General features: G+C 49.1%; 3 protein-coding genes across 6 annotated transcripts; 1 reads left to right on the forward strand and 2 right to left on the reverse strand.

Moving 5' to 3' along the window:
* Positions 1-795: 795 nt before the first annotated feature.
* Positions 796-16,401, reverse strand: METTL6 (methyltransferase 6, tRNA N3-cytidine). 3 transcript variants are annotated; one of them, XM_056129858.1, is made up of 6 exons: positions 16,312-16,401; positions 12,905-13,261; positions 11,840-11,974; positions 6,923-7,093; positions 1,907-2,048; positions 796-1,108 (listed from the first exon to the last, which is right to left on the reverse strand). In XM_056129858.1, the coding sequence occupies exons 2-6, from the start codon at positions 13,127-13,129 to the stop codon at positions 942-944; spliced, it is 840 nt and encodes a 279-aa protein (XP_055985833.1). In that variant the 5' UTR covers positions 13,130-13,261; positions 16,312-16,401; the 3' UTR covers positions 796-941. The 3 variants fall into 3 exon arrangements, with proteins under 3 accessions (XP_055985833.1, XP_055985832.1, XP_055985831.1); XM_056129857.1 differs by having other exon boundaries at positions 6,923-7,090; positions 16,250-16,342; XM_056129856.1 differs by having other exon boundaries at positions 16,250-16,342.
* Positions 16,402-16,623: 222 nt separating this feature from the next.
* EAF1 (ELL associated factor 1) lies at positions 16,624-30,889 on the forward strand. Its single transcript, XM_056129859.1, has 6 exons — positions 16,624-16,808; positions 19,363-19,457; positions 21,537-21,673; positions 23,781-23,998; positions 25,568-25,813; positions 27,739-30,889. The coding sequence occupies exons 1-6, from the start codon at positions 16,706-16,708 to the stop codon at positions 27,783-27,785; spliced, it is 846 nt and encodes a 281-aa protein (XP_055985834.1). The 5' UTR covers positions 16,624-16,705; the 3' UTR covers positions 27,786-30,889.
* A 6,653-nt stretch (positions 30,890-37,542) lies between these two features.
* On the reverse strand, positions 37,543-97,217 carry COLQ (collagen like tail subunit of asymmetric acetylcholinesterase). Of its 2 annotated transcripts, XM_056129853.1 has the most exons (18): positions 97,112-97,217; positions 67,039-67,154; positions 66,248-66,349; positions 63,179-63,223; positions 62,861-62,887; positions 61,212-61,283; positions 58,513-58,575; positions 57,897-57,923; positions 57,315-57,359; positions 56,516-56,551; positions 52,707-52,787; positions 47,702-47,783; positions 46,963-46,977; positions 42,413-42,552; positions 40,166-40,285; positions 39,707-39,827; positions 38,804-38,906; positions 37,543-37,676 (listed from the first exon to the last, which is right to left on the reverse strand). In XM_056129853.1, the coding sequence occupies exons 1-18, from the start codon at positions 97,215-97,217 to the stop codon at positions 37,607-37,609; spliced, it is 1,371 nt and encodes a 456-aa protein (XP_055985828.1). In that variant the 3' UTR covers positions 37,543-37,606. The 2 variants fall into 2 exon arrangements, with proteins under 2 accessions (XP_055985828.1, XP_055985830.1); XM_056129855.1 differs by lacking the exon at positions 66,248-66,349.
* Positions 97,218-134,561: the final 37,344 nt, after the last annotated feature.

Raw genomic sequence — 134,561 nt, forward strand, 5'->3', positions numbered from 1 at the left:
GAAGAAGAATATCCATGGCCAGAGAAAACGGGGGTTAGGAGGTCTGGTCAATGGTTGGAACTAATCACAAGTGTGTGTGGGGCTGAGGGTAGGTAAGATAGAGAAGAGACCAGTATGGCAATAATAGCTGGGAATGATCACGCTGAACAAGATCTGAGAATTGAAAGTAGGTAAGAAATATTCTGGATAACCTTTCAGTATCAATATTGCAAACCACAATGCTCAAAGGGGGAAGAGGGGAGGAGAGGGAAGGAGAGAGGGAGGGGGAGGGGGGAGTCTGCCACAGAGGCAGTGGCAAGAGAGAAGCTGGGAACTTTGGTGGAGGGAAATGTGTACTGGTAGAAGAACATTACATGACTGAAACCCAATCATGAGCAACTTTGTAACACTGTATCTCACAGTGATACCACGAAAAAATGTTTTTTTTAAAATGAAAAACAAAACAAAACAAAAACAAAACAAAACAAAAAACACTGCCAAGCCAAGTCAAGGACTGCTCAGAACAGATTCTGCACAACCTCAGCAGTGGTGCCTCCCAACCTGCATTAGGGCAGAAAATATACAAAGCAACGGACCAAAAAGACGGCGCGGGGGAGGTGGGGGCATTCTCTTACCAACTCTGCCCTTTCAACTCCTCTGGAAACTGCAATGGCCCAGCTCAGGGGCCCCAGACATTCCTTCCCCAGGATGCAAGGTTGTGAAGCTCAATGCCCTCATGATGCATCCCTGAGCCCCACCACTCAACTTCTTTCTTTCTACGGCCGCAGAATTTTATTTGGCTTTCTGGGACAGATACATTTGCTTGATATTTAATAATACAAAAAAATCACATACATTCATTTCAAGAATTACAATATAAAAAAATATTCAACTCGAGAGTGACTTTCAACATCTCAAGGGAAGGCACCACCTCAGCCCTGCGAAAGGTTCAGACTTGGGATTCAGGGGTCTTGGGAGTGAGGGGGGTTCTTCAGCGTCTTCTGGAACTTGCTCTGTAGGAAAACTCTGGGGACACACAGGCCTTCCTTCTTATTCACGGTCTCCCGAAGCATGTACTCGTTCACCACTTCTTCATAACCTGCATCCCTGAAGAGTCGCGCCAGGAATTCTGTAAGACAGAAAGGGTCAACCATGGTCAGGACTTGTTTGTTCGGAGTCATACCTGGCGGTGCTCAGGAGGTACTCCCGGGTCCTGTGCTCGGGGGCTGTTCCTAGAAGTGCTTAGAGGGCCATGGGATGGGAACCCGGGGCTGATGCATGCAAAACACATGCTCCAGCCCACTGAGCTATCTCTCCACACCCCCCACGCCCTGCTGCTTCCACAGAAAGAGGTGTCTGGCCTTTTGGACCAGGAAAGACATCTCAGGGCATCACATGGATTTTACTTGCTTTACTTTGGGTTAGGGCTGTAGCAATAGCACAGCGGGTAGGGCATTTTTGCCTTGCACATGGCCAACCCGGGTTCGATTCCTCCGTCCCTTTCAGAGAGCCCAGCAAGCTACCCAAAGTATCCCACCCCACCCGCACGGCAGAGCCTGGCCAGCTCCCTGTGGCGTATTCAATATGCCAAACACAGTAACAACAAGTCTCACAATGGAGATGTTACTGGTGCCCACTCGAGCAAATTGATGAACAATGGGAGGACAGTGCTACAGTGCTACTTTTGTTTGAACCCAGAAGTTTCTAATTTGTTCCCTTGGCTCCTTGGAGCAAATGCAATCCCCGGGGGAGCTGATGTGCTCCTGGGCAAAGGCCATGCAGGTGGGCCTGGGGTCTGAGGTCCAGGGCCTGGGGTATGGGGCGGTGAGCAAAGGGCAGCAGGTCCCCCCACCACCCCCCAGCCCAGCAGCTCTCGATGCTACCGGGAGGAAGGAGGGGAAGGTGAGAGTGAAGGCTGTCCCTTTACCGGCGGTGAAAAAATATGATCTGGTTCCGTCCTGGCGCACGTAGAAATTCTCTCCAAGCTTGCTGCCGGCTTTAAACCTGAGCATGGCGTGGTCATTGAGCCCATAGTCGCGAAACAACACACTTTTACCTGGTTTCAGTACCTACGAGACAGAAGCAAGCAGATTGCCACGTAACCCTAGGAATCCAGAGAAAGGAGGCGTTGCATGAAGTACAATCTTTGATAAGAAGACAGGGATGTGTGAGCCAGAGAGGGGCACACGGGCAGCCCCCCACAAGGCGATTGGCCAGTTCCTGAAGCTTTCACGGAAGGTGGCAATCCCACATGGGCACAGACCTGGGACAGAGGAGAGGTGCCACCCAGCATGTGCAGGAAAGGTCAACACAGTGTCCACATGGCGTCAAGCTCCTTCTCCCAACACGGGCCCTCACGGGAGCGCAGGAGCCTGTGGTCCAACTGCCTCTGAGAAAATCCCGGCCTCGTGGCTGGGACACTGATTTTGACTGCACATCCTTCCCGTTCTCACTCTGCTGTAGCTGGCCAGAACACACACCGTAATCAGGCCTGGCCCTCTGCAGCCCACTCGACATTTGCCACAGGGCCTTGTTCAAACTAGGGGAGGAAGGTGTCTCTCTCTGCCCCCAGAGGGCTGGGGAGAAACGTGGCCAGGGACACATCCAGGACCCCACAACAGATAAGAAGAAGCCAAGACCCACCCAGGTCGAGGGCATCCATGCAGGGCAATCCGGGCCCTGTGAGAGGCAGGGGAGAGGAACCGTGGCGGAAAGGGGGCAGGGGGAGGCCCAGGGGAGCCCCACGTAGAAAGCCATTCAGAACTACCATTCACAGAGATGTCTCAAGACCAGCAGGATGGGGGCTAACCGACCCCGCTGTGCAAAGCAGAGTAGTTGTATGAGCAATTTTGCAGGACAAAACCAGTGAAAGAAATCTTCCTGCTTTTTGTGTGGAAATGCTTTCAACCCACCACTCTCCTGAGTTGGAGGGGACCCCGAAGGATGCACGCGTTCTATCAGTCTGGTCAATCTTATTCTGATCATCACGTCAGAAACACTTAAGACACATGCTAGATGTTGCATAGATTTTGGGTGTTAGGCTCCTCCTCATCCTGAGCAGACTCTGAAAGGTAATTCCCAATACTTCCCAGTTTGAGATGTGTTTCCCAATTGGCAAGCTTCAGGTACCTTGCAACTACTGTCAGCAGAGTCTGCTGGAGAAAGCATTCCGATCTTGAGCAGAAACACTTAGTTTTAAGAGGGAATAGTGGGGAATGGGGGACTCGAGACCCTGGGGGTGAAGCTTAGTTTTCACTGATGGCCAGCAGAGAGCCCGCGCAGACTCAATCCTGCTTCTTCCATTAACTAGTGGAGTAAATAAGTTCACCTTCCCATCTGTAAAGTAACCATTGCAACACCAGCATGCCTCCTGGGACTAGGGCATGATGCAGTTAGCAGACATTTCTCTGGGGCACGTTCCTCACTGGAGGGGTGGGGATTAGGTGTCTTACACTCACTTTACAGACAGTGGGCTCAGTTCTGGGGCCTGACGTCCAGAATTTCTGGGGATAAACTGGTTTCTCAACTCAGATCCTCCATCTTCCAGTAGGCAGGGGTCACCCCACCAACTGGCCCCCCGCACCCCCCGCTGTGTAATCCCATCAATGGCCAAGACCCACAGACTATAAAACCCAGCTCCCGGAAGTGCGTGGCCGCATTCGCGGCTGCGCAACATCTTATTATCTCATTCTTACTTTGGACAACCTGGCAGGCTACTGAATGTAACCTGCCCACACAGCAGAGTCTGGCAAACTCCCCGTGGTGTACCCAATATGCCAAATACCAGTAATAATGATGGGTCTCATTCTTCTAACCCTGAAAGAGCCTTGAATATGGAACTTTTAAAAATCTCAGGGCTAGGGCAAAGGAGACGTTACTGGTACCTGCTCGAGGCAATCAACGAACAACAGGATGATTGTGATCATGATTGTGAAACTGGTTTCTTCATTTTGCTGTTTTTTTCCAAAACTAGTGAGGGCATTCAACCTGAAGGCCGCCCTTTGGCCTAACATTCTGTGGCCTTTGAATCTCTGCACCATCCTGAAGTAACTACACCAACTGCAGCTAAGTGCCGTGATGGTTCGAGCAAGGCAGCCAGGGTTACCTGACGGTGTCTCACTGCTCTGGTCATGTCCTGACAAAGGATTCAAATGACCAAACCGGTCCCTCTGAGAAAAGGTAATCCTACTGCAGTGTTCAAAGAGGAAAGCTTGGGCATGGGGTGATGCTAGGGCTGGGCCAATTCCCGGCACTGCAGGTACCCCCAAATACCACCAGCTGCCACCCTGGTTGCAGGTCACCCAACCAAACTGGACGTCACTGGGAGTGGGACCCTCTCCCAGCACTTAGGAATGTAGCCCCTATATTTCTTTTCCAAAAGCATCACTGATAGGGAATGTGTTTCAAAAGGAAGGTCAGACGAAGCCCCGTATGGATGAGGACAGTGGACCAAGGTTTTCACTTCTTTAGTATAACATCCTATACCTAGGTATGCATTTATTTATATATGAGAACAACAGTAGACAATATATTCTAATTTCCATGTAGATGAAAAATAGGTATATCCTCATAAATACCTGGCTATGTCAGACTTAATTTTTCAGTCAAATGATATCTCATTATAGTTTTATTTTACATTTCTCAGATTAATGAGTTTTTTCTAATAACATCAATAGTCATGTGTTCATTTTATGTGTTCACTTCTATATTTTGACTATTTGTGTCTGTTTTTCATTCATTTCTCTTTCTTATTGACACAGAGGAATTCCTTATATATCTTGGGTATTGACATTTTGTCGGTTGTAAAGATTTTTTGGTTTGGGGTGCCATACCTGATGGTGCTCTGGGCTTACTCCTGGCAGCATGCAGGGGACCCTATGTGGTATCGGAGACAGAAATGGGGTCGGCCACATGCAAGGCAAGTACCTTAACCCCTGCACTATCTCTCCAGTCCCTGAGTTGTAAAGATTTTAAATTACTTTTGTTCAAATTCACCTTTAAACTTTTTAAAACTCCTGTAGTTAGATCACAGGTGAATAAACGTGTTGACACTATGGTTTTGACAGTTACCATATCACTGTGTTCCCATGCCTGAGACTCCCCATGTGTCCATGTCCTTCTAGGTGTCCACTAGGCTTCCTCTTCTTCTGCTCCCATTAAAAAAAATGTTCTATATCATCTTTTGAAGAAGAGAAACTCTTGGTCCATAAAGATTGACATCTTTATGCTTAGGACACTTTGAGGAAGTGTCGTCTTTGAGAAAATGTTCCCCACTCTCAAGTTATTGAGATTTTCTCCTGCAGATTCTACTTTTACCTTTCCAGAGAAGTCATTCACCAGAGAACAACTTCTGCACAGGATGTGAAGCATCGACACGATCTCTTCTTCTCCCACAGGGATTAGTGGTCCCCATCCCCTCCGAAAACTCTTCTCAGTGACCCGCAATGTCACCTGGGTCATAGAGCAAATGTCCATAGAGGTCGGGACCTGGCTTTTGGGTCACACCGGGCAGTGCTCAGGAGTCTCTGCAGTGCCAGGGTGCAAACTGGGGCTCTGTATAAAAATCTGAGCTCAGCCAACCCAGGGATCTTGCTCCTCAGCCTGCACACATATCCTTGAAATTTTCTAAGACATTCCACTGGTGCTGTTTAAAACATTTCCTTTTTAAAGTCCCATTGTATTACACTTTGATATCTCAGTTTTAAATCCGGCCACTTTTTCAAGCTTTTTTTTCCCCCTCACCTTTAAATCTTCTATTTCCAAAAGAAACAAAATCTTCTATTTCCTTTCTTGTCTTTCTGTGCTAACTCAGAGGACTGTGGCTAATGTGAAACTCAGGTATCGAGAGTGAGCAACCCGATCTCCAAAGTTCCCAAGAGTCCCGAAGGGCCAGAACACTCCATCAGTGACATGCTGGGTGTCCACAGCCTTTTCTGAATGTCCCTGTCACCCACCAGTGCTAACAGATACCAGACAGTCCCTGAGGACACTTTCCCTGGAACTTGAGATTTCAACTCTTTTCTCTAACTGCCCGGCATCACCACGCTTAGAGCTGAGCTCCTGGTTCCTCACTTCTCCTTTCCAGCATTCTCCTCGCTCCTCCCTTAATTCTCCGACTCTGAACCTCTGATCTACAGGTCACATCACCACTATCCCTTTCCTGCCATCCCCTCTTAGTTCCACGGTCATTTCCCGACATTTCAAAGTGAAGGACCTTTCGGTTTCCTCTTTTCCTCATTAAGCCATTCTCAATTTGGGGCAGGTCACTGGACACGGATTGCTTATCCTTCCAAATACACTGACTTCTTCAAGAGTTGAGTTTCTCTCTTCTGAAGATCTTTCCCTCCACCTAAATGACTCCCTCCTTGGGAACTTCTAACACCTCCTTAACACCTACTACAAGTCACTCATCACAAATCACTCTCTGCCATCCTATCTTTTCAACACCAATCCCCTTTGGAATAATCCTTCACCCTCATCTGGACTGTCAAATCAGAATCTTTACTCCTTTACCTCACACTTTCCTCTTTACCCAACTGGCAGTCCACAAAGTTCCTCGTCAGCCCTCATCCCTGGGGGAAGGGAAGAAATAAGCAGAAAACTGAAAGCAGTGTGGCAATACTTTGAGGACCAGCATCTCAGCACATTACAAGGAACAGAACAGGCTCAAGGGCCAGGCTCTGGGCCATGTGGGAAGGTGGCCTGGCCAGCAGACACTGTCCCTCCTGGCAGTGCTCCTGAGCCAGGAGTGTGCAGCAGCCCCAAAGACTCGGTGACAGTGGACACTCTGGTCACACTCTGAAGAGTGGTGGAGGCCACCACACACATCAGAACTGACATGGTTATTGGATGCCAGAGAACCGACACAGCCCAATGAGGTGGCTGGAGGGAAGAGAAGCAAAACTAGGAAGCTCAGCTTTCACGCACAGGCTCCATCACTGACCTTGTAAATGTTCTGTAAGACACGGGGCATCTTCTCTGGGTGCACAGCTGAGAGCACAAATATCAGCGTAACCACATCCACTGAATCCGGGGGGACGTGCTCCAGAAGGTCGTCTTTCGTCAGGTCACAGTGGAATGCCCTGCATCTTTCGGTGCTGTAGAGAGGATTCTGCTACAGAAGGGGAAACCACGAAAGAATCTGAACTCAGCTTCCATACTGACACAAAGAGTAAAACACGGCAGCACAGGGAGATGCGATTTCCACCTGCACTCTGCAGCAGAGAAGGGAACCAACACTTCATTCCTAGGGAAAGTGAGAAATGAACCGGTTGTTGAGGGAGGTAATGTCCAATATTGCCAGGAGGAGCAAGTCTATTTCATTTTAACCGGTGAGTGTGTGTGTGTGTGTGTGTGTGTGTGTGTGTGTGTGTGTGTATGTCTTGGGCCATGCTGGTGATATACAGAGGCTACTCCCAGCTCCATGCTCAGGGGTTGCCTCCTGGTGGTACTTGGGGGTTCCTGAGGTGCCAGGAGCTTAACAGGATTCAAATCACATGCTCTATCTCACTGAGCTATTGCTCTGGCCTTTAATAAATTATTCCAACTGATGAGAGAACAAGGTCATCACACATTCAAAACTAAACATGTGAGAGAAGCACTTGTTCCCAGAGTGATGATAACCCAGATCCAGCCTAGCTTACTCAATCCTCCTTTGACTCTCCCACTACCAACCTAAATCCCACGAGAAGATCTTTCAGCAGCCCTTATTAGGAGGGCCACAGAGTTCTGGAGTGTGTATCCCACACCAATACAGCAAGCTACATAAGACTAGGTATGTGGTCCATTCTGGTTGATGGGGCTGGACCAAGTATAAGAGTGTCATGGAAAAAAAGCACTGTAGCACTGTCCTCCCGTTGTTCATTGATTTGCTCGAGCGGGCCCAGTAACGTCTCTATTGTGAGACTTGTTACTGTGTTTGGCATATCGAATACGTCACAGGGAGCTTGCCAGGTTTTGCCGTGCGGGCGAGATACTCTCGGTAGCTTGCGGGGCTCTCCGAGAGGGGCGGAGGAATTGAACTATGGTCAGCCGGGTCAGCTGCATACAAGGAAAACACCCTACCGCTGTGCTACCATTCCAGCTCCATCGGAAAAAAAAAAAGTAAAATGCTCTTCCATGTAAATAGGAAGTTTAATGGATGGGAAGAGACAATATTAAAAAGATGTCAATTTTCCCAAGATTTCACTTGTAAATCCAGTGGAATCTCAACCAAATCACAACAGATTTCTCAAATTTGACACTGTCACTGTCCTCACGTTGTTCATCAATGTTCTAGAGCAGGACCAGTAACATTGTGAGACTTGTTACTGTGTTTGGCATATCGAATACATCATGGGTAGGTTGCCAGGCTTTGCCATGCGGGTGTGATACTCTCAATAGCTTTCTGGGCTCTCCGAGAGGGGCAGAGAAATTGAACTGGGGTTGGCCGTGTCGGCCACATGCAAAGCAAATGCCCTACCTGCTGTGCTATCGCTCTCGCCCAAAATTTGACAAGATGACTCTAATTCATTTCACAGTAGAAATATTTATAGATAATTAAAAACCAATGAAGGCGGTTTACTACTAGACATAAAAACAAATCACAGAATGAAGTATTAAAATAATGCGGCTTGAGAATATGAGAATAAGGACAAACAAATCACTGAGACTGAATAGAAGCCCAAATAGACCTGGGCATATAAAAGATCCCAGAATTATACAGGACAAGAGTGATACAGATGAAATAATAAAGGTAGATTAAAAAAAGTAAAAAATAAAGTTACAATTGTAGCACTGTGGCACTGTCCTCCCATTGTTCATTGATTTGTTCAAGCAGGCACCAGTAACGTCTCCATTGTGAGACTTGTTGTTACTGTCTTTGGCATATCAAATATGCCACGGGGAGCTTGGCAGGCTCTGCTGTGTGGGTGGAATACTCTCGGTAGCTAGCTGGGCTCTCCGAGAGGGACAGAGGAATCGAACCCAGGCTAGCCGCGTGCAAGGTAAACACCCTACCTGCTGTGCTATCACTCCAGCCTGGACTATTGTAATGGAAGAAAAATTAATTTCTCGATTTACTGTGTTGGAACACTCACTTCATTCATGGTAATGCAGGACAAGCGGCCAATGCATAATGAAAAGACGTCTGGGTTCAGCTCAGATGAAAAGACGGTATGGAAAGATGTTCCCATCCTTTCAACAAGGAAAAAAAAACTGGACAAACGGTACAGAAGAACTTCTTTTGTGAGCCCAACAGAAAACAGAAATCAAAGAAAAGTCATCTCAAATTCTGGGAGAAACAGTACAGAAGAACTTCTTTTGTGAGCCCAACAGAAAACAGAAATCAAAGAACAGTCATCTCAAATTCTGGGAGAAACGGGACCAAGACATCTGCTTTTCTGAGGCTGAGGGAAGAGAACAGAAAGCTGGCGGGCCCTCAGGGGCCATATGAGTGGGGCCGTGTGCAGGTGGCCCAGGGACCCAGATCTGAGGGTCCTCATCCTCTCACCGGTGTTCCTGGCAGAATCCCCGAGCTCTCAGGAAGGAGGTGCCCAGGCTGGAGCTGGCCACTCTCATCCCTGTAAGGAACCTAAGAACCTTTGGGAGAATGGCCACAGGGCTTAGGAGGAAGAGACCGGTTTCTTACTCCTTCTCTAGCTAGGGAAAGAATAGGAGAGGAACTGCCCTTCCTGGAGTGGCAAACAGACCAGTACAGACTTAATCCCTGAGACATAGGCCCAGCTATGCAGACCTAAAAAGCAACCTGAGCACTGAGAGGGAAGGCCCTGATGGTCCCGAGTACCAGACAGGCCCAAGTACCAGGGGGCCTGAACACTGCCTGGAATGATCCCTATTTAAAAACAAAACAAAACAAAAACAAACTGAGCCACAGTAATAGTACAGTGAGTCGGACACACTGGCAAAACAAAGTCCAAAACCCGCAGACCAAAAACTACTTAAAATTCATATTTTTATTTTATTATTTTTGTTTGGGGGCCATATCCGGTGGTGCATAGGACTTACTCGTGGCTCTGGGCTCAGGAATTACTCCTGGCAGTGCTTGGGAGTCTGTAAGAGATGCTGGGGATAGGACACAGGTCCATCGGGTGCAAGGCAAAGCTATTCTATGGCTCCACCCTCAAAATTCAGAATTTTAGAAAATAATCCCCTCCCATAAAAAATGAACTGCAACTGGGAGGGTGATACAAAAGCACAAAGGGAAGAGCCAAAGCCAAGTGGAGAGAGAAAAATAGTCACTGGAGGAGGAGTCCATGCCTCTGGCACACAGAGTGATGACCAAGCTCACAGGTAACCATGACAACCTCCCGGCCAGATTATTACACTCATTGCCTCAGTGATCTTCAACGTGTACTGACAGGCCCTATGTAACAGAGCCATGCTCAGAAACGCATAAGGCATACCCAAAGGCAAGAAAAAGCCAACTGTGAAGAGACAAAGCAATCATCGGGGCCAGATTCAGAGGTGATACCTGGGCTGGGACTAAAAGTCAGGACATTTGCAGGAACAATATGTAATCAGGGTAGATAAGTGAGGTCGGACAGGTAATGTCCAGACTCACCTGGAAATGCCAAAAAGAAGAAATTAATAACAAATGAAGAATGTAGGGCCGGAACGATAGTACAGCAGGCAGGGTGTTTGCCTTGCACGCAGCAGACCCAGCTCCAATTCCTGGCACCCCATAGGGTCCCTCAAGCCCTCCAGGAGTGATCCCTGAGCACAGAACCAGGAGTCAGCCCAGAGCGTAGCTGGGGGTGGCCCAAAAACCAAAAAATAAAATGAAGAATGCTTTTAAGAGGCTCATTGGGATAAATGTTTACTGACTAGGGAGAAGTTGGTAACCTACAACAAGAAGTACACAGACAGAAAAGGCAAAGAGAAAACAGTTATACAGGACAAAACCCACAATATGGCAAAAATCAATAAACTGGCCAAACTTAAACCCTGTCATAAAAGACCATAAAACAATGTTGAGTTAACTAGAAAAAATGTTTGAAACAAATAGAATGCCTAGACCATATCTTACTAAGGCAAGAGAAACGACAGGGAAAATGGGTTGAACAGATAATTCCTATGACAATAAAGTCTGCGTGCATGGAGACTTGTCTATTCTCTTCCCCCTTCCACCCTAGAGCTTGGAATGCCTGGCACACAGTAGGCTCTTTCTACAGACGTCTATGTGTGTGTATGCATATACACACGTACAGAATAAAGCAAGTCATAACTAGGAGAAAAACATGCTTATCTTCGTATTACAGTGACCTTAATCTTACTGGATAAAAGAAATAAGATAAACAAGACCTGGAAGGCTTTGTTTTTTCCTTTTCTTTTCTCCTTTTTTTGTTTTTTGTCCATAGGCTGGGGGAAAACTAAAATGCCCAATACCAAATGTGGAATGGCTTTTCTCTTAGAAGGAAATGGCATTAAGAAAATTTAACTATGCATGCTCTTTCACCAAGAAATTCTACTTCTTCCATTATTTATCATACAGAAAAGCATACACAAATTCTGGAGAGCACGTGTACAATGTTTATGACATTAACCCTATTTATTAGATCAAAATTTAGAAATGATTTCAAGAAATAACAAGACTTACTCCTGGTGGATGTTGGGGGACTACATATCTAAAAGGGGTTCCCAGGGTGCAAGGCGAGTGCCTTACCAACTGTACACACTATCACTCCAGGCCACCTGTTTCTAAATATCTTACGTACGTAACAAGAAAACTACTCTCCAAGTGACCATCATTACTTAAGTTCATGAAGAGGAAAAGGTCAGGTGGGTTTGGTGGTCAGATGAAACATGTCTAATAAATACAAAAACAACTGAAACAGAACAGAATACAGGGGTGGGCACCAACCTTGACATACTCTACTGCTCTTGGAGAAAAATCACAGGCATAGGCAAAGATATTGGGATCTTCTTCCAAAAGAGGGAATAAACAATTACCAACACCACAGCCAGCTTCAAGTATAATCAACTTTTGATCTGCAAACTGAACAAAGAGAATTCAAAGTATACACTTGTATGTGAAGAAACCAAACAAACAAAAAGGTCCAGAATATGAACGCTACAATATACAAGCTAATGTTGATAGCTCATGTATCAGTCACCAGCTGGAAAGCTGCATGTGGAGAAAACAGAAAAGAGAACTGTATCTGCAGCAAAACCCTTGCAGAACCCTCTCCTCGCCTGGTCCTGTCCTGGGGCAAACCACTTCAACAGCCTTGCATTTGTATCATCTGCAAGTGGGGCTCATACAAAGCCTGCTTCACAATATTATTGGTTTTTTTTTCCTTTTTGGGTCACACCCGGCGATTCACAGGGGTCACTCCTGCCTCTGCATCCAGGAATTACTCTTGGCGGTGCTCAGGGGACCATATGGGATGCTGGGAATCAAACGCGGGCCGGTCGCGTGCAAGGCAAACGCCCTACCCACTGTGCTATCTCTCCAGCCCTTTCACAATATTATTGGAAGGATTAAATTGTAGCATTAGTGTCAAATTCTAGAAAAGGGCCATGGGAAGGTGCTTATCACTGTTACTATAAATGAAACTAACAGATGACAGATGATTTACAGATGACCTTTAAAGAAAGAGTAAATGCCCACTAGACTGTGCAATCAAGGAACTGCTAAAAGTACTTGAAATCACTTTCTTTTTGTCCTTAATTTTGGGGCCACACTTGGTGGTGCTCAGATGTCACCTATGGTGGTGCCCCGGGGAGCAAACTGATTTGGGGATTGGCAGCATGCAAGGAAAGTGCCTTTATCTTTGTACTCTCTACCCTGAAACCAGTTTATTTCTAAGATACAATTTTATGGGTTTCCTAAACTCTCCACACTCTCCTTGGGAATTCATGAAAGCACCCCTCTTTTCACGGTTTAGAGGATGAAGCTCTTGATTGAGATGCATCATGAGCTTACCTCCCTACACGATCTTAGCTCCTCAAACTCTCTGGTGGTCCAGTGTCGATCTTTGAAAAAATTAGTACTATTTCTCTTGTAAAAAAGATCCCAATTCTTCTGCGCCTCTTTCTCCAACTTTTGCTGTTTAAAATCAGATATTACGATCTGGTCTCTTTTCAGTTTCTCCTCTTCTTCTGAGCTGAGAATCCGTGCCTGCAGCTCTTTCCTTTGCAGAGAAACCATCTTACAATGTGATGGTAAGTCATTCAACACCACTGAAGATGCATAACTAAGGAACCCAATCTGAGAGCGGACAGTGTGTTCTTGGAGGTAGTTCTTAGCTGGGTTGGTGTACAGCTGATGTGGCACCTGGTGCTTTGCAGGAAAGAGAGTGAGATTCCTGTTAGTGATTCTAGGACAGTTCTAGAATACCCTGGGTAGAAGAGTTCTTGTTCATCACTGGAGAGGCTTTGGCTTCACCCCGCCCACTAACAAAGAGGTCACAAAGCCCACCCAAAGGAGTCCCTCCCTTGGGTGGGTTTACAAAAGGGGACAGGGCTTTCAGGCCCCAAAGTCTGAGAGAACAGCACAGAGTCCCCTGCCCCCGCGCCTGGCTGTCCTCGCTCCTTGGAGGAGGGCGGGTTGAGTTTCCGTCCCCACCCCGAGCAGAGCTCCAGCAGCCAAAGACCTCCAGAACCAACCACAACCATGCTGAGACCACTCTCCACATGCATGCAGAGGAACAAAGGCATGCGGGTCCCGGGGCTGAGATCTCCAAGCCTGCTCGGATAGGGGCTGAGCATCCTCCACCCAGATCCTCCATCTTCCAGTAGGCAGGGGTCACATCCACCAACTGCCCCTGGCACAGTGTAATCCCATCAACGGCCAAGACCCAGAGACTATAAAATCCAGCTCCCGGACATCTTATTATCTCATTCTTATTTTGGACAACCTGGCAGGCTACCAAATGTAACCTGCCCACAGGCAGAGTCTGGCAAACTCCCCATGGCATACCCAATATGCCAAATACCAGTAACAATGATGGGTCTCATTCTCCTAACCCTGAAAGAGCCGTGAATATGGCATATCTCAGGGCTAGGACGAAGGAGACATTACTGGTGCCTGCTTGAGGCAATCAATGAACAATAGGATGATCATAATCGTGATCGCAATAAATCGGTTTATATGCTTAGAAAAAAGACACTCCCCAAAATGGCCAGGAGACCCTGTGCCATTTTACAAATATGTTAATTTTCGGTGCTGGGTAAAAGGGCGATTTGACTTAATTTTATTTCTTGTCGCAGTGTAGGTAACGTGGTTACAACAGTGTTAACATGTCTGGTTTTCATGTACAAAGTCACTGCACCTTCACCATCACCCAAATGCCCAAGACCCCTGTCTCTCTGTCCTTAGGTCACTTCCAGTCCCCCTCTTCAAATGGCCTGACTTAAAAATCACCACCATTAACCAGCCATGATCCAGAGACTCACATAAATCTCAGAACAGATCATCAAGCTGCAGAGATGCCACCAGACCCAGAGCCCAGCTGAGTCTCATCTGAGGCACCCTGGAGGGGGAGGAGGGGCAGGTGAGCCCACTACCCACCCAAACAGAACCCGAAAACCTCCAGAATCCAATCACCACCGTGCTCACTGCGGATCTCCACAGACTCTGGATGAGCCTCATCCATGAGAATGAATCTGTCGGAAAACTCAGGTATGCAGGTTTTGTGACCCAAATCTCCCAGGCTCTCATGGAGTTGAATGGGCAGTCCCCTCTTCCCCAACTCCCTGTTCTTCCGGGAGGCTGGCAGTCACACCCATAAACTGCCTGTGGCACCATATAAATTCATTAACCGGCCATGATCCAGAGATTCACGAATTTAATCTCAGAAGAGATCAACAAGCTGCAAAGATGCCTCCAGATTCCAAAGTCACCATCCAGTTAAAAATTTAACTCCACTGGAGTTCATGCCAACTTCAATCAGCTTAATCAGTGCCTGCATAAATAGCAGTACCCCTACACGAAAAAAAAAAATCACTGTATCACTGTCATCCGGTTGCTCATCAATTTCTTGGAGCAGGCACCAGTAACGGTTCCTTTATCCTAGCCCTGAGATTTTAGAAAGTGCCACATTCGAGGCTCTTTCAGGGTCAGGAGAATGAGTCCCATCATTGTTACTGGTTTTTGGCATATTGAATATGCCATGGGGAGTTTGCCAGACTCTGCTGTGCGGGCAGGATACTTTCGGTAACCTGCCAGGTTCTCCAGAGTAAGAACTAGATAATAAGACGTTGTGCGGCCACAAAAGCGGCCGCACTTCCAGGAGCTGGGTTTTATAGTCTCTGGGTCTTAGCCGTTGATGGGAATACACGGCACACGAGGCAGTTGGTGGGTGTAACACCTGAATGCTGGATTTTTTTTATTTATAAATAAATAAATTAATTAAAATAACTCCAGCTGTGACACCCCATTCAAAAGTTTAGAATTCCTGGAGCAAGACATCTCATACTCTACACCACTGCTGTACCAGGAGTAGCATACCACATTGAATGGGATGTAATGTAGAAGGCAACTAATCTTGATTAAAAAAAAATACCAGCACACAAGGTTCAACCTGCAACAACACATTAATAATCTCGTACACAAGGCCTAAATGGCTCCAGGATGAGATATAACAATAGTCACACACTTTCTTCTAAAGAAACCTCTTCTGATCATTTTTAGTGAATTATTCAAAATATGCCATACAAAATAAATTATTTAGGACTGGCCTGGGTGGTGGTTGGGAAAATTCAAAATAATGGTAGTGGGAAGGTGTAATGGTGGTGGGATTGGTTGCTGGAATATCAAATGTAATAAATTACTATGAACAACTTTATATATATGAACGATAGCATAGCAGTAGGGCGTTTGCCTTGCACGCAGCCAACATGGCCGACCAGAGTTCGATTCCTCCGCCCCTCTCGGAGAGCCCGGCAAGCCACCGAGAGTATCTCGCCCGCACCGCAGAGCCTGGCAAGCTACCCATGACGTATTCGACATGCCAAACACAGTAACAACAAGTCTAACGATGGAGACGTTACTGGGCCCGCTCGAGCAAAAAAAAATAGAACTTTAAATAAAAAAAAAAAACACCACCACCACAGGTGCCCCAACTGGGAAGTGGGAGATGTATGAACAGTGGGGTCACCGGTCCCCAAGGGTTGGAGACTCTTCCGGGGAGACGATGCCCGTCTCTGAGGGCACACATGAAGGGTGGTCGTGGTCACACGAACCAGAGGGGGCTTCGCTTTCCAAGGACCGAGCAAGAGACCCAGTAGAGACGCTCGGCGGAAGGACCCAGGGGACTCTATGACCTACATGCATTCAACGACCCGCCGCACTCCAGGCTCATCGTCGTGGGTTCCCCTTCCTGGTCTCACCTTGCGGGACAGAGCCCACCGCACTCATCCCTTAGCCGGGTTCATGCCGTGGCAACGGAACCGGGCCGCGTCCGCCGCTGCCGCCACCAGAACACCGGAGCACCCGGAAGCGAGGCTGGAGGGGGCGGAATGGTTTGGCTGCGACACCGCCCCCCACCACTTCCGCCACACTCCCAGAAGCCCCGCCCCCACGCCGGAAGTCGCGCGGCCGAGCTTCTTCTCCCCCCCCTTCCTTCCCCCCCGCGGTTCCCCGCACCCCGCGGCCGCGAGCACTGGCTTCCGGTCCCGGCTAGGGCGCCGGCTGGGCAGTCCTCCCCGCCCCCGTGTGCTCCGGAGCGGTGGTGGGCCTCCGGGAGCCTGGTGCTCCGGGACGCCGGCGCCGTCGCGCGGGGCCATGAACGGGACGGCCAACCCGCTGCTGGACCGCGAGGAGCACTGCCTGCGGCTCGGGGAGAGCTTCGAGAAGCGGCCGCGCACCTCCTTCCACACCATTCGCTGTGAGTGCGCGCTCCCGCCGCTGCCCCCCCACCCCCCACTTCCCCGCCCGGGACCCCCCGTTCCCCCCCACCCCCACCCCAGCTCCGCCGGGACTTCAGCTTTCTCCCCCGACTCCCCCACGCCGCGGTTTGCACCCCCCGCAGACCCTCGTCTCTGCCAACTCTGCCTCGTGGTCCCAGATGCTGCTTGGGAAACTCCGGAGCCCTCTTCTCTTCCTCCTCCCACCTGCACAGCCGCTGAGCCCTCCTACCCACCCATACCACTCCCCCCCCCCCCCCACTTTCTGCCCCGCTTCTGCCCTAAGGGGCTTCTCCTCCTCCGTGGAAGACGGTTCTGGTTTGCTCAGCGCCGCCGTCTCTGCTGGACCTCGCGCGAGCCCGGTCCTGTCTGAGCTCCGACCCGGGGGTCCCGGATCCTCCGCGTCCCCCCCCCCCCCCGTCACCTCCCCGGATCCCTTGAACCCGCCCCAACCCCCTCCACGCACACACCCCCCTCTCTGTCTTGTCCTGCTTGCTGCACCGCCTCCGAGGTGCCCTCCTGGCCGTCCCCGCCCCTGCCCGGCTGTCGCTGCTGGAATCGAGTTCAAGTGCAGTTGGGTAGGGGTATGGGGGGCTGGAAAAAAACGAGCTGGACCCTAGGATGAGCCACCCAGGGGCGCGGGCGGCCGGGATGCCGGTGGCGTGGGGGTGAGGGTGGCTCTCGTGGGACCGCCCTGGCCCGGTGGTTGATTATTCTAGACCCCCCCGGGGTGGGGGGGTGGTCCCAGGGGGGTTCGGCACGCGGGCTGGCCGCGCTGCCCCCTGATTCACCCGACCGTCGTCATTTCCCGGCTCGGGGCTCCCGGGGCCGGTGAAGACTTGTTTTCGCTGAGCCTCCGTGTGACTCAACGCCAGTGGCGGAGGGTGTGTTCCGTAATGAGGGGCCATCGCCGTGTGGTCACTCGCCCTGCCCGCGCCAGCGTGCCATTCCTCCGCCCTCCCCACCCGCTCTGCGGGAGAGGATGCTGGGAGTGTGGCCGAGCCCCTGGGGGGAGGGTGGGGGGGTGGGCCTTCCCCCCCCCCACCCCGACGTGCACGCTGGAAGGAGACCCTTTGCTCCGGCCCCCCACCCACCCATCCCCACCCCACGGAGCAGCAGGCGTGTGATAAAGTGGAGGGACGGGCCGCCCCGTGGGGAACCGGAGCAGGGCTGCGTTTGCAGAGATAACTCCTCCACCTTCCTGCTGCGAACGCCGGGTTCAGGGGGGACCTCTGCCATAAAGCGCTGGAATTGGAGCATAGCTGTGCCTCAAATTGCAGGTGGAGTCCCTGTGCAAAGGGAGAGCCACTCTGGTCTTTCTGGAGTTTTACAATCACAAGTCTTTTTTTTTTTTTTTTAATGGGCGCTGTTAACGTGCTTTAGATCCCCATAACTCTCTTATAAAACTGTTAGGCTCTTGGGGCTGGAGCGATTATAGCACAGTGGGCAGGGTGTTTGCCTTGCACCCGGCTGACCCGAGTTCGATTCCCAGCATCCCATATGGTCCCGTTCCCCCCCCCCCCTTCCCCCCCAGCACCAGCAGGAGTAATTCCTGAGCTCAGAGCCAGGAGGAACCCCTGAGCATCCCTGGGTGTGATCCAGAAAGCCCAAAAAAAAAATGTGTTAGGACCTCAAGGCATTGGTTTTCATTGGTCATTTGAGAAAGAAGATCTGGGCTCTAAAGGTGAGCCCCCATCCCTCTCCCACCCCTCCACCTCCCCCAACCATTGTCCCTTTAAAATAATCCAGCTGGGTGGGGCCAGAGGGATTGTACAACTGGTAGGGCACTTGGCCTTGCATATGGCAGATGTGGATTCTTTCCCTGGCACCACATATAGTTTCCTGAGTCCTCCAAGAGAGCCCAGAGTGCACAACCAGAAGTCAACCTGAGAATTGCCAATGTAGCACACCCCCTCAAAATATATATATATATATATATACACATATATGTATATATACACATATATGTATATATACACACACACACACAAAGTATCAGCTGGAGACTGAGGGAAAGTATGTGGAGGTAGATTTGAAACAAGATTGAACCTGGGTGAAGGCATTATTGAAGCTGGGTATTAGTACCAGGGGCTCATTATACTGTTCTAGGTGGGTTTTCTTTTTTTTTTTGCATGGTTTTCTGTGCTGAGGTTCAAATCCAAGACCTTATTGATGAAAAGTAAGCACTCTACCCACTGAACAATCCCCACAGCCCACAATGACATTGTTTAATTTTTTTTAATTAAAATTTTCCATGTATTGGCTATGCAATCTGTGTTTTTTTTTTGTTTGGGGGCCACATCCGGCAGTGTTCAGGGGTAGCTCCTGGCTGTATGCTCAGAAATCATTTCTAGCAGTGCTGGGGGACCGTATGGGATGCTGAGGATCGAACCCGGATCAGCCACGTGCAAGGCAAGTGCCCGGGCTGCTGTACTATGCTCCAGCCCGGAGACCTTTTTGTTTGGTTCTTAAGAGTGACAAAGTTCAGAAAACCTGTAGGGTAAAGTGCATAAATACTTTTTTCTCTTCCCTTAGATGACTTTAAGCCAGCATCTATTGACACTTCCTGTGAAGGAGAGCTTCAGGTTGGCAAAGGAGATGAAGTAACAATCACACTGCCACATATCCCTGTAAGTCTTCCTGTGTTGCCTGTTTAAAGTAGTAAAGTAGTGTCAAATTGCACGGAGCCATACAGTCTCTGTTGTTACCATTTGAATGTCTTTAAAATAGTTTCTGTATTCTGAAGGGCTGGCTTAAGATTCTGGGGTAGGATGGATTTCAGACTGGGGGGAGTCCTTGGGTGAAAATGCTGTGCCTTCTCTCCTCAACTCCTTGCTCCTGCGAAGTAAACAAGGTGCCACCTGAACTCCAGCGGGAAAGAGGTAGGAACTCTAAGGAGTTCCCACAGGCCCCTGACTGGGAAGAGAGGAGGCCTCCGACGCGCCTTGCTGCTGTTTCCGACTGCCTTCAGAGCCCCGGATGGGCAGGCTGGAGTTGTCGATGCTGCCTGGCAAGGAGTGCCTTAGAGTTGCACCTGGTAACTAGAGATACAGCGCTTTGGACTGGCTGAGGGCTGGGGTGGGCTGAGCCACCCCATGGAAAGCGGAGTTGCAAACCCTTGCAGAGACACTTGGTGACACTGTCCCCTTACCCGAGGTTGCACTCTGGCTACAAAACACAGAGGAGCAGGCTCTGTAATGACCTTTTTGTTGTCTGCCCTAGTCTATCCTGGTACATCCCGAGTTCTAGGGACCCGGTGATAGAACGGTCTGCTCAGCGCCGTGTCCCGGGCAAACCGCAGATCCACCCGCAGAAAAATTTACTTGTCTGGGTTGAAACTGCTATTTCTTTAATTGCCTTTGACAGCTTACATCATCTCCCTTTGGACCCTAGTTTCCCCAGTATAATAAAAAGGGGTTAGATAAATGGCCCCTAAGGCCCCTTTCAAGTCTTCAGATTTTGCTCTCTGAATGTGGAATCAAGGAAGAAGCAGTTTTGAATTCTGCGCAAACCGAGGATTTGGCGAACACAGTGTGCATGTTGTCAGGCAGAGGAGACAGCCGTGAACAAAATAGTTGCACTTCTTGCCATCATGGACCATAAATTTTAAAGGAACATAAGAAAACACAGCCCCTTGTTTTTAGAAAAATCAGGGAAGGCTCCCCTAAGGAAGTGACCTTTGAGCAGCAGATTTGAAGGTTGAGTAATTGGAAGAGAGGGAGGGGCCGCCTATTGGAGGCGAGGCTTGTAAACGCCTGTAAACTAGGCCAGTGGATGGGAAGGAGGGCCAGCTGCCTCCTGCCGCGGGCACTGAGCTCAGGGCTAGCAAGGCTGGCGGGCCAACTGTGTGGTTTCAAGATTTTATTCTTCCACCTCAAGCCAAGCAGGGGAGTGGCCTGGTGTGCTTATTCTGGGCTGCCCACTAATACCTGCCTTAGAGATGCTGTCAGTTACTGGGCCTGAGAGGGAAGCCCGAACTCTCCCATTACACCGAAAGATGGGCCTCACTCACCTGTGTGCCACTCCCAGGGAGAGCTGGGTGCGGAGGAACACAAGCCGGGTTAATTGATTTTTCTTCATTCACATTTCACGTTACCATTTTTTGGTTAAGGGCCACATTTGGCTCAGGGCTTAGCAGTTGCTCAAGTCAGTGCTTGAGGGACCACGTCATGTCAGGAATTGAACCTGGGACTCCTCCCTGCAAAACATGCACTCTTGCCCAGTGGGCTATCTCTGTGACCCACACTTCCCCATTACTTAAAATATTTGTTGTACTTCTAGAAAGATAAACAGTGATTTTTTTTTTAAAGAAAATTATGGGGTTGGAGCGAAAGTACAGTGGGTAGGGCGTTTGCCTTGCACACGCTGACCCGAGTTCGATCCCTGGCATCCTATATGGTCTCCCAAGCACTGCCAGGACTGAATGCAGCACCAGGAGTAACCCCTGAGCATCACCAGGTATGACCCAAAAAGCAAAAAAAAAAAAAGAAAGAAAAGAAAAAAATACTACCTTCTTGGATTACTTAGAAATAACTACAAGATCACGCATGTTTGCTATATTATTTCTACTTTATTTTAGCCCAAGAAACCAGAGGGTTAAGTAGCATTTAATTCATTTCGTTCTTAAGGTATCTGTAGAGTCAGTTTAGCTAGTCATTGCCAGTGTGTTTAACTTTAACATGATCATTTTGTGTATGTGACATGCGTAGGGGTCCACGCCACCAATGACCGTGTTCAAGGGGAACAAAAGGCCTTATCAGAAAGACTGTGTGCTTATCATCAATCATGACACCGGGGAGTACGTGCTGGAGAAACTCAGTAGCAGCATTCAGGTCAAGAAAACACGGTATGTGGGCCAGAGGGAAGTGTGTGTGTACCTGGGATCTGTCTTTTCAGTTCTGTGTTAGCCTGTGAGCATCTGAGGAGGCCGATGTCCACCCCCCGTCCTCACCAGCGTTCCGGACATGTCCCTGTGTTTCCCACAAGTATGAAAAGAAATCATGGTACGGAACAAGCTATTGGGGAAAAGATGTGTCTTATACATCAGTTTTGTTGATCTCAATATAGTTGTCATTGTAGTACTACCTAAAGGAAAAATAGTAGATGTTGTTAATGAAAGAATAATGGAAGTACTTTTTGCTAGAAATTACTTGGTGATTTTTTTCTTTTTTTACAGTATACATTTGACATCATTTAATACCGAATTGAAGCTTTGTCTGTTTTGGAAGTTCTCCTGAATTATTTTATTCATTAGGGCCTAATACACAGTCAGAGTTTATTTGGGAAGACAAAATTCATTCTACAGATAGAAATAACCAAGCATTTTGTTGTTGTTATATTGTGATAGAGCAGTGATTGAAATGTTGTAATTAAATTTTATAGAGTGTTAGAGGCTAGGGTTTATTTGCTTCTACTTCCTTTTCTTTACTCAGTCCAGGAGAAAAATAAAAATAAAAACCGCCCCCCTATATAGCAAGGTTCTCCTGTGCCAGGCTCTACTAATGTCCGTGTGCATTACCTGGTCTTTACAAATGACGTTTAGGAAGGTAGTTATTGTTGGGGGTTTAAAAGCCGAAGTATGGCTGGGAAAGATGGTGCAGGAGGGGAGGTGCTAACCCCCAGTGCCTCATGTCCCCTGAGCACTGTCACAGGCCTCTCCTGAGCACCGCCAGGTGTGCCCTGCCATTCCATATTACATTTTTGGCCTCAATTCATCCCCAGAGCAGGGTCGGCCCCTGCACAGCTGCTTCCCAGTGTTCGTTGCTGACTTGGTTCTTGCCAGCACTGTGGTGCTTCAGAATATCAGCCCAAGGCCTCACTGCTGCACCACCCCCACGGCCCTTGCCTCTCCTTCGTGCCAATAATTGTTGGGAAAATACAAATATTCTGTCTAGAGAAGGTGTACAAAGCACAGTGGCCAGGAAAAAAAAAAAGGCTGTTGTCAGCTCCTTGAGTTTTCAGAGTTTGACCCTTTTTTTTGTTCGCGTGACCCATTTTGCAGACATGAAAAATAGAGAAGAATGTAAGCGCAGTTCTGGGCTCAGTACACTTTTACAGATCTTGCTCTCTTTTCCTGCCCCTATGCTAAGGTGTTGTAGTGACTCCATCTGGACTCATACTTCCCACACCGGGCTCCCAGTTTTGTCTCATTGTTTTCCTCTTTACGAATGTAGACACCTCCTTGGCCAGTCCACTTGTTGATTCAGTTGACCTGTTTCTAGTCCCTGGGTCTCTCTTCCCTCTCCATGTGTTAAGATTAATTACCTCCTCCTCCTCCAGCAGCTAATGGGTGTGGGCTGTTGCGTTACTGCTCTCCTGGATACTAGCATTTGTTTCTCTCGGATGCTTATAAAAAGTGCAGCTTCCGGATCTAAGTCCGAACCCACAGTGTCCTGAAATGGCCAGTTTCAAATTCCAAAAGTGCCGGCCGGTCCCTTTTCAAAAGAAAGAAGTTGCTGGGTAGCAATTTCTGTTTAGGACAATGCCGTTTGCTTATCTAGCAGCATGAACTAACTGGCCCGTGACAAAAAATGAGAAGTGAACCAGTCACAGAAAACTCTGCAAACCGGCCAGTAGTTCAAGAGCGAGTTTCATGTCATAACTCAATACATTTGTGATTATAACTTTATATTGTATGCACATTGAGTGGTTGTGTCTTCTTACAGTCAGAAGATGCTCCTGTTTCTAATTGCTTTTCCCAGTCCGTGTATTATTGGCTCTGCTTCTTGCTGGGACACTCTGTGAGGGCAGCAGGTCCATTTTCCTCCTCTGCCTCTGGTGCATGGGTAGAACCAGAATGCAGTTAGTGCGTGCTGAATAAGTAGTGCATGTCATGAAATACAAGCTCAGTATTTTTGGAGTATGTGCAAGAGCCCGGGCTTCTGCTCAGTCGCCTGGACAAATCCATGAACCACTCTCTGCCCGCCAGCTTAATTGTCTGTATATTATTTCAGAGCGGAGGGTAGCAGTAAGATCCAAGCACGGATGGAACAGCAACCCACCCGTCCTCCACAGCCATCACAGCCACCACCACCGCCGCCTCCACCGCCGCCGCCGCCACCACCCCCACCTATGCCCTTCAGAGCCCCAACGAAGCCTCCAACTGGACCCAAAACTTCTCCACTGAAAGATAACCCCTCACCTGAACCTCAGCTGGATGACATCAAAAGAGGTAGAGAACATTTTGCAGGAGCCCTGCTAGCCTGGAATGAGGGGGAGAGTGGGAGTGGGGTGTGTGTATGTTTGTGTGTCTAGCCTGGAATGAGGATGTGTGTGTGTGTGTGTGTGTGCGCGCGCGCGCACGCGCACGCACGCACGTGTGCCTAGCATGGAATGGGTGGGTGGGTGGGGGTGCGTCATGCTAGCCTGGAATTGGGGGGGCAGGGTGTTGGGTAGGGGGGAGAAGGGTGGAGATCGCACGGTGCCATATTGCTCTATCAACAGCCTTCACCTCTCCAGATCAGGCAGGTGGCGGCTGCCGTTTATCTCAGTTGACAAGAAGAGAGCCAGAGTAGTGCCTTGGGTGGCCCCTGTCTTGGCAACTTTCTGCTCCAAGGCCTTCAGAGCACCGGGACTGCCACCTGAAAGTCCACCTAGCATGTTTGAGGCTCTGGGGGAAATTTTTCCCGTCTCTCCTTCTAAACCATACGTGCTGACACTATTGAGTCCGGGTATCAATTTAAATTCCGGGCGTGGGAGGTGAAAACCAGTTGTGCCAAGGCTGGTATGGTATCTAGGGTAGAAGGACCACTGGGACTCCCATGTGCTAACAGGAAATCTGTAAATACTGTCCTTTGGAAGTTCGTCGTCCCGTCGTCGTCGTCCCCCCCCCCCCCCCCCCCCCCCCCCCCCCCCGGTAGAGAAGTGCCTATAAAATTTCTCTGGACAGTATCTAGCTAAGTCTCTTATTTTTATTTTCCTTGCTTTTTCTGGACATTTTCCGTCTGGTTGAGGAGACTTGAGTAGTTCGCGGTTGTCAGAGATCCTTGAAGGACCATTTTGGGCTTCCACACCCACACGGAGCTGGAGCAGGAAAGGCAGCCGCTTGCTCCCAGGAGCCGCCCAGCTCTCATCAGTGTTTTCAGGGGCCCTGAAATGCTTGGGCTTCTCCTTCCCTGCTTCGCAGTCCCCAGTGAGTGTGCTGTCGGCTGTTGCACAAGAGGAGGAAGAATGTCACTCTCCCACTTTGCCCCCATTACTCTGGTTCCTCCTCCCAGTCTGCTACCATGACTTGCCTTCTGCAGCCGGCCACTCTGGCCTCTCTTATTCCAGAGCGTCAGAGAAAACTCACCGACTTCTCCCTAGGTCTCTCCCCTGGGTAGAAGAGGATCCAAAATAAGCACTCATCCTTCTAGTTCCTCCTCAGATGATTTTCAGCCCTATATCCTCTTACTTTTCTTTGCATTTAGAGTTAGATCAATTCACTTTTTTTTTTTTTAATTTAAAGCAAATACAGCCAAAATTGACAACTCCCTTCCAGCAGAGGGTCATGATCCCAACACCATCATCCATTAGCCAGAACCAGTTTGCTTTCTGGTTACGGTAGTTGAATTTAAGATTCCACTCTCTTTCTCTGGAGTTTGTCGGTCTGGGGCAGTTTTGCTTGGAAGCGTGCGGGGACTCGGAAGTAGGCGCTGGTCTGCAGGGGTGTTTCCCAGCCAGCACCCCGTGATGTGTGTCCTCCGGAGCGCTCTGTGCACTGCTGTGCTGAGCCTGCGTTGTCATTTGTTCCCCCCCCCAGAGCTGAGGGCCGAGGTCGACCTCATCGAGCAGATGAGCAGTAGCAGCGGCAGCAGCTCCTCAGACTCTGAGAGCTCCTCGGGCAGCGATGACGATGACAGCTCCAGCAGTGGCGGGGAGGAGCACGGACCCGCCTCCCCACCGCCCCCGCTGCCGCCCTCACACCAGCAGTCCTACGGCGGCCGGCCGGACGTGGCCAACGGGACCAGCCGGCCCCAGGGAAGCAGCCAGCTCATGAACACCCTCCGTGAGTGCCCTCTGAACCTGGCCACTCTGGCCTTTCTTATTCCGTAGCATCAGAGAAAACTGACGGGCAGGGATGGCACAGAGGGTAGCGCGTCAGCTGCAGCCGCGGGGCTGCGGGTGGAGCATGAGTTTGTTCCCTGCCACGGGCTCCCCCACTCCCTGGCAGGAGTAACCCAGGAGCCCTGCAGGCTGTGGCCCCTAAGACCCCCAACAACAGAGATAGGTCTGAGCACAAAGCAGGAAGTCCTCAGGTAGTGCAAAGAGAAAGGATAAAGCTCAAAGCCTCTTCTCCTTCCTATTCCTGTCATACCCAGCGCCACGTTGGCTTGAAGAACTTGGATACAGTGCTGAAGCGTCCACAGCAGAGCTTTCTGTGTTTGCTTCTGCCCGGCGCTAGGGGCCCTGCCTGGCACCATAGCGTCCCTTGCCTTCTGGGTTCTTCCTGGTCCCCGGCACCCAGAGTTCTCCAGGCGCTGTGCTGTGTCAGTGCCCATAGACCAGCGGCCCGTTCAAATACGTTTGGGGTTCAGCTCCGGTTTGGCAAAAGGGGAAGGAAGGGGCTGTTAGATTGCAGATTGTGTTCAGGGTGCTATCAACATGGGAGAGTAGAGGAAAAGAACAAAGGGAAATGTGTTTTGGAGACAGAGAGAGTGTCAGGAACCTGATGAATGTTCTCACCTGGTGCAGAGTCCTTCGAGGGGGTTGGGAAGCCTTCGAGGTCACGGGGAAGCCAACCTCGCTGATTTATCGGGTAGAGCATGGCACGGTGATAAAGCTCTGCTTTTATCCTTTCTGTCTGACTAAATGGAAAGTTAGTGTATTCTTGTTTGTTTGTTTGAAGTCACTGGATTCTCACATCCACTTCTGCCAAAAGTTGTTTAGGTTGGAACCTAGGAAGAAAATCTAGCACTGAACAGGTGTCGTTAGGAGGGGCCTTGGACTGGCCACTCCCAAAAGAATCTGAACCACCCCTGTACCCTTCGAGCAAACTTTGAAAAGACCTAGCATCCTAGAAGTCAGAAGGTTGCTTTTTTTTTTTTCTTTTTGGGTCACACCCAGTAATGCGCAGGGGTTACTCCTGGCTCTGCACTCAGGAATTCCTCCTGGTGGTGCTCAGGGGACCATACGGGATGCCTGGAATTGAACCTGGGTCAGCTGCATGCAAGGCAAATGCCCTACCCTCTTTGCGCTGTGCTCCAGCCTGTCAGAAGGTTGTATTTTGTAATCAAAGGGAAGGGATCTAGTCTTTGTTCTTAAAACACACACATTAAGCAAAAGTTGATGACTTGACAGAAAACTCATTGGTTGAGATTTGAGGCGTGAGGTGAATGTCTGAAGAGGGGTGGGAGGGGTAGGGTGAGACTAGCACACTGGCTGCCTTCCTGGCGGAAGCCCGCTTGCTGTTCTTTCAGTTTTCACAGAACAGCTTACTGCAAACTATTCCACTGGAAAGCGAGTCAGTGACTTGTCTTTCCTTAGCAACTGACCTGCAGTCTCATCTGCTTGCCCCTCAACCTGGCCCCATAAGAAGCTTGGGCTGTGTTCTTTCTGTGTGTATCAAAAGGAGCATTTTTGGGGCCGGAGAGATAGTACAGCAAATAGGGCATTTGCCTTGCACACGGCCGACCCGGGTTCAATCCCCGGCATCCCATATGGTTCCCTAAGCACTGCCAGGAGTAACCCCTGAGCATTGCTGGATGTGACCCAAAAAGCCGGGGTGGGTGGGGAAGGAGCATTTCTTTTGAAACGTCAACTGTTCCAGGTCTGTCAGGGACCCAAGTAGGTTTCCTAATGGAATTGGCCAGGTTTTGCTGTAGCGTGGTCACCACGCTTCTCAACCCAAGAACAAGGTTTTGCTGTCGGGAGGGGCGAGTGTCGTTTTTAAATTGTGTCGTTTTGATGTGGTTCTGTGTTTTCCTTCCATAGGGAATGACTTGCAGCTGAGTGAGTCTGGCAGTGACAGTGACGACTAGAGCTGGACCTTTGAAAGTCGGCCGGTTGGTTCACAGATGCGCCGCACGCCTGGGCGACTTGAGCACGGCGGCCACAGCCAAGAGGCCCAGGGCGCGGCGGGTCGGTGCCTCGGAGACACCCGCGTTTCCGGAGCTCTCGTACCCAAGTCTTTCAACTTAGTGGTGATGGGTGACTTTTCTCGTGTAATCTCATGTTCCCAAGTTTCAGTAGAGCTAGAGAAGACGTTACAGAATTGCGTTTCTACTGGGTTAACACTATTCCTGAAAACCAGCCAGAAGTGCCCTGCAGGGCTCCGGCCATGGCTTCCCCAGGCCAGCGACGAGGCAGTTTCCAACCTCAGCGACCACCCAGCCGGCAGACGGTCTGCAGCCGTGAGATGAGACACTGTCTTGGAGGACCCCAAGAGTGAGGGGTGGGGGGACCACACAGGGCCCTATCAAAAGTTTGTTCTCGAACCACTTTAAATCATCGACATGAAAGTGGGAAGGAAGCTTCGTGTACCCTGGTGTGTTGCACCTGTGTAGAAGGGGACCCCCAGGTGGGGAGCTGGTGGCCCCCTCCCCCCACCTCTGTTCGTTCCACCCCACCCCCAACCCCCACCCCTCGTTACAGCCGGGCGGCGCACCTCTGCTTTGTGGTGGCCTCCTGCTCCCAGTCAGGCTTTTCCCACTGTTCCCTTCCTGGAATCCCCCTTTATCGGAGCCAGACATTCTCCTTCACGGGACTGATGTGTCCCCTGGAACTTGACTTGGAGTCCGGCTCAGACTCGGTTCCCCACAGTCCCTGAGCTCACGGCGCAGGGTGAGCCGACAAACGCAGCAGCCAATTCTGTGACTCAGTTGAATTGGGCCTTTTAGTTCCGTGTCTTAGATCCCTCCCAAGTGTTCTTCGTGCAGCGCGCTCGGGGCCGGGGCCAGTGAGAGAGAGCTACGGTGAGGAAACCTGTGGGAATGGTGAAGCCACGGCCTGGTCGGGAGTTCCGCAATGCGACGTGAACCCATGCTTGGATGCGGTGTTTTGTGTTCACACTTTTGTGCCGTTGTTTGTGCCTGACTCCCAGACCGATGCGTGTTAATTTTATAGACAATGTGAGCTACATCACAAGGTTGCCTTCTGCAGTGTGCAGTTTCCGACTGAGTCTGTTGCTGCGAGAAACTGGTCGCAAGGAAATGTCCACAGCGAGCTAGTGTGCACTTGACCCCAGAGTTAATATGGAGTGACCCATTTCCACCATTGGAATGCATGTGTCCCGGGAAGTGTCCGTCTGCTCTGGCTCCACGGGTATCAGGAAGATGAAGCATAATTATTATGCCTTGGGTCTCTAGACTCCTCAGCTAGGGGAAGGATGCGCTCCGGATGTCAAAAGGAAGCAGGTGGTCAGTGGTGGAAGTTGGGTGTGGGGTGATGCTAAGGGTCTTCTGTTTCATCCACATGAGGATCCCACGTAGCTGGAGAGGTACAAGGTGTCTGGGGTGCACTTTTCCACTCCACCCGTTGTTGGTAATCGGGGCGCACCGCCCCTCACACTGGGTTTCTCAGCCCCTTGTAAGGGTCCTGTGGGTTTAATGTCAGGTAGGAATTTAGGATGAATTGCTAACTGCTTTGTAATTCCTTAGGAATGACAGCTCAGGGAAGGTGAGCCGGGAATGTCATGGTTAGGAGACTTGAATTGTTACTAGAGGTGGGAATTGTTTTCACTGCTTTGTACTTGTTCAAGCTGGGGCAAGTTCCAGGAACTTGAATGAAAATAGCTTTTAATCTCCACCCCACACACCCACACCCACCCTTTTCTCTCTCCTCTCTCTCTCTCTCTCCCTCTTCCCCCCACCCCTTCCAGAGTCAATTTATAGAGACAGAACTGTGGTTTGGGGCATGTCGGGTGGAGAAGTTTCTATAGGAAGTCCCTGTGCCTGGGCCTGGTGTGGTGAGTGACTGGTGTTCTCGGAGCTTCGGACCCTGTGCCCGACTCCGCACAATCCTCCTCTACCGCCAGACCGCACAGCCTTCCTGCCTATGTGCCTTCTCAGCTGCACCCGCCCCATTCCCCAGTCTGCCGTTATCATGGATCCTTCTTGGGATTTTTTCCCTCATCCCACCCACCCACCCACGCACCGTATCCCCCGGCGTTTCTGCGCATGCTCCCCTCCTCTCCGAGAGTTCTCTTGGGTGTGGACTCCTCCAGAGGAGTAGGGATTCTTGTTCTCTCTGCTCCCTGCAGTGTCCACGGGGAGATAGATTCCTCTGCCGACAGGCTGGAGGGGAGGAGGCGAAGACAACAGGGCAGATGGGGGAGACAGGAGAAGGGGTCTGGGGGGTTGGAATTGGGCAGGTTTTACAAGTTTGAGGTCTCAGATCCATGCTGATTTTCATGAGTTTCTGGTCTCGAAGCGAAATGTTAAAATTGCCTTTCACTGTGTATGTCTACCATCCTGTGGGTTAGGTGAGGGTTACAGACTGGGGTTCAAAACACCAGAGGAGTCTTGGGAGATCACAGTGAAGATGTGATTTAGGGAAACTTTGAACCAGAGATCTGTAGTGATGCCATTCATTTGCTGTTTTATTTTCATGGCAGAGGTTTTTTTTCTATGTGTGGTGTTAATACTACTTGCTTCAGTGGTGGGAAACTTGAAAATTCCAAAATCCTTGTGTCCCTGCTTGAGAGGCTGATTCAGTCGGGGCTCTCTGTGTGTGTGTGTGTGTGTGTGTGTGTGTGTATGTGTTATGTATTTATTACATTATCTTGAAAGAGTAATCGATGGGTGAATATTTGGTACAGCCAAATTGGATGTTTCCAGTTGGCAAGGAAGGTATGAATTTCAAAACTCAGGCCTTAACAGTTTCGATGACAAGACCAACTGAGGCGTTATAAAATGTTTTTTTTTTTGGTTCCTCCTATTACCTTTGTCTTGGGTTCATTGTCTCATTCTTTAATGATTTTTAAAACCTTGTGCCTAAAAGTTTATTTTGCTTAATTATGAAGTAGATCTGTGCATGTTTACATTTATGTATTTGCTCTGTAAAAGGTGTTTTGTGTTTTGTTTGTTTGGTTTATTCTCTTTAAAAAAAATCATTATATTTAAGTAAAAAATGAAGGTCAGCAATACTCCATGATTTGGTGTGTTTTAATTTTTTAGTAGTAATCGGTGGTCTCGAAGCCAATGTCCAGCAGTCTTTTCCGAATCCTTTGTGTTCAAGTCTCATTACATCTGTTGCTCTTGAGGTTTGAGGATGTACACAGCAGCTTTAAAAGATGCGTCGTTGAAGATGGAAGGGCGATTGGAGGAAGCAACGTGGCGTTGGGTCTGAAAAGGGGAGTGGAGAAGCCTTGGTTCTAGCACCCACGGCCTCAGCACGTCGTCTTAGCTCACCAGATCCCTTTCACCTGGAATGTTGTGTACACAGTTCTGTGGGGGCTGTGTCACCCCCTAAAGTGCACATGCTGGAAGTATCCTGCCACTTGCTTCCAGGTCCACCTTTCTGGGACTGCCACGTCCACATCTGTCTGTTGGACAAGCTATAAGCTCCGAAATTGCCATTGATCATTTTTTTCTTAATTTAATTTTTTTTTTGTTTTTTTTTGCTTTTTGGGTCACATCCGGCAATGCCCAGGGCTTACTCCTGGCTCTGCACTCAGGAATTACTCCTGGCAGTGCTCGGGGGACCATGTGGGATTCTGGGAATCGAACCCAGGTGGGCCACGTGCAAGCCAAACACTTGTGCTATCACTCCAACCCCTGACCATCTTTTTTATAGTGGTGCCTTTTTTTGGGGGGGAGGGGTTGCTTTGTTTAGGGACCACACTTGGTAGTCCTCAGGGTTTACACCTGACTCAGCACTCAAGGATCACTCCTGGTGGTGCTCAGGCAGCCTATGGGATCGAATCCAGGTTGGCTGCATGCAAGGCCCTACCCATTGTACGATCACTGCAGCCTCAATTGTTGTGTCTTTCACCTAAAGGGTGCTTAAAATTTGAATCAGATACTTTCCATGTAGTACCACTTGTATGTAAATTTCATGACTTCATCTTTTCTGACCGCTACATAGAAAGTATCATGTTAAGCGAAATGAGTCAGAAACAGAGGGATAGACATAGAAAGATTGCATTCATCTGGGAAACATAAAGTAACAAAATAGGAGACTAACACCCAAGAGTGGCCGAGATTAGTACCAGGAATTTTGCTCCATGGCTTGGAGGCTAGTCACACTCGCTAGCCAGCTCAAATAGAGAAGGGAGCGCCAAATAAAGGGTGTTGGGAGGATCCTCCCAGGATGGAAGAAACATGCAGAAAGTAGACTATAGACCAAACATGATTGCCACTCAATGCCTCTTTTGCAAACCACAACACCCAAAAGGAGAGAGAGAACAGAGGGGAATGCCCTGCCACAGAGGCAGGGGGGATGGGGGGATGGGGGGGTGGGAGGGATACTGGGATTAGTGGTGGTGGAGAATGGGCACTGGTGGAGGGATGGGTATTTGATCATTGTATAATTGAAACCCAAGCACAAAATTTGTAAGTCTACAACTGTACCTCATGGTGTCTCACTAATAAATTTTTTTTAATTTAAAAATAAAATTATTTAAAAAAATTTGATCAAATATAAGCACTTGTTAAGAGAAAGTGAAGTGAACCAGGATAGGCTGCATATTAAGCATAAGAGCCTTAACCCCTAGACTATCTCTCCAACCTCTCCAGATTGAATTAAATCTGTATATGTTATCAAATGACATAAAAACCAAGATCTGAAAAAGACAGGGTGGAGGAGGGAGAGAAATGGTACAGTGGGTAAGATGCTTGCCATGCATGTGGCCAACCCAGGTTCAATCCCCAGCACCTCCTCCTATGATGAGCCTCCTAGCCCCACCAGAAGTGATCTTTGAGCACTGAGAAAGTGTGAGCTCTGAGTACCACCAGGGCAGAGTGTGGCAAACTCCCCGTGGTGTACCAAATATGCCAAATACCAGTAACAATGATGGGTCTCATTCTCCTAAAGAGCCTTGAATATAATCTCAGGGCTAGGATGAAAGAGACGTTACTAGGGCCTGCTCGAGGCAATCGATGAATAACAGGATGATGAAATGAAAATGAAATGTTAAGAGAAATCAGGTAGGAATTCTTTGCTCCTTACTAACCATGCCTCGCCCCATTTCCTTAGGCAGGAGGAGGAGTTAGGCCCAGCCGAGATTCTTGGGGAGGAGTGCTACACATGGATCCCCTGAGTTTTAGCCTAGTTTTGTTGTTACCACTACAAGTGGCAGTTTTAACCAGCTACCACAAGACGCTGGCTTAAAAATCAACATTTCTTCTGTCAAGCCTGAATTGGTGCTTTAGACTTAAGAGTAGGGGCTCTTGACTGAACCTCTACACGTGTCTCAAAACTGCCAGCTACATTTAGAGGCCCAGTCAAGACCCTCCACTCTCAAGTCTAAAGCACCAAGTCAGGCTTGGCAGAAGAAATCTTGACTGGCACGAATAGGTTTGCTCCAGGGGCCTTAGGCCCAGGTAACCCAGCCTGGGTATATTGTAAGAAAAGGCAGAGAAGGGAATCAAATGAGAGAGCAAGAAGGCAGCTTCCTCACAATGTTGCTTCATTATCGGGCCAACAAGTCACAGGGCCGAGCTGAGAGTTGAAGAGTGTGGAAATAGACTTTTCCCAACTGGTAAGAGGAGTTGCAGTTGCCTTAGAAGAGGTGTGGATGGAGGGAGGAGAAGATTTAGGACAGTTTCTACAATGTACTCTCTGCCTTATCCATATTTCCACCATAATTGAGAACATACGGAAGACCTCCAGAACCAGCAACAACCATGCTGAGACCGCTCTCCACACGCATGAAGGTACCGGCAGAGGAACAAAGGCATGTGGGTCCTGGGGCTGAGATCTCCAAGCCTGCTCGATTGGGGCTGAGCATCCTCCACCCAGATCCTCCATCTTCCAGTAGGCAAGGGTCACGTCCACCAACTGCCCCCCTGGCGCCGTGTAATCCCTTCAACGGCCAAGACCCAGAGATTCTAAAACCCAGTTCCCAGAAGCACGCGGCCGCATTCGTGGCTGCGGGACTTATTATTATCTCATTCTTACTTTGGACAACCTGACAGGCTACTGAATGTAACCTGCTCACACAGCAGAGTCTGGCAAACTCCCTGTGGCGTACCCAATATGCCAGCACACCAGTAACAATGATGGGTCTCATTCTCCTAACCCTGAAAGAGCCTTGAATATGGCACTTTTTAAAAATCTCAGGGCTAGGACGAAGGAGACGTTACTGGGGCCTGCTCGAGGCAATCAACGAACAACAGGATGATCGTGATCGTGATTGAATTGAAAACATTGGGCCCTGTGACCCCTAAGTTCACTCCCAGATTTTCCTGGCCAAATAATACAAGTCCTCTGAGAATGAAGACAAGATTTTTTTTTTCACCTTCCCCCAAGAGAGATTTTTATTAATGGTTCCTGCAGAGGGCACCAAACCCAATCCAAACTCCTCCAGACCTGGCACTTGCCTTCTTGGTTCCTATATTCATTCACTTCCCTTTGCAACCTAAAACACCCTTCCGGTTACTTGTTGCTAAGTAACCAGCTACCTCCGCTGTTGACTCATCCACAGCCTCAGAGAGGGAAGGAAAAATACCTCCAATCCTAAAGAGGCGTGGTCTGACTCAGTGATCACCAGGATACATCAAATCCAATCGTCCCTTAGTGTCAGAAGCTTTAATTATCACTAACATTCACCCTGACCCACTTTTAAGAGGAGGAAGTAGGAAAGTACAGCAAATTTTGTAAGATGATTTCACAGCGGTCTAGGGATGGAGCCAGCCTCCAGACCCAGGAGTGGGAATCCAGAAACTACAAGTCTTCCACTCCCTGAGTTGCCCTATGGAAATGCTCATCTCCAAGCTGACTGACTGACCAAACACCTTCTGGGGTAGGCATCCTTCCCACACATCCCCCCAGAACTCAACCCCTCTTCCTGGAGAAGCAAAAGCAGAAAGAAACTGTGGTGATGGGGGCTGGAGCAATAGCACAGAGGGTAGGGCATTGGCCTTGCACGTGGCCGACCCAGGTTCAATTCCCAGCATCCCATATGGTCCCCTGAGCACTGCCAGGAGTCATTCCTGAGTGTATGAGCCAGGAGTCACCCTTGTGCATATCCGGGTGTGACCCAAAAAGCAAAAGAAGAAGAAGAAGCTATGGTGGATGTGTGTATTCCCAGCACCATTCCCCGTGACCCCTGTTCCTCCCCAGTACTCAGCCCAGCTGTCACCCTTGCCCCCTGCTGCCAAGGAGCTTCTGGAATATCCCTGGTCCAAGGGTGATCTTATAGCAGGCACCCAGTTCTGATCCAGTCCAAAGATGGCATACTCTTGGCAGTGGGAATTGTAACCCCAAACAGCCAGCGAGGTTCCAGGAAAAATTTCTGGGGCTTCAGGGCAAGTTACAAGCAACTGGGCCAGTTCTCACTCCCTTTGGACATTCATTCAACTCCAGGCTGCAGTTGCCAGCCTGGAGCTACAGCAGTGGAGGGGCAAGTTAATGGGAGAGATGTAGATGGCACAAAGGATATTCTTAAGCGGGGAAGCGGACTGGAGGCCACCTTTCCACGGGAAACTACGTTCCTCGAACCCATAGGCCTCACCCTATACTTCAGTCCTATTTGGGTTGAATTTTCTGCCTCCTGCCAACAAAAGCATCTGGACTGGCACGACCTCTTGTGACCAGCCACCTCTGGAGACCCTGGGAGTCTTTTTCCTAATACTGTGGGTCGAGGGACAGGCAGCGAGGGGGGCCCCTATGCAAATATTTGAAGACCTTAGAGTGAAACCGTGTCCTCTGCTCCCTGACACGCTTTTTTTTTTTCTTTTTGGGTCACACCCAGCGATGCACAGGGGTTACTCCTGGCTCTGCACTCAGGAATCACTCCTGGCGGTGCTCAGGGGACCATATGGGATGCTGGGAATCAAACCTGGGTCGACTGCGTGCAAGGCAAACGCCCTACCCTCTGTGCTATCTCTCCAGCCCCAACACGCTTTTTTTTTTTTTTTAAGACAGAGAGACTAGATTTGATGCGGCACAAGAAAATGAGGCCCCAGACTGGCCCGCTAGGAGACTTCAGACCCAGATCCCCTCTCGCTGAGAGCCCTTGTCCCCTTTCTGTTCACAGGTGTGGGTGTCACACTTAGGGGGAAGAAACAAGCTCAGGCCCACTGGGTTGAAGTGGGAACAGTCATTTCCTGTGTCTCTGGAGTAGGAGCGTAGAGGAGTGTCCCCTGACCCTCCCAGATCCCATGCCTCACGGGAGAATCACAGCCCGGAAAGGACTAGGTTGGTGTCCCCAGAACGAGGGATTCAAGGCAGGGTGCCCTCCTGGCTCAGTCCAAGACGGGTCCCCTACCTACCCCAACCAGTCCCTATGGACCAGGAGACCAGGTGGGGCTGAGTGAGTACGGTTTTCTTGACCTTGATTGAGCAAAGCCGCCTCCTTCCCACCCCTGGGCCTCAGTTCTTCTCCTCTCTGTCCCTGAGGGAGCCAGATTGTCTCCACATTCTAGAACCTCTGTGGGATCCAGGAAATGGCCTTGGCTGCAGATGCCTCATTCCACCCAGCCGTATCAGACACAGGGCCCCCGAACCACCAGGGACGAGAGAGGCGGTGAGTTGGGGAGAGGAAGGGCCTTTATTTCCAGATGTGCCATCTGCAGGTTCCGGGATGGATGTCGGGGGGGGGGGGCTTCTCAGGGGAGCCCCCTCACCCTGGGACACGCAATTGAGCCTAAGACCCCTGGGCCCACTGAACCCACTCCAGATCAGGGCCTGCCAGCTCAGAGGATACCCAGGACTGGGGCCCACTGAAGAGCTCTGCACAAAGGCCCCGAGATCTGGGGACAGATGATAGGCAAATCTCATTGACTGGGACGGGGATGGAATGGGGCCATGTCTCTGCAAACCAAAGCTCAGATACGCAGGACAAAGGGTCCTGGGGATGCGTGGAGTTCAGGTGCACAGATGTGAGGACCAGGCTCTGCGGTAGGGAGATGGCCATGACCGGAGGTGGCTGGCAGGACATTCCCCTCAGGGGCGTCGCCAGGAACCCCAGACGGGATTCTTCTCCACACACCAGCAGCACCGCCAGCAAAGCTCCAGAACTGGAACTGGACATGAGGCCCCAGAGCAGAGAGCTTCCTGGTAGGACCCTGCCAGAGGTGGTGTCAAGGCCACCCTTGTGGAGACAGTGGACGCAGGCAGGAGGCGGCAGCGGGCCTGCCGGGTCTCTTCCAGCCAGAGCAGGCCCGGGAGGTCGCCTTTTCAGTTCTTCTTCACAATTGTGTGTCTTCCTGCTGGAGCCGCTTTGGTGCACACTGACAGTTTGAGGGGCCCCTCCTTGGAGCTAGAGTGGGGAGTCCTCCCCACCCCACACCCCGAGGACAGCTTCCAGAGTTGACAGGCTAAGGCAGGGCAGGTGCCCACAGCTGGGAGGTGGGCACTGGAAGCCCGGCCACCCAGCCCTGCAAGTCTCTGTGTCTGACCCTGCAGCCAAGGGTGGTCCCCTCAGCAGGAAAAGAGTGCAGGGGACAGCCAGGGCCAGGACAGAGCAACGATGGATGGGTCCACTGTGGGAGGCTGTCCAACATCTGGAGGTGCGGCGGTTCCTACCCACGGCCTCCCATCGGGCTGAGCTGAAAGCGCATCTGAGCAGCAAAGCCTGTCCCTTTGTGTGTGTGGTCACGTAATGGTGCTACAGCCCGGGCGACCTGGGGCCAGCTGGACCAGACGGGGAAACTGCTGCCCATGCGGGGATGTGGCGCCCACCTGCGCCTCGTGGCCCTCACGTGAAATAGCGGCAGGGCGTGGAGTCGATGGCACAGTAAGGGGTGCACTGCAGGTCTCCGTAGGACCTGAGGAGAAGAAGTGGGTAAGTCTGAGGACCATCCCTGTGACCACCCTTCCACCCACTATGACCGCCAGTGACTCTGGGTTCAACACCCCCCAGGGCAGCCCCTGCAGCCACCTTGTTGGGGTTCAGGTCCAGTGAAAGCTGTTTTCTGGGGTGAGGTGCAAGTTGTGTCCAGTCTGGCCTGCCCTGCCCCGACACCCCCCCACACACCTGATCTGAGGTAGAAGGGGGATGGTGGTTCTTGCTCTTGCACCTACCAGAGATGCTTGCCCTGCTTTGTCCTGCAAGGCTTCCTGGCTATGCCAAAGCATCTAGTTCTCTGCAGTCCCATAAGCTGACCACTGCCCAGCAAGGGCTATTGCATAAGTGTGGCTAGCAGGACCAGATTTTTTTAAAAATCTAATTCCAATAAGTGTGAATCACCATATGTAGTTGGGGACTGCCCCAGGGATGGTGTCCACACCTCTGTGCTAATCGCGAGTGGGTGTTCTATTTGACACCCACATTCCCCAGCACCGGCAGAGGCCTCTGTGACTGGCTGGCACCACTGTGTGCGTGAGCCCTGGCTGCTACTCGGTCCTGCCCTCCACGGCTGATGGGTTCCACTCAGGTCTGTGGGCTCGCTCACTCTCCTTCCTCTTATAACTGAAGAGCCTCCTGTCTGCAGTTACCCCACCTGATCTGATCTGCATTTAGGGGAGGCAGCTTTGAGAAGACCCTCTCTCAGGAAGGAGAGCGGAAAGGGGGTGTAGGTCCTGTTCCAGAAGAAAGGGAACAAAGGAGCAAAGACTGGTGGTGGGACTCCCCTCCTCTGGGGGGCCAAGGGAGGAGCAGGGTGTAAATGGCAGGCTGAGAAACAGCGCCTTCATTTCCCTGAGAGTCAGATACAACTCTAGCTCTGAGGTTTTGGGGGAATGTGGCGCCATCTTAAACCCAGAAAAAAGGCCACGTTCTGGGCCTGGACCCCTCCTGGGACCCTCAGAGGGCTTGGGAGATGTCCTTGTGGAGGCCACGACTGCAATGTCTGTGTGTGGGGCACAGGGTCACGATTGAGTCTCCAGGGAAGCCAGAGGGTGCCCCTGAGGGGAGCCTCATTCCCAGGGCGTTAGCGCGTGAGGTGGCTCCTACCCGGGCAGGTACGTCTCACACGTCAGGTAGCCAAAGTCAGAGCCGTCACAGTCCTCCACACCCCTGTGCCGGTGACCGTCTCCACAGTAGGCCCGGTGACAGCCTGAGGGAACATGAGGAGAGTTAGGAATTGAGGGGGGTGGGAGGGGTTCATCTGGGCCTGTCTAGACCAGAGCTCCATGGAGTTTCAGGAGTGCCTCTGAGCCCCCCGGCCCCCCAAAGCCCTCCTTGAAAATGGTCCATTGTCCTCTGGGGTCTCATGTTCTCATCTCACACACTTGGGGGTCTGGGGGTGAGAGGGTCCCTGAGGAGGCGCATAGGCCATGGTGGCTTGTCTCTCCACAGGGGGGCTTCAGAAGATCTCTAGTAGGGAGGTGTCTCCTCTCTCACGGTACCTCCCAGCTCCCCACTGAAAAGCTACTTTTTGCCATGTGACCTGTGTGACAGTTTCACAGGGGCTCCAGACAAAGCCCCTTTGTCTGGAGGGGCCCAGTCCTATGGCGAGTAGCCCTCTGCTGTGGGGCCCCTCAGCCCCCGTCTCCCTCTCAGCCTCCTTTCCATGCCCCTACCTGAGGGCAGGGACCTGACTCTGTGCCATACCTCCCCAAGCTGCTCGGTCCTGTGTCCCCTTCCCCTTCTGAAAAGAATGTCAGGCATGTGGGGTTTACCCAGGATGAGGCAACCAACACCCAGCTGGAAGCTTCTCAGAGACAGCCTCTTCTCCAGACTCCCCCCGTGCCCCCCGCCGTGGACATGTGCCTTGGATGGACATGGTTGTTCCCTCCAGGAGCCAAGGAACCCCACTGCTGTCCCTTACACCGTCCCAAACACCAATGCTGGCATCTTGCCCTGTTCCGCCCTCCCCCCAACCCTGGGGTAGCCCCAGCCCCGGGCCCCACTCACTGATGCAGTCGTCCCCCGCGTCGTTGTTCCCGTCATCACATTCCTCCCCAGGCTGTAGGACTCCGTCCCCACAGGTGCTGTGGCGGGCAACACCGTAGTTCCCGGGGTAGAGCGGCGTCAGCTGGCCGCAGAGACACACAGCGGTTACCAGGGCTAGCATGGCAGGTTGCCACGGGGCAGAGAGGTCATTGATGTGTAGGGGGCAGGAGGTAACCTTGGGATGGCCCTGGGGTGGGACAGGTACCCATTCCTCTCCTGTCACCCGGAGCTCAAGCAGGAAGATTGTGGCCGCACGGTGGCTGCAGCTCCCCGGGATTCAGAGAGAAGCTTGTGTGTGTGAGAGGACCAGGGGACCAGGTTCAGCCCTTCCCTGGAGATGCTGCAGGCAGTGCGGTGCCCATCCACCCGGGAATGAGGCGCCCTGGGCCCTGGTGGGGTGGGCATGGGAAGGGGGGGTACCTGAATAGGGAACCAGCCAAGGCTGTCTTTGAAGTACAGAGATCTCTGGTCCCTGCGGAAGGCGATCGCATTCTGGGTGTTCAGCCGCTCCAGCTCCTCCTGGTTGTTCACCACGAAAATCTGCCGGGGAACATGGGGGTGAGGATTCTAGAAAGCACTTTTACGAGGAATGTTGGGGAGAAGCTGGGACCTCGGGCAGGTGCGCTGGGAACAAGGAAGCTGCTTTTGTTATACTCTAGTGTTCCTCCTAGGGGGGTGCAGGGGTGTCTTGACTCCCACATCTACTCAATACGAGTTTAAACTGAAAAAATATATTCATGGTTTGGATATTCTAATAGCCCAAAGACTTAAATGAAAAGATAGAGCCATTTACTCAAATCAATCAACATTTGGAGATGATTCTCATGTTTTTGATATATGTATCTGAGCTTTGGGGGGCCACACTCGGTAGTGTTTGGAAACTGCTTCCAGCTCTGTGCTGGGGGGTTGGGGACTGCTTCTGGTGATGCTCAGGGAACCATGTGGCCTGGAAATGATTTTCTCTCTCTCTCTCTCTCTCTCTCTCTCTCTCTCTCTCTCTCTCTCTCTCTCTCTCTCTCTCTCTCTCTCTCTTTGTGTGTGTGTGTGTGTGTGTGTGCATATGTGTGTGTCCCTCTCTGTGTTTCTGTCATCCCCATATTATCTTATTTCTCATTTTTGTGCCACACCTGGCTGTGTTCAGGGCTTATTTCTGGCTCTGTGCTCAAGAATCACTCCTGGAGGTATGCAGGGGACCATAGCAGTAATGGTAACAGAAATTAAATTGGGTAAGCTCTGCACAAGGCAAGCCCCTGAACCCCTGTATTTTTCTCCATCTTCTGGAAATAATTCTTAACAATTTAGTTGTTTGGGGGCCACATCAGCGGTGCTTAGGGGTTACTCCTGGTTCTCCACTCAGAAATCATGCCTGAGTGCAGAACCTGAATCAGGACTCAGGGGAACCATATGGGATTTTGGGGATGGAACCCAGGTTAGCCACATGGAAGGCAAGCTCCCTACCTGCTGTACTAACTCTCTGGTCCCTTAACAATGTTTTCTATCAGAAAATGTCCATTACAGTGCATTTACATTAATGAAAAGCATGGGGACACCTTATAAATATCCAACAATATGGCACTGTGATAAATAAAACACAACTCAGCCATATGATGGATAAATGGTTCTATGTCCACTCAAATGATGTTATCATTAATTAATTCAAAGCTGGGGTTCACTTCAAATAATCCATGGAGGGTGGGCAGCAGTGAATCAGGAGTAAGAGGAAATGAAAACATGAGTCAAAGTGACAATTATTGAATCAGGATGCAGTCACACACAGGTTTATTACATCGTTTTCCCTTTGTATACATTTATGTTCTTTATAATAAAAAAAGGTTAAGATTGACAGGGCCAGAAAGATAATACAGCTGGTAGGACACTTGCCTGTGACTGCCCCAGGTTGGATCCCTGGCATCGCATATGGTCCCCCCTAGCCCTAGGAGAGGTCCCTGAGCACAGAGCCAGGAGTAAGCCTTGAGCACCACTGGGTGTAGCCCCAAAACAGAGAGAGAGAGAGAGAGAGAGAGAGATTAACAAAGTAGTAACATGGTGGGTTCCAGCTGCAGAGTAGTGGCACAGCTCAGATATCTGGAATTCCCCCCATAAAAAAGTCATTCTTTTTTTTTTTAAAAAAAAAAAAGACCAAGTTGTGGCCAGAGCAATAGCACAGCGGATAGGGTGCTTGCCTTGCATGCAGCTGACCCAAGTTCAATCCCCAGCATCTCATATAGTTCCCCAAGTACCAGCAGGAGTATTTCCTGAGTGCAGAGCTGGGAGTAAACCCTGAATATTTGTGGGAATGACCCCCCAAAAAATTAAGACCAAGTGGGGCTGGAGAGCTGCTCTCAGGACTGCACTGGCCCAGGTTTGATCCCAGCACTGCATGCTCTCCTGAACTGTTTGAGAAGGACACTGAGCACAGTTTGGGGAATAGTCCCTGAGCTGCCACTCCTCCCCCCTCCACACACACACAAAAGGAATATTCCAAAATAAGCAATTGGCTTTTTATCCTTTCCCATTTTCCAATTTCCTGTTATGAAGTTGTCCCCAGTATCATGGGGGCGAGGGAACTCTACCAACTCTACCAACAGATTTTTACACAGCATGGAGGTTGTGTGGGACTTGGTCTTGTGGGACAGGCACCCCAGATTTTGCCCAGAAAAGTCTTACCACGGGGACTTGAGGGGAGCTGGGCCCAGACGCTGACTCCCCATGGGAGGGGTTGTTCACATTCCAGGGGTTCCCACACAGACATCTTCCTGGAGGCCCGGGAAGTCCTCTTTCCCCTTTGGGTCCCATTATAAGATGTCCTAGGAAGCAACAGACTGCTCTGTGAACAGAGCCAAGGAAGAGAACCCACCCGCTCACAGAGATGCCAGCCACTATCGACAGAAAGACAGCAGAAACCCACAGTATTCAGGGCGCAAATTGGGGGAGGGCTTCAGATAGCCGCTTCTGACCTGAAATGTGGAGGAGGCGATATTTTCTTGTGTTTTTTTTTTTTTGATGGGTGGTAGGGCTTGGCTTTTGGGCCACACCCAGAGGTGCTCAGGACTGCCCTCAGGGACCATTCCTGGTAGCGGTCAGGGAACCATATGGAATGCAAGGCATTGAACCCAGGTCACCACATGCAAGGCAGGTGCCCTCCCCCCTGTACTATCGCTCTAGTTCCCTCTCTGTGAGCTCTTGATCTCGCCTGGACGTAGCAGCATCTTTCCTAACCCTCCAACTCCCTCCCGCCTCTCTCTCCGCACTAGAGTCAGACTCTCTATTGCCCATGGGCTACTGTGTTGGCCAACCTGAGGTATGCCATGGCAGAAGGGTGGGAATCTGGGAAAAATCTTTCCTGATAAGGAAGAAACACAACTGATAAGAAATGCAGCAAGTTTCCTCCTTATTCCTGCCCAAAGACAGATGCAATGTCTGGTATTGCTGTTGCAATATTGCAGCCATGAGTCACAGGTCTGAGCAGAGAAATCAACAGAAGAGAAAGACCAAAGCAATTCGCTGCAGAGTCAGCTTCAAACTTAAGAAAAATCATTTTTCTCAGGGGGGTTCTTGCTGGTGAACACATGGCTTGCTGATAACTGTAAAAAAAAAAAACTGGGGCTGGAGTGATAGCACAGTGGGTAGGGTGTTTGCCTTGCATGCAGCTGACCTGGATTCTATTCCCAGCATCCTATATGGTCCCCTGAGCACTGCCAGTAGTAATTCCTGAGTGCAGAGCCAGGAGTAAGCCCTGGGCATCGCTGGGTGTGACCCAAAAAGCAAAATAAATAAATAAATAAAAATAATTTCCTTTGTTATTCTTAAATGAGTGTGGTTTTGATTTGTGGTGCTGAGTCTCGAACCCAGGACTTCACACATGTGCCTCACCACAGAGCCACTTCCGGGCCCTTATTTGTTCCTTTCCACACACCAGATGTGGGCCAAGGAATGTCTCTGGGTGAGTTTCTTTGGTTTCACTGAGGGAAAAAATAGAAACTTTAAGAAGTGCTCAGCCTACTGAAACCATGGAGAAACATGTCCTGACAAGATGCGATGGGGCAATCTGCTAGGTGGGCAGTGGTGATCTCCTGGACCCTGATAGGTCCTCAGGCCTGGTCATAGGCCCAAATGAGGCTGCTGAGGAGAGAACCCCGGTAGCAGCACTTTTCAAAGTTCTCAAGACCTGAGTCATTGGGGCTGGAGTGATAACACAGCGGGTAGAGCATTTGCCTTGCATGCAACCAACCCAGGTTCGATACCCAGCATCCCATATGGTCCCCTGAGCACCTCCAGGAGTTATTCCTGAGTGCAAAGCCAGGAGTAACCCCTGAGCATAGCCAGGTGTAACCCAAAAAACAAACAAAAATAGACCCGGGCCACATCTGCAAGCCCCACAGCACACCCGAAAATAGCACACCCATCTGCACCCACCGTGGCTGGCTGTGCAGTACACAGATGCCAGAAAGAAGCCCAGGAAGATAAAAGGGCCCCTCTGGTAGCAGCAGGAGCTGGAGGGGGATCCCCCAGTGGGAGGAAACCCCTCAATCCCTGAGCCCTCCTGGCTGGGTGGCAGAGATGTGCGGATAGGAACATAGCCAGCATACAGGGAAGGAGGTTTGCCTCATACCTGCCACACCTTAGAGTGCCTATTCATTTGAGCAGAGATGAGCACGATTCTGTGGAGGAGCTGCAGCCTGGTGTTCTCGCCCTTTATTCTGAAAAGCCTGGACAGAGGTGCCACTGGCCCAGGAATATTCTTGGGAGCCAGTGCCGGGCCGAGAAGCCCCAGTGACGAGGGGCTGTGAAACAGGCTCTAGAGCCACCTCCTAACAGGGCCTGTGGCTGCAGCGTCTCCATCAGAGCTCTGGTCTCCAGGGGGTCTAAGAGTTTGCCCCCCTGGGACTAGAGCGATAACACAGCGGGTAAGGCGTTTGCCTTGCACGCGGACGACCCGGGTTCGATTCCCAGCATCCCATACGGTCCCCTGAGCACCGCCAGGAGTAATTCCTGAGTGCAGAGCCAGGAGTAACCCCTGGGCATCACTGAGTGTAACCCAAAAAGCAAAAAAAAAAAAAAAGAAAGAAAGAAAAGAAAAGAGTTTGTCCCCATGCATGATGATCTAGGACTGAGGCTGAGAAATTTTTACCCGCCATTCAAAACCATCATCTTAACACATGGTGGGGGAAGCTGGTGTTCCCAGGTGCCAGCCAATCCCATCATGCCCACGAAGGAAGGACACAGTCTTGTCTCAGGCTTACTGCTGACTACCCCCTTGGGGCACTTGCCTTCACTTCCCCCCTGACCTGCAGGCTCCTTTTGCCTGGAACTCGAGTATTCCACCCCCCTGCCCCGTCCTCTCTGTCTCCCCACCTGCCCCTGTACCCTCCTGTCCCTGACACCACCCTCCATGGGCCACGGGAAACAGGAAGTGACCAGGAGCCTGTTTCCTGCTACCTCTGCAGTTTCCCTGCTGCTTCCTCCCAGCTGTCGGAGGGCATCCATTACCCTGGCTGCTTCCTGCCAGCCATCCCTGAAGGGCACAGCAACCCCAGCACCCCCTAGCCAGAGGACTTGACCCCAGGGAACCTCCTGCTGGAGAGGTGGGGAGAAAGTAGAGAAACTCCTGGGACAGTCTCGACTCACTCCCCAGCTCCTGGTGTGCCCTAAAGGGGCTTCTGAGCTCCCTAGGAGGATTTCCAGGATCCCTGAGGTTCAAGGTACTCCCCATGTGCAAGGAGACAGCCTGGAGAACCCGAGGCTGGTTCTTGAATGCTCGGGGCAGGGGGCAGGTTTTGGGGGTGGTCAGTGGGCTCTCTTGAGTGGGTTTGGGACTTCCGCTGGACCTCTGCCAGACTCAGGAATGAATTTGGGTCTCTTCCAGGTCTTAAAGACTTGCCAGTCTTAAAGACTTCCCAGCAGGCACTGGGAACGTCTCTCTTAAACTCCCCTCTTTGTTCTTCCAACTCCCCCAAAGCAAGGGGGTTTCACACCCCCACGTTCTCCAGATCCTCACCCTGGGAAGTGTCTCCAATGAAAGCATGGGGAGGAAATGTCAGTGAGACACTGACTCTGGGTGGTTCCCCATGTGGGAAAGCCAGAGTCGGGGCCCAGAGCAATAGTACAGAGGGACAGTGCTGGCGTTGCACACAGCCAACCTGGGTCCAATGCTCAGCACTCCACACGGTTCCCTGAGCATCACCAGGAGTGATTCCTGAGTGCAGAGCTAGGAGCAACCCCTGAGCATCACTGAGTGAGACCCAAACACTTTTTCAAAAAAGGCAAGAGAGGGACAGCCAGAGTTGGTGTAGCCATGTCTGTGCCTATCCACAGGGGCCAGCCCCCCATCAACCTGCAGGGAGAAGAACCCCTAATCCACCTTCAGGCACCAGCCCCCTCACTTCCAATCCACCCACAGGGATCAAGGATGCAGATGAGTCTCCCACAGGCTTGCCTAGAAAAAAGATGGGACTGGAGGGAAGGGGCTACCACAGAAATTCCCGGGGCATCAGGAAAGTAAACCATCCTCCAAGTACCCAGAGTGCTTGGAAGTATCAGGGGGGTGTGTGGAGGGATGGCGATACCCTTTCAGGTGGATCCACCCAGGCTCTAGGAATATGTTGCAGCTTGACTGTCACCTGGGTGATGGTGGGGGATGCTAGGTGGCAGTGAAACTGGTTTCCACGGAGAATGGAGTGTGGAGGGAAAGGGAGAGGAGTCAAAAGATTCAAGAGGGCTGGGGGATGACAGGGAGACAAGTCTGTGCTGGATGTGCTAAAGGGAAGTGGTGCATCCTCGTGACAAGATTGAGCACCTAGGGAGTTGGGGCTGGGTCCTGGGACTCACTATCACAGACCCCAAGAGGGAAGTGGGGTGCAGGTTGGATGAGGCCGGTCCTACAATAGAGACACAGAGAGACTGTCCAGGTCATCCCTATACACCACCATGCCCTGTAGGTACTCCTCGACTTGGGGAATCCATAAGTACCCCAAGAGCTGAGAGTGTCCCTCCCAAAGGCAAACCCAGGTTTCCGGTCATGCTGTCAGTCTCGGGGACGGGGGGTCATGGTCATGGGACTGGAGGCAAATGTTTGGCTTACCAGAATTCAGGAGGGCAAGGACTGATTGTGAGGGCCCATGCACGTCACCCCGTCAGCATAGACACAGAATCCAGACCTCACTTCCTAGCTGGTTCATTTCACAGGATAGAAAGAGCGCTGTGGCTTACTGACACACCGGCTGAGGGTGGGCCTTCTCTCCTCTCCTTTGTTTAAGGACATGGTTCATTTCACAGGATAGAAAGAGCGCCATGGCTTACTGACACACCGGCTTAAGGTGGGCCTTCTCTCCTTTCCCCAGTTTAAGGACGCGGTGCCTGCTCTCTCAGAAGGGCAGTGCTCCTATGACCTGACAAGAGGAGTCTGAGAGGGGAGAGGCCGACAGGGGTGAGGAGGAAGAGGAAACCCCGTATCCTGGGAAATGGGCTTTGATTTCTGTCCAGTATTCTTTCAGTCTTTGATCAATAATTGGTCTTTGCAGATCAATAAGGATGCCCTCAGCACACTTCATGTGCTACTTTACTACTTCCAAGAGAATCGCTTGGAGCCATGAACATTTCCCATGTCCACCGGTGAAACATTTCTCGTGCTGGCCAGGGTACTGCTTATTTTTCACATTAAGTATAAAGGACATCAACCAATTCAAATTTTTTCTCTCCTCTATTGGTTTGGCTCTATTGGTTTAAAGGAAACCAGAACAGTGTTTATCTCTTTCTTGTTGAAGTTGAATGAGGAAAATTGGGGGTGGGGGTAGGAATGATAACTATATCTGAGTGCTTCTGGCAATTTCTAATTCAGAACATAAGACAGATCTGTGCTGGAACCTCGCAATCTCTGGAGAGACCGACTGGGAGTGCAGTGCCATAGTGGAAACGAGACAGGGAAGGTCTTACCTGACGATGGAGAGCCTGGGGAGCCTGGAGGTCCTGGTCGGCCAGGTTGACCAGAAGGCCCAGGCTTGCCTGGAGGGCCCATGATTCCAATATCTCCCTTCTGCCCCTAACAGGGAGAAAGGCAGAGCCTGTTAGGACAGTGTCACATGGCAAACTTCCTCCCCCATTTATCTCTCAGTCAGGGATGATTTTGCACTTTGGAGCAAGAACACAGAGCCCAAGGTCTGAACCACCAGCTCAGGGCAGGAGATCTGAGACAGTGAAGATTCCAAGCATACAGGTACTACTTGTTACTTCATTCTAGAAACACAGTATATAAGAGCTGGAAAAAACTTACCTAACACACTCTCCTCCCTGGGCAGATCTTTTTTTTTTTTCAAGGCCCAGGGAGGAGCCAAGACTTAATGCACTTAGCATGGAGACAGCAGAGTTGGGCCCAGAACTCAGGCCTTCTGTCTCTGTGTCAGGATTGTTTCTCTTTCATAACACAAGAAATTCTGTTTCACCCTCTCCATTTACACTCAAGGGCTTCCTGTGGCTCACTGCTCCCTACCTGAGCCTACACAGCTCTCTATGGCTGCACTTTCCCTGGTCCTGTCCCTTCAGCCCTGGAGTGCTTTATGTTTTCAAGAGCACCATGCCTTCTACCTCCTTCCAAGGCTCTCTGCTTTCCCCATTGCCTATGTGACTCCCTTCCATCCTTTAACTCTAGCTCATGTCACGAAGACTTCTCTGACCTGTGATACTGAGTCGGTTCTCTTGGTCATTGGTCTTCCTTTATGGCATTTATCTCAGATCATACCCTACAGTTGCCCAAATGGTCATTTCTTCAGTACCACCCCTGAGACATAAGCTCTCTGTGAACTTAGGTCCTCTTATCTTCTTCACCTCCCTTCCCCCCCAGACCCAATGTATGGAGGAAGCAAAAGTTAAAAACATAAAGGGGAAGTAGTCTGGTTAAGTCCAAAGATCTGGGCTTTTCTCCTTGGCTGGAGAGAAAGTCCACAGATCTGGGCTTTTCTCCTTGGCTGGAAAGACTGGCTACTTCCTGTCATCACTCTCTGCCACAGATTTCTGTCTGTGGAAAAGGGCAATAAATGCACACCTGCAGAGAATTTCTGGGAGGCTCATAAAGATTTTATATCTTTCACTTCTGAAGGTGAAAATATTGTTTGCACAGAGTCAAGAACTATTGTGAGTCAAGTCAATTATCATTGGGACTGGCTTGGTTTCATCTTTTTCACATGACTAGAGACGTCCCAATTTCTCTTTTTATTTTTTTTCTGGAGATGGGGGGCACACTCATGGCTCAGGGCTTACTCCTGGATCTGTGCTCAGAGATTACTCCTGGTAGTATTCAAGGGCCCAATGCTGTTCTTTGAACCAGGGTCCGCCGCATGGAAGTCAAATGCCTTACTTTGTGCTATGTCCCCCGCCCTGATAATTTCTTAAACTCAGTGTCACCTTTGCTGATGCTCTGGGAAACTTAAGAGTCAATATTTCTCCCTCAGAGTTGTCCTTTGGAATGACTTAGTAACAAGGTTAATTAATGTTACTTACATTAACAGGGTAATAGGGTGGTACATTGAGAAGTTCATTCCCAACTAATTGTGTCTCCTTGCCCTGAGGCTGTCCGGATCACTCATGGATGCCCAACCTCTTAGGTCTGGACCCTTTCTACACTTGTGCCTCAGATTTGCCCACCTGATGAAATGCAATCTTCTCCAAGTCTGGGAGGCAGGCATGCTGGGACCTTCTTTCCAGTGTGACAAGGACATGTGACCTGCAGTCTCATGAATATGGACCTTGGGACTTTCTTGGCAATGTCTCTCTAGCCTCTCTAGTTGAAGACTCTCTTCAACTCTTAATATCGGCCCCCATGAGATCAGCATTTGTCTCCAGTTCCTTTCCCGAGGGAGGGAGTCGCTTCTTGCCCAAACTGAGGCATTTCGTGTGGTAAGCAAGTAGTTCCCAGAATGGCAAAGGAAGTCACACCATCTTAATATAGCCACAGTTAAAGCTTGTTTTCCTAGCAGCCTTGAGAGCTGGCTGTGAGCACAGGAAGTGCCACCGTTTGAAGGAGCTAGAGTCACTCCTTGATTGTGACACTCTTAGTCATGGAACATTCTGATTATGGGTCATCTGCTCAGACCAACTTCTGTGAATGGGGGACCTTTGAGCAACACTTTCCAGGAAAGACCTTCTCTGTTCTTTCATTGCCATCCAAATTATGCCATCTCTCTCAAGGAAGCTGTTGTACCTCCTTAGCCAAAGGCCTTATAATAAAGTCAATTAATGACGACACTTTCCTGGGCCTTTCTCAAGGTAAGTCTTAAAGTGTGAGGAGACTGAGGAAAAGATCAGGGAAGTAGTCCTCTACTCTTTAAACCTGCATTCCTCAACCACTGGTTGGTGAACCAGTGGCATAGGAAGTTTCAAAACAACTGGTCTACTATAGTGGTTATAACTGCAGGTCCATGGGCTGGTGTGCAGGGCAGGTGCGGGCCTGCAGATATATAGAGGTTGAAGAATGCAGCTCTAGGATATAACCCTGATGTGAAAGTTGACTCTTCAGAGTTCCTGGGCCAGGCACACCACTTCCCTGACCCTCACAGTTCTGTGACTAAATGGGAGAAAGTAAATGAGATGGCCCTAAAATCAGGCTGACTCTGAAATTCTAATCTCCTGAAGTCCCTTCTGAATTTCTTTCTAATTACAGGACTGGGATTGACTTAAAATAACTCCCAGAAACTCCTAGCACAACCCACTTCCACAAATGCTAGGTGTATAAGACTGTCCACTAGGATATCAATTCACGATGAAAAGAAAGGACCACGAGGTATAATAGGGTGGCATGGGAGGAACAACAAAATGAATGAAAGGGAATCAAGAGGTGCAATCCGTTATAAAATAGATTAAGTCCTAGGTTTAGAATGTCTAGCATTGTGATTGTAGTTAATGTTGTAGCAGAGGTATAAAGTTTTCTAAGATACTGGATCTTCAAAGTTCTCATCATGAGACTGGAGAGATAGTACAGCAAGTAGGGTTCTTGCCTTGTATATGACTGACTCAGGTTCAATCTTAGGCACCCTCTATGGCTCCCTGAGCCTCACAAGATGTAATACCTGAGCACAGATCCAGGAATAAGCATTGCCAGGTGTGGCCCCCAAAATTAAAAAAAATTAAAAAAATTTAATTCTCACCACAAGAAAAGAATGTTTGTGTAATAACTAGATTTATTATGAACATTCCACAATAAAGACAGTGTTGAATCATTAGGTTGTAGGCATGGCACAAATACAATGCCATATATGCACCTCATGTATTGATACATATGCCTCAACCCAACCCATTACCCAAGGCTCAAAGCTGAAGTACTGAAGTATTTGCTGATAAGAAATGCACTGTGATGGGGGTGGTGCGGAGGTGGGAGCACACTCAACTAGTTTACAATGTCTTATAGAAAGAATTGAACTTATTTCCAAAACTTTCTTAAAGTCACAGGTAGGATTTTGGGGTTGTTTTTAAGATGATGGCAAAAGTATATCATTCCCAGCAGAACCAGGAAGCAGCAATCTTTGCTGTTGTCTTGACCAGGAAAAGTACAGATACTGTGCAAGAAAAGAAGTAGAACAGAAGCCAACAGTTCTTGTAGGGTAGGATCATTTTTGTTTTATAAAGTTTTCCCCCTTTTTGCCTTCTGTTTCTAAACCTAGTTTAGAAACCTAGGCAATGAAATACTGAGAGATGGACTTAAGCCATTTACTTGGAACAGAGAATAAGATCACTCACACTCAGGTGATTGACAGGCAGCTGGAAACCATCAATCTAGCCTAACCATGAAATAGGAAAACAGGAAAAAAAACCTTTGTGCCCAAATAATTTCACCTCTCAAGAGTTATATATCATTTTATGAGCTGCTTTTGTCCCAAAAAATCTGCTCATTAAAATATAGGGCTTCATGAATATTTACATGCTTCATGAATATTTACAATAATAAGCAAAAATGTGCATGTCTAAGTTTAAGTTAGTTGACAACACAATGACTGTATCTTGGATATGAATGAAACAAACAACTAGAAAGTTCACAAAAGATAGAAAAATGGCAACATGTTGATAGCTGGGTGTGGTCTCTTCAGATGATGCTTTCACTTCTATTTTTTATAATTTCCTAGGTTTCTGTGAGAATTGTCTATTTCTAATGGGATAGGAGTAAAAAAAGCCAACAGACACCCCCAAGTTAAAAAATTTTAAAAGAGCAGAGCCTTCAGAAATTCCTGTGCAGGACAAGAAAGATGGTGCTTGGGAGAGTTCTGAAGCCAGCCAAGGCTACCATCCCTCCCTCCTTCCTTCCCCTCTCGTGGCCCCTGCTCTGAACACACCAGCCTGTGGTTCAGGGGAGCTAGAAAGAACCATTGCCCTCGGCCCTTAATAGTGTCGTGAAGGGTCGCTTACAAATTGGAGGCCTGCAAGGGGGGTTGAGGGGCCCAGTGAGACACGGAAGATCCTGGGTCAGCAGGGAGGAGCTGTGCTGTTTTCTAAAACTCCTTTGAGTCTGAAGCATGGAGACAAAGGGGGGATTTCTGCATGAATCAGAAGAATCTGTTTCCACTCCTCATTACTCTGCTTAGGACAGACCTGTCCTCACAAACCCACCAGCTACTCTCACTTCTGGCCTTGGAGGAACCAGAAGTGCATCCTCTAAGCCTGCCTCAAAGCCTTTTTTAAATTTTTATATTCTTGGCAGTTCTCAGGGCTTGCTTCTGGCCTCTGTGGTCAGGGATCACACCTGGAAGGACTCAGGGGGACCATATGGGATGCTGGGGATTGAACCCAGTTTGGTCGCATGCAACCCTACTCACTGTTGCTATCGCTCCAGCCCCACCTCAAAATTTTCACTGAGAGAATTCAGGAGCTCTCAGAGGGGTGTGCTTCTTCCCCCTTCACTCTGGACCCTGCCTTAGGGACGCTCCTGACTGCCCACTCTCCACCCCCCACCCAGGCCTACAGGAATCCTGGGGATGCTTACCTGCTTGCCTCGTTTTCCTGGTCTTCCTGTGGGCCCCCGGTGTCCTGCTATCCCAGGCTCCCCCTTTGGGCCCATTTCCCCCTGGAAAGAAGTGAATTGAGAGGGGAATTAGGGCCTGCGAAGCAGAGGGAAGACCATCACTGGCCATGGGATAATGCACTTGGTCATTCAGAATCTCTCCCGAGCAGCTGCTCTAGGAGATGAAGGTTATGGGTCATGGGAAAGAAGTCAGATTTGTCAGAGGAGAGGAAGAAAGTGGAGGGCTACCTGGGGTGGGTATATATGGGGAGACATATTTTGGTGTCCCAAATTGCCCTGTAGAATGGTCAAAGTTGAGGAGTTTGCCTATTTCGGAGACTGTGTGCCTTGAATGACAAAACTATGGGGGGGAAGTGGGGAGAACACTTTCTCTTTCAGTTAAAATCTTATCATGTGCTTTGCTCTTTTTGTTTGTTTGTTTTGTTTCTTTTTGGAGGAGGAGAGCCTCCCAATCAGTCCTCCCAAGAAGGTCCAGGGGTCCCTCCAGTGATTCTTGGCTGCCTGGGTCCTGGTTTGGTGCAAGGGATGCAGTGATGCTCACCTGTTGCAATGCTGGTGGTGTTTGGGCCACCCTGGCAGTGCTGGAGACCTCCAGGACCATACCCAGTGATACTTAGAGACCTCTGGCATCTCTCCCCGTGGTGCTCAGGGGACCATATGATTCCAGGACTTGGACCCAGGGTAGGTGACTCCTAGGCCTGTGCTTTCACCACTGTGCTGTCCCCGCCCCCAGGCTCTGCTTTGCATCCAAATTCAAATCTATAGGTTTCTGAAGGACTGTCAACTTGATTTAGTCATCTGTCATTTTGATAACTGTCATCATTAGACCATTTCTGCTCATTTAATTCAGAACCCTAACTTGACGTGACTTATTCCTTCCCCCCTCTTCAGTAAAACCCAGTTTGAGCGCTCTCTATTTCACTCCAGTTCAGTGATATTAAGAACCCTCTGGGTAGAGAAGTTCCAGAGAGATGTTCAAACATTTCTCAATTTAATTATGGTAAGAGACCTGGAAGGCAAAGCAGTTCATTCCTGGCTGAGAAGCCCTACTTTGAACTGCTAGAACCAAATGCAGAATCCCGTGGCATAAGACCAACCTTCAGTTAAAACCCATTTCTTGGTTAGATTTGTCTCCTGTGGGTTCAGGATTCTGAACCACATGCTACTTCTTTTCTTTTTTGCTTTCTTTTCTTGGTTTGGGGGGCACATTCAGCCATGTTCTGGGGATACTCCTGGCTTGTTGCTCAATGACTGCTCCCTGCAGTGCTTGGGGCAGTCCCTTGAGCTCTCTTCAGCCCCTTGTGCTATTTCTTCGGATCACAAAACTGCAGGGCGTGGTTTGCACCATCAGTCCTCCTTATGGTGCTCAAAACACACCACCTAGACAAGCAAAAGCTTTGCTTATAGATTGCTACTAGATTAGCAAAAGCAACCAGGAGGGTTTCCATGGGTGGGTAGGGTCTGCCCACCAGATTGGAGAGAACAAGAAACACCCGGTGGGTTTTTCCACAGTCAGAGAAGGTATAATATCATGGAAAATTCCAATGAATGTTCAGGATCAAGCATCAGTCTCAGAAGTTATCTGCTAAGCCAATGGAAGGAATTTGTGCTTATCCAAGCCATCAACAATTTACCTCCCCACCAGTTGTCTTTAAACCTATGATTTTTCCCAACCGGCTGAGTCCTTCAACATTCTAAAGAAAAAGGAAAAAAAAATTCTAAAGAAAAAGAGAACAGATATGAGGAATTCTTCATGCCTGTGGAAATATTGGCACGATTTTTCTTGGCTCTTTGTGTGTGTGTGGGGGGGGGGGGGGGGTGAGAAGGAGTGTCCTGTTTGGCTGAGAACAGACAGCAACATAAACAACATTTTTTTAAGGTTGTCAGAAGGAAGTGTGGCCCTTCTCTTCATCAGCTGGAGGGAGCCAGTAATTTCTTGATCTAATTTCTCTCCTAAGACCTAATTATGGTTATCATATCAGGCCTGCCTTAAAACATCCTGCCATACAAGGGCAAGAGAATGCTCAGGGCAAAACCCAGTGAAGCAAAGAAGCTGCCACACTTAATTTCTCAGTAATTTATTATTCTTTGATCTTCCCTTGCACTGAATGAAAGCTAGCCTAAATATTTATAAGTAATATAAATTCTTCTCTTTCAGTGTTTCCTTTCATAATTTATATGATTAAGCTCTTTCCCTCTAACCTAATATTACATCTAAGTTGGCAGAAACAGAGGTTTTTGCAAGTGAAGGCAGTGGCCAGTTATAATAAATTAATGCCAGATGACTGAAGTTATTTAAATCACCTCCTTTCACTGACTGAAGAAACCCAGATAAAAATTGTTTTTCTGACGCTTTCAGGTGAAAGTGAGAGAGAACAATAAATCAGAATTCTAAGAAAGGGTTTGCCTGCTTGCAGACCATTGGACTCTGAACTCAGAGGGATCTGAGAGCACAGCAAGGAAGGCACTTGCCTAGCAGGTAGCTGACCCAAGTTTGATCCCTGGGACCTTATATGGCTCCCTGAATCCTGATAGGAGTGATCCCTGAATGAAGACCCAGGAAAAAGCCCTGAGCATTTTCCAGGTATGGTACAAAACAAATAGAGGGGAAAAATCCCACCAAAAAATCTGAAGCTAAGGAGAGAGTAACAATGGCTCATGTTAACATTATACCGGGGCTGGAACCAGCTTCACCCAGTTTGAAGAGGATTTGTTCGTCTCTATCCCACCCCTGACTCTTCCTCAACTCTTCCCCACGCCTTAACTCTGAAGAAGAGTTCCCCAAAATAAGTTGTCACACCAACAATTGTCTTATTTGCATGCCATACTACTATTGCTTACAAAGTACTTTTTCCTAACCTAACAGTTAGCTCCTTCCTTATGCAGCCTAAGCAAGATAAGCATAAAATTCTATCAAACCAAATTTAAAAAATCAAACTAGGCAAATGATAAATGGAGGGACAGAGAGCTAGAATAAACATCCAGGTGCTTCTCTAGCAGGTGGCTGCCGGACCCCTAGATCATATCCGGACACTGCATATGGTCCCCCAGGCATGGTCAGGAGTGGTCCCTGAACATAGAACCAGGTGTGGCCCCTGAGCACTGCTGGGTGTGGCCCCCAAACAAAAGTTAATTAACAGATGTGGTCCGGAGAGATAGTACAGGAGTTAAGGTGCTGGTCTTGCATGCAGCCAACCCTGGTTCAATCCCCAGCACCACATATGTTCCGCAGATCATGCCAGGAGTGATCCCCTGGTCCAGACCTGAGAATTAGACTCTAAATTAGACTACTGGGTGTGATCACACGCCCCCTACCCTCCAAAAAAAGCCCACAAAATAATTGAGTGTTTGCTGTCACCTAGCTAAATCAAGTTTTGTAGTCAGTAATGCATGAGCCCCTGGAGGAGAAGCTGAGTATGGGCATCAAGCCAAAGATGCATGTGAGTCCACCCCTGCCGGGGGCAGGGAGGGGATCTAGACCTGCAGAGCAGTGCTTAGGGGGATACTTATTCCCACGTATGTGCCTGGGCAGGGGGCTTGCCCAACACATCCATGTGATGCTGAACCCAACCCACGTGTCCTCTCTCTCTGCCACCCACTGCTGCGTATTACCATAAACAGACACATTGCGCTCAGCTGGATGGAGGCGACCTTCGTGCTACCTGCTCACCACGCAGAGGGCCACTCACTCCTCTTGTAGTGCAGAACCTTCCCTGGGAAGGCAGAGCTCTGTGCTCCAGGGGTCTTGCTCACTTGCTCTCAGTACTTACTTTCTGCCCCAGCATGCCGGGAGCTCCAGGGAAGCCCTGTGAAGAGACCCCCATGCCCAGTGAGCTGTGGGCCAGCCCCCAAAAGGCCGTAGTCACCCACATCCCCTACCTGCCCTGGCGGACAGTCAGCACTCGCCTCCCTCCCTCCACCCCCACCTCGGACACCCTCTTCCAGTGCGGTCTTGCCTTTCCACACTTTCAGGAAAGCAGCATTGTGGGTATTTTGTTGTTGTTTTGTTTCTTTGGTTTTTATTTATTTATTGCTTTTTGGGTCATACTGGTGATGCACAGGGACCACTCATGGCTCTGCACTCAGGAATTACTCCTGGCAGTGCTCGGGGGACCATATGGGATGCTGGGAATCGAACCCTGGTTGGCCACGTGCAAGCCAAACACCCTACCCACTGTGCTATCACTCCAGCCCTTGTTTTTTTTTTTAATTTTTAAAAAATTGCCTGTCACACTCCATAATATTTCCCCAGGCTCGTGTTTGCTTTGTAGGAGGGGGTCTCAGGGACTACTCCTGGCATTGTGCCCAGGAGTGACCCTTGGTGGTGCTAGGGAAATCATATGTGGTGTAGGGATTTGAACTCAGGTCAGCTGCACACAAGGCCCTTAATCCCTGTACTATCTTTCTGGCCCCATTCTTGGCCTTTCTTATTGCCAAAGATTTGGCCTCCTCTTCATATGTGAATATTTAGGAAAGTGCATCGACTACCCAATTGCTCTCCAGAAATGAAACACCTGGACACCGGGCCAGAGTTTCTTATTGGTCATGACCTGACATGTGGCCCATTACCTTTTCTCCTTTGGAACCTGGGTCTCCCCTTTCACCTCTGGATCCCTGGAAGGAAAACACAGGGAAGAGTCAGTGAGTGAAGGCCCAGGGAGAAATAGGGGTCTTTGAAACCGGAGCCTAACTCCTAAAGCAGCACCCTCACGGACAGGCAAAGAAACAGAGGATTTGGGGGTGCCCCTCTGTCTAGAGCCCAAAGACTTCTGGCATCGATTTTGGGCTACTCGCAGGGCATTCTGGGATGGATCCTCTCCCTGCCTCTAGGAACTGGATGCCCAGGTCTGGCTAGGGACCTCCTGTCTTGTCTTCTTCTGGGGGACCCAGAAGGCTATGTCACGTGGAACTGGGGGTAATGTCAGGAGAATTCCATGACTGCGGCACCCCCAGAGAGGTGGGGCTCTCCCTAACACTGGCTCAGCCACTGCACATGAGGATTGCCCTCCCTACCCACTGGCCCTGCCACTGGAGACACCTTGCCACTCTCTCTGACCACAGAAAGGCCAGGGCTAGCTCAGAATGGTCACCCCAATGCTGATAGCTGCCTCCCCGCATCAGAACCTGGCCAGCAGGAAGACAAGCACAAACCTTTTCCCCTCTGGATCCAGGGTAGCCCTGAAATAAAGCAGAAGGTGCATTTAGAGTGGGTGCCACCAGGCCTCTGGGCATGCTGCCTGCATGGAAGGATCCCCTAATGGGGGTCCAGATGGCATCACACACCTTAGTGAAGGTGTGGCTGTACATGTGAAGGCATCCCTGAGGGCTGGGTTTACATGGCGGGCCTGAAAGGAGCTTTGGTTTTTTTCTACCCACACACAGATGCCTAAGACCTACACACAGACACACACAGACACCTACAGATGTCCACAGAGACACACAAAGACAGAGACACGCAGAGACATGGAGACATACAGACACAGAGAGAGACACAGACACACAGACAACACACACACGCACACACATGCACTGTTTGAAGACAGGAGCAAGGATTTCCACATGCTTCGCTTATCCAGACTGCCCAGGAGAACAGCATCTGTGGTGTCCCAAGGCCCCCTCCCAGACTGCAGCACGCGCCCCCAGACCCGTTGTTCCAACGTCTGTGCCATCACCCAGCCCAGGACAGCAGCCCCTCTTGCCCCCCTTGTCCCTGCCCCTACTCCAGACCCTGAGCAGGAACTGGGCACTGACTGGCCCCAGCACTGACCTTGGAGCCCGCTGGTCCTCGGGAGCCTGGCAAGCCCATCCTGCCCGGGTCACCCTTTTCACCCTGGAGGGAATCCGAAGCACAGAGAGACCCATTGTGACATTTCCCGGAGAAACAAAGTCAGGGCAGGGCGCGCTGATGACTCCGGGGCCTCCAAACTCTCTTTGCTGATTCCCAGGCGACCAAGCACCACATCTACACTTAACCCCCGCGGTTGGGATTAAATATGAAATGAAATTGTTTGAGGCAAACAGGTCTTCAAATGAAACAAGGACTTGACACAGAGAAGGGACAGGTGCTTGTCTGTGTCCCAGAGAAGGCTATAAGACATGGAGGAGAGAACCGGGCACCCCAGAGAACTTCATCAGCCTTGCCTGGTGTGGGGGGGGGGGAGGGGGGGGACGGGCGCTTCAGACACCTCCAGACACTTCCTCCTGGGAAGCAGTTCTGCAGTCATGTGACTATCAGTTCCTGATGGGACCTCAGGGAGAGGTGAAGATGGGTGGGCAATGCCTCCCCTCGCAATGATTTGCTCTGGGAACTCCCAGCTTTCTGGGTACTTAAATAAAATTCAAGGGCCCAGAGAGATAGTAAAGTGGGTAGGGTCTTGCCTTGCATGAAGTCAACATGGATTTGATCCCTGGCACCCCATATGGTCCCCCTGGAGTCTCACCAGGAGTGACCCCTGAGCACAGAACCAGGAACAAACTGTGAGCACAGCTGTATGTGACTCAAAAGAACCAAAAGCAAACCAAAACTATGAAAGCCAGGCATGTGCTTAACTTTCCATTTCTTTAGCAGTCCCATTAAAAATAAAATGAAACAGGTGAATTTTATCTTCATGGCTCATTTTATCACATCTAATTAATGTCATCTAATATATGTTGACACACAACCAATATAAAATGATTAATACTATCTTTTGCACGATAAGTATCTGGAAATTGTGGCTTTTGCATTTAGATTTTGTCTGCATTCAAGTGTTAAGTGTTTATCCCAAATATTTGATCTATATTGAGATTTCATTAAAATGTATCTTTCTTGTTTGGGGCCACAGCTAGTGATGCACCATCTTCACCTAAGGCCCCATCAGGACTGAGAGTCACATGGCTGCAGAGCTGCTTCCCAGGCAAGAGGAACTCAGGGGTTACTCCTGGCTCTGCACTCAAGAATTACTCCTGGCATTGCTCAGGGGACCATACAGGATGCTGGGGATCGAACCCAGGTGGACCACGTGCAAGGCAAGTGCCCTATCCTCTATACTATCACTCCAGCCCATAAAATGTGTCACTTTAAAAATTAGATTCAGACAAAGTTGTTCAAACATGCATAGATATGTTCTGATAGCTCAATTAAAGTTTGCTTGTTCTTAATTCGAGCTTAGGAGTTAGTTAAAAGTGTAAATCCCGTTCCTCAGTGATCCCAGCTCCACTTCTGTGGCCTAACAGCCACATCTGGCAAGTGCGACTGTGGGCAGCTCAGCACCTGCCAGCAGCTTTCAAAAGGGAACGGCTGGGCACATGTTGGTGCATGCAACCAACCTGGTTCTTTATTTTATTTTATTTTATTTTGGCTTTTGGGGGCGGAGGTCACACCCAGCGATGCTCAGGGTTATTCCTGGCTCTGCACTCAGGAATCACTCCTGGCTGTGCTCAGGGGACCATAGGGACTGCCAGGAATCAAATTCAGATCGGCCCTGTGGAAGGAAAATGACCACCCTGTGCTGAACTATGGCTCCGGCCTCCAACCGCTGACCTTGTTCAATCCCCAGCACTGGGGCTGGAGTAATAGTACAGCAGGTAGGACGTTTGCCTTGGATGTGGCATGTGCTGGGTTTGATCCCCAGCATTCCATATGGTCCCCTGAGCACATCCAGGAGTAAATCCTGAGTGCAGAGCCAGGACTTAATCCCTGAGCATCACCAAGTGTGACCCAAAAGGCAAAAAAAAAAACCAAAAACAATCTCCAGTATTACATAACCACCTGGTGCAGCCCCGAAGACTCCTGAGCACCCAAATAAATAAATGAAATAATAACAACAATAATACTTTTTTAAATTCTCTCAGTAGGAGCTGGAGCAATAGCACAGCGGGTAGGGCGTTTGCCTTGCACGCGTCCGACCTGGGTTCGATTCCCAGAATCCCATATGGTCCCCTGAGCACCGCCAGGGGTAATTCCTGAGTGCAGAGCCAGGAGTAACCCCTGTGCATTGCCGGGTGTGACCCAAAAAGAAAAAAAAATTGTCTCAGTAACTTCACCTGCCTTGTCCTGCCGTCCATGTGTTCAGTTTCTAAGTCTAATTTCCCAGTCACGATCCCAGACATTGCTATGTCTGGCCAGCAAAGCTAGGGGTGAATGGGCTAGCTTCCCATCACCGGATTTAAAAAGGGGGTTCAGAGGTGAATCCTGGACACAGGATTTCAATCATTCCACCCTGCCCACACCCACCCCTCTTTCCTTCCCCCCTGCCTGATGCACTATAGGCCAACAGCTTCCACATTACAAGTCCCCTCAGTACCCTGATATAACATGGTCACTTGCAGAGCAAAGGAGGGGAGTAGCCCCCATTACTAAGGGGGAGGATTCTCTGGGGGCCCCTCTGGGCCATCTTGTACGTGTCTTCCTCCCTGACCTGAGGAAATACATTTCTCTAGGTTCCTCCTGCCCCAACATGAGCCACAAGCACAGGCCACACTTACCCTGGGTCCTTCAGGGCCAGGTCCTCCCACAGGCCCACGCGCACCAGGAACACCCGGGGGGCCAGGTCTCCCCTTCAAAAGGGAAGAATAGAAGTCAATACAACTGGTTGGTCCACTCCTTGAAGATATAAGACTTCTCTCTGGGGCCCAGAGAGATGCCAGGGATCTCTCTGGGAGCTCTCAGATCCGTATCCTTTTCCTTCCCCTGAACTAAGAAAGAACCTAGGAAGAAAGTTGGGCTGTGTGGGGTGAGGGGGCGGTAAGTGAACTCCTGGGGAGCCACTGTCTATTACTTAGGGGTGTCCACGTACACATGTTCATTAGCCAAGAGACTCTGATGTTGTGAGGAAGGGCTTGTCTGATTTGGATTTCGGTTATATCTTTATCACCCCCACCCACCCAAATGTCTCCTGTGTTCCAGTAGGTTCTTCCCAAGGGGGTGATGTGGAGTGGGATAGGAGGAGGTTTGGGGAGCAGGAGCAGATGGTGCACCCTCCAGATCTTTGTTCAGCATGTCCCCCTGCCCTGTGGGACCTTCCTGGGGTGGCACTCATTCCTGTCCCCTGTCCACAGGTCACGCACTCTGTGTGCCTCCCCTTCCCTTAGCCAACTGCCTGACTCCCTCATCCCCGGGACGGGTCCCATGATGCTCACAGCTCCCTGGGGCTTGAGGGAGAGGCTGGCTGGTCCCCTGGGCCCTATGACCACACTGGGCTTCTTCTCCAGACCCCACAGCATCCAAATACTACTCTGTTCATTCAATTTTTCTAGAGACTGTGCCCTTCATTCATTCACTTGTCTGTCTCTGCTTCCTGTCTAACCCCAGCCGGGAGCCCTGGAAAGGCAAATACTACAAGAGCAAGAGGAACTTAGCATCCAGCTTGACCTCCACAGGCACTGACCTGCTGGGCCAGCTGGAGATGGGGCAGGCGCCACCCAGCCCTAGACTGGTCTGTGCATCGGGTTGCCAGGCTCGGCACCCATATGCCAGGCAGACACCATGATCCACCCTGGCCCCAGTTAGCCCACAGCCCAGGAAACATCCTGGATTCCTTTCCAGGTGTCACCTGTCCCCAACGCTTTGGACATTCACTTCACCAGGGTTGGTTTGAGCCTCTGATTGAGAGCGACTGATGACAAAAACATTGAGTCAGGAAAAAAAAATGTCCATTTCTGTTGATTACCATAAACCTTTTTCTTGGCCAACGTTGGGCACTTCCTTCTCTCCCTGAGCGCTAGAAGTTCAGGGCTACTTCCCAGAAACCGCAGCAAGTGGCTCTCCCTGGCTTCTGGGGGAGCCTGGATTCCTGTCTTGGGGTCACTCTGGGTGCCTGTGACCTTATAGAAATGCCCCCTGACTTATGCAGGGCCTCAAAGCCAAAACGTTTTGGTTTTTGCCCGCTCGGGCCCTGCATGCTGTTTAATCCACACATTTGGGGCGGAGGAGAGTTTGGATCTCTGAGAGGTGTCAGGGAGGGAAGGTTTGAGGTTGGGGGTGTTTAAGTCAGCAGCAAGAGCGGCCCCCTGCTGGTCTCTGCAGATGGCAACTCCCCCGCCCTGCACCCTCATGTCCCCTTGCCCAGCCTGCCGTGTGTGTGTGTGTGTGTGTGTGTGTGTGTGTGTGTGTACCGGAGGCACGAGCACCCTACCTTCCTCCCAGGCCGGCCGAGCTCCCCCTGTGGGTGGAGAAGACAGGTCAGCGGAGGCTGCTCAGGAACAGACGTTCTGGAAGCAGAGGGCTGAGTGGGGGGCAGCGAGTGGGCAGCAGCCTGGGGCTGGCGAGGCCGGAGACTCCCCCACGCCTTCCAGACAGAGCTGCTGGACCTCCCAGCCCTGCAGCGGGAGCAGTGGGAAAACCCGGGTTCCCCCCATCCGGGGGCCAGGGAACTCCCCAGCACCCTGCCCAGGACATAGGCAGAAAGTCCCCCCCGAAGGAAGGCGCGATTGGAGAAAGTGGGGCCTCCTACCTTTTCTCCTTTGGGTCCTGTCTTGCCAGGTAGGCCCGGTGGACCCTGCAGAGTCACGATAAGAAGCAGAGAGCAGGCACAGTTAAAACCGAGACAGGGCTGCAGGGGGGCTGGGGGCTGTGTGCTGGGGGCCTCTTGCATCCCTGAGCTCTCTGGTCTTGCTGAGATTCAGGGCCTAGGGACACCGCCCGGGACTCTCGCCACCCGCCAGCCCCCAATTCCCCTCCATTCCCTTCTTTTCTGGCTCTCTCTGAGCATTCTGGAGGGAGGCTGTCCTGCTGGTACACGGGGACTCCCCGATACTCATCCCTCCCACACACGCATGTTCTGGGGGAGCAGTTGGTGGGTCTGGAGGTAAGGCCATTTGCCAGAAGGGAAGGGATGCGGTGGAAGCCCAGTGGGAGTTCCATGGTTCCATGGTGGGCCACAGAGATCCTCTTTTAAAAAATGCGAAGAGTGGCTGGAGCGATAGCACAGCGGGTAGGGCATTTGCCTTGCATGCGGCTGACCCCGATTCAATCCCCAGCATCCCATATGGTCCTCCAAGCACAGCCAAGAGTAATTCCTGAGTGCAGAGCCAGGAGTAATCCCCCAAACATCACAGGGTATGACCCAGAATGCAAAAAATAAAATTCTTACAAAGCCAAGACAAGAACTATTGAAGTTCCCCTATCACCAGCCCCAAAGCATGAAGGCTGGGTCCCTTTTTGGAGATGCTGGAATTGGGGTGTGATAAAACTGCAAATGACACCAGTGCTAGCCCAGAGGAGGAGAAACTTCAGCTGGAATAAAAGGCCCTCAAATGTTAAAGAAAACTCTCCCCCCAAAGTTCTGTCTCTCCCTTTGACAACAGCCTAACAACAGACTCTTACCACATAGAAAGTCCCTTTGGGACAGTTTGGGAGAAACTCCATAACGACTTGCAAAAGCAAGAAGAAGGGGATGTTTCCACTCTGGGGCCGTTGACATTTCAACTTGGGGTGTGAGATTTTGTTTTCCTTCTTGGGGCTCTCTCCCCTCTGAAGAAGTCTGTGTTCTCTCTCTCTCTCTCTCTCTCCTCTCTCTCTCTCTCTCTCTCTCTCTGTGTGTGTGTGTGTGTGTGTGTCTATCTGTCTGTCTGTCTCTGTCTCTCTCTCCCTTCTTATTTTCTCAATCAAGCTATGTTATTCACTTTCATCTCCTTCTGAAATTCCTCTCTCAAGGGTAGAGCCTGGAGCATCCAGGTGGAGGTCAGGAGTGATTTTTAAAATCACTGCCAAGAGGGATCCCTCACTCCTGCCTGGGGTCTCAGCTCCCCAAGAACTCAGGAGGCGGGAACCAATTTCCAGGTTGTGGGAATCTAGTGGGTCTCGGTTGCAGTAACAGCTGCCTGGTGGGGCTGGGGGAACCCTGGTGTCCACACCCATGCTCATGCTCATGCTGGACATTGCCTGTCCTCTGTCTCCAGGAACTTCCCTGGGGAGGAGAGCCAGGCCAAGTAGGAGGTGGTTAGTGCATTCTGTGTGGAGGCTACTGTCCCCCTGGGTCCCCATGTCTCCCACCAACTTCATCTGGAACCAAGTGCTGCAAAGTCCCGCCAGGTGCCCCGCTCAGTTCTCAGAGCACTGGGGGTCTCAACAGATACCTCTGAACCCCATGAATGAGCCTACCCCCCTCCATCAGGCTGTGACTCTGTCCTGAGCTGCCTACCCTGGGCTCAGGTTCAAGCCCTCACCTTTCACCAGCCCCTGCTTCTGCACAGTAAAACACGGAGAACAAGCTCTGGCCTCCTGCAAATCCCTATTTCTTCATTGCCAAAGAAACCCTGGGGTCTGTCAGAGATGGGCCCACAGTTGGCCAAGCCCTATCCCGAAGCATGAAGGCAGGGGGGAGGAAAAGAGAGAGCAGCAGGGCTGGAGCACAGCAGGTAGGGTGTTTGCCTTGCCACGGCCGACCCGGGTTTGATTCCCAGAATTCTATTTGGTCCCCCGAGCACCGCCAGGAGTAAATTCCTAAGTGCATGAGCCAGGAGTAACCCCTGTGCATCTCTGGGTGTGACCCAAAAAGAAAAAAAAAAAGAACAACAAAAAAAAACAACAGAGAAAGCAGCAACAGCACTGATGAGGCAACATGAGCAGAAGGGGAAATCCCTCAGAGGACTGAAGTGGCCACTGGGGCGATGACATGGTGAGGTGAGGAAGGCTTTGCTAAGGGGGCAGCAGATGACATTCTGAGGGACAGAGAGGGGCCTTGGGGAGAGCCGGAGAGCAGGACCTCTGGTGGAGGAGTTCTGGGAGGGGGGAGTTGGGGCTGGAAGAAGCTGAGGGCACCAATATCGGGGCTGAGGAGAGTGGGCCAGCTGGGTGAGCCAGCTAAGATACTGTTAAGCATAAGATGGGGTGCCTTTGTCTTTCAATTTGCCCATGATTGGCAGCTACCACAGGTGACCAGGAGGGGACACACCACTCCTATAGCATTAGGGGAAACTTCTGGGCTTCGAGGTGTCCTTTCCTCCCCATGGCAGGTCCAGAAGACCAGACCCATGGAGTTCTCCCCGAAGGGAGCGGTGGATCTGGGGGACTCGGGATGGTGTAGAAAATCCTTTCTCAGGCCTAAGACTTGAGCTTTGGCAGGCCAGGGGGACCACATGGTAGCTGGGCCCTGAGTCTACATGAGCTCAACAAGCTCTGCTCTGCATCTACTTTCCTACCCGAAATACAAGCTCCCCTGGGTGAGGTCAGAGGTCACCTAAGGGGCAACTGGCCGTCACCAAGTCCGTTACTCCTGGCGGTGCTCGGGGGACCATATGGAATTCTGGGAATTGAACCCGGGTCGATTATTATATCTGATAGTTATAATAACCGCTACAGCACCTCATGCCAGTCACCCCCTCCCCTCAGATCAGACCAAAAGGGTCGTGATTAGCCCCGACAAATCCCCCCCCCCACACACACACACTAGGAGGAAGTGAAGGCAGGAGCGTGAGAAGAGGAGGGGAGTTCGCCAGGGAGGAAATCTCTGATCCTGCAGAAAAGGGCTTCCCTGCCCACCAGAGGAGGCAGTGGAGGGGGCTTGGTGCAGAGCACCCACCTGGGGGCCCGGGGGCCCGGGCGAGCTCAGCGATCCACGTGCGCATGGGGTCTGCGTGGACTCAAGCTCCAGGATGAGATTCTTCAGGTCTGAGGAGAGAAGCTCCAAAGCGAATTGAAGCAAGTCACAGGTCAGACTTGGGGGACAGAGGAGGGTTAGACGCCCCCCTGGCTCCGGACCAATCTACTCTGTGACAGGAGGGCCCCCAACACTCCGCGGGCACCCCACAAAGGCCGCCAGTTTCTGACCTCACCTCTGCTCTGGGGCTGCACCTGACTTGAGCACATGACAGATGTCATGACCGCTTGGGGGTCCTGGGCCTGACGTCCCGAGCAGGACTGTCCCTCAGAGACCAGACAAAGGCCGGTCGCCCACACAGGCCACGCTGCCACAATGCAGAGGCCGCCTCAAACTGGATCATGTCGACAGGCACCAGGGATATAAATGCCTGAGACAGTCTTTCTCCCTAAGACTTTCCTACGTCAGCAGAGTAGAATGTGCGTTATTTACGTGCGTCTTCACTTCTGCCTGCAGCCCCAGGGGTCAAACCCAGGGCCTCACGAGTTGCACCCTCCCTCTGAGCCACCAACCATGCTCAGACCATGGAAGGAAGGAAGCCGCAAAATGTCCATAGTCCAGCCTCCAGCCTGTGGCCTGAGAGTCAATGGCAGATTCCCTCCGAGAAGATTCTGGCAGAGAAAACCTTGGCAGGACAGGGGAGCTGGGGTGGGACCCTGGGGTGGGCCCCGAGGAGTCCTATGTCCATCCTCTCATGACCCCCTCCAACTCACCAGATTGCGGCCCCCTCTGAAGAACGGCGGCGGTGGGAACAAGGGGGGCGGCGGGGGCGTCAGCCGGCAGCAGATTCTGTGGCTGCTTCTCTTCTTCTGCTCCAGGCCGGGAAGCGCTGCTCAGAGAGAGCCTCGTCAGCGTGGAGGAGGCCTCTGGGACAGTACTGCAGCCCCCAGCTCACCTCCCATCAGATGCCTCGGCCTGGGACCCCCCAGCCGAATGAGAGGGTTCAAGAACACAAGCAGAAGGACCCCACTAGAAGGCTTGTGTCTCCTTCCTCAGACCCTGAAGTGTCACTTTGCATCGTTGACATGATATGTGTCATGCCCTGCTCCAAGGGTCAGAGGCAGCCACCAGGTCGTGTCTGTTCCCAGGGTGTGCAGGAGAAATTGCTCGTTGAGGGACCCAGAACCTTCCTTCAAACCCACGTTTGGACATTTGCGGGGGTTCTCCGCACTCGGTGTCGAAGCCTTCCTTGCCTACCAGCACATTGCCCAGAAGATTTGGCCCAGAAATGTCTACAGAGTGAACACAGCCCAGCATCTGTCCCAACAAAGATGCCCCCTCCACCACACACACACACACACACACACACACACACACACACTGAGGTGCTTCCACTCCTGGCCATCCACCTGACTGCTAACCCCCGGGCACTGGCTGGGCCCGTTTCCGAATCTTACAGGACCCCCTCAGCCTGAGCTTCTGCTCCCGCCTGGCTCCCTTTGCTGGACATGGTGTCCAGGAAGGTGGAGAGGGGCCTCGCAGGTGGTCCTGGGTGGTCATTGCTAGACAACAGCCGAGTAACCAGCTTCACCTCTCCATCCTGCTATACTCCGGAGTTTAGGCTCACACCACTCACACCCACCAGAGGAGACAGAACGGAAGAAGAACAAGTGGCAAGTGTAGGCGAACCACCAGGATGAACCAGGACTCTCATACCTCACGGTGGGAGGGCCAGCTAGCCCTTTGGAAAGCTGGTGGACACTGGTCACCTGAGCTAAATGCGGGAAGGACCTGGACCCCATCAACCCTGCTGTCAGTGTCTACAGGCAGAAAAGTCAGTGTTCAGTCCCCCGGGACACAGGTGCCTGCAGAGTTAGGGCAGTGGCAGTCCGGAGTGCCCACCACTGGCCCCGGGAGGAGACATTCGCCCCTCCCCCAGCGTCTGAACTCAGGACATTCCAGGGGCCAGTGCTGTCCATGCTGTCTGCCCAGTGCTTGAGGCTCTGCCTCCACTCAGAAGGAAACTGGGGGTCTCCCCCAAAGTCTCCATGCTGAGCATGGCACTTGGGTCAGCTCCAGCACCCCAGGTTTCCTCATGCACTTATAGTCTCCACCAGCCTGTGTCAGTGGTCCTCACATTTCAGACCCAGCATACCCCTGGGTAAGAAACATCTCAAAGGCATCTTTCCTGTGCTGGAATGAAATGCAGAGATGGGCTGGCGTGATAGCACAGCGGCAGGACATTTGCCTTGCACGCAGCCGCCAGCCGGCCAAGCCGGGTTCGATTCCTCTGCCCATCTCGGAGAGCCTGGCAAGCTACCGAGAGTATTCAATATGCCAAACACAGTAACAAGAAGTCTCACAATGGAATGAAATGCACAAGTGATGCCTTGGACACCCCCCACCCCGCCCACTGAAGCTCTGATGCTCTGAACACAAAAGAGAGATGGGAGTAAGGTGATTTTCCTTTTGGCTCTGAAGAGGTTATGACACAACTTTGTCAGGAGCCAGATGCTTGGTCCCAGATGTGACCCCACAATGAAGCAAGAGCCACGAATCCCACTAACAGTGTCCATGAGTCTCAAGCACCACTACAGGTGACCTCTGAGCGCAGAGCCAGGAGTGAACACTGAGCACTGCTAAGTTTAGCCCTAGCCTCCTCCCTAAAAAGGAAGGAAGGAAGGAAGGAAGGAAGGAAGGAAGGAAGGAAGGAAGGCCCAGAGGGGAGTGGATGAGGGCCGTCCCCGCCCCAAGGGACCCAGCACTGACAGTCAAAAACCTCCACAATCCAGCCGCCGCCACACTCAATGTCGCTCCCCACACGCTCGGACCAAGCCTCACGCACAAGTGGACATATTCCTGGGCCACATGGTGGCATTTGTGGCTGCGCAACACATCATAAGACACTCCCTATCCATTCTCCTAAAGTACCACACCATATTTGATGGTGTTCAAATAGTAGGCAACCAATCATAAGGGAAATATATATATGCATATATTCAGGTCTCCCAAAGAAGAATAGAAAGAGCTATGCTTGGAATATCACGTTTCACTCAAATGAGAGAAAAAATCCGGAGTTCTGACATCCGTCGACGATCAAGAATCAGGGATGCTGTCTCATTTGCCAAGGTGTCGAAAATCAGATGGGCTGGTCACGTAATGAGATTTAAAGACGACCACTGGACTAGAGCTGTTACTGACTGGATTCCACGGGATGTCAAAAGACCGTGTGGCCGCCCACCTACCAGATGGTCAGACTTCTTCGTCAAGATCATGAACGATCGGTTTGAGGCCCTTCATGTTCCTGGAGCGAACAGATGCCATTGGGCTACACTAGCACGCGACGGGGACAAATGGAGACGTTACTGGCGCCCGCTCGAGCAAATCAATGACTAACGGGAAGTTAAGTGATTAAGTGATATATGCATATATACATATTTTCAGATGTATATATGAAATTTCATATCACTTAACCTTTAACAACATGTTACTGATATCCTAAAGAAGATATTAATGGCCCCTGCCAAAATAGAACAGATTTCACATTGTTTCCTCAACGGGTACTTTTTGGTTAGCATTTTCAGCAGTTTTTCATAACAAATGACACAAAATATATCATTTCAGTTGTGCTTTGGGACAGGGCTTGGGGCTTGGCATGGAAACATCTCAAATATGGTGGTGAGAAGGTGTAATGGTGGTGGGAATAGTGTTGGAATATTAAATATAATCAAATATTGTGAAGTACCTTATAAAATTAAAAATTGGGGACCTGGAGCAATAGCACAGCGGGTAGGGCATTAGCCTTGCACGCAGCCAACCTGGGTTCGATACCTAGCATTCCATATGGTCCTCAGAGCACTGCCAGGAGTAATTTCTGAGTGCAGAGCCAGGAATAACCCCTGAGCATCGCCGGATGTGTCCCAAAAACCAAAAATAAATAAATTAATTAATAAAATAAAAAATTTGGGGCTGGAGTGATAGCACAGTGGGTAGGGCCTTTGCCTTGCAAGCGGCCAACCCTGGTTCGATTCCCAGCATCCCATATAGACCCCCAGAATTACTCAGGAGTAATTCCTGAGTGTATGAGCCAGGAGTAACCCCTGTGCATTGCCGGGTGTGTCCCAAAAAAAAAAAACAAACAAACAAAATTTAAAAAAAAAAAAGAAGGCAGGAAGACAGGGAGGGAAGGAGGGAGGGAGGAGGGAGAGGAAAAGAGGAAAGAAGGAAGGGAAGGAGAGAGGGAGGAAGGGAGGGAAGGAGTGAGGAAGGGAGTAGAGAAGGAAAGGAAGGAGGGAGAGAGAGGGAGGGAGGGAGGGAGGGAGGGAGGGAGGGAGGGAGGGAGAGAGGGAGGGAGGGAAGGAGGGAGGGAGGGAGAGGATGAGAGGGAGGAGGGAAGGAGGGAGGGAGACAGAGGAAAAGAGGGAGGATGAGAGGGAGGAGGGAAGGAGGGAGGGAGGAAGGAGGGAAGGAGGGAGGGAGGGAAGAGCAGCCTGAGAACCAGGTTGCTGGGACAATGCCAGGGGCAGGAGCAAAGGGGCCAGGGTCTGAGATGGAGAAGGCGAACACGGCTTCAGGGGAAATGACCCAGAAGGTATTAGACATGAGTCCATTCAGTTGCTTTGCCAGGCCTTGGTGGGGGTAAAGGGGTCAGGCTAAAAGACCCTTCCATGGTGCCCTAAGCTAGTGCTTTCAAGGCCCACCCACTTAGATCCCATCCCTGTGCCTCCATGTCCTGCCCAGTGCCCAAAGACTCATAATTTCTCAAGAATTGCAACAGCTGCCTGCACCAGGAAGCTCTCCTGGACTTCCCAGGCTAAGACCGAGTCTTGCTCACTTAGCTTCTATTGGTGGGATGACACAGTTTCTTTGTCTCCTCCTGACCATGCTAGGAAACAGGAGCCAGTTTTTGTCCCTTGGGTCTGACACAGAGCCTCACATCCACGAGTCAGTTCAGGCTGCTAGGCTAATTGATAATCAGTCGATCTCACTCTCTACCCGGTACCATGTAAATGCTCCCCACATATAAACTCATCCCCTCAGCCCCCGGAGAGCTCAGTGGGCGAAGTGCAGGTTTTGCAAGCAGGAGGCTTGTGGTGTGGGGGGGGAGGGGGTTCTTTTGTTGTTGTTTGTTTGAGGGTCACATCCAACAGTGCTCAGGGCTTACTCCTGACTCTGCACTCAGGGATCAGTCCTGGCAGTGATCGGGGAACCCTAGGGGGTGCCGGGGTCACCCACATGCAAGACAAGAGCCGTTAAGTACTTGCCGTAATATGTTTCTGGCCCCAAGAAGGCCAGATTCGGTCTTGGACACCACAGGTTCCCCGAGCACCACCAGAAGTGACCAGGAGTGACCCAAGCACAGAGTCAGGAAGAACCCCCAAGCAGTACTGAGTGAATGTGACCCCAAACCAGTAAATAAATGAAAAGAAATGCATCCTTCCCAGCTACCCTCACCACCTCTCTGCGAGCCTCTGTCGGGATGGTCATCACGGGCTCCTTTGTACAGATGAGGTCCCTGAGGCCCAGAGAAGCATCAGCTGGCTCCAGGCACACATGAGTTTGTACCGAGCCAGGCCTGGCCCTGTGCACTGGCCCCAGCTGCCTCCGGCACCGTGGCTGCCTGTGGAGGGACTGTAGCGTGCGGGCCTTCGACCAAAGCCCACCGGGTAACTAACACAGAGCACCGGGGAGGAAGCAAGCCAGGAGAGAGCCTGGGAAACATCAGGTAGGAGGAGCTACCCTCTCACAGGGTGCAGGAACTGCCCAGAAGCCAGGATTATTCCAGGCCCCCCCGAGTGTTTCCTGGCAGAGGAGACCAGAGGGAGACAAACACTGTGGACTCGTATGCTGGCCCTGCAGGCACGAGGCCTCTACTCAGAATCCCTGCACCGTCCATGTGCTGAGCACCATTCTTGAGGCCAGTCCAGAGTGTGCACCATCCCTCAGGCCCCTCTGCCGGGAGTGTGAGTGCCCCAGCTAAAGAGCAGGTGGGCATCGCAGCCAAGGGCTCACGACCCCTGCTCATGGTGATGGATGCCAAGGGAAAGGGGAAAGAAAAGAAATTGTGTGTTCTGGAAACAACCTGAGTGCCTGAGACTGGTTAAAGGAACTATGGTACATCTACACAATGGAATACTATGCAGCTGATAGGAAGAATGAAATCATGAAATTTGCTTATAAGTGGATGGACATGGAACGTATCATGCTAAGTGAAATGAGTCAGAAAGAGAGGAACAGACACAGAATGATTGCTCTCATTTGTGGAATATAAAATAACATAGTTTGAGACTAACACCCAAGGACAATAGACACAAGGGCCAGGACGATCGCTCCAAGGTTGGAAGCCTGACTCATGAGCTGGGGGAGAAGGCAGCTGGGATAGAGAAGGGATCACTAAGTCAATGATGGTTGGAGGAATCACTTGGGATGGAAGATGTGTGCTGAAAGTATATAAAGGACCAAACGTGATAGCTTCTCAGTATCATATTGCAAACCATAATGCCCCAAAGTAGAGAGAGAGTAAGAAGGAAAATGCCTGCCATAGAGACAGGGGGAGGGGTGGGGTGAAGATGGTGGGAGGGATACTGGGGACATTGGTGGTGGAAAACATACACTGATGGAGGGATGGCTGTTGGAACATTGCATAACAGAAACTCAAATATAAAAGCTTTGTAACTGTAGCTCACAGTAATTCAATTAAACATAAATAAATACGGGGGTATAGTGCAGCCAGCAGGTCAATCTGTACCTCTGAGGAGAGTACATCAGCAGTCTGATGGCGCCTTCAGACTTTCAGATATCACAAAATTGCTGCTGTGCCTTTGACCAGACCCCAACAACTTGGGGCAAAGTTTACCAAGAAAGTAAACAGCCAAAAGTTTGTGGGAGACAGCTATATAATTGGAGGCAAGGCCGCTCTGGTTCCTGATCAAACTGCTTAACAACCATGATCCCAGAGACTCAGAAACAAATCTCGGAACCCAGCGGCTTTTGGCAGAGATGTGTCCGGTCCCCGCAATGGGTTACTGGTATCAGACCACCCCAGGGGGGAACGAGTGCTGTCCCTCCACCTGCTCCCCCTAGGTGTCTCAGTGTCCACCATCCTCCAGAGGCCATTGGACAGTCAGGTTTGGGCCGGCAGCGACGAGACATGTGGGGCCTCAAGGGATGGAGGTGGAGCCAGCCCTTTCCTTCCTGCCCCAATGATACCCCAAGTCGCCACCCACGAACGGCCTCTCTGGCTCCTGATCAAGCTGCTTAATGGCCATGATCCCAGAGACTCAGAAACAAATCTTGGAACCCAGTGGCTTTTGGCAGAAATGTGTCCGGTCCCTGCAGTGCCAGGCCACCCCAGGTGGGAATAGGTTTCATGCCTTGGCCTGTTCCCCTTGGCAGCTCGATCGCCACCATCCTCCAGAGGCCATTGGACAGTCAGGTTTGGGCCGGCAGTGATGAGACATGCGGGACCTCAAGAGATGGGGGGTGGAGCCGACCCTGTCCCAACGAGACCCTGAGTCACCGCCCATGAATGTCCTCTCTGGCTCCTGATCAAACTGCTTACCGGCCATGATCCAAGAGACTCAGGAACAAATCTCGTAACCCAGCAGGTTTTGGCAGAAATCCCTCCAGATTTAATTGTTAAAATTTTGGAATTCCAAAATCACGTGGGCACTACTGCAGCCGTGAGACATCATATGTTATTCATAACCAGCAATAGAAAACAAATTGTCTAATGTTGCCTTTTCGGCAGATCTGAGTGTTGGGGTAAAATCTCAAATAATAATGGTGGGTCTGATATCAAAATATTGAATGTAATCAAAGTAGAGAGTAATGTGAAAATCATCTGCCCCACAGGTAGGGGGAGGGTGTGGGATGGGGGTATACTGGGGTTTTTGGTGATGGAAAATGGGCACTGGTGAAGGGACAGGTGTTTCATTGTATGACCAAGACTTAAATCCAAAAGCTTTGTAACTGTTCTCACGGTGATTCAATAAATAATATTATAAAAAAAAGGGAAAAAAAAGTAAGGTAGAGTCAATTCAATCAGCCTAATCAATGGCTGAATAAATAGCAATACTCCTATGCTTTTTTTTTAAAAGCATAAATAAATAAAATGAAAGGAAATTGTGTGTTTTTCAGAAATCATGTTCACTTGAGCCACAGCCATTGCTCAGACCCCTGGGGATGGGACAGGGGTGGGGGGTTACTTGGCCGCTTTCATGGCAGCAGGACAGTCTCAATCCACCCAAGCCTGGTCTGATGTTGGGGACCCTGGGTCCATGCTCTTTTATGAAACTCTGTGTCTGACAGGAGACATCCCCTCCTACACACACACACACACACACACACACACACACACACATACAATGTGTGTATGTGGCAGGCACTCTGCAGTGCTCCAGGCGGCTTTTTGCTTGCTCTGTGGCAAACTGCTTATATACTGCTCTTATACACAGTTGGACGGGGAAGCCCCGTGGGAGGCCTCCTCCAGGGTCTCCAAGTTTCTCTCCCAAAGTCAGAGGGAGGCGGCAGCAGGCGAGCTTCGGAGGCTCCCTCGAGCCTGGGGCACGTGCCGAGGGCTGTCAGCCCCCCTCAGCAGGGGCCGGGGCTGGGAACAGCTCTCCTGGCCCCTGCAGACAGCTGAGGGCCAGGCTGCCTCTGTTCCACTTGCTTCCTGCCGTGAACACTTGCGCTCATGAGCTGGGAGGTCCCCCTACCCAACCCCCTCCTCGCTGCCTCTTTTCTTTCACCCTAAGTGGACTCTGATGCTGTATGTTTCCCCCATGCTGGTGGGGTGTGTGGGGGCGGGGGGGGGCACCACTGCATAAAGACCCTGCATCGCTGGAAAGCAGTCATGTCCCTAATTTCCTCTTGGCAACAGCAGGGAACAGAGCTCACTTGTTGCTTCACCCTCTGGAGGCCTTTGCCTGGTGTCCCCGCTCCCCGCTCCGCCTCACCCCATCTCCCTTGACCTACTTCATCTTCAGCAGGTGAAGCCCGTGTGTTTCCACCCGCCCCTCCCCGGAGATGCTTGTTTTTAGCATCGTCTAGTTTATTTGCGGCTCATTCCAGCTCAGAATATTTCCATCAGGTGGATGTGTTTGGGGACAGCCCTCCCCTCCCCCTCACCCCTCCCTTCCAGACAACTAAGCCAGGACTTCACATTTCTATTTTGGTGCCGTCCGAGAGCGGCCTGCGGGTCTCTCGGGGCTCGGCTGCCCTGGGTGCCTCATGCCTGAGGCCCGGGTTGGAAAGTCCCTGCTGGCTCAGCCGTAATGGAAACAGTCACGGAGTTTGTGCGCATGTATGCAACGTGTACACGTGTGCGTGCCTGGGTGAGTGGGCGTGCACGTGTCTGTGTGTGCAAGTATGTCTGTGTGTGCATGTGTGAGCTTATAGCCTGCAGAAACCCACGTGCAGCATGTGATTCAGTCCCACTAAAAATTCCCTGAAAAACTGACCTTCAAGGCCCCAACTTTAGGTCGCAAAAGTTTTGTTTTTTTTTTTTGCTTTTGTTTTGTTTTTGGGTCACACCTAGCAATGCTCAGGACTTATTCTTGGCTCTGCACTTAGGACTCACTCCTGGAGGGGCTCAGGGCACCATATATGGTGCCAGGGATTCATCCTGGTTCAGCCTCATGCAAGGCAAGCGCCTTACCCACTATAAGGTACCTCCACCCCCCTTGAAAGTCATTTTGTGGCAGTTGGTGCCGTGGCGGTTGGTGCCACAGTGGCTCTGCAGCAGAAGCGTGAGGGTCTAATTCAGGCTTTGGGTGAATGTTTGGGCATTTTGCTCTTGTCACTGCTTTGACTTTGGGTCCCCACACCTGCTAGTGGGTTCTTGGAAAGTGATTCGTTCTCGCTGCCTCTTGAAACTCTGGGGGCTGGGCCCTAAGTGGGAGTCTGCATGCACGTGGCCACTCACCAATGCTTCCATCTGAGACTCAGTTTCCTCAACTAAACTGCAAGTCGTGTGCCCCCTGGGAGAGAAGGGAGCACAGGGTCCACATGCATTGCCTCTCGCACCCACAACAGAGTTTCTCCCCATTGTTCCCCAGTCCCCTTGAGCAAACATGTCATTGGAAACCGCCAAGATGTGGAAAAGATGTGACAAAATCCCCAGCCTCTCCCAACTGGGGAAGGTCCCCACGCAGCCCGGACTGACCATCTACAATTGCTCCTGCAGGAGGTGGGTTCTGTGGCTTCCTCCCTCCCTCCCTCCTCTTCCTCCTCCTCCTCCTCCTTCTCCTCCTCCTCTTCTTCATCCTCCTCCCCTGCTCCAGCCTTACCTGTTCATTGGCCCCGGGGCTTGCACTGGGTTGAGCAGGAGGAGAGGAGGGGATTGGGCCCATGTTCCCTGTGTCAACACGTGCCCCAATAGGACCTCAGTGGTTCCATACTGGTGATGTTCCCATTGGTCCCGAGACTTCCCTATCCCCCGGATTCTGCCAGTGTTCCTCAGACCCCTGCATGCAGACCCCCTCACAGCCCTCGAGGAGAGGCTGCACCCTCCATGTTGAACTTGACTGACAGAGCCTGGCTGAAACTGCTCCTCTTACAAACTGGCCCTGAAGGGTGCAGGTCAGGGGTGGGTGGCAGGCAAGGGCAACACCACCTGCCAAAAAAAAAACTTTTTTTTTTGCAGGTGAGGTTGGAAGCTGGCAGCTCCTGCCCCTCAGGTGGACCCAAGCCCACCAGTCTGGAGAGGGATAGAGAGCTCTCAGTGCCCAGACCTCAGAACATGAGGTCACTGCAAAGCCTCAGAGACAGCAGCCCCCAGCCTGCCACCGCCAAATCAAGGGCACAGAGAGGCACCTGCAAATGCTCACATGTACGCAAGCGCATGCGGATGCACACACACACACACACACACACACACACACACACACACACACGGATGCCACGTGTCCATCGACTCCACCGTCAGACCTCAGGGCCCTTCAATTCTCACACTACCCGAGAAGTTTGAGAGAGAAACGCTGCTAAAGGCTATAGGAACAAATCTGCTTTTTCACCCCACTCCAAATGTGCACACACGTCTGGATATGTGTGCAGGCTTGCAGGAACACATACACACACACACACACACACACACACACACACACACACACACACACACACACATGAACTCACCCAGGCAGCAAGCTGAGTAATACAGGAGCCCGGAAACCATGAGCAGATGAGGGAGGCTGAGTGATGGGCTGGTCATCGTGGGCCAGGCCTCGGGCGGACTGGCTGAGAGCACTCGCCGGAGACAGGCTGCGATTCGTCACGCCCCCGGGGCTGCCGGCCACTCGGGGTGGGAGTTGGCCAATCCCGGCTTTGGTGTGGCTTCGGCCCCAGATGCCAGGGGTCCAGTCCGTGGCCAGTCCCGAGCTCCAGGAGCTGAGCTGCAGCTCTGCTCTGGTCTCCGAAGAAACTGCGCTCGGGAGGGTGCAGATCTCAGACCCGGAGAGGGGAAGAGGTGAGACCTGGAGCTGCAGCCCCTGGGGTTCCGATCGACCCTGCAAACTGTGAGGAAGTGGAGTGTAATCCACCCAACAGGCTGCTTTGCATTCGCCTCCCAAAGTGCCGTGTCAATATGTTCTGGCAAGCCTCAAAGTCAACCCCCCCGCCGCTTCCTCTGGAGTCTGCCCTCCTCTGCTACAGGGAAGATCTTTGTTGCCAGGGGTCTCGGCTGGCCCAGCGAGAGCGGCTTGGTACTTCCAATGAAACTTAAGTGCAGACGGTGATTTCCCATAGGGCTGGGGGGCGGGAGGGCAACCTTTGGAAAAGCAGCAGCCTGTCTATAACATAAGACAGTGGACCAGAGGGACAGCACAGCGGGGAGGGCGTTTGCCTTGCACTCGGCCAACCCAGGGGCCATGTCCAGCACCCCATAGGGTCCTCTGAGCACCATCGGCAGGAGTGATTCCTGAGTGCGGAGTCAGGAGTAAATCCTGAGCAGTGCCAGGAGTCGCCTCAAAGAAACAAAATGGGCATAGAAAGTGGCACATACCAGCTCCATATGCATCTCTGTCTGACATAAGAGCTCCCCCCCTTGCCCCCCAGGCAAGAGAGTTCCCACATACACCAACACACCATATGCTTCTTGAATGCAAGAGACAGGTGAATGGAACTCAGTAAGAAGCACTGTTTTTGGTTTTGGTTTCCAGCTTAACAACGAACATGTGGCCTCGCAGCAGAAAGAGAAAACTTTTTCTGGAAAGGCAGACAGTAAATAGTTGAGCTCTGTGGGCCCCGTGTGGCAGCCCCAGCCAGCTGTTGTAGTGGCAAGCGGCACAGACGTTACACAGAGGCGTGAGCGTGGTGTGTTACAAAAATAGGAGGCAGGTCGAAGGAGACCCTTACACTGCTGATGTCGGCTCATGACCCACCAAAGAAAGAACTCTTCCGGAGTGGGAGGTGTTTCCACACTCAAGGTGGTGGCCTTGCAAGCACGCGGCATTGGGTTCAATCCCCCATGCCGCCATCTGCACTGGGGCATGATCCTACCAGCGCTGCCATCCATGGTGCTGCAAACCATTTTTGGCTGCACCACATCTAGGAGTATGTGAGTACCACAACAACTGAAAAAGAGGGCATGCACTGTTTATAATAGCTAGAATCTGGAAAAAAAAACCTGAGTGCCCGAGAACAGATGATTGGTTAAAGAAACGTTGGTACATATACACAATGGAGTACTATGTAGCTGTTAGAAAAGATGAAGTCATGAAATTTATATACAAGTGGTACTACATGGAAAGTATCATGCTAAGTGAAATGAGTCAGAAAGAGAGGGCCAGACATAGAAAGATTGCATTCACCTGGGGAACATAAAGTAATAAAATAGGAGACTAACACCCAAGAGTGGCCGAGATTAGTACCAGGAGTTTTGCTCCATGGCTTGAAGACCAGCTGCACATGCTAGGGGGAAAGGCAGCTCAGATAAAGAAGGGAGCACCAAATAAAGGGCGTTGGGAGGATCCTCCCAGGATGGGAGATGCATGCTGAAAGTAGACGATAGACTGAACATGATTGCCACTCAATGCCACTCAATGCCTTTTTTGCAAACCACAGCACCCAAAAGGAGAAAGAGAACAAAAGGGAATGCACTGCCACAGAGGCAGGGTGGGACGGGGGGGGATGGGGGGTGGGAGGGATACTGGGATCCGTGGTGGTGGGAAATGGGCACTGGTGGAGGGATGGGTACTGGATCATTGTATAACTGAAACCCAAGCACAAAAATTTGTAAGTCTACAACTGTACCTCATGGTGTTTCACTAATAAAATTTTTTTTAAAAAGTTCTACACAGAAAAAAAAAATGAGGGCATGCACTGTTCTGAGAGTCGTGCTCCCAGTCATGTGTGTGCCACAACCCAGCGTGTGTGGGCAGCTATAGTCACTGCAAAAGCATCAGCAGAAGGAAGAGGGAGAGGAAGAAGGGCACTTCATTCATTCACTCGGGGCCTCAATTTTGCAGAAACATACACACACATACACACACACACACACACACACACACACACACACACACACAGACCCCCGGTTCCTGGTTCAGAGTGCACAGTTTGGTGTTATGAGCAGGGAGGTGGCCCTTGGATCAGGGGAACTTGGGCTTGGTGGGGGATTTCCTGGTTTTGTCACCTCCTAGTTGCATGACCTTGAGAAAGTTTTTCCATCTGTCCCCACAGCTTTTTAATCTGAAGAGGAATCATTGAGCCCCAGGTCTTTGGGATTCTTAGCACAGAATGCATACTGTTTTTCAACCTTTTTTCATAGATTGGACTGGAGCAATAGCACAGGGGGGTAAGGCGTTTGCCTTGCATGCAGCCAACATAGCCAACCCGAGTTTGATTCCTCTGCCCCTCTCGGAGAGCCCAGCAAGCTACCAAGAGCATATCGTCCACACGGCAAAGCCTGGCAAGCTACCCATGACTTATTCGATAAGCCAAATACAGTAATAACAAGTCTCATGATGGAGACGGTACTGGGCCCACTCGAGCAAATCGATGAACAATGGGAAGACAGACAGATGTACAGAAACCACCCAGCTGTCCTTGGTGTATGATTATAAAAATGAAGGCGAGTAGCCTGGAGGGACAGCATGTCCTGCCCCACTCTGGGTGTCTGGGTCTCTGCTTTGAGCCTGAGGACAAAGCTTACAGTCTATGCTTCTCTCTCATATAAGTTCCTCTCCTGTGCCTCTCTTTCTCAGAGTCTCTCCCTCCTCTAGCATGACCCCACTCTGTCTCTCCAAACACTGTCACTGTCGCTGTCACTGACTCCCATTGTTCATCAGAGCGGGGCCCAGTAATGTCTCCATTGTGAGAATTATTGTTACTGTGTTTGACATATTGGATACATCACAGGTAGCTTGCTAGGCTTTCCTGTGCAGATGAAATACTCTGGGTAGCTTGCCTGGCTCTCCGAGAGGGGCAGAGGATCAAACCTGGGTCGGCCAGGTCGGCCACGTGCAAGGCAAACGCCCTACCTGCTGCGCTATCACTCCAGCCCCTTCAAACACTAACAATTAGATATCTATAAGCATTACGCATACATCCAACTACTTTGGGGGGACATTTGGGAGGGAGGGGTACTTTGGTGAGGGCACACCTGTATTTGCTCTGTGCTTACTCCTGTCATCCTCAGGGGACCCTCTGATGCCAAGCATCAAACCGGAGTCAGCAGGAGGTAGAAAAAGTGGCTCTTTGGGTCACACACAGCGATGCTCAGGGGTTACTCCTGGCTCTGGACTCAGGAATTATCCCTGGTGGTGCTGGGGGAACTATATGAGATGCCAGGGATCGAACCTGGGTTGACTGTGTGCAAGGCAAATGCCCTACCCACTGTACTATTGCTCTGGCCCCTTTACTGATCTTTTAACTCTCCCATCCCACATACATACCAGAAATGCCGGGAGCCACCAGCATTAAGATCTGACAGTGCCAGAGCATTAGATGGTGCTAGATGGGAATCAGGTTTTTGTTTGTTTGTTTTTATTATTGAATCACTGTGAGAGAAACCCCCACAAAGCTATTTATGATTAGGTTTCAGTCGTACAGTGTTCCAACACCCAACCCTCCACCAGTGTCCATTTCCCAGCACCAATGTCAGGACTCAGGGTTTGGCACGGGTCAGGCATGTGCTCCATCCTTCGAGTCATGTCCCCATTCCACGTGACTGCTTTGAGCTCATCAGGCCTGCCTGGGATCCAGTGTCTGCTCTATAGCCCGGCTTTGCTGTGGAACTGGGGCCAGCCAAGTCCCCCTCTAGGCCTGGGTGCAAAATGGAAAAGCTGGGCCAGATGAGCTCTGAGCCCTTCCCCACTCTGGCACCTGGTAGGGTTGGACCCGAGACATACACGCCCCACTCCTAAGGGCCCCAAAGGGGACCTGGCAGACCCTTCTCCCTCTTCACAACAGCCCCTGCACCCAGCCCAGCATTCTAGGCCCTCCTGGCCTGCTCCCTCTGCCTCCTTGGCCTGGACACCGGCAAAGATGTCTGCAAAATCTAATTCAGAAGAGAAGTTTCCAGGGCCTTCCGGCAGCTGTCAAAAGGTGTCAGGTTCGCAGGACTGTGTCTTAATCGCAGCTCTGGGATTTATCAAGCCGGGGCAGGAGACCATGTCTGTACCCGTGCCTCCCCAGACATGGGGCCAGCAGGTCCTGTCCCTGCCAGATAGTCCAGCTCCAGGCTGACACCTGTGAAGCAGGGCTGCTGCATCTCTGGGCAGCCCTGCCACAGAGAGCAGCGAGGCCGTGAGGACTCAGTGCGCTTCTGGAGTGGGGGGAGGGCTCCTGGAGGCAGGGGGACAAAGGCATCTAGGCTTCAGGACAAGTCTGTGCCTCAGACCCAGGCCTGGGAAGGCCAAGAAGCGGGTTGGAGGTGGCAGCTTCTACCCCTACGCCGACAAAGACTCTCTGTGACTCTCCAGGCCCTCAACAAGGACTTGAACTCAGGCATCTGCTTCTGTCCAGCAAGAATCCTACCCACTAACGTTATTATCTTATTCACAGTCAGTGGCACGCAGAGGCTGCTTCTGACACTGCACTCAGAGATCAAGCCAGAGTTGGCTGCTTGCAAGGCAAATCTGTAACTCCTGTCCTATCTCTCCGCCCCCCTGCCAAGACCATTGAGAGGAACTCAAGGAACCCTTGAGGTCTGTCCACCCTCATTGTTGGATGAGGTTGCCCTGGCATTAGCCCTGAGCTACTACTGAGGCACCCACCCTGGGCGAGTCCGTAAGAATTCCAAATCCTTCAGGGGTCCCCACCCCAACCCTACCAGGTCTGACTTAGTACCATCCTTGGGATCATCCTCATTTTCAGGCAAGAGCTAGATCTGGGGGTGCACCTAAGGTCACACATAGCCAGAGGGTAAGGCAGAGGTGAGGATGGAATCCAGCTGGAGACTTCTGGGGGACCTGCTTCACCACACACACACACACACACACACACACAGAGAGAGAGAGAGAGAGAGAGAGAGAGAGAGAGGGTTACCCTGCACCAGGCAGAGAGGATCAGTGAGAACCATGCAGGCACAAGGCCGAGGGGGAGGGGTCTCGGCCCTTGAGGACGTTGCTCCCCACCACCTTCTCCCCGCCTTTCCACCCACACTGCCCCCCGTCCCTGCCACCCTTGCATCCCAGAGTCCCGTTGAGTCATTTTCCCTGACTATCCGGCCACAGGGCACATGGTCTGTGTGCCAGCAGCTCTTCATCAAAGGCCAGCCAGCTTCTCTGCTCAGTTCCGCGAGTCCCAAAAGAGGGTGACAGACCTGCTGCTCCCTTTGAATGCAACAAAAACGAAGATGGGACCCGAGAGAAAGTACAAAGTGGAGGTCACTTGCCTGGCCGGGGGCTCTCCCATACCTCAGTTCAGATCCCAGCACCATGTAGGGTCTCCCGAACAACTTCAGGTGGGGCTTCTGAGCACCTCTGGGTGTGGCCCCCAAACCAAACCAAACCAAACCAGAAGAAGTACAAGAAGCATTAGGTAAGGAGATCAAGGAAGGAGGGAATGGTGTGGAAGGAAAGGCCACAGAGTCAGGGTAGGGGGAATCCCTGATCGCCAGTGAGCAAGAACAGGTATCAGCCATCAGCAAAAGCCTGTTGTTTTCTGCAGCTCTAAAAGCTGGAAAGGCTGAGCTGCAGGCTCAGAGGTTTGGGTCTTTCTCATCTTCTCTCCCTGGTTTGCAGAGGGCTGTCTGCTCCATGTCCTCACAAGGCCTTGTCCATCTGTCCTCATCGCCTCCTCTTTCAGGGAGCCCACTCAGATTGGACCAGAGGCCACCCCAACTGCCTGGTTTCAGCTTCCTCAACTCTCCAGGCCTCAACTCCTCTCCGGTCTCACTCCCAGGAGGTGCTGGAAATTCAACAATGCCTTTTAGGGGTGCCTAACTCAACCCCATAACCATTGATATATTCATATTCTAAAGACAATTATCCGCATTTTTATGGTAGAGGGAGTTTTTTTTAATCATAAACCAAAACAGAATATAGAGTGGAGTAATAGTACAGGTATAAGATGCTTGCCTTGCATATGGCCACCCAGGACTTGATCCCCAGCACCTCCTCTGGTCCCCTGAGTCCCTCCAGAGTGAGTCCTGAACACAGAGCCAGGAGTAAACCCTGGTCACTGCCAGGTGTAGCCCGCCACACCCGTCAATCCAAATTTTGGAACATTAAGCGGGGTCCAGTGACCCAGAAAATATCATCACGATGGTAAGATTGGGGGTGCTCTAGTCCAACCCCCTGTTGACAGCTATCTGGGGGCCCCCTGGGAATTGCACAGAGTGAAGATGCCAACATTGCCTGAAGGAGCCTGCAGTCCCTCCTCAATACACCTGAAGTTCCTCCACAGGGTGTGAGCAGCTTCTCCCCGGCACCCCAGGGCCCACCCTGCCCAGGTAGGATCAAGGGCCTCTTCGGGGATTCGCCATTATTTTCTCGTAAGTCATAGATCAAAAGTGACTGTTCTGATGTGGAGAGCTATGCAGGGAGGTGCAGAGAGACAGACCCATCCCTCTTGCCTCCCATAAGGGATTTTTTTTTTTTTGGCCCTTATCTGAAGGCAGGCATCTGCTTTGTGAGTTGAAGTTCTAATTCGACCAAATGGCATGTGGTAAATAGAGCGGGAGGAGGAGACAATGTCATTAGGGGCCCAGGAGCAGCAGGAAGTCTCTCTGGGGCTGACTGCGCCTCGGCTCAGAATTTGATTACGGCAGCCAGTATCAATCAGACAGGAGGGCTATGGAATCTTCTGCTCTGGCCTGACAGCGGGGCCCACGGTTGTCGAGGGACTCGGGAGACCTGAGCCTGGGTTGTGGACGGAACCCTCCAGCCACCTGGACCCAAACAGAGGGGTATTTCCCACACACACTGGCCGCCGTAGCTGAGTGGAAAGCTTTGAGTTTCCCAGTCCTCATTTTTCCACAGTGACATGTTAGCTCAGCCCACGCTTGGGTTTCTTTTTTTTTTTTCTTTTTTGGGTCAAACCCAGCGATGCTCAGGGGTTACTCCTGGCTCATGCACTCAGGAATTACTCCTGGCAGTGCTTGGAGGACCATATGGGATGCTGGGAATCGAACCCAGGTCTGCCACGTGCAAGGCAAACACCCTACCCGCTGTGCTATCGCTCCAGCCCCCACACTTGGGTTTCAAGGCCATAGTGCTCGTTGAGCCTTATCCCTCAAGCCCCCCACCATTGCCCCCTCTTTTCCAGTATTTGTTGAAGCCTGCTACAGAAGGGGAGAAGGAAGAGACTGTGTCCCTGGGTAACCCCGGCTGCCCACTGGCACGGTCATTCCCATTAGCGTCACTGAGTCACTCAGATCCCTGTAGAGGCTCTTGGGCCGACCACTTTGAACTGAGCTTTGTTTTGATGGGGGGAAGGGCTCGCCCTGCAGTGCTCAGAGCTTATTCCTGGCTCTCTGCTCAAGGATCTCTCCTGGTGGTGCCAGGAGCAACTTAGGATGGCCATGTGCAGGTAAGTGCTTCACCAGCTGTACTAACTCTTGACCTGACAGAGTTTCTCAACTGAACAATGGCGAGCTGAGATTTCAGTTTCTGGAAATCCCCTCAATCCTCTCAGCTCCCAGTTGCCAACTGTTATTGTGTGTACACTGTAGCACTGAAGAACTGCCCTCCCGTTGTTCATCAATTTGCTCAAGTGGGCCCAGTAATGTCTCCATTGTGAGACTTCTTGTTACTGTTTTTGGCATATTGAATATGTCATGGGGAGCTTGCCAGGCTTTGCCAAGTGGGCAAGATACGCTTGGTAGCTTCCAGGCTCTCTACAAGGGACAGAGGAATTGAACTCGGGTTGGCCGTGTCAGCCGTGTGCAAGGCAAACGCCCTACTGCTGTGCTATCGCTCCAGCCCATTTAATTTTCTACTTTTTTTTTTATGGGGGGTTGGAAGTCACACCCAGCAGGGCTCAGGGCTCAGGGCTCTCTCCTGGATCTGGGCTCAGGGATCACTCCTGGCGAGGTTTGGGGGAACCATCGGGGATCCTGGGGAATAAAACTTGTATCACTGCATCCAAGTCAAGTGAGATTCTCTGGAGTATCTCACTGATCTGCCAACTGAGTTTTATTTTATTTTTGTTTTTTTGAGTTTTTCGCTTTTTGGGTCACACCCCGGCAATGCACAGGGGTTACTCCTGGCTCATGCACTGAGGAATTACTCCTGGCGGTGCTCAGGGTAACATATGAGATGCTGGGAATCGAACCTGGGTTGGCTGCGTGCAAGGCAAATGCCCTACCCACTGTGCTATTGCTCCAGCCCCACAACTGACTTTTAAAGACAAACCCAGCCTCATCATGCCTTGCAGTAAAGGGGCTCTGCTTCAGATGCGAAGGCATTTTTACAGTGTGTTTAGGGCTGGGTTGTGTGCAGAGTCCCTGTCTCACAGAAGAGATACCCCAAGTTGCGTCTCCAGGAGCACCCCACTTTGCTGAGCAAGAGCAAAGCAGCACTGCCCTTGGGATCCTCCCACAGCACGTGAGTCACCTGGGGCGCATCCCAAACCAGTGCTGTATCCCAGGGCCTTGAGGCAAAAGAACAGAGACAAGGGAAGAGGAAAAACAGACTTTGATTAGAAGATGTGAAATATTTATGCGACAAGATTCAAACAGGACAAGTGAGTTCTGAAAACTCTCCCATCTAGGTCCTCATCCAACTGCTATCAATCATTTAGTTTTCAGTGTTTACTTCTAGAAAGCTTGTGTGTGTGTGTGTGTGTGTGTGTGTGTGTGTGTGTGTGTGTTGGTGTTGGTGTTGTTGTTAGTGGTGGTGGTGGTGGTGGGTTTTTGCATTGGGGCCACACCTAGCAATGCTCAGGGCTTACTCCTGGTTCTGCTCTCAGGGATCGCTCCTGGAAATTGGGGGGAACATACCAGGTACTGAACTCAGTTTGACTGCACTCAAGGCAAGTGCCCTACCCACTGTATCTTCCTGGCCCCTCTAGAAATCTTTTCTGTAGATACAAGCAAATGTGTGGGCATGCTACATCCCCCCTCTTTCTCAAAGATTCCTTGACTTTCTATGCATATGATCCTTCGTTTCTTCATATCATTTCCAAGGCATTATTCTGTAGCCGACCTGGGTTTGCTCCCTGGCATCCCATATAGTTCCCTGAGCACTGCCAAGAGTAATTCCTGAGTGCAGAGCCAGGAGGAACCCTGAGCATCACCAGATGTGGCCCAAAACAAAATAAATAAATAAATAAATAAATAAATCACTGTCACTGTCCTCCCGTTGTTCATCGATTTGCTCAAGCGGGCCCAGTAACGTCTCCATTGTGACAATTGTTACCGTGTTTGGCATGTCAAATACATCACGGGTAGCTTGCCAGGCTTTGCCGTGTGGGCAAGATACTCTCGGTAGCTGGAAAGGCTCTCCGAGAGGGGCGGAGGAATCGAACTCTGGTTGGCCATGTTGGCCACTTGCAAGGCAAATTAATTAATTAATTAATTAAATGCAGAGGTGAAAATATGTATCTACTTCTTGGGGGCCGGGGAGATGGCTCAAAGGGCCAGAGCTCATGCTCAGCAGGCAGGAGACCCAGATTTAATCTCTGCACCCTACAGTCCCCTGAATACCAACCGGGAGTCGCCCCTGAGCTCCAAGTTGGGGTAGCCTCTAAACTCTGCCAGGTGTGGTTCCAAATACCTGGATAGTATTTCATTTGCAGCACCATAATTTGTTCACAGCCCATGAGGTGTCTTTGAGCGACTCTGTCCAATGACTAATGTTGAGAGAGAACTGCTGTGTTGCAGCAGGTGCATCTGCCCCATATACATATAGCATCTATTCAGTAGTTTTCTACAATCGTCCACAAACTGCCCACCACAGGGCTAGGAAGGTGGTAAACCACAGGCCTACTTCATCTCCACAACCCTCCTCCAGCCCACAGCCCAGCCCAGACAGAGCCTGTGTGCTTGTCCCCACGTGCCCTCACCTACCAATTAGGTGGTACCACACTTTTTTTTTTAATTGTGCCCATTTTACATGTGGAAAAGAAGGTTTGAGTGTGCATTTGTCTCTCACAGGGAAAGGGACTGAAGTTATTCGCTTGTGTTTTCCAGCCATTTTCACTTGATAGTTTTCTACATTAACTCTTCATTTGTAATTTACTCCGATGTAAGATCAGTTGGTTTGCTTCCTTTTCCAGGAGACATTTGACATGTTAACTCATGCAGAAAGCAAAACTATTCATTTAGACAAACTTTGTGCAGTCTTTAAGCATCAATCTGCACCATAGTTGACCACCCTGGGAGCTGGGAGATGGCTCAGTGGCCAAAAGGTCTGCCTTGCAAGCATAAAGCTGCGAGTTCGATCCCCCAGTGCCACTATGTTAGATCATTGCAGTCCTGGCAAGGTCTGTGCCAGGTGTTTCTTGCTCCTACAGGTGTTTTCAGTTGCTCCTCAGAAATTTGTTGTTGTGTGAGCACACCAAAAAAATGGTGAGACCTTGGATAACACCGTGACTAGATCAATACAGGGGCACCATGTCCTACATGTGTGTGGCGAGCACCACAAGTAACTACATATGTGTGAGAGCACCGCTAGTAACTACATACATGTGAGAGAGCCACAATAAGACACACTGGAGCCTGAGAAGCGACTCCCAGTGCACACCCAACCCAGCATGTACGTGACCACCACCCCCATCGTTGAAATAACATCATCAACAGAAAGAGGGAGGGGGCAGGGGACTGAATTATAAAGCATTTGGGAAAACAATCTACAAATAAACCTCTGGATGTACCCTATGCATCTCTGCGTCCACCTTAAAACTTATCCAGAGCTGGAGCAATAGCACAGCGGGTAGGGTGTTTGCCTTGCATGCGGCTGACCCAGATTCGATTCCTAGCATCCCATATGGTCCCCTGAGCACCGCCAAAAGTAATTTCTGAGTGAATGAGCCAGGAGTAACCCCTGTGCATCGCCGGGTGTGACAAACCCCCCCCAAAAAAAGGGAAAAAAATACTTATCTGTATTTCATCCATTTGAGAAATAAGTAGACTCTGTCTCAAAAGAAGGCCCAGCTTAGCAGTGGGGTCCTGGCCTGAAGCCAGACCACCTGTTTCCCTGTCTCCCTACTCTGTTCTCATCTAGACTCAGGACAGTGGGAAAACAAGTACTCTGGTCAACACCCTGTTTGAAGAGATATAGAGAGTCTCAGCAGGAACCCAAGGGTTGTCCACCTCCACACACAGACCAGGCATGAGGGCCAGGGCCGGGGCAGTCCAAGGTTTCCTGAGTTTCACCTGAGAACCACTCTGAGCCAGGAGGCCTCTCTGAGAAGGATCTCAGAGGCCCCAGCTGACAAAGCCTTGATGAGTGTCCACGCCTCCTTCCCTGCTTCCGGTCAGACCTGAACAAGACGACCTTAGCTACCCTTCCCACGTGGCTGGCTCTGAGCCCGCCAGCCAGGCATTGCCCATTTCCAGGGAATATCTGAAGGAAAAAGAAAAAAACCATTTACTTCCCACACTTGAGGAAAAGCGTTTCCCGGGCCAGCTGCTTGGTAGCCTTTTTTGGTCTTTTCTGCTAACTATTTGTGGGCAGGGGGAGAGAGCTAAGGTTGTGTGGCCACCATACCCCTGCAGAGAATCTCTGCTGGGCCCCCTGTCAGCATTACCACCCCCCTCCACCCAGGACCTGGCATCTCCCCCTGGAGCCCTATAGATCCTAAACTCGAAGCTCAGCTACTGAGGGTTTAGTTTCTGGATGACTTGCAGAGAATCTGGGAGGTCCCCCTGTCTGACTGAACCCTGTGAGATGCACTCATGAGGAAGCATTTCAGAGACTGTGCTGGTTCTGCCAGAGCCAGTTTCAATGAGAACAGCCCCGTTTCTTCCCGCCTGCAGGCCCCATTGAAGAGACACGAGCAAACACTCAGAGGAGCTCTGGCAACAGCCAAGAAAGCTGAGCAGGACAGTTGGTTTCCCGGGAGACGGGGGAGCATTGTGATGCTTTCTCTGCCTTCTGGGCCCCTGGGAAGTCACCACATTCAGCCCAAGGCCCTTTCTGGGACAGGACGTGTGTCCTGAGAGAGGCAGAAGCAGGAGCTTATCCAGGGCTGCCTCCTGGTTCTCTCAGAAACAGGTCAGAGGGGCCAGGCTGGCGGCTTGGCGGGGAGGGGAGAGGAAGGGAGCAACGGCATCCTGGGTGTCTTTCCCCTCCGTTCCTCGCTGCCTTCAGACCCAGCTGGTCCCCGGAGCAAAGCCCTCAGCAGCCCAAAGGCCTCTCCTCCAGCTGTCGCCAGGCTGGTGCTTATGTTGGTCGCTGGGGAGACCTACGTGTGGTTTGAATGGAGCTTCGTACTCCGGGTGGCCATGGACGGGGGCCAGGGGTATTTTTAAAGTCATCTGGAACGCTGGCACTCAGAGCAGCCAGTGTAGCACGGCTTTTATAGGGCTGCAAGAGGGAGGGACAGAGCCAACGTCCTCTTTCTGCCTCCCTTCACTGGGCAGGGAAGGGCCGAAAATTCCCGCTAGGGTTGCACTTTGCTTTCTGACAAATGCTCTTCTGGGAAATGAGGATGTCTTAGCATGTGTTAAGACCACAGAAAATTCTGGAAGGGATGATGGAGGAAAGAGTATTCACACCCCCCTCCCCAACTTTCTGGGCATTTTTAATATTTTATTTATTTATTTTGCTTTCTGGGCCACATGCAGCAATGCTCAGGGGTTACTCCTGGCTCTAAACTCAGAAACTACTCCTGCTGGTGCTTAGGGGACCATATGGGATGCCAGGGATCGAACCCGGGTCGGCCGCATGCAAGGCAAATGCCCTACCCACTGTACTATCACTCTGGCCCCTCCGGGCATTCTCCATGTCCCTATCTAGCCCATTTAATTTTCACAACTGTGCTCTGAGTTCAAGCCAACTTTTACAAGTGGGGAAACTGAGGCATAGGGTAAACAGTTTAACCCCCCAAACTGAAAGTGATCTGGATATGAACCCTGGCACTTTGTGTTTTCTCCCTCCTGCTCACTCAGCCCGTCTGCTGATCCCAGGACATGGGGATTCGAACGTTCTCATCCCTGCCAACTCAATGCCACCTCTCAAAATGTTCCTTTCCTTGCTGGGAAAAATCTGGGGTGGTCGGGAGGTAAATGGTGACCTTAGAAGAGTGGTGTGAGCGTGGAAATGGAGAGGGGCAAAGGGTGTCACATCCTGAGCATGCCAGAGCAAACTCCCGTGATGTTGTATATGACCGGATCCCCACTCCCACCCCCAGGCAGGGGGTTGGCGGCTGTAATAATGGTGCATCTGCTTCAAAGGCATCTCTGGTCCAGGAGGTGCTGAGGATAGCAGGTCCCCCAGAACCGGTGGCTGAACACCCAGTCCCCATCCTCCTGAAATTCCCTAGCGCCGAGCCCCGCTCAGCAGACCTTTGTTCAGGACCCCACTTCCAGACAACTTCCGTTCCCTGCCTGCATCCCCCCGCCCCCGCTCAACTGTGACCACCTCCCAGATGAACCACGCACCCCCACATCCTTGTTCAGGAGCTGCTCATGGACACACATCTACATGACATGTGACTGTGCCTTGTGAGGAAGCGCCAGTGGGATGTTTGAACCTTGGAGAGTGGGTGGGAGCCGGGGACGTGGCTCAGAGGGCACCGCGTGGCTCCCAGATCTTCACTGGGGATGGATCCTGAGCACTGACCCAAGCACTGTTCTTCAAAGAGAGAACTGGGAGGCTGAATAACACCGGCCCCATGGTAAGGATCCAAACCCACACAGCACGTGGGACTGAATTAAGGCAGTTGCTACCACGAGAATGACAGGGCAGTCACTGGGGCAGTAGCACTTGCCTTATAAGAGTGAAGTCCCGGATTCCTCCCCAGCACCACACAAACACATACACACACACACACACACACACACACACACACACACTCTCACACACACACACCCCCTAGTCTTGGGTGACCCTAACTTAGTCACACGTGTCCCTATAGACAGACTTGGCACAGAAGACAGAGTGACCACTGAGTGACTATAGGCACGCTCACAGGACGAGCCTGAGGGTGGACTCAGGGTGGCATGGTGCGGATGAATTAGCCTCCCCTGGATCTTACTGGAAAGGCAATCCCTGGGGTGTCTCCCCTAAGCTGCTAAACCAGAAACTCGGGGGCCCAGCAGTCCATGTTTCTTGAAGCTTCCAGGGGATGCGGAGGCCAGGTTGGTGGTAAACCCTGGCCAGACATTACGATGACTGATGGCCCATTCCACTTTCCAGAGAGTCGGGCTGATTCTGTCTCTATGACCTGGACTCTGGGAAGCCTTGACTCAGCCACGGCTGAGAATAGGGCTGAAGTCTGTGAACTACTGATGAAGAATAAAGGCGAGTCTCAGCCTGGTCATGGCAGAGCATGGACGTTCTGGGAGGGAAATGACCTGCAATTGCTAAAGAAGGAAGAGGAAGAGTTGGACCAGCGGGCTTCAGGCCAAGAGACCAAAGAGCCGTGAATCTCAATGGAGCTGAACACAAGGGGAAGAAAACCAGAATGAAGTGTTTGCCTGGGTTGCATTTCTCAGGTAAATGAGGGTTGCTAGTGGAAATGATTACAGGACCAGATGAGGGTCTTCTCACTTTTTGTCCCCAAGCTCAGAACCCCAACATCAGCCAGGGAGTTCCCACCCTTCTGGGAGAACCAGGTATCTGTCTGGGCATAGGGTGGGTTGGCTCCCAATACTAAAGTCTATGCAAATGTCATTCCCATGGCCACCAGAGCCTCATCTTTGCTGCCCTCCTGCCCTCAATACCTTGGTTGATGCTCATTTTGTCAGAGCATCCTTCGGCTTGTCTCTTGAACCCATGTGAAAATGCAAATTCCTTCCAAAGAGAGATGGATCCACTCGGGCAAATCATGCACACTCTAGTATGAAGTAATCCTTAGTCTCTTGCTAAGCACTTTGGGTGTTGCACTCCTGAGAAGGTAGGAGGGAGTGGAAGGTAAAGAATCCAGGGATATGATCCCTAGCATAGACACATGACTTGTGGGGGTCTTAAAATGATTGTCATTAGGTTGGGGAGAGAGTTCGAAGGGTTGGAGCACATGCATGCTTGTAGAAGCCCGAGTTCAGTCCCTAGCACCACCTGGTCCCTGGATCCCTGCCAACTATCCTTGGTGACCACCCCAAGCACTGCATTGCTGGCCTGAGCACCACGTCTTTAGGCCCACAATGCCAGAACTAATGCAGCTGTAGTTGCCCTCAGGTATCCTGAATATTTCTTGGCAGACCCCAAGATATAAAATCAAACTATTTTGAAAAGGATTTGACTATCATATCAATAAGTAGATCTGGTTTACACTGAGGTAGAGGGCAAAACTTTAGAACACTTGCAAATAATTAAAATTTAATTTAAATTTTTGTTTGGTTGTTCTTGGGACACACCCTGCTATACACAGGGCTTACCCTTGGTGCTATGATCAGAGATCACTCCTGGAGGGCTCAGGGAACCATTTGGGGGTGCCGGGGAATTGAACCTAGGTAGACTACATTCAAGACAAAATTTCTACCCACTATACAATTTCTCCAGACCCAAATTTTCATTTAATCGAATTGAATAATTAATTGCATAAATCTTCAGTCCACCCACATACCAGCTGTGGGATGATAGGCAAGTCACCTCACAACACCTGTTGGTTGGTCTGAAGTGTGGTGGTGTTGGCACACCCACCGAGGATATTCGGAGCTGAGCAGAAGTAGGCATGTGCCGAAGGGTGGCCCTGGAGTCTGTGGTGCCACGTTCTACTAGCTGTGTCATTTCTGAGGAGCTGGGGTGAGGGCTCAGAGCTGAGCTGTAAGATTCAAAGGCATCGGCGGGCCTGGCATGGGTCAGCCCAAACCATGCTCTTACCTGACTTAAAAATACACGAAGAGGGGCTGGAGTGATAGTACAGTGGGTAGGGCATTTGTCTTGCACAAGACTAACCCGGTTCAATTCCTGGCATCCCGTGCACTGCCAGGAGTAATTCCTGAGTGCAGAGCCAGAAGTAACCCCTGAGCATTGCTGGGTGTGACCCAAAAAGCAAAACCAAAACACAGTTATTACAAACCATAATACCCATAAGTAGAGAGAAAGAAAGAAAGAAAGAAAGAAAGAAAGAAAGAAAGAAAGAAAGAAAGAAAGAGAGAGAGAAAGAGAGAAAGAAAGAGAAAGAGAGAAATTGTCTGCCATAGAGGCAGGGGGAGGGGTGGGACGGAAGTGGGGGAGGAATACTGGGGACATTGGTGGTGGAAAATGCACACTGGTGGAGGGATGGGTGTTTGATCATTGTATGACTCAAGCTCAAACATGAAAGTTTTGTAATGGTAGCTCATGGTAATTCAATAACAAATAATCAAAATTTAAAAAGTTTTAAAAATACACAATTTCAGTAATAAAGGATCAGGATTTGGAGGAAGGGGGTGTGAGGCTTGGGGGTGGGGGAGAAGATAAGCCATACCTGGCAGTGCTCAGGGAACTATTCTTGGCTCTGTGCTCAGGAGTGACCCGGGCACTGGATGGGAATTTGAACAAGAGTAATAGCGGACTCAGGGTCATTCAGTGATGCTCAGTCACCCAGGTCAGTCCTCTGAGTGCTGCGATCCAGGCACAAAGGTGCTGCCCAGGCCCCAAGGCCTGGGGACCCCTGGGTGCTTGGGGCTCACATGGTGCCAGGATCAAACCGATCCAGGGTCATACAAAGCACGTGTCCCAACCCCTGTTCTACCTCTGTAGCCCAATCTTTCCTTTTTAATACTTAGGTGATACTTACACTTTCCTGTCTTTTTTCTTTTTCTTTTGAGGGGGTAGAGTATCTAGGTTCAAACCCCAGGAAATATTTCTAGAGAATCACTGTTTCCCTGGGTCAAGGAATAGTTCTCTTCTGGGGGACACAGCTTATGTCCCACTCTCCAGAAGCTGTGGGGGCTGCATGAGGAGGATGAAGTCCAGTGAATTGCCGGGAGACAGCAGATAAAAACACCAGCCTCCCATGAGTGACATACCCCATCCATGCCACGGACTCCCGCGTGGGGTACAAATGTCTAGAGCACATACCCAACTGGGAAATCTGGATTTAGCACCTCACTGAGAAGGGCTGTGGCTATATGGACTCGCGATTCTATCTGAGATGGAGACTGTCACTGCGTACCCCAAATCCTGGTCCCCATGACTGCAGCGAAGGACGCCCTTGGAGTTGGGTTGGGCCAGTGGGAAGCACAGCCCGGGGGGGTGGTGGATGGCAAGGAAGTCAGGTGTGCACCCTACTTCCTCCTATTGATTGGGGTTCTCCTGTGTTCAAAGATCCTGCTCGGGGAGTGGCCCTTGCATCTCCCCAGATCCACTCAGCCCTTCCCTCCTCTGCCCTCTCAAGTGCCAGGGAGGAGATGGCCACCAAGGCATCCCCCCATTCCTCCATCCACCTGTAAGCACTATAGCACTGTCCTCCCGTTGTTCATTGATTTGCTCGAGCGGGCACCTGTAATGTCTCCATTGTGAGACTTCTTGTTACTGTTTTTGGCATATCGAATATGCCACGGGGAGCTTGCCAGGCTCTGCCATGTGGGCGGGATACACTCGCCAGACTCTCCGAGAAAGACAGAGAAATAGAACCCAGGTCGGCCGCATGCAAGGCAAACTCCTTACCCGCTGTGCTATCACTCAGCCTACCTCCCTCCACCTACACCTTGGAAAGTCTCTTCCTGAAAGTCATCATCCGAGGGGCTTCTTCTGCCTGCTCATGCTCTGACCCATCCCATCGGCTCAAAGCCTTCTCTACGACACACCTGTCTGAGCTGGCCTTGGCCTCTCACGAGGGCGAAGTGTTCCAAGGAACTCAGAGATTCTTCTCACTTGAACTCTCTTCCCAGTTCAACTCGAGGGGCAGGAATTGGAGAAACCCCAGTGCACAGTTAGGGCCGAAGGTTCGCGCCTTCATTCCCGCACCCAAGGCTTGTTGTGCAGCTCTATGTGCCCACACACACCTTGGACTATGGTGAGGTGCTGGACAGAGGTTGCCCTGGACAGAGAGAGCCCCCCTGGAGCAAGGCAGAGACGAGAGGTTCTTCCAGGCCCAAAGCTTCTGCAGATTCCCCAAGGAATCCATGGCCCAAAGGATTAGGAACCACCAGCCTAGACCAAATTAACATCCGCGTCCTGCCCTGAACTTAAGGTACAAAGACCCACTTGCTCTCAATTTTAATTTTTGGGGGGAGGTGTTAAAAGCAGATGCCTATATGGAGGCCCCTTTCTCCCCCACACCCTTCCCAACCCCCACTCTTATCCCTCCTCCTCCAGGTCCTCACCCCTCTATAAATATCTCCACACCCGTCCCCTGGCCAGGAGCTGTTTTTATGAATGGGAAGGGCCTGGCCACACTCAGACCTGCGGCTTAGAGCTGGCTGGGGACAGGAGCTACGAGGCTCATGGTGGAGGGGCTCACCGAGAAGAGCCAGAGTGGGGTGAATTGGGTTGAAGGGGCTGGTGGGGGATGGGCCCTCTGCTCCCCCTTCTTCCCCCACTCCGCCCCCCCCCCCCTAGAAACACCCGCAGTTCTACAGGACAGTTTCCATGGGTGTGTAACTAGATACTTCCCCTCTCTGGGTCAGACAGGACAAGGGCAGTGGCTGGTTCCCTCAGTCAGCATTGCCAGTTTGGGCAGGAAAAAAATCTGTCCTGACACATGCACACGGACACACACCCAGGGCTGTGTCTGGCCGACGCCCACCAAACTCCAGGCTTAGCTGTCACCCTGCACCCCTCCCTCTTCCACCTCTCCCCGCAAAGTTCGTTTCTCCCTGGACCACTGGCACCACCTCTGAAGCTGAAGAGAAGTTCCAGCCCAGAAGAAAGCCCAGCATGAGGGCATCCCGGCTCGGGGAACTGGTCCTGAGGTGACTCAGGAGTCCCTGGCACCCCAGGGAGTCACCTCAATTCCCCTTCCCTTCCGTGGGGACGGCCTAGCCCAGAGAGAGGCATGTTCACTTCACAACACCCCCCCCCCCGTCATGTCCTGTGGAAGAGGTCGGGGTGTATTTATAGAAAACTCAGGCTGTCCTCTCATCTCCCCTGAGCGCCCACAAATCCCCATCCAAAATGAAATCATGCAGCCCACTGGGAGAGCGGGAGTGGGGAAGGCAGAAACCGTTTTTATTCTAAGGGTCTCTGGCTTGGAGCTGGGGCTCCCAGATGAGCTCGGGTGACAGGAGGCCGCTGGGGTGGCTGGCTCCCTCCCAGGGTACTGCCACGGGGAGCAGAATGGGAGAAAAGAGGAAGACAAGTGGCAAAGGAATCTCCCTTCCTCCCCTACCCCCCAACAGACGGAAGAGAATGGAGCTGTGGCAGGCGTTACCTGCAGGAATTGGGAGGACGCTGTTGATGACAGTCGGTTGAGATGTGAGGAAACGGAAGAAAAGCTGAAGACAAATTCCCAGAGTCACTGGATTCAGGACAACCATACTGGCCAGCCTCTGGCCACTGTCCAGGGCTCGCTTATCTCTACTCTGCACTGGTCTTCCTCACTGCTGTTTGCCTCTCTCTCTCTCTCTCTCTCTCTCTCTCTCTCTCTCTCTCTCTCTCTCCCTCTCCTCTTCTCTTCTTCTCTCTCTCTCTCTCTCTCTCTCTCTCTCTCTCTCTCTCTCTCTCTCTCTCTCTCTCTCCCTCCCTCCCTCATGCCTTTACCAAGGAAGAATGCCAACCATTTCCCATTAAACCTTCTCCATACTACACAGGGTTATATTTATCTCAAGCACTGGATCAAATGCCCACATTAAAATTAAGATGTCAGAATTTTCATTTCTGGAGACTGAGGTAAGTGACCTCTTGAAGAGGTGATGAAAAGGCAGCCAAGTCTCAAATATTCCCTCGAAGCAGTCTTCAAGGGCAGCTAGAATTCCACATTGATCCAGCATCTACCTGCTGGCAAGCAAGCTGTTCTGTGACATCACAGAACGGACTCTCGGGTTTCAAACTGAATTTTCTCAGAGATAAACTCCTCTGCTGTCAGCCTGCGAGGCCTTTCCCATTGGTGACAAACGCCAAGTGGACTTGTGTGTTTTTGTTGAATCACAGTGAAAAGGAGAAGGGAAGAGGTTTTGCTTTCTAAAACAACTTTCTTCATTAAAGTGTTTTGGCAGAATGATCTCACTTAGCTGTGGATGAGGAAAGGTAATGTAGTAAATGGGGAGATGTCTAGATCATCCTTGATCCCAGAGTCTAGGGAGGAGGAGAAGGGCAGAAAAGGAAAGAAATCAAAGGGCGGGGGGGAATGGAGTGATAGCATAGTGGGTAGGGCATTTGCCTTGCACGCGACCAACCCAGGTTCAATCCCCGGCATCCCATATGGTCCCCCAAGCACCGCCAGGAGTAATTCCTGAGTGCAGAGCCAGGAGTAACCCCTGAGGATCGCTGGGTGTGACCCCCCTCCCCCCAAAAAAGAAATCAAGTGGGTAAGAAGAAGAGAAAGGGAAGTGATGGGGAACAAACAGGAGTCAGGGCCTTGGGTATACCAGAGCTATGGGAGAATGATATAGCGATGTACCCAAAGCACAGACTCAGCCACACGAAAACACGAGATCCAAACTACAACCACAGAACTTTGAAATGTGCCTGTCAAAGTGGTAAGTGGGGACTGGTGGCAAAGGTGGAAGCAAGGGAACACTGGTGGAAGGAAGTTGGCACTGGTGCTGTGATTGGTGCTGTAAAATTGAATGTCTAAAACCCAACCAGATCTAAAAAAATAAAACAAAAAAAATAAAACCCAACCATGAGTAAGTTTGTAAATCATGTTTTTTCAAATAAAATTAAATTTAAAAAAAAATTTAAGATTTTTCATACCTCAACAGAATCAGGAAGATAGAAATAGTATCAGCCATCTTTTCAGACCATGATGCACTGAGGATAGAAGTGAATCACACAAAGACACGGAGAACCAAATCAAACACCTGGAAATTAAACAACTCGATGCTGAACAATGAGTGGGTCAGGAACAAAGTCAAGGATGAAATCAAAAGATACCTGGAAACAAATGAGAATGAAGACACAAACTACCAGAACTTATGGGATGCAGCGAAAGCTGTATTAAGGGGAAAATTTATAGCTCTGCAAGCATATCTTAAGTCGATAGAAATTATGCATATAAACAATTTGACCTCACAGCTCAAGACCTTAGAAAAGGATCAACAGAAAGAGCCTAAATCAGGCAGAAGGAAAGAGATCATAAAACTTAGAGCAGAAATCAACGACATGGAAAACAAAGAAACAATCCGAAAGATCAATGAAACCAAGAGCTGGTTCTTCGAGAAAATAAATAAGATAGATAAACCACTAGCAACACTGACAAAGAAACAGAGAGAGAGAACCCTAATAAATCGAATCAGAAATAAGAATGGGGATATCACAACAGAAACTAAAGAAATTCAAGAGATCATCAGAGACTACTTTGAAAGTCTGTATGCCACGAGAACCTGGAAGAAATGGATAAATTCCTGGATTCCTACCATCTCCCAAAGCTGAATCAAGAAGATATAGAGTACCTGAATAGACCTATTCACATCAAGGAAATTGAAACTGTAATCAAAAGTCTTCCCAAAAACAAAAGCCCAGGCCCAGACGGATTTACTAGCGAATTTTTCCAAACATTTAAAGAGGACCTATTGCCAAGTCTTCTCAAGCTTTTCCAGGAAATTGAAAAAACAGAAACTCTCCCAAACAGCTTCTATGAAGCCCATATCTCTCTAATACCAAAAGGAAACAAAGACACCGCAAGAAAAGAAAACTACAGGCCAATATCCCTGATGAACACGGATGTGAAGATTCTCAACAAAATACTAGCCAATAGAATACAACAACTCATCTAAAAGATCATACATCATGACAAAGTGGGATTCATCCCAGGGATGCAAGGATGGTTCAACATTGGGAAATCAATCAACATAATCCATCATATCAACAAAAGAAAAGATAAAAATCATATGATCATATCAATAGACGCAGAGAAAGCTTTTGACAAGATCCAGCACCCATTCATGATGAAAACCCTTGCCAAAATGGGGATAGAGGGGACTTTCCTCAATATAGTTAAAGCCATCTACCACAAACCTACAGCAAACATCATCCTCAATGGGGAAAAACTGAGACCCTTCCCCCTAAGGTCAGGGACGAGACAAGGATGCCCACTCTCTCCACTACTGTTCAATATAGTACTGGAAGTACTTGCAATAGCGATTAGGCAAGAAAAAGATATTAAGGGCATCCAGATAGGGAAAGAAGAAATTAAGCTCTCACTATTCGCAGATGACATGATACTATACTTAGAGAACCCTAAAACCTCTACCAAGAAACTCCTAGAAACAATAGGCTTGTATAGTAAAGTGGCAGGCTATAAAATCAATACCCAAAAATCCATGGCATTCCTATACGCAAATGGTGAAAGAGAAGCAAGTGACATCAAGAAAACAATCCCATTCACAATTGTGCCCCAGAAAATCAAGTATCTAGGAATCAGCTTAACTAAGGAAGTAAAGGACCTGTACAAAGAAAACTACAAAACGCTACTTCAGGAAATAAAAGAGGACACGAGGAAATGGAAAAATATCCCCTGTTCATGGATGGGGAGAATCAACATCATCAAAATGGCAATACTTCCCAAAGCACTGTACAAATTCAATGCAATCCCTATAAGGATACCCATGACATTCTTCAAAGAAATGGAGCAAACACTCCTGAAATTTATATGGAACAATAAGCCCCCACGAATAGCTAAAGCAACTCTTGGGAAAAAGAAAATGGGAGGAATCAACCTCCCTAACTTCAAACTCTACTACAAGGCAGTAATAATTAAAACAGCATGGTACTGGAACAAAGGCAGAGCTGCAGACCAATGGAACAGAGTTGAATATACTGACATTTCCTCCCAAACATATAATCATCGAATCTTTGATAAGGGGGCAAGAAAAGTGAAATGGAGCAGGGAAAGCCTCTTCAATAAACTGTGCTGGCAAAATTGGACGGCTACATGCAAAAAAGTGGGATCAGATCTCTGCCTAACACCATGCACAAAAGTAAGATCAAAATGGATTTATGACCTCAACATCAGACCAGAATCCATAATGTTTATTGAAGACAAAGTCGGCAAAACTCTCCATGATATTGAAGCTAATGGTATCTTCAAAGATGTCACGCCACTGGCCAAGCAAGTGAAAACAGAGATAGACAAATGGGACTATCTTAAACTAAGAAGCTTCTGCACCTCCAAAGAAACAGTGACCAAAATACAAAGACAGCCTACAGAATGGGAAAGGATATTCACCAAATACACATCCGACAAGGGGTTGAAATCAAGGATATACAAGGTACTGGTTAAACTCCACAAGAAGAAATCACCCAACCCCATCAAAAAATAGGGTGAGGAAATGAACAGAAACTTTCGCAAAGAAGAAATTCGAATGGCAAAAAGGCACATGAGAAAATGCTCTACATCACTAATCATCAGAGAGATGCAGATCAAAACCACAATGAGATATCATTTCACACCACAGAGACTGGCCCACATCCACAAGAACGAAAGCAACCAATGCTGGCGCGGATGTGGCGAGAAAGGGACCCTCCTTCACTGCTGGTGGGAATGCCGGCTGGTCCAACCTTTTTGGAAAACAGTATGGACGACTCTCAAAAAATTAGAATTTGATCTGCCGTTTGACCCGGCTATAGCACTCCTGGGAATATATCCCAAAGAGGCAAAAAGGTATAGTCGAAGTGACATCTGCAATTGTTTGTTCATTGCAGCACTCTTTACAATAGCCAGAATCTGGAAAAAACCTGAGTGCCCAAGAGCAGATGACTGGTTAAAGAAACTTTGGTACATTTACACAATGGAGTACTATGTAGCCGTTAGAAAAGATGAAGTTATGAAATTTACATACAAGTGGTACTACATGGAAAGTATCATGTTAAGCGAAATGAGTCAGAAAGAGCGGGATAGACACAGAAAGATTGCATTCATCTGGGGTACATAAAGCAATAAAAAGGGAGATTAACACCCAGGAATGGCTGAGATTAGTACCAGGAATTTTGCTCCATGAATGGAAGGCCAGCCACACGTTCTAGGTGAAAAGGAAGCTCAGATAGAGAAGAGAGCACCAAATGAAGGGTGTTGTGAGGACCCTCCCAGGGTGGGAGAAGCATGCTAAAAGTAGTCTATAGACCAAACATGATTGCCACTCAATGCCTCTCTTGCAAAACACAGTACCCAAAAGAAGAGAGAGAGAACAAGGGGGAATACCCTGCCACAGAGGCAGGATGGGACGGGGGGATGGGGGGTGGGGGGATGCTGGGACCCGTGGTGATGGATGACGGGCCCTGGTGGAGGGATGGGCACTTGATCATTGTATAACTGAAACCCAAGCACAAAATTTGTAAGCCTATAACTGTACCTCATGGTGTTTCACTAATAAAAAAAAAAACCCTAGTAGGGGAAAAACAAATGCCCAAAAGAAAAAAAAAAGAATAAACTTGATGAAAGGAAAAGGGAAAAAAAAAGGGAATGATTTCGGTTCTGCTTTGGGGCAGGAGTTGGGGTTTGGTATGGAAACATACGAAATATGGTGGTGGGAAGGTGTCATGGTGGTGGGATTGGTGTTCAAATAATTAAATGTAGTCAAATATTGTGAACTACTTTATAAAAGTAAAATAAAATTTAAAAAACGTGAAAAAACATAGCACTGCACTGTAGCACTGTCCTCCCGTTGTTCATCAATTTGCTCGAGTGGGTCCAGTATTGTGAGACTTGTTGTTACTATTCTTAGCATATCAAAATTATTATAAATATCTATTTAAAATTTTAAAAAAATTAAGATTTTTGTGGGGTGGAGACATAGGACATGTCTTGCCTTGCACATGGCTGAACGAGGTTTGTTCCCTGCACCCTATATGTTCCCCAGAGCCCACAAAAGTGATCCCTAAGTGCAGAGTTAGGTCTAAGACCTGAGGACTTCTGGGTGAGCTGCGCCCCCTGTAGAAAAAAATAAAATAAAACATTAGATCTCTTTCCAAACTGCAAACTTGTATCCCATGCAAAAATAAATAAATGAATAAAAATGATGCACAGCTTGGAAAGTGAATCATTATTTATCAGACTATATTTGGAGAAATATTGACTTGATTTCTGGCTAGACAAATTTCTTCAAATAACTTCCCCCAAATTCCATTATATATATAAAAAAATGTTAGCAACAATGAGTACAGCAAAGAGGTAGTCAATCAAATCAATATATTTTTTAAAATGTGTTGCATTCCTATATGCAAATAATGAATAAGAAGAAATTAAGAAACCAATCTCATCTAAAATTGTCCCTAAACAAAATTGCCCAAGAGATTAAAGACCTAAAAATAAATTTAACTAAGAAGGTCAAAGACTGAAACTGTTAAAACTTTAATGTACTTCTGGAGCCTGAGCAGGTGGGGCACTTGCCTTGCATGCAGCCAACCTGGGTTCGATCCCTAGTATCCTATAAGGTCCCCTGAGCACTGTCAGGAGTGACTCCTGAGTGCAGAGCAGAAGTAACCCCTGATCATGGCTGGATGTGCCTCCCCTCCAAACAAAACAAAACAAAGCAAAAAAAAACCCTAAAAAACATAAAACAAGCAACATAGAGACAGGAAGATATTCCATGCACACTGTTGGGGAAATTAATGTGGCCGACGTGATCATTTTCTTTTTTATTTTCTTTTTTTTTATTAGTGAAACACCATGAGGTACAGTTGTAGACTTACAAATCTTTGTGCTTGGATTTCAATTATACAATGATCAAATAGCCATCCCTCCACCAGTGCCCATTTTCCACCACCATGGATCCCAGTATCCCTCCCACCCCCATCCCCCCTATCCTACCCTGCCTCTGTGACAGGGCATTCCCTTTTGTTCTCTTTCACCTTTTGAGTGTTGTGGTCTGCAAAAGAGGCATTGAGTGGCAATCATGTTCGGTCCATAGTCTACTTTCAACATGCATCTCCCATCCTGGGAGGATCCTCCCAACACCCTTTATTTGGTGCTCCCTTCTCTATCTGAGCTGCCCTTTCCCCTAGAATGCCCGGCTGGCCTCTAAGCCATGGAGTAATCCTCCTGGTACTGATCTCGGCTATTCTTGGGTATTAATCTCCTATTTTGTTACTTTATGTTCCCCAGATGAATGCAATCTTTTTATGTCTATCCCTCTCTTTCTGACTCATTTCACTTAGCATGATACTTTCCATGTAGCACCACTTGTATGTAAATTTCATGACTTCATCTTTTCTAATAGCTACATAGTACTCCATTGTGTAGGTGTACCAAAGTTTCTTTAACCAGTCATCTGTTCTTGGGCACTCAGTTTTTTTCCAGATTCTGACTGTTGTAAAGAGTGCTGCAATGAACAAACAATTGCAGATGTCACTTTGACTATACATTTTTGCCTCTCTGGCGACGTGACCATTTTACCCCAAACAATGTATCACACACTCCAGTAATAATTTTAAGAAAATAGACAAAAAAAGAATAAAAATAAAAAATAAAAATAAAAAATCTGGTCATCTCAAATGAGCAACTAGACATGAGCCAGACTGGATCACAGGGGCTTCCTTCCAGTCTCTAGCTCGCAGAAATGACCCAGCTGAAGAGCTGCCAAGGTAAATCCCACCCAGATTCTAGATTCATGAGAAAAATGAAACAAAACAAAAAGTGGTTGTTCTGTTAAGACACTAGTTTCAGGAAGCTTTGTTACACAGCAATCACTAGCAGACACTGAGATTATAACTACCATATGTTACATTCAAACTGAAGAGAATGGGTTCAAAACAGAAGGATCTGTCATTGTTGGCTAAACCAAGCAGGACACCCTGGAACTTGCTCTTGGCAACTGGTGAATTCTCCAGCCCCAGCAATGGGCTTGGGGCAGCTTGGAGAAGAGGCAGTGTACCCGGGAGGAAGATAACCCTAGAATAACCTGGAGAGAGAATTTTAACTTGCATTCTCCAGCTCTGCAATGCCAACACAGTTTCATCCCTGCCTCCATGCACAAATTTCACCACTGACCTTGCCGTGGACAAAAATGATGTCACTGTGTCTTGCCTGTGTCTGCACTGTCTGCCAGTCACTTGGTGTGGCTTTCTAATCTCTGTGAGCATCCCTAGAGATGGAGAGACTGTCCTGTAGCTCCATGTGTACCCCCTTAGCCCACAGAAAAGTCCTTGGCACCTCACACAACCTCAGCAAAGTCAGTTCATTTGCTCCAACTATACCTGTTAGAAAGTCAAGCCAGTGGTGGTCCATTTTCAAGACAAAATACTTAAGCCCAAATGGAAATAACTGACAATTCGTCTACATAATGACTCATGGGCTAACCGAGTATTTGAACTATCTGTATTAGGAGGATATCAGAGCAGAAATTCCTACAGACTAGAAAGCCAGATCCCAGCAAAACTTCCTACCAGGAGAGAAAAGCAAGAGGAGCTATGGAAACAACCCAAACCTAGTTCTGAACACCCAATCAATCCCAAGGGGCATGCATTTAAATTAGCCAATAAAATGCAGGTGGCGTCCAGGGAGCCTCGACGCTGCATAAACCCAGTCAATGAGGAACCGAAGGAGGGACTTGCTCACTAATCTTTGTTCTGGTCACGTGGGTTCCGCCTGCCTCCCAGACTACCCAGTGTTGCAAGAAGGACAGTAGAGGCTTTGCTTTCGCTGTGCCTCCTGTCTCCCTCTCCATTCTTTGAATTTTTGCTCTGGTGAGTGTGTTTTTCACACACCAGGCTAAAGAAAAAGAAACGCAGCCTAACTTTATCTGCTCTAACCCTGCCGAGCAACCTACCTTCCCTTAGCCCCTTTGTGTCTCTGCAGGACCAGCTGACTGGTGCAGTCAGGAGGGCGTTGCTGGGTGAGTGGGGTCTGGACAGGCTTGCCCATCGGAGACTGAAACACACCTTCAGTCCCTGCTGATGTGATCATGACAAAAATGTCTCCCCTTTGCGAAGGTTTTAGTACAAAGGCATCTACAAGCCCTCGGAACTCATGAAATATTTCTTTGTAAATTTCCATTTCCCCGTGTACCCTGGGTGTTATGAACCTATTTCTGAAGAGCTCACCCTAAATGACCGTGGCAGAAACTATTATCTTTCTTCAAACTCTCCTGGAAGGCCTCTGAATATTTCATAATCTAATAATATAGGCTATTAGATTTGTCCAGAGGAAATCATTTGAGATTTGTGACAGGCTTACACCAATAAAGTCAATCAAAGTTAAAAATCTTCCCTCTTGGGCCTTGGGGTGGGGTGGGGCAGGGCGTTTGCTGAAGAGCTATCTGGTGTTATCCTTCAAGACTTAACAAATGCATGTGTGCTATTTGACTCAGATTCTACAGAAATACCGGACAGGTCTAAAGCTAGAATAGATGCAAGAATATTCATTCCAGTCTCAGCTTTGAAATAGCCTAAGAATATGAGGACAAATCATTGAAGCACCAGTTACTAAAAAGAATATAACATTTGCAACAAATGATGCTGGAAAAACTGATTTTCATGTGCAAAACAAAATGAGCCTTACCCCTTACTTTGTCATACCCACAAGAAATTAGCTCAAAGTAGATTGCAGAGCTAAGTGTAACCGCTGCAACTATATTACTTTTAGAATAGGAGGGGGAAAAGTCTTGGTAACCTTTGATTGGGTAGAGTTCTGGTTTTAAATTTAAAACATTAATAAAAGTTGCATACGTTTATCATGTTCAATATGTCAAACACAGTAACAACAAGTCTCACAATGCAGACGTTACTGGGCCCGCTCAAACAAAATCGATGAACAGGAGGACAGTGCTACAGTGCTACAGTGCATTTATTGTGTAGATGTAGTTTTGATAGATATATAAATGATAGTATAACCAGGCTAATTACTATCAGCTCATTGAGTTACCTTTTCTTTGGTCATAAGAATAGTTAAAAACTACTCTTCTCGGGTACCAGCTAGAAGAAATCCGAATAAAAATACTCCAAGACACATTCTGATCAAAATGACCAAAACCTTAGACAGAGACAAAATTCTGAAAGCAGCAAGATCGAAGAAAGAAATCTCTTACAAAGGAGCATCCTTAAAATTCACAGCTGATTTTTCTGATGAAACCCTTATGGCCCAAAAACAGTGGTGGGACATAGTGAAAAAACTCAATGAAATAAATGCCTCCCCCAAAATACTTTACCCAGCGAGACTCTCATTCATAATAGAAGGAACAACACACAGTTTCACAGACAAACAACAGCTCAGGAACTTCATAGACTCAAAACCGTGGTTACAAGAACAACTAAATGGGCTACTTTAAGGCAAGAAAGGCCCCTCAAATACACCAAATTTCAACAGAACAATGGGACAAAATCCCATAACAATAATCTCTCTCAATGTCAATGGGCTAAACGCACCAATTAAAAGACATAGAGTGGCAGGATGGATTAGAAAATTGAACCCAACATTCTGCTGCCTGCAAGAAACACATCTCAATAGTCAAAGCAAACACAGACTCAGAGTCAAAGGCTGGAAAACAATCCTACAGGCAAACAGCTCCCATAAAAAGCTGGGGTAGCCATCCTAATATCAGACCACATCGATTTCAGAGTGAGGAAGGTCATAAGAGACAGTGAAGGCCATTTCTTATTGATCAAAGGATCTGTACAACAGGAAGAACTTACAATAATAAATGTATATGCACCTAATGAGAGACCAGCAAAGTACTTAAAACAACTACTCATAGATTTGGAAAAAGACATCAATAGCAACACAATACTAGTGGGAGACTTCAACACTGCTTTGTCACCTCTTGATAGATCAACCAGACTCAAACTTAGCAAGGACATACTTCATCTGAGGGAAACAATGGAAGAAAGGGACTTAGTAGATATATACAGGACACTTCATCCACAAAAAGCTGAATACACATTCTTCTCAACCGTACATGGAACATTCTCCAAGATAGACCACATGCTGAGCCACAAAACATGCCTCCAAAAAATTAAGAAGATAGAGATTGTATCGACAATCTTCTCAGACCATAATGCACTGGATTAGAAGTAAATCACATACAAAAACAGAAAACTAAATCAAACACCTGGAAATTAAACAGTGCTCTATTGAACAACGAGTGGATTAGACAGGAAATCAAAGAGGAAATCAAAAGATTCCTAGAAACGAATGAAAATGAGAACACGAGTTACCAAAACTTATGGGACACAGCAAAAGCTGTGTCAAGAAAGTTTATAGCTCTACAAGCATTCCTCAGGAAGGAGGAGTGAGCACACATAAGTAACCTAACCTCACAGCTTAAGAGCTTGGAGAAGGACCAAAAAAAGGAGCACAACCCAAACAGGAGAAAGGAAATAATAAAACTCAGAGCAGAGATTAACGAGATGGAAACCCAAAAAACAATCCGAAAGATCAATGAAACCAAGAGCTGGTTCTTCGAGAAAATTAACAAGATTGATAAGCCTCTAGCAAAACTCACAAAGAAAGGGAGAGAGAAAACCCTAATAAACCGAATCAGAAATGAAAAGGGGGTCATTACAACAGAAACTACAGAAATTCAAAGGATCCTCAGGGAGTACTTTGAGAAACTTTATGCCACGGAAAATCAAAACCTCGAGGAAATGGATAAATTCCTAGACTCCTACAGATTCCCATGGCTGAACCAAGAAGACCTGGAATACCTGAACAGAGCTATCACCATCAAGGAAATTGAAATGGTAATAAAAAGTCTCCCCAAGCACAAAAGTCCCGGCCCGGATGGATTCACTAGTGAATTCTTCCAAATCTTTAAAGAGGACTTACTCCCAATCCTCTTTAAGCTTTTCCACGAAATTGAAATATCAAAAACACTTCCAAACAGTTTCTACGAAGCAAATATCACACTGATACCAAAAGCAGACAGAGATACCACGAAGAAAGAGAATTACAGACCGATATCCCTGATGAACACAGATGCAAAGATCCTCAACAAACTACTAGCAAATAGAATCCAACTATTCATCAAAAAGATCATACACCATGACCAAGTAGGATTCATCCCAGGGATGCAAGGATGGTTCAACATTCGGAAATCAATCAACATAATCCATCATATCAACAAAAGAAAAGATAAAAAGCATATGATTATATCAATAGATGCAGAGAAAGCATTTGACAAGATCCAGCACCCCTTTATGATGAAAACCCTAGCCAAAATGGGTATAGAGGGGACCTTCCTCAACATAATTAAAGCCATCTACCACAAGCCTACAGCAAGCATCATCCTCAATGGGGAAAAACTGAGAGCCTTCCCTCTAAGATCAGGGACGAGACAAGGATGCCCACTCTCTCCACTGCTGTTCAATATAGTACTGGAAGTACTTTCAATAGCGATTAGGCAAGAAAAAGATATTAAGGGCATTCAGGTAGGAAAGGAAGAAATCAAGCTCTCACTATTCGCAGATGATATGATACTATACTTAGAGAACCCAATAACCTCCACCAAAAAACTCCTAGAAACAATAGACTCGTATAGTAAGGTTGCAGGCTATAAAATCAAAACCCAAAAGTCCATGGCTTTCCTATATGCATACAGTGAGAGGGAAGAAAGCAACATGAAAAAAACAATCCCGTTCACAATTGTGCCCCAGAAAATCAAGTACTTAGGAATCAGCTTAACTAAGGAAGTAAAGGACCTGTACAAAGAAAACTACAAAACGCTACTTCAGGAAATAAAAGAGGACATGAAGAAATGGAAAGATATCCCCTGCTCATGGGTCGGGAGACTTAACATTGTCAAAATGGCAATACTACCGAAAGCATTGTATAAATTCAATGCAATCCCTATAAGGATACCCATGACATTCTTCAAAGAAATGGAGCAAACACTCCTGAAATTTATATGGAACAATAAGCCCCCACGAATAGCTAAAGCAATGCTTGGGAAAAAGAAAATGGGAGGAATTAACCTCCCGAACTTCAAACTGTACTACAAAGCAGTAATAATTAAAACAGCATGGTACTGGAAAAAAGGCAGAACTGCAGACCAATGGAACAGGGTTGAATACACTGACATCTCCCCTCAATCATATGATCATCTAATCTTTGATAAAGGTGCAAGTAATGTGAAGTGGAGTAAGGAAACCCTCTTTAACAAATTGTGCTGGCATCACTGGACGGCTACATGCAAAAAAAATGGGCTCAGAACTCTGCCTAACACCATGTACAAAAGTAAGATCAAAATGGATTAAAGACCTCAACATCAGACCAGAAACCATAAGGTACATTGAAGACAAAGTTTGCAAAACCCTCCATGACATTGAGGCTAATGGTATTTTCGAAGATGCCACGCCACTGGCCGAGCAAGTGAAAAGAGAGATAGATAAATGGGACTATCTTAAACTAAGAAGCTTCTGCACCTCCAAAGAAACAGTGACCAAAATACAAAGACAGTCTACAGAATGGGAAAGGATATTCGCCGAATGCACATCTGACAAGGGGTTGATATCCAGGATATACAAAATACTGGTTAAACTCCACAAGAAGAAAACATCCAACCCCATCCAAAAATGGGGCAATGAAATGAACAGAAACTTTCTCAAAGAAGAAATCCGAATGGCAAAAAAGCACATGAGAAAATGCTCTACATCATTAATCATCAGGGAGATGCAGATCAAAACCACAATGAGATACCATCTCACACCTCAGAGACTGGCCCACATTCAAAAGAACAAAAGCAACCGATGCTGGCGCAGATGTGGCGAGAAAGGGACACTCCTTCACTGTTGGTGGGAATGTCGACTGGTTCAGCCCTTCTGGAAAACAGTATGGACGATTCTCAAAAAATTAGAAATTGAGCTCCCATTTGACCCAGCAATACCACTCCTGGGAATATATCCCAGAGAGGCAAAAAAGAATAGTCGAAGTGACATCTGCACTTGTTTGTTCATTGCAGCACTCTTTACAATAGCCAGAAACTGGAAGAAACCTGAATGCCCAAGAACAGATGACTGGTTAAAGAAACTTTGGTACATCTACACAATGGAGTACTATGTAGCTGTTAGAAAAGATGAAGTCATGAAATTTACATACAAGTGGTACGATATGGAAAGTATCATGCTAAGTGAAATGAGTCAGAAAGAGAGGGATAGACATAGAAAGATTGCATTCATCTGGGGGATATAAAGTAACAAAGTATGAGATTAATACCCAAGAATAGCTGAGATCAGCACCAGGAGGATTACTCCATAACTTAGAGGCCAGCCGGGTATCCTAGAGGAAAGGGCATTTCAGATAGAGAAGGGAGCACCAAATAAAGGGTGTTTGGAGGATCCTCCCAGGAGGGGAGATGCATGTCGAAAGTAGACTATGGACTGAACATGTTTGCCACTCAATGCCTCTTTTGCAGACCACAACACCCAAAAGGAGAGAGAGAACACAGGGGATTGCCCTGCCACTGAGACAGGGGGGATGGGGGGATGGGGGTGGGAGGGATATTATCCATGGTGGTGGAAAATGGGCACTGGTGGAGGGATGGGTATCTGATCATTGTATAATTGAAACCAAAGCACAAAAATTGTAAATCTACAACTATAAAAAAAAATAAAATTAAGGGGAAAAAAAACTACTCTTCTCAAAAAAATGCAAGTACAGGGCTGGAAATATAGGACAGTTCTTTTTCTTTTTCTTTTTTTTTTTAACTAAAACAGATTTTATTCAGTTTTTTTTTTGAAGGGAAGGAGGAAGAGAAAGAGGGAGAAAGTGGAGAGTAACATGCTCAAGAGAGAACCTGGACTTCTCCAAGGGCAGAGAGAACCCCTACACACATACATTTCAGCATTAGACATGAAAGTACACATCTCAAGAGTGGAGATGTGGGTGACACATGTGCTTGGGTGCCACATGTACTTGGTCTTGTGGGCACAAGCAGCACACAGGTTCAGGCAGCATACGTGCCAGTATTCTTAGGGCTGGAGCACAGCAGTAGGGCATTTGCCTTGCCCGCAGCCATCCAGCAGAGCCGGGTTCAATTCCTCCACCCATCTCGGAGAGCTCGGCAAGCTATCGAGAGAATCTTGCCAGCACAGCAAAGCCTGACAAGCTTGGCAAGCTACCCGTGATGTATTCTATATGCCAAAACACAGTAACAAGTCTCAAAATAGAGACATTACTGGGCCCGCTCGAGCAAATCAATGAACAACGGGAGGACAGTGACAGTGACAGTGATAGTCTTTCTTAAAAGCACTTGCCTCACATGAGGCCAACCAACTGGTTGGCCTGACACCATCTATGGTCTCCCAAGCACTGCCAGGAATGACCCCTGAGCACAGAACCAGGAATAAACCTCCCACCCCAAAACAAACAAATAAAAAACTGGAATGTGGATTCCAGGGATGCAGCTCAAGCAGTACAGCATAAGGTATGAGGTGCTGGGTTCACACCTTTGTATCAGGTGTAACTCCACACAGTTGAATGTGATCCTAATAAAGACTACAAATGTGAAGTGTGCAATACAGTATTAGTAACACAGTCATCACGCTACCACCTTTGAGCTCTCTAACTTATTCATCCCACATGACTGAAGCTTGATACCCACATCTCCACATGTCTCTCACGGCTCTGCTAGCAATCATCATTTTATTCTCTGTGTCCATGAAAAAGTATTTCTTAGATGGGCTACAAAAATCACAACCCAGAAAATCATGCTAAGTTGAACATCATTAAAATTCTAAGACTTCTGCTCTTTGAGCAATCTATAACATGTTTTGAAATGCGAATTATAACCATAATGAAATACCAACACATACTACTGGGTTGTCTAAAATGAAAATGCTGACACTTTCAAGTGTTAAACTGTGGAGTAATTAGAACTCTTTTATCTTGGTATTGAGGATGCACAAAAAAAGTTTAGAAAACAGTCTGTGTCACATAAGGTTAAGCCTATATTTATGATATAACTCAGCATAAGCCCTTTCATGTTCATCCACACAAATTTACAAAAATGCTCATAAGCACTTGTTCTGTAGTAACTTGTTCTGTAATAAACACAAAATTAGAAATCCTCCAGTGTTTATCAGCTGGCACAGGGATGCAATACAAGACAAGAAAAGAGCAAAGAAGCACACCTCTCAAATATATTATCCTCCTTCCATTTATGTAGCCTTTGGAAGAAGTAGCATTTTATTATTTTATTATTTATTTATTTATTTATTTATTGCTTTTTGGGTTGCACCAAGCGATGTACAGGGATTACTCCTGGCTCGTGCACTCGGGAATTAATCCTGGAGTGCTTGGGGGGGCCATATGAGATGCTAGGAATCGAACCTGGGTTGGCCGCGTGCAAGGCAAAAGCCCTACCCACTGTGCTATCACTCCAGCCAGCCAAGAAGCAGAATTTTGAGGAAAGAGATAGAACAGTGGGTGTCAGAAGGTAAGGTTATTTGAAGAGTTGTAAATTTCTTTTTGGTTGTGATAGAAATGTTCTTTATCTTGACTGGAATGATTGTTCATCTAATTCATCAGCAAAACTCATCAAGTAGTACTTTGAGAAAGAGTGAATTTTACTGTGTGTAAATGTTACCCCAATAAGCTTGACTTACAGAAAAAGAAAAAAAATTCTTTATATATCTGCACCAGCACGAAGACTTGTTTATTTATTGATGAGTGAAACTGAAAAGTTACAGTTCTGACCAAATTCTTGAACAAGCAATGCTCCTTATCAATTACTGATATGTGCAAAGAGAAAGATCTAGAACCATTCATAGTACACACTTTTGGAAGGAGGGAAAACTTCATTTTAATTATATGGCCATCAGTTTTATTGTAATTTTTTTACAACAAGTACTATTTTATTTGAAATTTAAAAATAAAACAAAACTTAAAGCCATGTAACTCTAGGAAGCAAACACAGAGGTGGTAAATGCCCTGGCATTAGTCTTGCAATGATTATTTTAATCTGACTTTAAATACCAGGGTAACCAAAGCAAACAAGTGCTACTACCTCACATTAACAAGCTTCTGCAAAGCAAAAAAAAAAATCACAAACAAAAGAAAAGCAACCTCCTGTAGGGGAGAAAATTTTCTAGCTCAAATATCAGAAAAGGTTAATATCCAAATATCTGAAGAGCACCTACAACTCAGTAGCAAAATCAAACAAAACCAATCCAATTTTTTAATGCTTTTTGGGTCACACCCAGCGATGCTCAGGGGCTACTCCTGCCTCTGCCACTTAGGAATTACTCCTGGCGGTGCTCGGGGGACCATATGGGATGCTGGGGATTGAACCCAGGGCTGGCCACGTGAAAGGCAAACGCCCTACCTGCTGTAATATCACTCCAGCCCCTATGTTTCTTTTTTTAATAAAATCAACTGGGTCACACCTGACTGTGCTCAGGTCTTACTCCCAACTGTGGGCCAGAAATCACTCCTGGTTGGGTTCCGGGGATCATATGGGGTGCTGAGGATTGAGCAGGGGTCAGCTTCAGGCAAGGCAAGTGCCTTACCTCTCTCACTATCTCTCCGGTCCCTTTAATGCCTCTTATCATACAAATGTTTTCCCACAGATGCTCACAAGGGAGGCAACAGGATTACACCTGTAATTCCCATTGACAGGTGGGAGAACTGGGGCACTGTGAGGTTGCAGGTCCGGCAACAGAGGTCCAGGTCATTGGCTGGAAAGCAAAGCAATTGCTGGCAAGTTCAGACTTGAACTCTCCGTGTGGCGGAATTACAAATTCCAGACATCACCAGGGTGTGACTTATCCCACAGGGTGACATCAATCAACCTTGTCTTTCCCAGACACCAGATTCAGAAATGAGATGAGTCCAAGTAGCTTTCAGCTCTGGTGACAGGAGACTCTATTCCTATAAGAAACTAGAAAGCCACAACAGTCGTGACAAGGTGAGGGGGGCCGGAGGTGGCGAGGGAGTGGGTGAGGGGGAGGTGCCAGGAGATCCCAGAAGGACTGATGAGAACCAAGGGGCATTGGTTCTTTTATTTTTTTTTTCCTTTTGGGTCACGCCCAGCGATGATCAGGAGTCACTCCTGGCTCTGCACTCAGGAACCACTCCTGGTGGTGCTGGGGGGACCATATGGGAGGCTGGGGATCGAACCCGGGTCGGTCACATGCAAGGCAAACACCCTACCCGCTGTACTATTGCTCCGACCCCTGGTTCTTTTATTTGGGGGGGTCACACCCGGTGATGGGTGATGCACAGGGGTTACTCCTGACTCTGCACCCAGGAATTACCTCTGGCGGTGCTCAGGGGACCATATGGGATGCTGAGAATCGCACCTGGGTCAGCCATGTGCAAGGCAATACCCTACCTGCTGTGCTATTGGTCCAGCCCCAGGGCATTGATTCTTGAACTGAAGTCTGCAGGAAGAGAAAAGAGAAAAGACGGGGCAGAGTCAGAATCGTAGAAATAAATGAACTCAAAAGGAGTATTTATTTTTTAATTTTATTTTTATTTTTGTTGTTGTTTATTTTTGGGTCATACCCGGAGATGCACAGGGTTTACTCCTGGCTGTGCACTCAGGAATTACTCCTGGTATGGGATGCTGGGAATCGAACCCAGGTCGGCCGTGAGCAAGGCAAACACCCTACCCGCTGTGCTATCGCTCCAGCCCCAAAAGGAGTATTTTTAAATTAAATTTTTATTTTTATAAAGTTGATCACTATGATTTATTACATTCACTATTTCAACACCAATCCCTCCCACCAATACACCTTCGCACCACCATTTTTTCCATTTTTTCCCAACCACTACCCAAGCCTGCCCCAATAGCATGCCCTAAATAATTTATTTTGCATTGTTTGTTATGAATAATTTGCTAAAAATGACCAAAAAACATTTCCATAGAAGAAAGTGTGTGAAGATTGTTGTATCTCACCATGGAGCCATTAAGCCCTTGTGTGAGAGATTACTCACATGTTGTTACAGGTTGAGCCTTGTGTGATTTTTTTTTTTATCAAGATCAGTTGCCTTCTACTTTACATCCTATCCAGTGTGATGTGCTACTCTTGTTAAAAGAAGTATTATCTCACTGAAATGTTAAGTCCCACATCTCAGTCTCTACAGTGGGTGGGTGTGGCATGGGGTATTCCCCAGATTTTCCCATCATTCTCCTCTACCTTATCCAAGAAAATATTCCCCAGTTTGCTCTTGGTTCTTTATCACAGGTTCAGTGTGAAAGTCATCTTTATTGGAAGGCTGTCGTGCCCACCCCCAACCCATCGGTCTATTCCCCCACCATCCCACTGCGCCTCTCCCCCTCAAACCCATGCCCCATTTATTACAATCCATCCCACCTGGAGGAAGTGGCACCCCTTGGATCCCAGGAGACAGCGTGGGTGGGAGGGAGGATCTGGCCCAAGCATGGGTTCAAAGTTCCAACCTGGTGTCTGTCCAGCTGAAGGGGAGGACCAAGGGCATGTGGTCATGCTGACAAAGCAAAGGGTGCCTTCGCCAGGAGTCACTGAGCATCGTCCCACTGCTGTGCATTTAAGAGTCACCTTGGTCCTAAAAGCAATAACTTGGAGGAGGAGAGGAGCACTGTGGATGGGGGGAAGGACGTGCGGGGCCCACCCAGGGAGCTCAGGAGCTATTCCTGACTCTGTGTTTAGGAGTGACCCTTGGCAGTACTTTTGGGAGAATTGAATCATGGTCATCATGGTCATCCACATGCAAGGCAAGTACCTTACTTCCACTACTGTCTCCCTGGCTCCCAGAGGAGCAATTTAGAATCACAAATGAACTAAGGCTCTTTCAGAAACAGCAGAAGAGAGACAACACACATGGGCACTGCTGCCCCATAACTGCTCTAGGGTCTGTTCTGCTGGGGCTCTGGACCACCTGGAACCAGAAAGTTCCCCATCCAGCTGTGACAGAATGAGTAATACAAACATGGGTGGGGACTGGGGAGGGGCTCAGTCTGTTCTGTATTTAGAACCCCTCCTTGGAGATTTTAAGTGCTTTAAAAATACCCAGCCCCAGGGAAAGTGCTCTCTCCAGGGGCCAAAATATATAGACACAATCTGACATGGGAGCAACAGGTGATTCTTTATTTTAAGCATTAGCATTCAGGGAGAGGGAAAAAAAGATTTTTTTCCATACATTTATCATGGATTAGATGATAACTGCTTCCTTATATACAGTTTGCCTTGTGTCACTGTGCTATTTTATCAGCCTGTGTCCTAGGAAATAAGTGAGCAAGGAAATGCAAACAGAAGGATGGGTGGGGTAGGCAGGGTGAGTGGAGGGCCAGAGATCTGAGGATTTGTATATTTTTTCACTCACTCACCAGATTTGTACTGAGGTTTTCCCTTGGGAAGTGTTGGCGGTTGAGTGCAGGGGTTGTATTTCTTTCTATTTCCAGCCCCAAGCCTCACTCGGAAAACCATTTGCAGTTATTAGCATATGTAGCAGCGTTCTCCTCTCTGTGCTGTCCTTGAGTTCTAAGCATCCCACCCTTCCCCAACAACATGGCTAAGCATGATGATATAAATAACAGGGCCATGGATTCTCAGAATGGAGGCCCAGGGCTGTCTTCGAGGGCTCCGTGGTTTACAAATTCAGAAGTATCTTTCAAATTGAAGTGAACTTAAAAACAACTCAGGGGCCAGAGTGATAGGACAATGGGTAGGGTTCTTTCCTTGCTGATTTGATTCCTGGCACCACATACGGTCCCTTGAGCCCTGCCAGGAATGATCCCTGAGCACAGAGCCATAAGTAAGCCTGGAGCATGATGTGGTGTGACCCAAAAGCCCATTTCTTAAAAAAAAAAAAATTAGTGAAACACCATGAGGTACAGTTGCAGACATACAAATTTTTGTGCTTGGGTTTCAATTATACAATGATCCAGTACCCATCCCTCCACCAGTGCCCATTTCCCACCACCACTGATCCGAGTATCCCTCCCACCCCCCATCCCCCCCATCCCACCCTGCTTCTGCTTCAGAGTATTCCCTTTTGTTCTCTCTATCCTTTGGGGTGTTGTGGTTTGCAAAAGAGGCATTGAGTGGCAATAATGTTTGGTCTATAGTCTACTTTCAGCATGCTTCTCCCATCCTGGGAGGGTCCTCCCAACACCCTTTATTTGGTTCTCCTTTCTCTATCTGAGCTCTCTTTTCCCCTAGAGTGTGTGGGTGGCCTCCAAGCCATGGAGTAAAACTCCTGGTACTAATCTCAAGCCCATAACTTTTGTTGGTCTTTCAAACTTCTTTTATAATTCTCTCCTTGCCTGTCAGTTTGAATCACCTTTGCTTTTGGTTTTGGGGTCACACCTGAAGGTACTCAGGGACCCTATGCAGTGCCAGGGATCAAACCAAGGTCTGCTGTGTGTGTGAGACAAGCAACTTAACCCTTGTACTATCGCTTTGGACCCACAATCCCATTTTAAAAACTGACCAGTTTGTTTAAATTGTTAAGATGAACAGTTCTTAAATGAGAACCTCACAGACTCAAGGCCACTAATGCATAGTGGCGTCTGATAAGCAAACAACCTTCTAAAAATCATTTTCCCACCCATTCCTTCTCTGTTTTAGTCAATCTGGGAGATCCCTGAAAGAAGATGTGTAAAGCACCTCCGTTTATATTAGTAATTGGTTCCATAAATAGCCAATTTGCTCCACTTCTCACTGGGTCATTCTCAATCCTATTTGCCCAATTGTCCAAGAAAGCTGAAATGGTTTATATTAGCGTGACTCTAAAGTGTTAACCCTGGTGTATTTACAACTGTCCACACATTTAGAGAATGGGGGAAATAAAATCTCATGGAAACCATTAGTGCTTTTGTTTTGACGGAGACCTCTCTCTGTCTCTCCTGCCAGCTGAAGGTCTATTTTTCATTTGAACTAAAGTCTGGTTTTTAAGTTAAAAACAATGGAGGTTGGGAGTTGTTCAGGCTGGACAGGGCTTAGGGCACATGCGCGATTTGATCCCCCAGCGTTGAGCATCACCAGGTGCGGCCCTGGTGGTCTCTGACACAGCACCGCATCCTCAGACCCTCACACTGAATGAAGACTGGTTGCTCAAGAATTACCAGAATGTGACCCCCAAAATAAAACTTAAAATTCTTTGTTATGCAATGACTTAAGGGGAAGATCGAGATGTATGAAGATATATAGTGGGAAGAATTATCAATGTTAGACCCCCAAAATGAAGTCCTTGATACCCCAAAGAGCCCCTAAGTGAACTCCATCCCCACCCCAGGTTGGCTGGGATTCAGGACGCTGGTTCAGTTCCATGGGGTTCCCTATGGCCCCAAAGGTGATGCCATTCCCAGCTGGAATAGAGAAGGGATCACTAAGAAAAAGATGGAGGGAGGAATCGGTCAGGATGGGAGATGTGTGCAGAAAGTAGATAAAAACATAATAACCTCTCAGGGTCTGTTTGTAAACCAGAATGCCCAAAAGTAGAGAGAGATTATGGGGAATCGTGTCTGCCATGGAGGCAGAGGGAGGGTGGGTGAGGGGGATTATACCGGGGATATTGGTGGTGGGGAATGTGCACTGGTGGAGGGATGGGTGTTTGATCGTTGTGTGATTGTAACTCAAACATGAAAGCTTGTAACTATCTCAAGGTGATTCAATAAAATTTTTTTTAAAAAGAGAGAGAGAGACTGACTTTCTCTGCCCTGCTCTTTTCTTCTTCCTTCTTGCTAGAATAGAGATTATTGGGTGAAAGCTGCATGCTTAGGTGCTTCAGATTAATGGGATGGAAATTCTGGGGGCCTGTCACTGAGGACACCGTGGAGTGCCACCCAAAATCAGGACCAACCACCTTTGGTTTTCTACATGAAGGGAAATAAAGTCTCTGATTTTTATTAGGGAAGAAAAAAAAAAAAGGTGATGCCATTCCAGCTGCACACAGCAGGGGGAGCTGCCTCTGTTGCTCAGGATCCAGATTTATCCCTGCTCAGGTCCTCTCTCGCCTGCTTTATCACTGCTGTTCTTTATACTTCAGTTGTCTACTGCACCTTGGGTTGGTAAGGTTTGCTTCTGAATTTTAAGCCTAAAGTTACACAAGATAATCAATCACGATCACGATCACGATCATCCTGTTGTTCGTCTATTTCCTCGAGCAGGCACCAGTAACGTCTCCTTCTTCCTAGCCCTGAGATTTCAAAAGAGCCATTTCAATGCTCTTTCAGGATTAGGAGAATGAGACCCATCATTGTTACTGGTGTTTGGCATATTGAGTATGACACGGGAAGTTTGCCAGACTCTGCCGTGCGGGCAGGATACTTTTGGTAGCCTGCCAGGTTCTCCAAAGGAAAAATAAGATAATAAGATGTCATGCGGCTGCAAATGCGGCCACGTGCTTCCAGGAGCTGGGTTTTATAGTCTCTGCGTCTTGGCCGTTGATGGGACCAATCTGGCGCTGGCGGCAGCTAGTGGGTGTGACGCTTACCTACTGGAAGATGGGGGGTCTGGTTGGAGAAGGCCCAATCCCAATCCGAGTAGTCTTGGAGACCTCAGCCCCAGGACCCGCATGCCTGTGTTCCTCTGCCTGTTCTTTCATGCATGAGGCCCGTCAGGACGTGTGGAAAGTGGTCCCAACATGGCCATGGCTGGCTCCGGAGGTCCTCAGCTGCTGGGGCTCTGCTTGGGGTGGGGCGGGGGAAAGAAACTCAACCCTCCCCCCTCCAAGGGGCCTCGGTGAGGACATCCAGGCACTGGAGCAGGAGACTCTGCTAAGATAATCAATAATGGGGGGGGGGGGGGGAAAAGTTCACAGTTCAAGTTCACAGTTCAAAACAAGAGGCCCACTGGCTCCTTCTCAAAGCCATCCTCTTTGAAATGGCCCCTTTGAGATGAAGCCACATGATTCGTGGCTTTGGGAAGTCAGCCCATTTCTTAGCTGTACCATGGGGGAAGGATAGTTGTGAGAAGGAAATCAAAGTATGGGTGTGACTTGTATGTTCATTGTAGCACTCTTCACAATAGCCAGAATCTAGGGGAAGAGAAAAAAAAAAAAAAAACAAGTGTCTAGTCACAGTCACGGTCCTCCCATTGTTCATCGATTTGCTCGAGTGGGCCCAGTAAAGTCTCCATCATGAGACTTGTTGTTACTGTGTTTGGCATATCGAATACGTCACGGGTAGCTTTCCAGTGTCTGCGGTGCGGGCGAGATACTCCCGGTAGCTTGCCGGGCTCTCCGAGAGGGACGGAGGAATCGAACTCGGGTCGGCCATATTGGCTGCATGCAAGGCAAACGCCCTACCACTGTGCTATCGCTCCAGCCCACCCAAGTGCCTAAGAACAGGTTAAAGAAACGTTGGTACATCTACACAATGAAATACTGTGCAGCTGTTAGAAAAGATTAAATCATGAAATTTGCATCTAAGTGGATAGACATGGAGAGTATCGTGCTACGTGAAATTAGTCAGAAAGAGAGGGACAGACATACAATGACTGCATTCATTTGTGGAATGTAAAGTAATATAATATGACACTAACACCTAAGGACAGTAGAGATAAGGGCCATGAGGATCACTCCATGGTTTGGTAGTTGGCATCATGAGCTAGGGGAAAAGGCAGTTGGTATGGAAAAGGGACCACTAAATAAATGATGGCTAGAGGGATCCCTTAGGATGGGAGATGCATGCTAAAGTAGTCTAAGGACCAAACATGAGGCCTCTCAGTATCTGTATAGCAAACCATGATGCCTCAAAGTAGAGGGAGGGTAAGAAGGAATGTACCTGCCACAGAGGCAGGGGGTGGGATGGGATGGGGGTAGCAGGAGGGATACTGGGAACATTAGTGGTGGAAAATGTGCACTGGTAGAGGGATTATTGCTCAATTACTTTATGACTGAAACTTAATCATGAAAGTTTGTAACTGTATCTCGCAGTGATTCAATTTAAAAAAAAAATGTCTGGGTGTGTGAAAGCCTGTAAGGAGTACATGGCATTCAGTACAACAGGTACGGCGCTTGCATTACACCCGGCCAGCCCCACGGATCTCTGGCACCACGCATAGTTCCCTAGTACCACCAGAAGAGATACCTGAGCACAGAGCCAAGAGTAATCCCTGAGTACAGCGAGTGGCCCCAAATCCTCAAAAATATAACATATTTATAACATTTATAAATTTATGCCCAGCAAGCTACCGAGAGTATCTTGCCTGCACAGCGAAGCCTGGCAAGCTACCCATGATGTATTCAATATGCTAAACACAGTAACAAGTCTCACAATGTTACGGGGCCTGCTCGAGCAAATCGATGAACAATAGGAGGACAGTGACAATAACAGTGACAATAATTTATAACATCTGCAGCCGGAGAGGTAGTTTAGGGGCTAAGGTGCTTCCCTTGCACACTGTCAACCCTGGCTCAAATCCCCGGCACCACAGAGAGTCCCCAAGCACTGCCTGGAGTAGTCCCTGAACCTTACTCAGAGTTAGCCCTGCACACCACTGGGTATGACACCCTCTAAAAATGATAAAGACAAGAGGCTGGAGCAATAGTACAGTGGGTAGGGCATTTGCCTTGCATGCAGCCAACCTGGGTTCAATTCCCGGCATCCCGTATGGTACCTCAGCACTGCCAGGAGTGATTTCTGAGTGTGGAGCCAGGAGTAACCTCTGAGCATCGCTGGGTATGACCCCTAAAGCAAAAAAAAAAAATGATAAAGAGAAATAGAGTATGGGAGCTCAACTGATTTCTATTCTCTGGAGATAAAGAATATAAATTAACACCTATGCCGTCCAGTCACAAGCATAGGTGAAAATAAGGGATTTCTGAGAGATAAATCAAATGAACAAGTATTTTCATAGAGGAAAAAGATAAATTTCGACAAGGATGAATTCTAAACCTTGAATGGCAAAACACTCAAGAGGAACATGATTGTGTGCAGGAAATTTAAGGAAAATAGAAACGACAGCACCGCTGGGATCTGTCACCCTCCCTCACAGTTCCGACTTTCTGAGCTAAGCTAGAAGAATGGGGTCTGAGATCGTGACTTGCTGAAACTCAGGGTCCCAGGGTAGATCCTGGCATTGCACAGTCTCCAGAGCACTGCAGGGGGTCAGTGACACAGAGCTGGGAGCTGAACACCACAAGGTGGGACCCCAAAAGCAAAAAGTAGATGAGACTCTCTTCAAGGTCCCTGTCCCTGGAATTCAAGACAGACGGAAGCTCAATCCGAGGGCTCAATCTGGCCCTGTCAGGTTCTCCTGGGGAGTTTAAAGATACCCAAGTCCCACCCTGAAGATACTATGGTCACTGGCTATGGCCTGGGAGTCAGAATTTTTCGAGCTCCCAGATGATTTCCACACATTTCCAGCATTGAGAACCAATGGTCTATTTCAACCACATCCCCGCCAACACCACCTCCCCTACCCCCCCCCCCCCCCCACAAAAATGAGAACCCAGAGGCGCCCCCTAGGGGCAAATGGCTGGTGAAACATCACTGAACTGGCTGCCATGTTCTCTGATGTTATCCTACCAGGAGGTTAGCTGGAGCAGAGATCAGGCCAAACACTGAACAATCTAAAAATAATATCTATTTGGTCTGGGAAGGCAGCACGTGACTTCCCATCCACTGACCGGCAGGGCTAATTCAGTTTGGCGCAAATGAATGTGCCTTTTCCCGAGCTGACAACGGCAGCCGAGGCCTGGGCTGAGGTGTTGGAGGTAAGAGAGGCCTGAGCATCATGGAGGTGGCCAGCACCCAGCAATGGCCTTCGGAGGCACAGTCAGCATGTGACTGGGGGTGAGGGGTCGGCATAGAGGGGGGCTTCCACAATGAGGCCCAATTGGACTTGTCCTGATTCTTTCCTCTGTGAGGGTTGGGGTACACTACCATGAAGCCCATTCATGTTTTTCCTGGCCCTTTCTTTGCAGACAGTGGGGTCCAGAGGTATCTGTGTGGGGGTGGGGGGTGGGGGCTAGTAGAACCCTTAGGGGCCAGCTTCCATGCTAAGTCTTCCTGGAAGCAGCAGGTGCTCTGACAACTGACTCAGGCATGTTATTCCCCCCCATTTATCGGGACAGGCATATTGAGGTCCTGAGAGTTAACCAGTCAGGGTAGAAATTCAAGCTTCTCATACTCCGCCCAACTGGGATCATCTGACTCAGAAGATGCACAAGCTGCAAATTGACTGGTCGGACCCTTGGGATTTCTAGGTCCATTTTTTCTTTTAGCACAACCCCCCGAAGTGCTTGGGCTGGAGCGATAGCACAGCAGCTAGGGCATTTGCCTTGCACGCGGTGGACCTGGCCGACCCAGGTTTGATCATCTGCCCCTCTCGAAGAGCCTGGCAAGCTACCAAGAGTATTTCGCCCGCACAGCAAAGCCTGGCAAGCTACCCATGACGTATTCAATATGCCAAATACAGTAACAATAAGTCTCACAATGGAGACATTTCTGGGCCTGCTCGAGCAAATCGATGAACAATGGGAGGCCAGTGGACAGTGCTCCCCGGAAGTGCTTATTATTCCCCCAACAAGGAGCAGACCCGACCAGAGCCCCAGTGAGGGCTCTGAAATCCAGCAGCTGGCTCTGTTTCCACTCACTTCTCCCAGTCCTGGTCCTGCTCCCCCCCCTCACAGTCTGAACCCCGAAGGGTACCATGGGCCTGGCGATGGGCATACTGCGGAGTAACCCAGGACTCTGAGCCAAGCCTTGCCAGCCCCTCCTCTGGCTGCTGGGCCACCTGGAGGCTGGCATTCCGCTTAACGCCCTCCTTCCCGGGGCTAGGTCTACCTACAGCACAGACTGACTCCCACCTTCCCTCCTCTCCTCCTCCCCCATTTTCCCTTCCAGGGGCGTTTCCCTGAAAACTCTTAAGTGTGTTTGGGGGCACTTGGGGTAGATGTCGAGGAGTGGCATTGCTGGGTCTTAAGGAAGCTCAATTCTTAGATTTTTGAGAGTTTTCCAAAGAGGCTGAACCAGTCGACATTCCTACCAGCAGTGGTTGAGAGTCCTTGTCCCCTGCGTCCATGCCCACACTGCTTGGTTTTGTTCTTTTACATGTGACCAAAGGACTCGAGAATCAGTTTGTAGAATTTTGCGTACCTGAGGGCCTGGGGGTCATTTCGGGGACAAGGGCAGAGGGGAGCAGGCATTTTTGGGGTAGGCATGGTGTCGGAAGGATATAAGCATGAAGCTATCATTAAAAATGTGTAAATCACGGAAGTAATATGATACCTCTTTTGCAGGCCACTGCACCCAAAAGGAGAGAGAGAACAAAAGACAGTGCCATGCCACAGAGGTAGGGTGGGATGGGGGGATGGGGGGGTGGGAGGGGTACTGGGATCAGTGGTGGTGGAGAATGGGCACTGGTGGAGGGATGGGTACTCGATCATTGTACAACGGAAACCCAAGCACAAAAATTTGTAAGTCTACAACTGTACCTCATGGTGTTTCACTAATTTGCTCGAGCGGGCCCAGTAACGTCTCCATTGGAGACTTTGTTGTTACTGTGTTTGGCATATCGAATACGTCACGGGGAGCTTGCCAAGCTCTGCCGTGCGGGCGAGATACTCTTGGTAGCTTGCCGGGCTCTCCGAGAGGGGCGGAGGAATCGAACTCAGGTCGGCCATGTTGGCCGCTTGTAAGGCAAACGCCCTACCGCTGTGCTATCGCTCCAGCCCGAGCGATAGCACAGTGGTTTCACTAATAAAAAAATTTTTTTTAAAAAATCACGGGAGTAATAAAATGGGAGGAAACTTAAAAATAGTAAACTAACAGATCCTCAAGTGTGGAGTGCCATCTTGACCTCTGCTTCTCGGAGGAGCCCATGACAAGCACTTCTCTCTCTCTCTCTCTCTCTCTCTCTCTCTCTCTCTCTCTCTCTCTCTCTCTCTCTCTCTCTCTTCTTTTAGGCATTATGGTTTGCAATACAGATACTGAAAGATTAGTATTCTTGCAAATAGCACTCCCAGCCCCCACCCCATCACACAGCACTGCTGGGGAAGAGAGGAAGATGCTTGCCTATGGGGTGCACCTAGAGGAACTATTTTTGAAGATGTTGGGGAGGAGACATTGCTTGTTGACCTCAGTACCCTGCAGAAAGCCATCCAGGTCTCTGAGTGCAACCTCACAGGGGGTTACATAACTCTGAAAAACATTTGTTTAGGGGCTGGAGCGGTAGTACAGTGGATAGGGTGTTTGCCTTGCACGCGTACGACCTAAGTTCATTCCCCGGTATCCCATGCCATCCCCCAAGCACCGCCAGGACTAATTCCTAAGTGTAGAGTCAGGAGCAACCCCTGAGTATCACTGGGTATGACCCAAAAAGAAAAAAAAGTTGTTTGGAAAGAAATCTCTTAATGATTTAGCATCAGTAAATGCAGGTTTGTATGCCTATTTTACATCATTATATAGCCAGGGTTCCCTAGAAATTTCTTTAGCCAAAAGGGGTCACAGGTGGAAAAAGTTCAAGAAGCCTTAATCTGAGACCAGGAACTGGCCCAGCAGCAATAATTCAGAGGCCAAGAAGTCACTGTGGGGCTAGGAGTGGGGGGAAGATGGGGTGGGGGGTTGAGGGTTGGGTTATACCAGGTATTGCTCAGGGGATGACCCTGACTTGAAGGCGGAGCTGCCAACAGCGCTGAGTCCACAGGGGTTTTCTCTTCACCTTTCATAGCATTTTTTACTTCCTCTGTCCACATTAGCCCAGGATTCAGATTAGCAGCAGCCAAGTGCATCCGGAAAACACCAGTTGCTTCCAGTTACATCTACCTACATCTCACACTCCACAGCACAAACCAGAATCACTTACATTAAAGCTCTCAATCTTAATTCCTTCTAGAATTTAACTGGGTTCCAAATTTCTTTCTTTCTTTCTTTCTTTTTTTAAGTTTTCCTTTTTTTTTGTTTTGGGGCCACATCCAGCAGTGCTTGGAGTTTATTCCTGGCTCTGCACTCAGGGATTACTCCTGACAGGCTTGGGGAACCATATGGGGTGCCAGGGATCAAACTTGGGTCAGCGATGTGCAAGGCCAGCACCTTACCCACTATACTATCTCTCCACCCCAGGTTCCAAATTTCTCAGTATATTCTTACAAAATTACTTTTTTTTCTCATTTTATTTATTTATTTTTATTGGATGATTGTGAAATACAGAGATACAAAGCTGTTTGTGGTCAGGTTTCAGTCATGCAATGATCCAACACCCAACTCTCCACCAGTGTGCATTTCCCACCACCAATGTCCCCAGTTTCCCTCCCACCACCCTGTCCCCAGCCTGTCTCTATGACAAGCACTCTCTCTCTCTCTCTCTCTCTCTCTCTCTCTCTCTCTCTCTCTCTCTCTCCTTTCAGGCATTATGGTTTGCAATACAGATACTGAAAGATTAGTATTCTTACAAAATTATATCTCAGTCACTTAGGTTTGCTGACATTTTAGTCACATACCATCCCTTCATTGGAATGTCCTCTTTCCCCATTCACCCAGCAAAGCATCTTAAAACTAGCACTGTCCTCCTGTTGCTCATCAATTTGCTCGAGCGGGCCCAGTAACATCTCCATTGTGAGACTTGTTGTTACTTGTGTTTGGCATATCAAATACGTCACAGGTAGCTTGTGCAGGTGAGATACTCTCGGTAACTTGCCTGGCTCTCTGAGAGGGGCGGAGGAATCGAACCTGGGCCAACCAGGTCGGCTGCTTGCAAGGCAAAGGTCCTACCCGCTGTGCTATATCGCTCCAGCCCTTAAAACTAGAAAGGAAAGAAAAAATATGTTTGGATTCAATATTGCCACTTCTTTTGGTGATTCAAGGTCCCGTTTTTTCTTTGAAACAGACTTGAGACTTTTCTCCTTTATCCTCACTTTTACGGAAGAGCCTGGCAAGCTCCCTGTGGCGTATTCAATATGCCAAAAACAATAACAATAATGGATCTCATTCCCCTGACCTGAAAAGAGCCTCCAATACGGCAGCGTTGGGAAAGACAAGTAAAGAGAGGCTGCTAAAATCTCAGGGCTGGGACGAATGGAGACGTTACTGGTGCACGCTCGAGCAAATCGATGAACAATGGGATGACAGTGATACAGTGATTCTCACTTCATACCACTGAGCTACTTCAAAGAGTCATATTGAGACAGTCACAGAAATCCTTGAGATATTTCCAACCCTAAAGAAGCCTCTTCAGACAAGTATCTTGTGACCTCCCACAGCAAGAGAGGAGGCATATAAGAAAATTAAAACACACAGTGCCTATCCTTTGGGAGTGATTGACTGGGTGAGGAAGTAAGTCCCACTTACTTGGAAAGTGAAATCACACACTGAGGCAGGACAATATTCTGCCCAGCATCCTCTTCCCTAATGCTGCATCTTCCTGAAACACAGTGAAAGGGTTGCAGTGATAGTACAGCGGGTAAGGCACTTGCCCTGCATGCAGCTGACCCAGGTTCCATCCCTGGCACCACATATGGCCTCAAGCCCACCAGGAGTGATCCCTGAGCACAGAGCCAGAAGTGAGCCCTGAGCACCGCCGGGTGTAGCCCAGAAACAAAACAAAGCAAGCAAAAACCACAATGGCATGTATTAATAGGGCTACTACATATCAGGCATTGGGCTAGGGACTTCTTTCTGGCTAGTTTTATAAATTCCCCAAGCCCCACGAAGCATGAATGAGTTTGAAAAGAACACTAGCAGAGAAACTAACTTATGAAATAGTTTCCAACCCTGGACTCTAAGTTTCCATCATCAAGAAAACAATTATCTTTCAAAGTTCAATATTTATGAGCTCTTTTGAGTATTCTGCAGCATCCGAACATTCATTATTCACCGGAGGGGCAAAACAGTGTCTCGAAGTAAGTTTTTCTTTCTTTTTTTTTTTTCAAAGTAAGTTTCAACTTGGAACCAGAATTTTTCTTTTAGAAATTCTAATTAAATATTTTCCCCTCCCCTGGGAAAATTTCAACCGGAATTGCTGCTGGTTACCTGTACTTACACGCTTTGACTGACCTCTGCTGGACAGTCTATTAACCAGCAACTTTTTTTTTTTTCCATTTTGGCATGGGTCACACCCAGTGATGCTCAAAGGTTACTCCAGTTCTGCACTCAGGAATTACTACTGCCTATGCTTGGGGAGGCTGGAGCAATAGCACAACGGGTAGGGCGTTTGCCTTGCACGCAGCCAACCCTGGTTTGATTCCTCTGTCCCTCTCTGAGAGCAGGCAAGCTACCGAGGGTATCCCGCTCGCACAGCAGAGCCTGGCAAGCTCCCCGTGGCGTATTTGATATGCCAAACACAGTAACAACAAGTCTCACAATAGAGATATTACTGGTGCCTGCTTGAGCAATTCAATGAACAACGGGAGGACGGTGCTACAGTGCTATGCTTTGGGGACCATATGAGATGCTGGGGGTCAAACCCAGGTCATCCATGGGCAAGACAAATGTCCTACCTGCTGTACTATTACTCTGATCCCAACCAGCAGCATTTTAATTTTTCTCTTGGGGCAGCAAGGCAAGAGCATTTCCCAAAATTATACCTAGAGTTCTTATATCTCTTACAGAAGACTGCACAGCAAAATCTTATACTGCACTGAGTGCCGGAGGCAAGTGCTGACATGGCAGATGATGACAGGGAGGAGGCTGCATGTGCTCCCCATGCTCAGTGCTCCCTGTAGCTTCCTCCATGCAGCTGCCCAGGCTTGCCAGAGTCTGACTTAGAGTACCTGCTGGTGGGGCCCTACTGCGGGGTAAGTCCAAGAAAACCGCAGCCCCCTGCAAGATTCTCCTGGAGGCTACCACTTTGTGAAGCTCACTTCTGCTCTTAACTTGCTAATAAGGATGTCTGGGTTTTTGTTTTGATTTTTGGCCACCCCTGGTGGTGCTCAGGGCTTACTCTTGGCTTTGCACTCAGGGATCACTCTTGACGAATTCAGGGGACCATGTGTGGTGCTGGGGATTGAACCCAGGTCAGTCACCTGCAAGGTAAATGCCCTCTCCATTCTACTATTATTTCAACCCCAACCACCACTGTCCTTGTGTCAAAGCAAGTCTACCTCCCTTCACCGCATCCCTCCCCCTCACTGCTTGATACACTCAGTTTGCAGTCAAAATTCAAATATTTGTCATCATTCAACACTCAGTATGCCATTTGGAGTTGGCCACACTCAGCGGTGTTCAGGAGTCACTTCTGGAAGTGCTCAGGGATCCCTATGGGGTTTGCCGGATTTGAACCAGGGCTGGCCACATGCAAGGCCACATGTGCCTTAGCCCTTCCACTCTCTAAGTCCCACTCATTCCTCTTGTTATTCCACTTTACAACAGATGCTTTCGATCATCTGGCCTCCTACCATACTTCACTTGACATGATATGCTCCAGTTCTAGCCAAGTTGCAGAGAGCTGCCAGATTGCATCTTCCTTATGGCTACACAGTATTTCGCTGGGTGTATCTATAGTTGGTCTACTCATCTGTTGTTGGACTTTTTTTTTTTCTTTATTGAATCACTGTGAGATAGACCCTTACAAAGCTGTTCATGATTAGGTTTGTTATACAGTGTTCCAACACCCTTCCCTTCACCAGTGTACATTTCCCAGCACCAGTGTTCCCAATTTCCCTCCCATCACACCCTACCCCACACCAAGCCTGACTCTATGGGGCAGGCACTTCTCCACCCACCCCATCCCCTATTGTTGGACCCTGAATGTTTCCCCTTTCTTGGCAATTGTACTTAGTGCTGCAATCACTTGATCACTTGACTTCCCGTTAATCGTCGACTTGCTCGAGCGGGTGCCAGTAACATCTCCATTTGTCCCTATCGTGTGCTAGTGTAGCCCAATGGCATCTGTTCATTCTAGGAACACGAAGAGCCTCAAACCGATCATTCATGATCTTTTGTGTGTGTGTGTGTGTGTGTGTGTGTGTGTGCTCTTTTTTTTTTTTAATTAGTGAAACACCAAGCTCATTGAGGTTTCTCGGGAGTTCAAGATGCCGCTCTGCTTAACGTTCATTGATTTAAAGAAGGCCTTTGATTCTGTTCAGACGGAAGCGGTCATTGAAGCCCTAGCCAATCAGGGCATTCAAGCCCAATACATCAGGATCCTCCGTGAGCTGTATTGCGGATTCACTACCAGGATCTCACCATTCTACAAAGAAGTGATCGTTGATGTCAAGAGAGGGGTGCGGCAGGGTGATACCATTTCACCGAAACTCTTCAGTGCCACCCTCGAGAACATCATGCGACGACTGGAATGGGAAGGAATGGGAGTGAAGATAGATGGTCGGCAACTACACCACCTCCGCTTTGCTGATGACATTGTTTTAATAACACCAAAGATCAGCCAAGCGGCACAAATGCTGGCCGACTTTGACCGTGAGTGTGGAAAGGTAGGACTACAGCTGAATCTTACGAAGACAATGTTTATGAGAAACAGCCTTGTTCCTGACGCCCCATTCGCTCTCAATGGAACGACCATCTCTGAATGCAACAGCTATGTGTACCTAGGTCGAGAGGTCAACATGACAAATGACCTGGCACCCAAGCTGCGCAGGAGGAAGAGAGCAGCTTGGAACGCCTTCAAGAACGTCGAAGAAATAGCTAAGAGGACGAAGAACCTCCGGCTCCGGGCACATCTCTTTGATTCCACTGTTCTTCCTGCATTAACATATGCCTCAGAGACCTGGGCCCTACGCAAACAAGATGAGAACGCTATTCAGGTCTCCCAAAGAAGAATAGAAAGAGCTATGCTTGGAATATCACGTTTCACTCAAATGAGAGAAAGAATCCGGAGTTCTGACATCCGTCGACGATCAAGGATCAGGGACGCTGTCTCGTTTGCCAAGGTGTCAAAAATCAGATGGGCTGGTCACGTAATGAGATTTAAAGACGACCACTGGACTAGAGCTGTTATCGACTGGATCCCACGGGATGTCAAAAGACCGCGTGGCCACCCACCTGCCAGATGGTCAGACTTCTTCATCAAGATCATGAACGATCGGTTTGAGGCTCTTCATGTTCCCAGAGCGAACAGATGCCATTGGGCTACACTGGCACGCGACAGGGATGAATGGAAATGTTACTGGCACCCGCTCTAGCAAATCGACGACTAATGGGAAGTTAAGTGATTAAGTGATTAAGAACAGAAAAAATCACCAGTATTCCATCACAGAAATAGCTCAGCAGAGGAGCAGGCTTTGCTTGTGGGTGGCAGGAGGACAGAGGAAGAGTGATTCAGGTGGTGGGTACTGTGGGGGTGGTGAAGGGGTGGTTTCTACATACACTGAAACCATGAAAGGTAGCACTGTTGTAACCACGTGACCTAAGTACAATTTAAGGAGAAAAGAAAAGAAAATGTTTATTGTTTCCGAAATAATAACAAAGCATTCACAAGGCTCAATAACAAAAAATAATGAACCCACCAAAAAACGTGGAGGGACTGAAGAAATACCTCAGTGGGTAGCCCTGAGCACGGCCAGATGTGGCCCCCAAACCATATATATATACACGCACACATAGAGCAATATATATGTATAAGGGGAAATGAATAGATACTTTTGTATAATATATTCATATAGTATCTAAGTATGTATATAGACAGAGGGGTAGAAATGAATGGATACTTCCTTGTGTGTTTGTATATAAATTTACATGTGTATATAGGGAGAATGAATGGACACTTAAAGAAGAGATGCAGATGGCCAGTAGACCTATGCAAGCATGTTCATAACTCAGTATCTGGGAAATGCAAACCAGAATGTCAGGGAGGTATCTTGTCACACCAGCGAGAAAGGCGCATATCACAAAGACTGGAGATGAGCACGACAGCGGGGCTGTGGTGAAAGGAACCTTCTTTCTCTGTTGTGTGGTTCTTTCTTTGAAAAATATAAGGACACTTCTCAAATGGGTAAGATACAGAAAAATCCATACAACTCAATGATTCTTCTTGACATCTATTCCCCAAATTAAAAAAAAAAATCCCTCAAAAATATATATACATGGGCAAGAAAAAGAGTTCAGAGGTTAAGGCGCTTGCCTGGCATATACCCAAATTCTAGGTTTGGTCCCTAGAACCATATATGGTTTCTCAAGCTTCACCATGAGTGATTCCTAAGCTCAGAGTCAGGAGTAAGCCCTGAGAAGAGCTGGGTAAACCCCCATGCCCACCCCCCTCCACCCCGCCAAAAAAGAACAACCCAAAACAACTAGCAACTAACAAACATACATAACTATGTTCATTGCAGCACTTCTTAGCTATTCGGGTCTCCCAAAGAGGAATTGAAAGAGCTATGCTTGGAGTATCACGTTTCACTCAAATGAGAGAAAGAATTCCGAGTTCCGACATCCGTAGACGATCAAGAATCAGGGACACTGTCTTGTTTGCCAAGGCATCAAAAATCAGATGGGCTGGTCACGTAATGAGATTTAGAGATGACCGCTGGACTAGAGCTGTTACCAGCTGGATTCCACGGGATATCAAAAGACCTCATGGACGCCCACCTACCAGATGGTCAGATTTCTTCATCAAGATCATGAACAATTGTATAAATTCAATGCAATCCCTATAAGGATACCCATGACATTCTTCAAAGAAATGGAGCAAACACTCCTGAAATTTATATGGAACAATAAGCCCCCACGAATAGCTAAAGCAATTCTTGGGGAAAAGAAAATGGGAGGAATCAACCTCCCGAACTTCAAACTTTACTACAAAGCAGTAAAAATCAAAACAGCATGGTACTGGAACAAAGGCAGAACTGCAGACCAATGGAACAGGGTTGAATACACTGACATCTCTCCTCAATCATATGATCATCTAATCTTTGATAAAAGTGCAAGAAATGTGAAGTGGAGTAAGGAAAGCCTCTTTAACAAATTGTGCTGGCATCACTGGACAGCTACATGCAAAAAAATGGGCTCAGAACTCTGCCTAACACCATGTACAAAAGTAAGATCAAAATGAATTAAAGACCTCAACATCAGACCAGAAATCATAAGGTACATTGAAGACAAAGTTGGCAAAACCCTCCATGACATTGAAGCTAATGGTATCTTCAAAGATGCCACGCCACTGACTGAGCAAGTGAAAACAGAGATAGATAAATGGGACTATCTTAAACTAAGAAGCTTCTGCACCTCCAAAGAAACAGTGACCAAAATACAAAGACAGTCTACAGAATGGGAAAGGATATTCGCCGAATACACATATGACAAGGGGTTGATATCAAGGATATACAAAGTACTGGTTGAACTCCACAAGAAGAAAACATCCAACCCCATCCAAAAATGGGGCAATGAAATGAACAGAAACTTTCTCAAAGAAGAAATTCGAATGGCAAAAAAGCACATGAGAAAATGCTCTACATCATTAATCATCAGGGAGATGCAGATCAAAACCACAATAAGATACCATCTCACACCTCAGAGACTGGCCCACATTCAAAAGAACAAAAGCAACCAATGCTGGCATGGATGTGGCGAGAAAGGGACACTCCTTCACTGTTGGTGGGAATGCTGACTAGTTCAGCCCTTTTGGAAAACAGTATGGACGTTTCTCAAAAAATTAGAAATTGAGCTCCCATTTGACCCAGCAATACCACTCCTGGGAATATATCCCAGAGAGGCAAAAATGTATAGTCGCAGTGACATCTGCACTTGTTTGTTCATTGCAGCACTCTTTACAATAGCCAGAAACTGGAAGAAACCTGAGTGCCCAAGAACAGATGACTGGTTAAAGAAACTTTGGTACATCTACACAATGGAGTACTATGTAGCTCTTAGAAAAGATGAAGTCATGAAATTTACATACAAGTGGTACAATATGGAAAGTATCATGCTAAGCGAAATGAGTCAGAAAGAGAGGGATAGACATAGAAATATTACATT

The sequence above is a fragment of the Sorex fumeus genome, unplaced genomic scaffold, assembly GCF_029834395.1.
Source record: "Sorex fumeus unplaced genomic scaffold, SorFum_2.1 ptg000072l, whole genome shotgun sequence".
In the NCBI taxonomy this organism is placed as follows: domain Eukaryota; kingdom Metazoa; phylum Chordata; class Mammalia; order Eulipotyphla; family Soricidae; genus Sorex; species Sorex fumeus.

Coding starts and splice junctions, on each gene's coding strand:
- METTL6 (XM_056129856.1), bottom strand. Junction 11,975..12,904: donor AGCTAAGATCGTGTAGGGAG/GTAAGCTCATGA, acceptor CTCTTTGTTCAG/TTTGCAGATCAAAAGTTGAT. Junction 7,094..11,839: donor GAGCAGTAGAGTATGTCAAG/GTTGGTGCCCAC, acceptor CCCCTTCTGTAG/CAGAATCCTCTCTACAGCAC.
- EAF1 (XM_056129859.1), top strand. CDS start 16,706: ATGAACGGGACGGCCAACCCGCTGCTGGACCGCGAGGAGCACTGCCTG. Junction 23,999..25,567: donor GCTGGATGACATCAAAAGAG/GTAGAGAACATT, acceptor TCCCCCCCCCAG/AGCTGAGGGCCGAGGTCGAC. Junction 25,814..27,738: donor CCAGCTCATGAACACCCTCC/GTGAGTGCCCTC, acceptor TTCCTTCCATAG/GGAATGACTTGCAGCTGAGT.
- COLQ (XM_056129853.1), bottom strand. CDS start 97,217: ATGGTTGTCCTGAATCCAGTGACTCTGGGAATTTGTCTTCAGCTTTTC. Junction 56,552..57,314: donor CAGGTTCCAAAGGAGAAAAG/GTAATGGGCCAC, acceptor GTCTCTTCACAG/GGCTTCCCTGGAGCTCCCGG. Junction 52,788..56,515: donor CCGGCATGCTGGGGCAGAAA/GTAAGTACTGAG, acceptor ACTTCTTTCCAG/GGGGAAATGGGCCCAAAGGG.